This window comes from Hyalella azteca, unplaced genomic scaffold (genome assembly GCF_000764305.2).
Source record: "Hyalella azteca isolate HAZT.00-mixed unplaced genomic scaffold, Hazt_2.0.2 contig15311, whole genome shotgun sequence".
Classification (NCBI taxonomy): Eukaryota; Metazoa; Arthropoda; class Malacostraca; order Amphipoda; family Hyalellidae; genus Hyalella; species Hyalella azteca.
Window position 1 is genome coordinate 198,846 of NW_025945168.1, and position 109,629 is coordinate 308,474.

General features: G+C 39.3%; 3 protein-coding genes and 1 long non-coding RNA gene across 4 annotated transcripts; 2 read left to right on the forward strand and 2 right to left on the reverse strand.

Moving 5' to 3' along the window:
• Nucleotides 1-19,318: 19,318 nt before the first annotated feature.
• On the reverse strand, nt 19,319-23,678 carry LOC108674475. The gene is made up of 3 exons (XM_018162429.2): nt 23,608-23,678; nt 21,647-22,023; nt 19,319-20,663 (listed from the first exon to the last, which is right to left on the reverse strand). Exons 2-3 carry the CDS (start codon nt 22,002-22,004, stop codon nt 20,023-20,025), a joined length of 999 nt encoding a protein of 332 aa, XP_018017918.1. The 5' UTR covers nt 22,005-22,023; nt 23,608-23,678; the 3' UTR covers nt 19,319-20,022.
• A 25,868-nt stretch (nt 23,679-49,546) lies between these two features.
• Nucleotides 49,547-87,338, forward strand: LOC108674474 (signal transducer and activator of transcription 5B). The gene is made up of 18 exons (XM_047884361.1): nt 49,547-50,731; nt 65,088-65,235; nt 65,948-66,037; nt 68,675-68,841; nt 69,287-69,455; nt 71,836-72,017; nt 73,232-73,390; nt 75,188-75,302; nt 76,412-76,525; nt 76,874-77,026; nt 77,579-77,592; nt 78,262-78,295; nt 79,295-79,401; nt 80,395-80,512; nt 81,271-81,448; nt 82,862-83,075; nt 83,815-83,931; nt 84,828-87,338. The coding sequence occupies exons 1-18, from the start codon at nt 50,595-50,597 to the stop codon at nt 84,889-84,891; spliced, it is 2,280 nt and encodes a 759-aa protein (XP_047740317.1). The 5' UTR covers nt 49,547-50,594; the 3' UTR covers nt 84,892-87,338.
• A 3,189-nt stretch (nt 87,339-90,527) lies between these two features.
• Nucleotides 90,528-103,162, reverse strand: LOC108674479 (transcription elongation factor SPT6-like). Its single transcript, XM_018162434.1, has 11 exons — nt 102,925-103,162; nt 102,332-102,552; nt 101,854-101,958; nt 100,965-101,202; nt 100,607-100,764; nt 99,685-99,897; nt 98,874-99,247; nt 98,257-98,413; nt 97,034-97,988; nt 96,197-96,326; nt 90,528-95,522 (listed from the first exon to the last, which is right to left on the reverse strand). Exons 1-11 carry the CDS (start codon nt 103,052-103,054, stop codon nt 91,895-91,897), a joined length of 6,309 nt encoding a protein of 2,102 aa, XP_018017923.1. The 5' UTR covers nt 103,055-103,162; the 3' UTR covers nt 90,528-91,894.
• A 2,231-nt stretch (nt 103,163-105,393) lies between these two features.
• Nucleotides 105,394-106,280, forward strand: LOC125179130. Its single transcript, XR_007157154.1, has 2 exons — nt 105,394-105,936; nt 106,041-106,280. It is a non-coding gene; the product is annotated as an uncharacterized LOC125179130 (long non-coding RNA).
• The last annotated feature ends 3,349 nt before the right edge of the window (nt 106,281-109,629 follow it).

The following is a 109,629-nucleotide window of genomic DNA, read 5'->3' on the forward strand; positions in this document are numbered from 1 at the left end:
TAGCTTGAAAATCCTAGGAGATAGATCTTTACAGTATCCCCCCCTTTTTGCCGTTTTCTGTGAATTTCACGATTTCTTTAATTTTTTTGTAGAACAATTTTCATGAACAAAAACGTCTTAGATTTATCTTTTACATATGTGTGCCAAGTTTCAAAATGTTCCGTCGGTAGATAAAAAGTATTGTTTTGACCAAGACGCTCCCCAATGAACTTCAATACGCTGCTACAAGATAATTCTTACCTCTCATTGCAAATATGGCAGATTTTCATGATATACGTCAATTTAGAGGTTGTAAGAATTGGTTTCTTTCAATTGATGAGCTTGTAAAGCTCTATATCAGTATCTTATTTTTGATTAAATTCGTGTGTCTCTGTCACTAGATTCGTGTCTCTGTCACTAGACTCGTCTCCCTGTCACTAGACTCGTGTCTCTGTCACTAGATTCGTGTCTCTGTCACTAGACTCGTCTCCCTGTCACTAGACTCGTGTCTCTGTCACTAGATTCGTGTCTCTGTCACTAGATTCGTGTCTCTGTCACTAGACTCGTCTCCCTGTCACTAGACTCGTGTCTCTGTCACTAGATTTGTGTCTCTGTCACTAGATTCGTGTCTCTGTCACTAGACTCGTCTCCCTGTCACTAGACTCGTGTCTCTGTCACTAGATTCGTGTCTCTGTCACTAGATTCGTGTCTCTGTCACTAGACTCGTCTCCCTGCCACTAGACTCGTGTCTCTGTCACTAGACTCGTGTCTCTGTCACTAGACTCGTCTCCCTGTCACTAGACTCGTGTCTCTGTCACTAGACTCGTCTCCCTGTCACTAGGCTCGTGTCTCTGTCACTAGAGACACGAGTTCGAACCATTTGCACAGTGTGGATTTTGTTACGAAAATCTCTTCAATGCTGAATGTAACAAAGTGATCTTTTACTCAAAATTTTTCCACCCGCGACATAAAGACTTATATTTGTATTAGCTATTTTAACGCCCAGGCACTCCACTGACAAAGAACAATTTCGTCCTTGTCATGGTCGGGTCGTTTTGTGTTGATTGCTTGATCTGCAGCAATCCATCCTCATTAACTGATGATTCCTGCTGTTTGCCCGCCAATTTAGGAGCAAGAAGTAAAAGCGGACGTCATTGCGACTGCATTCAACGAAACCATGGAAAAGAATGACAAGTAAAGGCCACTTTACTTTATAATTCATCTCTTTGACAAGTGAATTATTTAATCATTGAAATAATTGCAACTAAAATTAATTCCAAAATAATTGCAACTGAAACTAATTGAACTAAAAATAGGCTTGTCCGAGAAATATACCACGATTTTACCAGTGATCTATTACATAAATGACTGACGATGAAAACCAACTTATTTAAATTCTGCAGACTAGAGTGAGGACTTTTCGGCCTATTGCATCTCAGACAAAACTTTGTATTGAGTTTGTCCTATGGGCGTCGTGCCCAAGGATATGCGCGAGCCTTCATAATAACCTATAATGCCTTTGTTGGCAGTAAGAGATATGATGCAGCTCGAGATATGATATGTTGGCACGTAGGGACATGATGCCTTGCCATCATAGCAAGGTTCATGTCTATGATGGCCATCTGACTTTCATATATGTTCATTTGAAAATAAATAAATTATATAAATATTATTTATTTTATTTAAATTTGTATCATTAAAAGTATAAAGTATACTCTTAATGTATACTTTATACTATATACTTTTTTACTGTAATGTTTTAGGTATAAGTTTTTTGTGATTAAAGAGGTACCGTCTTCGTTTATTTGACTCGCACTACACAGAATGTAATTTCGGCACTAGTTTACCTGATATGCGATCCCGCAGTTTTGGTTTCATCGGGTAAGCAGAGGAAATGTGGTAAATGTCATCATGTTTCTTGATGTCAACATTTTTCTTCCAGCATTACAAGAATTTTGTCGAAATTTTGATATATACCATAATAACATCAGAAAAAATCTTTATATATTTTCTAATACGCATAACGCTATATTTTCATCAAGCAAACAATTCAATTTGTAACATGTACTCAATGCATTTTAGGTGAAACTACGCATAAATCTAGCCAGAAATAAGCTAGATTTAACTCATTATATTTTTCATTATGCTCCGCAACTAATACATGAAAAGTAATTATCCTCACTGAATTACAGTGAATATTTATTGAATCATAAATTACAGTGTTTCCTGTATCACGAGCAATAATTTGCCAGCCATCTGGCTATCTTACATACGCAGTCGTCCGACTTGCCTGCATGTGGCGCGCCATAAAAAATCTATTATGTCTTGCAGAAAAGCGCACATTTCTGTAGTTATATTTTTCCATGCTAATCACGGTTAATTTGAATTAGATTTCCCATCTTCAATAGCATTTGCCACCAGCAGGAGAAATCGGAAAAATAGTCTACGTAGTCTAAAATAGTTCCTTAGGTTGTAATTTTTTTCTTTCAAAGCAATGCGGCTCATCGTGAAGAAAATGAACTGAAAGCATATATGCATTCGCAATGAAAAAGGGGAACTTGTCTTCAAATTTTTGTTTACACTTTTATGAGTGAAGAAAAATTAAGAACAAATTTAAAGTTCCTTTATTCAAACATCATCATAATTCTAAATACAAATTAATTTGAAATAAGTATTACATGAGATATGATATTAGATAAGTGCGCGAACATTTTCAGAGTTATGACTGAAAAAGCTAAAACAACCTTTTACGATTGAATAAATATCGATTGCGCTCCTTCATAAAGACACTACATACCTGATAAAAAATAAAAAATAATTAAGTTTTGCTTTCTGCGAGCATATAAATTACATGAATTTTCGTAGCCATGACGGTCAGTATTAGGCATCAATTCTGTATTAATCCTAGAATTTCCTTTAATTGTGTAGCATTATTGGCTTCCTGCTCTGATTACAAATTTGCTATTGAGTAACCTTATTTAATGATAACTTCTGAGCCCAAAAATATCGTCCTTCCGTTGATTTTTAAATAAGAATGTGGAGTTTATTTGGTTATTTGTATAATAATCTAGATCACAATTTCACCAACTTAACGACGTTTGCGCGCAGCCTTTTGGTTCATATCTTCAGCTAAAAGTTTAGTGGGGTGCGATTTCCATCCCATTTGCCAACACGTTTTCTTGGCTCAACGAGAGAAAACGCAAACAAATCCTCACTGAAAACGTGGGTGGAACACAAAAATTTCTTCGGCAAGTTGCCTAGGAGAAACCTCGCTCCCACGACTCCGTATACATGATAACTTGCGACCCTTAAATTGATGGCTGGAGAAGTCGCATCCCTTTACTTCTCTCTTTCACACTAGAGGTAGGCCTTCAATATACATTAAGATGGAAAATGTGGCGCTGAAGCTGTATTCAATTTGTCTGTGTCTATTTTTCATGTTTTAATTTGTATTACCACTTAACTCGAAGTATGTCAAACGCGGCCGTGCTTGTATATTGATTAACGACCTGCAGTGAACCTCATTTCTAATTGAAATTAGTATGAGAATTACTATTGAGACAGAGTGTGATTGATTAATTAGCTTATTATGACAAAATATATCTAACATTTTACTTGTAATTAAACATGGAAAGTAAATAGAAATCTACAATTATATTTCTGTCCTCCAGCATGCGTGCGATATATTTGATGTTCCACATGACCAGGAAGCTATATGGCATGGGAGTAACCAAACCAATGATGTAACCAAATAATAATATTCGTTCGTTCCAGAACTTATTCCGTCATCCAATCTCTCCTCTCTCGATTCATAGAATTAAGGATTAACGTTTTAATTGTATACGTTTTTTTCAATTATGTATTGGATTGTATTACTAATTCATTCATTATTAGTTGACATTAGTTAGTTCAAATAATCTAACGTAGGTACTTAAGTACTTTTCAGTACATTACTCGGTACTAAAGAATCTGACTAATTTACACATAAAATTTTATATTGGAATTTTCATTTGCATAATTCAGTTATTTAGTGCAATTCGATTAGGCCCAAATCAGCCACTATCATGCATAATAAACACATTCATCACGCATTTAACACCTGGAGTCTCCAGCCAACCTCAACCGAGCCGCATTTTGGAACTGCCTCGCTTGTTCAGCTTGGGCGACATTGTGTGTGTGTGGCACAAGCCCTCCATTCATACGAGCCGATCAAAACGAGTGGTTGTTACCATATTTTTCCTCTTTGGATTACCCAAGATTGAAGTGCTTCGCCATAGAAAACTGCGCCCTAATCCGGCTGTTGGCGAACTGCTGCCCAAGTGCGTGATTTGCTTCTTTTGTCAGGTGGGGAATTTTACTTGAATGCGGCTTTTGTCATGTGATTTCAACGCCCAAAAAAACTGAGTCAAGTTTGAATCCCCGAGAAAGTTGACTATTTATGATGTATGTCGCTTTTAATCCAAAATTATTCGTTATGACTTTTTTTCATGAATGGTTTTGACAGAAAATTGAAGGTTACAGTCAAACTTTTCATGAAGTTAGATATTTTCATAGTTAAATATTTGAAGATTGTCATAGTAAATTTTTCTGCAGAATTGCGGAAGATATCTACAATTTTTGAGCGCCTATTGATTTTATGAAGAAAGTAAATTTTCACTGAAAAATATTTAAAGTTCTCCAAAATCATTTCAATTTTGAAGTTTACTTGAATATTTTTAACTCGGTCGTAATTCGAGATCATTATAAATAATGTTGCTATTTCATGAGCGAAACAGCTGCAATTCTGCTCAAACTAATGGCTAGTAGAAGCCTGAGCCGAGTATGCAAGTCACTCAAAAATTTTCGTGTTCAATTTGTTCCGGTAGCAATCAAAAGACCGTAACGAAACAGTCTGTGCTATGGAGCTCTACGAAATTAGCAATGTCTGCAATTACTACTCAAAGAGTTCCATCATTAATAATTTAATTATTTTAAATTTATAGTTTAATTAATGTTGTCTCTTTTTTATTAAAAAACACAGAAAACGTTTTTTAAAATACACATCGTATTCTTTATCTTTAAATTTAGATTAGATAAATCTAAAAATACGGAAACGTAGGCCGTTGTGCATCCATAATTCGATCAATCAGTACAACAGTTTGTGGAAATTTAAAGAACTAAAGCGTGTATGTTGACCATCGACTATCTGGGTTTTCAGTGAGTCGCGCCATTACACGTTCTTTCCATTAACTTTCTAGATGTGCGTCATTTGGCGCTCCTGACTCAATTGTTTGCCCATTTGATCGACCTTTTATAGGATCCAACAAAGCCTTTGGCTATGCAGGCTAGCTGAGTTTCAAGTGGCTCGAAAAGGAAAGCCGCTTTAGAGATTTGCGAGCATGCGCATGATGTCCGTTCATGTTAATGACAAAATCTGTTCATAATTTTTTCAAATTTCAAGGCATCATAATTCACAGTAATAGTAAAATTTTCCACTTGGTGCGATAATAAAATTGAGACATTTTGAGTACATAATGATAAATGTTTCCGCGTATTACGAAACTCCAGTCCTTCTTCGTAAATATTAACGCGGTGCTCACAAGGAAAATCTTTCGTCCAAAGAAGTCATGTTTTCCTCCACCAAATTTCACTAAGAGTTTGTTGAGCGGAGGCATTCATCTTGCTGGGTAAACGAGACCTGCTGTGGTGCAGTGAGTGACTGCCGTAACAAGATAACTAGTGAACAAACTTGGGCAGTAATGTATTGTATGATATTCAGCATAAAATTTCAAATTATAATTTAAATCGAGATGTGTTAATACTGAAGTATAATAAACATACAGAACTGGGTATATTTTAATTGATTTGACAAGCAGGAGATGGTTGTGTAGGATGGGAAAAAAAGTTATGGGAATAAATGTGATTTTGTCAATTTTCAAAATTCTTACGTGTAAAAAATTAACTAAATTATTTATACATGAATTCAATTCTTAAATCCTTGAAAATTACATGCAATGACAAAAATGCTGGAATGAAATAAGAGTTTGACCGAAGAACCTAGGAGCGGCTGAGGGTGAAAGACCTGGGTCGTTCACAGAGACCCGGATGGACCGCGGTTTTCAGGAGAGAAGGTCTGTTGACTGAAAGTTGGTAGGAGCTCTTTCCCGTCCTGCAGGATCACTGCCCGGATCAAAGAGACGAAAGCACCTGGAAGTTTACTCAACTCCCAGAAAGGATTTTTACATTTTGGCTACACACTACAGGCACCATTGCAAGGAACAGGATTTAAACAAAGAAAACTTTTATTTTTTACCGTACTTTAATTTATCCCGAATTTCTATTAGCTTTCCATTTCAAACATTTGAAATTATGAGCTTGCTTATTGCAAAAAAATACAATTTTTTCTGCCATTTATTGACTTCGGCGTAGATAAGGAATGATTTCCGATAAGGCAAATCGATTCCTAAATTTTACCCCATAAATGATACAAAAAAAAGAGCGGACTCTTAACTGCAGCTTCATAAAATAACGAGCATGTTCAAATTGTTACATACTCACTAGTTTAGAAAGAATTCTTAATAATAGAATAGAATTAACAATTTCAGAATGTAAGGGTAAAGTCGTAGAATTATCAATTATTCATACACGAGGGCGAAAAAACTTCCATGATGAAACTATCTTCATGAATTATTCTTTTCTTTAAACATCAAAAGCTTTCTATTGTGTGAATGACAGAAAATTTGAAATGAAAAAGTACAATAAGTGTAACATAAATTTGCAAAAAAAGGATATCTTCAACCCTAATGATGATGACCATAATTATGGCTCTAGTTGAATTTCAACAGTTTTCAAAGGCTTGGATAGAGTCGGACTGGAGGCTCCCAAATGACTCGTCGATGCCATATTGGTCTCATAAGAGTTGTTCAGTAAGGTTGGGTTGCTTACACAACCTGGCTTTCTATGTGAGCATCGAGAAAACTCGGGCGTGCTCGATCGTGTTTGATTACAGCGACTGAGGAGCATTGTAGGTGGAGAAGCCTGGCATTTTGTATAAACAGTTTGTGCACGCACGAGTGAGTGTTGTACACGGAGTTTGTATTTACGACCGTTCGAGTTAAAGCTCATTTAGTGTAAGCAATAATGCTCAATTAAATACGCGAGTGATGTGGCGAAATAAGGGCGATGAAGGCGAATATTTCCACATCTCTGAAGGATGATGTAGAAATATTCAAAGTTGTTATATTACAATATAACAATACAAAGAAATATACGAAGTTGTTATATTGCTGCATTTTGTTCTTTGGAAACTTCTCTAAAAATTGGAAATGTAAATATGTTTTGTAAGGGCGTTATTTAATTAAACACGTAGAGGAGCAATCATCCATTTATTATTGAGCTCCAGCTTCTCGTGCATGTGTAGGGCAAAATGCTTATAACAACAAAGGCGTAATATTTCTTTCGACGGTCAAACGTGTTCTATTTTATAGACGTTCAAGAATTCGCTTCTAGATCAAAGTGAATATTTTAAAAATTACAAATTGCTCTGCTGGAAATGATTCAGAGCTTCAGTGCTGACTACTTGAATGTATCTAATTCATTTTTAACATTTAATATATTCATTTAATTTATTTAATATATTCATTTAATTCAACGATTAACATGTGATAAGTACGAATTATAAAATCCGCACGATTATTGATAATATTTCTCTTGGAAAGGGAGAAGAACTTCCGACATGTTGAAAAATTGAAGTTTACTGCTCGATACTCGTATCAATAAACATTTTTTGACATTTCTCTTAATACATGGTAGTGAATTTATCGCGATCAATTCTTGTCCGCAGTTCGCAGGAATACACGTGTGAGACATCTGCGTGAAGAGAGCAGCAGCTGTTCAGAGATCGCGGCCATGTTGTGCCTGAGTTTCATCAGAGCTAACACGGCGCGCGATATCTCTCGTACGCATGCACGGCATATGGTCATGGAAATTATCATTTAACCTAAAAAACTTCACTCGATTTTCGAGTTTATGGTTGAAATTGAGAAGACAAAGTAGCGTGTTATTATTTTTAAATAACATTAAAAACACCTCGGCATAAGGTGATAGAAATTTGGTGTGAAGGCTTAAAACCCTTATTCTTTTGGCTACTTTTCGGTTGTTATCAAATTTAGATAACTAGACGCATTATTTGTGCACAATTTTGTTGCGTAAAACGACAAATAAATTAGTGGACTCTCTGTAGAATTTTTTTATTAAATGCGGACAAGCCATCAAATACACATCAAATACAATCGTGGAATTTCTCCGAAAAAATACTATCTGGCAACCCAAGTTCAAACATAGTTCTTGTATTGAGATATTTTATGCTGAAGGATGTTGATCACCTGAGGCTACATCATAATTTCATTCATTCAGAAATATATTTAAATGTGAAGAATTAAGGACAAGAAAAATAATTTTGGTAATATAATTTTAATGATGTCACACAACTCATAATTAGATATAATTATTCCCTAGTAATAAGGGGGACAATCGTGATTAATGCAGTTGAACGTGGAGTTTATTTTTATTCATTTAAAATATTTTCTAACTCTCTTAGCGGAATTCAGATTGTCACGCTCCCAGTTACCAACAACAAACCAAAACATTCCATTCTTTATTTAATTTTAGATGAAACGAGTTTGGGTTTTCCTACAATTGAAGACCATTTATTTGAAGAATAAAAACTAATGAAGGTTTCAGTTCGTTTAAACTTTTGAAACAACAACCGCGTAAACTTCTTCGTTAAATCTACAGGTTAGCAGCCATTTGACACAAGGAAATTCAAAATTAAATACTCAGCGCTAGACTAAGCCTTCCACGTGTTTATTTTACATTTATACGTCAAATGTGTGACTAATTGCACGTTTCAACCGCAGCAGCTTGTGCACAGTGCAAGTACGGCCCGGAGCTTATCAGCGGATGCGGCCATAGCCGGACAGCATTTCTTAACAGCCTTCATTTGCAACCATGACTTGCATTTTGCCCTAAACTTTCCCTTTATCCATGAAAAAATAAAGAATTCAGCTTTTGAGCTTGAAATGCAATCTTTTCTTCTAATGAATGAACGCATTAACCGCCAATGAAAACCCGTAAGGCACGCTGGACTGTGAGGATCATTACCTTAGCCTCGTTGAAGTCACCATTGTCAGAGTTTTAGCTTGGCCAGCGACTCATCTCAGGCGCAAGCGAAATGACAGTCACGTCACTTGAGCATTGAACTGCCATCGTATTTAGAAGATGGATGAACACTGAGACAATTGGAATTAGATGGTCTAAAATGGTCCGAATATCGCCTAAAATAAAAAAGCTTTGGTTATGCTCGTGAGTAATATGCATATATTTTCGGTCACTCCGTTTACATTTATTTTCGATGATATTTGCGTCATCAAGCAGCTGAAACATCTGCTCTGTGTTGGAAAATGAAAGCTGCGTGATCGAATTACAAGTAAAAAAGGAAGCATTTGAAGGTCTCGGGCAAGGCATAAAAACAACAAACGCTGTCTCGGCTATGCCGCAAAAAACTTTACTCCGAGACGCAACTAATTTGGCTTGAAGCCCAGTTTTTAGACGACGCTCTGAGGAAAGATGATGTGTACTGCGGAAATGAGGAAGACATATTCTCGTTAATAATGAATATTTTTCATTGCTGGAATCCCCATGTAACGTCAATAAATAGGAAAAAGATTTGTTGTAACCTATTTCTTACCTTACCTTATGACCTTATAATGAGTTCGGGACTTCCAAGTCCCCGGTCACGCTGATGCGCCGCCTTCGCCGTCCTCCGTCTCCGAGTCGTCGCTAGGCAGGTCACCCCGCCCTAGGGTCCCGGATTGGACGTGTTCCGTCTATTTGCCCTAACATCATCATAATTTCCTTCTGCATCGTCTAAAATAGAAACATAACTGATTCTTAGTAATTTGCACGTTATAGGTACGAGAACTAGCTTATGCTCAATGTGTTAAGATATCATGATTGAATTTGAAAGAATTTTTTCAAAATATAATGATATCAAAGCAAACAACGCTGAAATAAATGTTGTTCAGTCAGTATTAAAACTTTGCACATTAACTTCAATCGTTCACTTGCGCTCTCAAAAGTAAAATAAATTAGGCCATCGTTCCGAGTTTTTTCATTTAATTGTACCTGTGAAACCATTGCACAAACATTTTCGAGTGTTTATTATTTATCGAATTTATTGTTCAATTGCCGGAAAAAAATTTAATTTAAAAGAAAGGTAAAGAGTTCATCAGCATCTGATTTTTTTCCGCTCTCCGACTCATTCCAACTATTCATATGGGACTTCCTATTTAAAGCGTTTTAAATGCCGGGAGTATAAGAAGAGCTCAATATGAATAATCCCTCTATGACTCAAAAGGTAATTCGTCAATTTTTTTAAGCATTACGCATGAATATCGACATGAATATCGATCAGGCTAGCCTAAGTGGCTTAGTTAAATGCCATCAGCTTAGCGCGCGGCCTTATGCAGCTTCAACTTTTTTACCTTCGCTTCCCCAAGCTGCACCTAGCCAATCGAGCTGCAATGTCTAAGCAAGATAACTAATTGCTCCTACATCCAGACTACCTTATTTTTTAGGTCTCTTGTTCTAGAGGCCAATTAAAGCGGCAATTTATTTTTCGTCCCGTTATCACTTCCAGAAATGACGGGTATAAGCCACCAAATAAATCAAAAGGAGTGTTAATCTCTACACAAGGACTAACAGGCTCAGAAGCTCTGAACTAGTTTGTGAAGAAAATTAATGAAACTGACGATGGATTCGCTACACGGACAAGAATATTATAAGCTTCTGGACATTCTGCTATACATTCCCGTAGCACTCGCTTCAATATAACTTCAGAATTTTTTCCTGAAATTCTCATGTGTATTGATGCATTCTTAATTTTTCCTACTGGGCAGCTCAGAATGGTGTCGATGTCATTTATTTTGATATACTCACAGTAGACGGAAAAAAGGCTTTGAGTTATAATTTGATGAGTCATGTCGTTTCAGTATGTGTTTTATCTAGTTCAAATCAAGAACAAATATCTTTAAAAAACAAATAAAAAAACTTTTAAAAACCACGTTTTCTTAACGGACAAAAAAGAAAAACATTTACTCTTACATAACAATACATAAACTTTTACATAACTTTAATGTTAATAAAAAAACTTTTAAAAACCACGTTTTCTTAACGGACAAAAAAGAAAAACATTTACTCTTACATAACATTAAAGGTATGTCAAATGTTATGTAATGTTATGCAAGAGCAAATGTTTTTCTTTTTTGTCCGTTAAGAAAACATGGTTTTTAAAAATTTTTTTATTTGTTTTATTTCACTATTTTTACTTTTGTAAAAACCAGAAAAACGTGTTTTTTTTAATATTTTATATATATATATATTTATTTTCTGCTTTTTAGTTAGCAATTTTAGCAATTCAAATCAATTTCCAGGGTTGGCAAGTGTGGATGTTCGAGAAAAACTCAATTCCAAACCGTGTATTTTTAGCGTTTTTTTATTTAAAAAAATATTTTTTTATTCTTATTTCTGATGATCAAATCTTGAATTGTTAGGCAGCATAAGCATGCATGCCAAATTTCAACTTACTAGGATGTTTAGAAGTGATCTAAATTAAGGTTTGATTTTTTGATGACAGACAGACACGAAACGAAGTCAAGAAAAACGTGGTAAAATAATGCACAAGATTTGATTAACTAAACAATGCAAGTTAACATTTAATGAGGGGTCATAATATAATATATTTAACATAGAGTATATCTTCCAAGCGAATTCGATGGATACTGAGCAAATGACTTATGACTTAGAGCCTTCGGTAAGCAAAAATGATACCGTACGTTAGGTTCATAATTTCTAAAATACCAATCCCTGAATCAATGATTTTATGACTTGATAAATAGAGAAATAATTAAAATTTCTAATTCGATTCAGGTGGATTTTTCTACAGGGATCAGTAACACTTTTAGAAGTTTATAACCTTTTATTATCAGAATTAAAACAACTCGTTGTGTTAGTGCACAAAAACTAGTACAAACAGAAAAGCAATTAAATGTTTGAGACAAAGTTTATGCAAGCCATTTTATTTTCTAGTAGCACATGCCACATTCTTAGCTGTCGTGTTCACAGAATATTTTGGTCGAAACCTTCCTCTGAGAATCCGTCGATCAGAAAGTTGGGAGAATAGAATGTGGCGCTTTTAATCGGCAGGAGCAAAGTTAAAGTAAAGACATCACAATTGAAGTTCCCGCTTAGAAAGTGAAGGAAAGAAAGTGATTATGTGCGTGGTGTTCTCATATCAATAGAGGCTCCTTCCCGGACCTGATGTATCAGTTTTAAAAGTGAAAGAGCGAGGCTACTCCCGTCTCTCGAGGCCATTTTGAAAGAGGAAAAATTGCGACAATTTGTTTCGGTGCCACTTTCGGTTGATTGTCCAAATGGTGCCTGCTATGTATTTCATTGTTACATGCCTAGGCAGAGCGTTTTGCATGCTTCCAGAAGTCAATGCTAATAATTATTTTGCTTGACGCCCACAACAAACTTGAAGATTAAAAGTTCAACATCTGTTCCTCATGTTCTGATCTGCATGGACGCAGCGAATCATGCGGTGCAATGCACTAGCTGCACACACGGGTGCGGTGCAACGGCAAAGTTGCACGTCATGTTCTTCTAATTAGTCAGGAGTTTTTAGCTGAGAGGTGCTCCATTAACCTCCCCGTGCACATTATTGTCTGCCCTGTGGAGGGAAAGTTCTGCACAAGCTCATGGCTGAGGCTTCGTGGGTCCACAACGCATCTCCCCTATACTTTCATACCAGCCCCTTGGTCCAAACTGTCAGCCATGACAACGGAAAACTTTGGTATAGGCCTTAAGTTTTGAAAAAGCCTTGGAGAAAGCACCAGTTGAAGCTTGCCATTAGAAAGCAAAAATTGACGATTCTTCTTCAGGTGCACATTCATTCCATAACCGGCACTCTCCTGACAGATTTGCATCTGTAATGTTTCGACGCCTGTCACTTGTAGCGCATTGAAGCTTTAAATAGAACTCAAAGCAAACACCCCGAAATATAATCCTGTTCGCATGCATAACGGACATTTCTTCTGTTTAAAAATCAAGTGGCAATGGCGAATCTTCACCGCTGCAATAAATTCTTTTTAAATATACGTTGGTTCTGATCTTTCTCGTTTGGATAGCTCTGAATTTATTAGAGCCATTCCTAGGTACGTTGTCTGAAATGTTATTCTTTTCGTATCTCATTTTTCGGCTTCTGACGCACTTGACAGTTCAGGGTCCATGCTTGGATCAAGACAAAGGAAGTTTACTGACGGTCACCTTTTCCTTGCATGGGCGTGGGACAGTAATATAAAAATGTAAAGCTAACATTAACGCATGGAGCGATGACCCGGAATTAGTGCGAAGTCAAATAATGTGGTTATTTTTATATTGTAGTCTTTCACACATTCTCATCAGTATATGTAAATAGATTTATACAAACTTCATCGAAAGTAAAGATTGCTAAATTTTATCTCGTTAAAAAACATATTTTACAAAGAACCTCCTTCTTTGTTTTAAAAAACACGAAAAATTCTTTGGTTGAAAAGATTTTCGCAATGTTTTTTCACGAATCTCTACACGATTAAAATTCCTGGATTATCTTCAATTAATGTTCTGCTGATTCTTCTGTAATAAATGTACAATTGTGCGGGCACGAGCGCCTACGACTGACATTTTCATTTAAAAATCTCTTTCGTAGGCATCAATACTAGCAGCAGCATTCGGATCTTCCTTCATAGTCTTTGCTTTTCTTTTCTATTCGATTTTGGTGTGGTGAAAAATTGCCCGCCAATGCGCCCAGCGTCCAACGCACTCAGAACACCTAACCAATATGGCGCTGTGAAACTTTCTTTTGAGAGCCTACTCATCTTCTTCTTTGTTTAGTCATTCATGTTCCTCTGTAGACTCAGACTGATAATTCAGTTCTATGTTCAATTTTAGAATGCGTTATCGATAGAAGTGCAAAATTTTAAATCCTTAAGGCAGTTCTTAATTATATTCTGCCAAAATTCTTAAAGCCAAAATTATGTAATTTAGAAAATTGAAACTTCTCCACAGGCCTAGAATGACTCGAGGCTAAAAAGGCCTGAGATGACTTTTTAACAGCATATATTCCACCAATCCGAGGCCAGCGAAATTTCTCCCATAGTCTCAAACGGAGAATTTAATGAGGGTCCTGAACTTAAGAAGTTGTTTCAGGAGTGGAAAGTTCCGTGGTAAGTGTAGGTCTTGACTTATTATTGTATGATGTTTACAGGCTGCACTGTGCAGTGTGCACATGATTTACGAATGCCGATCGATCAATATAAATAAAAGGGCAATGCACGCCAAATTATTTGCTGCCACATCAATTTTAAAATTGTGTTTGTAAGCAATGAATTTATTTAAGAGAGAAAATAAATGACAAAAATAAAATAATTTTTACACCTTCTTCATAAAGAGCTGATAGGCAGAAATCATCACACGGTTACAGCTGCATCACGGCTAGCATATCAATGAAACCTCGAGGCCAAATTCAGGCACTTCTCATATTAAATTGACGGAGCATTTACTAAAATTTGATCAAAATATGAATGGGTATTTGGTCATCCACTCAAGGACCAGTTGTCCAGTCGTTACTTACACTCCAACATTATTTGTTGGTTGTTAATTAACGAAGATCATGTGACTTCGGAAACTAGTAATCGCCATTTGTGGCCGACTTCGGAAAAAGCCACGTCCACATACCTAAATGACAGGAAGTAGCATCTGAAAACTTAACAAAACGGCAAGAAACTTGAGCAATAGAAGTATTTTAGGTGTTGTTCGGGGCATCAAGCCAACGATACCCAGGGTCAGGACTTTAAAATACAAGCGTTTTCGTAGTATTAGGAGTCATATATGTAAATACAATACTCAGTATTCGGGGGATCACAATTTGCGATACGTAGTCCTCGATTATTAAAAAATAGCGCCTTCCAATTATCAGATCATAAAAAGAGCGTTACTCAGCCATCAGGTCTAAATAACATCGCATCTCAGTCAGGGTCCATGTGAAGGTTAGAAAAACAAGCAATTTAAAAATGTGCTCTAAGAAATAGAACAATACAATTAATAGGGAAAAAATAAGCATTTCCTTTATTGATATTTTCTACTTATAATTTACTTTTTTTACAAAAAACTTGTTGCAAGAAAAGTTTATCTAGGCCGTATATTTTCGTATTGAAATTATTTTCGGTCTTTCAAAATTCATATGTTACGATGAAAGAACGAGGTTAGACAGTATCTCTTACAAGTAGCGCTAGAATTGTAGCGCCATCTCTCAGGGTGGAGAAACCAACTTGTAAGATTACACTAGGCTTATGACCGAGGCTCTGCTCACACATTCGATAAAATTAATGACTGAGGGCGTCGAGAGAAGAACTCTTGCGAGGTACCCATTGTAGCGCCATCCATCTCACAGCAGGGATTATTCCCCTGTTTATCTCTTCATCTTTAACGAGTCGTGTTCCTCGTAACTGGTACTGAGTCGTTGTTGTAGTTTGCTGCATGATTTTCACACAGTTTTACTCGCCATTCCATTGTCTGATTCTCGTAGTTCGAGGCCCACATCACGCAGCCTCCCTGGCGTTGATTTCTCGGTGGTCTGGTGGTCATCTATCTTATCCTAAACCCTAACTGCCTGTGAATATTTTAGGCTTATTCCATCATAGTTGCTGATTTCGCTTAAGAAATGAATTAAAAAGAATACTTTGTAATGGTTTGAATTTGTATTTCGTCAGGAATTACGTGCATTTTTTAACAGTGCTTTAAGCCTGATGACCAACACTTTCGCTGGATCATATTTCCTCAGTTTGGGATCATGATGCTAAGACGCTTTCTCATGCCCGGGATGAATTTTCAATTACCTCACATCATGCAGCGTTCACATTCTTTGAAATTATATCATTATATTGCCAGGTCCTTCTGATATTTGAGTGACTTTCTATTTACGTCATTATCTTGAACTAATGATTGCGCGTTTCTTCACTAACTCGGTTACCTGGTCCCAATCCAGTGCACTTTCGTACCCAAACGTTTAAGTAGCAATCATTATAAGTACAATTATACTTATTAATAATATATACGGTACAGCGCACAAAAATTGGGCATTATAAGAACATCTTTTCCGTCCGGATATTTGTTCAGAAATCTGTAGTTGTGCAGCATGACTCGAATGACAGTTGCAGGGAACAACATACTTTCATGAAGTTTTAATTAAAAAACTACTATAGATATCGGTATGTTTCAATGACCAAATCGGAGATCCCATCATCATATTTTTTATTCAGTTTTGGAACAATTCCCATAGGAAAAAATAGTCGAGAACTATATCTGGAGAGGAAACGGCCAAATATATTTTTATTCGTCATTTTTGGCCATTTATGGCAATAAATATAAATCAGGCCTCCATGCATGGGGAAGAATTGACGCTCTCGCATTGAACACGTCGTGACAGTGCCTGTCATTTGCGGCAATACAAAATTGAAGGTCCCGTCCTCAGTGACATATCACTCACTAAAACTTGTTTTTCTTCTCGCCGTAATGATGTGAGTTCTAAGTTCATATCTTGCCGTTCAAGAATTTTGTTATTACGTTTTTTTCGATGCCCTCTTGACACTCAGTTATTAATGCACCTCATCTAAATGTTGATTTAAAATTTATACATAGGCACCTTCACCAGCATACTAAGTGTCTCCACCAGCATACTAGGTGAATCTACTGGCAAACTAGGAGTCTCCACAGCATACTAGGTGCCTCCCTAAGCATACTAGGTGCCTCTACAAGCATACTAGGTGTCTCCACCAGCATACTAGGTGCCTCCACAAACATACTAGGTGCCTCCACCAGCATACTATAGGTGCCTCCACCAGCATACTAGGTGCCTCCACCAGCATACTATAGGTGCCTCCACCAGCATACTAGGTTGCTCCACCAGCATACGTCAGCACAGTAAGCTCTTTACATGATAAACTTTGACGACCAACATTTGCTTCGAAAATTTGGTGTTGTTTTTGAAAATCACTTGCTAAAAAGCCTGTAACCACATCTATTAGATAGGCCCTCATGACTCGTGTAATATTTGTTAGGAAATCAAGTAAGATACAAATTACCATAAAGCATTATTAAATTAATGTAAGAATTCAAATCAATTTGGTTCATTGCATTCCCGCTTTGAATGAAGTGTCAGATTGTTATACTAAAATAATCAACTACATTATTAATGAAACTTTTAGAAATTCATACATCAGAATCAAAGGTGCCAGTGAACGACGAGAAATTTAAAGGAGCTACTAGCCGGAAGATTGATAGTTTTTAATCCTTTGTTAAGTCTTGAATAGACTCCCGCATACTGATACTTACATCGCAGAATTTTCTCAGCTTGCTGGGCTTTGAACCCGAAACTCACTGCTGCAAGTTTTTATCAATATCTAACGTTCCTAATCTCTTGAGGCTCATCATGATAAAATTTTTGGCTTTGCATCAATTCGTTCTTCTCTTGAGGCTTAATTATAATGTTGAAATTTTTGTCTTTGCGTTGATTCGTTCTTCCCTTGAGGCTTATCATGTTGAAAATTTTTGTCTTTGCATCACGTCGTTCTTCCCTTGTGGCTTTTCATGTTGAAATCTTTGCCTATGCATCATTTCGTTCTTAACTTGAGGCTTATCATGATGAAATTTTTGCCTTTGCATCACGTCGTTCTTCCCTTGAGGCTTATCATGATGAAATTTAGCCCAGCACCCGGGAAGAAGAGTTTCCTCCAGTAAAATTCAATGGTAGTCATTACTTTAGTGGGGATTTAGTCATTACTTTAGTGGGGATTTAGTCATTACTTTAGTGGGGTGCTGGGTCGTGACCCAGCACTCATGGAGTGCGCGTAGAATGACCGCGCAACTCGCAACTTTCACTGTCCGAAAGTCAGGATGCTCGCCCCGAGAGAGATCCATGAGTGCTTTGCCACGACACTCACTAATTTAAAGGAGAGTAGTAGTAGTTTGTGTAGTAGTTCAAGTAGTTTGTGCTCATCGAACATGAAAATACTTTTCAACTCCCATGGTAATTAACAGACGAACGCCTTTTTGGTTGACGTGGTCAAAACGTTGTTCTCTACGAATTAAGATGCTTGCGTCGTTCGGTTTGACTAAGTATAAACAAAAAATTATTTGACTAATCAATCAATTACTATTTGTGGTTCCATAGTAATATAGTAATAAAGTGCTTTGATCAAAGGAAATACGTTACGAAAAATTTTCCAGATGAGCATGATGGAGAAAGCCTTGATTGCCTTTGTTTTCTGTTGTAGTAGTACAATTGAATTGAGGTTTTCTTTCAGTTCAGATGCATCAATAATCCCAATATCAGGCAGATAGGGTACACGTTTCCCGTTAAAAATCTCTACAAAAGATAAGATCTGCATTTATTTTTCTAATTTTTGAAGGGTTAAATAAACGGTACAAAAGTTTCAAAGCGCATTCTGTATCCTAGTCCCGACCGGCGGCTGTCGTTTCCTGCATTATAAAGAACTTTTGAACCTCCCTGATTTGAGGGCACCGAACGGTCATATACGTATTAAAGAAAGTCCACAACCATCGCCGTACATGGGCTGACAATTGATTCTTAAACAAATGTTGACGAACGTACGTCTGCATGGCAGCATTGTTCTCCTCTGAACATTTTCTGTTACGAGTTGCTCTAGTGATTTAGCGGAAACCATGCACCTAACGCATGCTTGTTCCTATTAACGTTTTAATGTACGAGTTGATGTACGCATTAAACTCCTCTGTTATCACTTTTACCATGATTTCATGCTCAATATTGACATGAGTAAGTGCGCTGACACACGCGTTTTTCATATTTCGGCCATATACCAAATTTCTAGGTAAATTTAAAGTTCCGTTATTTCTTACAAGATAAGAATTTCATACTAATTTTCTCTAGATGTGGACATAAATTTGCAATCTGCAACATAAATGCTCCGTAATTTGAAGATTCCGCAATTACAGCAGCAAAGACTATGCCAGCAACTACTGTTCATGATTACGTTTTGATAAATTAATCGTAGTAACGAAAAAAAACTCTACGCATTTTTATAATCTTCTCCCTCCTTCTTTCTTCAAAGCGGCTGCTTGTTTTTTGCGATACAAAAAACTAAATGCCTTCAAAAGAAGACAATTTATGATAATTTCAAAGAGAAAAATTAGTTAAATAATTTATTAAATAAATTAACAAGCAACAAACTGAACGGTTTTATAAAAAATTAATACAACAATAAATAACAGTGAAGAAAGACGAGAACCACGAGGTTGGTGTGCTCGTCTTTATTGGAAGGCCAACGTCTAAACATTCTGACCGCGATAATATTGTTATTATATTACCAAGGATCATCATCGAAGACATCGTCTAAACATCGTACCTTTGATGAAACGTCATCCCAACACACCAAATATCACCATCGAGGCTGTCGTCTAAAAGTCATGTCTTCGTAAATTAGGTAAGAAAGTATGAAGCTCATGAGTGAGCTTCATGGTTGCTCTCAGCACTGACGTACCATTGCAATGAATTGCGACAGGACTTTCATGGTAGTGTGATACATCAAGATTCGTCTAGGTTTCGGAGGGAGCTTCAGATGCTAGTAGTATTGAAGTATTCTTCTAGATCTGATGAAAGTGTAGGCATTGAGGTACTGAAGGCTTGACATTTCCGTACTTGTAAGCATTGAGGTATCTATTAGGGTTAGGATCCTGCTAATTAAAGAACCTGTTTTCCGGTGATGATCACGTCAGGTGAGCCTTAAGTTATCTGTGATAAAGAAGGTTCAAACGACTATTAACATATTGTAAGTGTCAAAATACTTTATAAATACTACTGGGAAGTTCAATGTCTGACGCCAGTTGAAAAATCTCAAGCTCCCTTATCCTGTGTGACTTAGGTTCACCTTATCGCCCGGCCTGAAACTGTACAGGTTTGACTTCTCCTGCATAACTCGTGTAGCTGGAGCCACCGAGTCCTCCTTTCGGTGACACTTGTAAGGGGTCTAGTATCGGTGGGTCATGAATAACGTCGAAAGAAGGTGAGTGGTGACCGTCATTGAAAACCTTGAACCCTGACGCTAGTTGGCCATCGAGTGGGTCTCCATATTGTGGTTCAAAAGGTTGGAGCCCCTGGACTGGATGATACACCGGTTGAGGAGGGTAAACTGGTTTTGGAGGTCCTACTGGTTTCTTTTCAAGCTTTGGGTCATCTTTAGGTTTCGGTTCAGGCTTCGGACCATCTTTCGGTTTCGGTTCAGGCTTCGGACCGTCTTTCGGTTTCTCCCCAAGTTTTGGAGGCCCTTCATGATGGCCAATAGGTGGCTTGAAGCCTCCTGTGTATCCATACTCTTCGTGGGGATGAGGCAATTCTGGTTCAGGGTAGCCTGTCATTATTTTGGCTAAAAGCTCCTCGTAGTCGATGATGGGCGAGCGCAGGAGCGTGATGAGCTTCAGCACTCCCTGATGCAGCACGAAGAACAGGTAGTAAAACGCTGATATGAAGAGGTGGAAAAAAAGGATCTGAACGACGCTCTTGTATGCTTGTTCTGCAATTGAGGCATAAAGTCGGTTGGTGATATAATAAGTAATAATTATCACAATTCGAATGATACAAATTAGCACGTTGGTTTGTTAGGGTTTACAACGTACGGGGAAAAATCACTCTGTATCAATTTTGCACACAACGAGTGCACGTTTATAAGGGCCCACGTTGATAGTAAATACGGGTTGAACGTACGTATCTTGAATTTTCCTGAACAATTATTTTTTTCAAAATTATGAAAATATTCATTAATTTATAATATTTACTCCTTTCAACCTTTGAATTCATCACTTCATATATTATAGATTCAAAGTAATTTAGTAGTTTAATATTTGCAATTATTTTACTGTAAATCAGCTGAAACTTCGTGTTCACTGGTTGTGGTCGAGATAATTGATATTTTGAACTGATATTCGTCGAGATAATTGATATTTTAAACTGATAGTTGTCGAGATTATTGATATTTTGAACTGATAGTTGTCGAGATAATTAATATTTTGAACTGATAGTGGTCGACATAATAGATATTTTGAACTGATAGTGGTCGAGATAATTGATATTCTGAACTGATAGTGTTCGAAACAATTGATGCTATGAACTAATCGTGGTCGAAACAATTGATATTCTAATTATAGTGGGGAAACGATAACGTGCTTTACAATTTTGTATGATAATGCTACTCTTATCAGAACAAATTCTAATTGGACACTTATGAACTTAATTCAAACGATCTGTTCTCGGTTCTCAATATTAATTATATTCAAATTAATTTAATTCAGTTGAATTAATTTGTTCAATTAATTTTAATTATTTTTTCAATTAACTTCAATTCATATAATAAACTTAAAATTTTTCAATTAAATTGAATTAATTTCTCAAAGAAACAATTAGCATATAATAAAATTTTCAATTATCATATAATTTCACTGTCTTAAACTTGGTTCAATTAAACAAGAAGCAGAAGGAATTAGATGAGTCAGCCCTTACCAGGCCCCCATTTGCCAATGAGGAACTGCACGATCTGTGCGGGGCCGCTGCGCGAGGCCGCATCTTCTTTGGCGTCCGGGGCCCTCGACAGCGGAAATTCATGATCAACTGAGGCGTTTGTGGATGTATTTATCGCTACTAATTCCGTAGTTGTCGTATAATTTCCCTCAATTCCTAATGTATTTGAAGCGCTGATAGTTTCTGACGTTGGTTCAGTATTCGCTGCGACTCCTTCATTGCTGAACGCACGTCCCGTGGATAGAGGAAAATCAGATCTTTTGTTGGCGTCAAAATTATTGTCTCGAGCAAAAGTAAAGTCCATCAGGACCACCAATAGCCATAGGGAGCCCCACTGCATCCTCCCTTTGTTTTCAAGTCTGGAAAAAAAATAAAAATTTCTATTACTTATAAATTTAATAATTTTAATACTTTCGGTAATAATTGAATATTTTAAATAATTTTTATTTCTATTAACTTTATGTAAATATTATGTTTCCGTTGAATCATGTTTCATCTGTGACACTGAATTTTACTTATAACATTTTTAATAAAAAATGCAAACATTAACTCATATGTCCAAGCGCTTAGACATATGATACTAAGCTTGGAAGCACTTGAGAGGAGAATAATTCAGGCACATCTAAACGTCAAAATCATTCTCATTATATTATCAAAAGTAAGCAGAAAACCTGCTACTTATCAATTTTATCGTCAGCCTACACCATAAATTAACGTTTCCCCTTGATTGCGCAGTATACGGTGGGTGTAGTCGCTTTAATCTCAACTGAAAAAATCAACTTTGGGAAAAAACGTTGGCCAGAGCGCAAATCCATGTTATTTCAGAAAATATATTCCCACAAAGATCATGAAGACTTGATGCCCTGGTTCTCTTTTGCAGTACAAGTTAACTTCTTTTCGTGTATTAATATTAAAATCGGTGAAGTTTGAAGCGAAGTACAAAAGACTGAGGAATAAATGTATTTTGCTGAATGCGTGCTCATCGCTGTACGCTCGACCAATTTAATCCAAAATTCAACTTCAAGTGCTCAACTTGCGGAAATATAAATTTATATCAAAATTACGTATTTTCTACTATATATAGTTGAAGGATTACATACTAGAAATTTGCAACGCTCAACTGACAAATGTCAAGAAGTTAATTTTTAAATCAAGGTAAACAGCAGCATCTTTGCTGAAGTTCGTTGCTGATTTGAAATAATAATATTAGAGACGATGAATATTGTTGCATTCTATAATAAAAATCAAAATAAGACAAAGAATATTTAAATAACGTATGATTCATCAAAGCCACCTGCTGTGTTTTACTCCATGGATAGAAGTTAAAAAATAATTAGAAATCAGTTGGTTTTAGTTTTAATGTAAGTTCCTGATTTAATTTACAGCTTTTATTTGACGTTTGCTCAAATAATCTATAAGAAAACGTTTAAAACACGTTTGCTATTTGAAAAAAAAACGCTCTTTGTTGGGAGTTTCCACGAGTTATCGCAACGCGCAGATATCTCAATCACTAAGCTGCGGTGAGTTGAACAAAAGAGCTTTTCTGCCTCGAGGGCAAGTTCCATCCAGACATCATCAATCGCTGCTCCCAACCCTGCCTCTTTGCAAGACTGGCAGATAAGTCAGGGTCCTGGAAGATGGCATTTATAGGACCTCTCAACCTAGAGACAGATGACCACCATCACGTTACCTTGCAAATCAAGGTAATTAGGCTCTGACGTAGTTAAGATCGCACTAACTTTCCGATAGTCTTTTGGTGTGGTAATATTATTTCCAAAAACTTCACTGCATTGAAGTCTGGCAAAAAAACTCAATCTCTAACATTTAATGAAGTATTGAAAATAAAGACAGACACATGCAAGTGCACGGTCATCAAACCCTTACACGATGCCCCGATCAATACTTCGCACTATATACATCTGAGCTAAGCTTTAATTGCTCACCGAAAAAGACAGTGAATGTGAGTGCAATTAAAGCCAGTGAAGCACAAGCGTGCGTCCCGTCACACTCTAAGTCCAAACGAACACTCGGGCTTTACAATGGCAACCAGGGCCCGAGATACGATTTTTCTCGAGCCCGTCATGTGATGCTTTGACCCAAATATTGATATAATTATTACACCTGGACAGAATTTCTATGATCCTTGGCCGTATCCTGTGTTGAAGGTTTTCTACTGACTTTTAATGTGGCCGATGGAGTTAGAATTTAGAGCACTGTAATGCTATGAGAAAAATTTAAGATAATGACATCCACAGTGGAGATGCGGTTTAGAGATTATAGTTAAGATAGACTCAGCGCTTGCACTGCAGCCTCGGCGAACTTTCGCTGTACCAGTACCCCCGACGTAATGTTGATGATGTAAAGACAATATTCAATAGAAATACTCGAACACGTTGTTTGAAGATGCACCGAACGCGCCAAGTGAAGATGCACAGTACGTTTTACTAATGGTTGCATCACAGGCTGGTTCCTTGCTTCGTTTGTGACGTCTTGGCTTTAGAAATTCTGATGGCGTAGCAACTTTATGTGCGCTAAGCGGATTTTATACTGACTCCTTCCACCCCCTGTCAGCTGTAACTTATATCAATTCAAGTATTTTTATGTTCATTTATTCACAACTCAAATCCAAATCAGCAACAGGGGGATGACGTGTTTGAGATCGCAGAAAAAATAAATTTTCCAACATTAAACAAGGCTATTAAACAAGACATCAGACTGAGTGTGGACTGTAAGTGGAATTTCAGACTCATTTAAATTCCAGAGCGGATGCTCCAATAACAATTATGCACATCGCTCACAGTGAAGACGAGTCATACGCTCACAGTGAAGACGCGTCAAACGCTCACAGTGAAGACGCGTCAAACGCTCACAGTGAAGACGCGTCAAACGCTCACAGTGAAGACGCGTCAAACGCTCACAGTGAAGACGCAGTCAAACGCTCACAGTGAAGACGAGTCAAACGCTCACAGTGAAGACGAGTCAAACGCTCACAGTGAAGACGAGTCAAACGCTCACAGTGAAGACGCGATCAACGTCTGTGGCAAATGTCCACCGAATGCACTTATGAAATGAAATGTGTTAACTACTTCTAACATGAATTTCCTATCTAAAAGTATTGTGTGTGTGTGTGTAAATTAAAAATATGTATATTTTGCAGACAAATGTAAAAAACCACATCAAGATACGGTTTGTGTTGGATGTTCCGTTCGATGATCCTAGCCTTTCACAGATTGAATGACATACCGAGTATAGTCTTTATAGAGCACTAAGTAAGTGCAGAGTAAAGAAGGCACAAGAGCACAAAATTCACAGTGCACAATTTAGAGAACTGTAAAGATCAGGTAGCTAATGCCTGATCAGAAGTTAACGAAATAAACAGAGGTTAGGGAGATGCTTAGTTGAAATACGGCAATCCAGTTTTATAGTTTTCGGTTACAGGGCTGGTGATGAACTAAACCAGGTTGAAAAAAATTGAGTATTTCTTCAGTGGACCAAATCTAGAAGTTAAGATGGTTGCTACAGAACCCAGAGCACGAACACACATTGAGGAGAATAGAGTGCTTAAGAGACGCGGAAAGTCCACTTAGCCATTGATGCTTCATCAATTTTTACTTGGGCAGTCGACTGTCCCAAAGCAGGTATATATTAATTAATTTATTATAGTTTACGGACGCTGTTGAGGAACAACGATCATCCAGGTCAGGCTGCCGTGCGTGCCACGCCTGGCGAGCTGCTGGCTGCTGCTCAGCAGGAGGACAGACCGGAGAAAGTGATCAAAAACTGGGGCGAGATTTGGAAATTATTAGAGAACTGATGCTAGGTGGAGATATTATTTTGTTTTGATAGCTTATATTTTATATTGAAGATATTTTTGTGTGCTCTCACAGATTTCACGTAATTTTGATTCTAATCCCTTTTTAACTTATTCGCTCTTTAAAACTGAAAAGTATATCTTAGAGCTTTTAGTTGTTTGTGTGTTTGCTTTCTTGTCATTTTTAGCGCATTTTCTCATTTATGAAAAAATGCACTATTGTGCTCGCCATGTCCGTCTGTCTGTCTGTCTGTCCGTCTGTCCGTCCGTGACCTCAAGTTTTCGTCGACGAGAAAATGCGCTCTCTGTCACTCACTGCAGTGAGTACTGAGTTATATTTTTTAAACCTCGTCTCGATCAGGTTTATTTACGCGACATCGTAAGAAGGGCAAATAGCGTTGAAATTGATAAGCATACTATTAGAAATTATAAATTAAATTTTGTATCCTTTTCCAAATTAGAAATTATAGATTAAATTTTCTGCGATTCATACAAAAAATAGGAAATAGTTATTTATATGCTCCTTACGTTCTTGAAGGGTACTGCAGCCGTGCACCACAATTTTTTTGCATCCCTGAATGGAACGCCTAGCATATTTCCGTAAGAAAAGTAATCAGCCAAGGATTAAACCACTCGTCAACAACCAGCCCATGACATCATCTTGTTTTGAATATTACGGGATTTACACTAACATACACGGGAACGAATAGCCCAGAGTGCAGTGCTCGTCCACCACTGAACATTACATCGAAACATCACTTCGTGCCCTGGCTATAGCTCGAACTGTAGCCAGCCTGCAAATAAATACCATCAATCAGTTTAGCTCATTAGGGGAACTGCATGCATGAAACCTGCCGTGCACCACCAGACCGCGAATCGAATATGACTTCGGGGGCTTCGTTAAATTACGAAACTTTTAGCTCGCAGCATCTGGAGTAAGGTTTCAGATAGCACAGTTCTGTTCCAAAATCTATCGTCCTTCGACGAGTGGCCGTTCAACCGTTGGGTTGCAACCGCTGCAACTTCTCCACGCGACAAAATTTCTTCTCGCTTCGAATCACCGACATGTGGAACAGCCTCCCCAATGACATCGTTGGCGCTCCAAGTATGAACGCGTTCAAGAACAGACTAAATAAAGCTATGGAAAAATATATGTTCAGATTTGAAATGCCTAGCACCATATCGAACCCGGTGGAAGTCTAGTAGCTACTTGAAACTATCGTCAGTCATGAAAAGATCTGGTCAAATGACACGATAATAGATCTTCTGTGAACAAGGCACGAAAAGGAAAAGAATCGGCGACAGGCCACATCAGGCCTACACTTCAGCGCCGAGATCAATATGTTATGTTATGTTATGTTATGTTATGTTATGTTATGTTATGTTATGTTATGTTATGTTATGTTATGTTATGTTATGTTATGTTATGTTATGTTATGTGATTCGATGCACGGGCGAGATACGAACGGGTTGGTGGCGAACGTAACATTCATCGCAAGGCTCCTACGCGCTCTGTCCGAGTAATGCAGAATTAATTTGCCGCCTAATGGCAGACGGTAGCAGGCTGTTCTCTTGTGGGCTGATTGGCCTAATTCATTGAATGTGATCTGTCTGGTGGCCTGCGGCTGATAATGATACAGTCCAGAAGTGTTGCAGCATACGTTAGTGAAGGAAGGGATCATGATAGTCCATTCGAAGCAGGTCAGTGGTGGTCTCTGACAGGCATCTCTTCCTAAAATGGGTGAAAGTCAGTTGAGTTCACGGCGAAATCACGTGTGTTAATTGCGTTTTCTAAAGTAACCGGTCAATTATTGTAAGCTAAATTTTCATATCTATTCATAATAAATATAATCTTTAGTTACAGGGAAAAGCCAGATGTGGTGTGCCTTTGTGAGACATGGCCCAGATCACATGAGCCTTCCTTTGTTGGATATTTTGTTTTAAAGTCTCAAAGAAGAAATTTATTAAGGGGTGGGATGGCAATTTTGATCCACAGAGACCTCCTGAAACAGCAATTTGATCGTCCTCCATATCCTGGGGCTAAAAATCTTGAATTTCAAGCAATTAAATTAAATAATACCCTTGGATGGATTGCAATAGGTAATTTTTATAATCCAGGCAGGAATGTGGAACACAATGAGGTGACTCATTTTATGACTCAGCTTGGAGACAAATTTGTGGCAGTTGGGGACTTTAACGCTCATTCTCCCTTGTGGGGCAGCAGTGGCAGATCTAATATGACTGGTCACTCTTTGGAGACACAATTGAGACCTTTCTTATTTGCTTGTCGAATGATGGCTGCTTCCCAACAAATATTGATAGTCGCTGTGGAACCACATTCTTACAATCTTGTAATTCTCACTCCTAATTTATTCAATAGAGCTTCCTTAACCCAAGGACCAGACAGGGTAGCATGGTTCTGCACCGCTTGCAGTATATCTTAGAAAGTTTCAATGTTTTCCCCGCGCTTCACCTTGATTTTAGAAAGGGGAAAAAGCACAATTTATGCTCTGCATCTGGCAAAGAACGCTATCATTACAGCATGAATTGCTCAAGAGTGTTGTTTGATTGTTTATCTGGACATTGAGTGTACATTTGATAACGTTTTGTACTACTTTCAAATTTCATAGTTTTGGAGTGAGTGATCAGGTGCCGGCCAAGTTGTATGGTTACTTCCATAATAGCCCGGCAAAGTGTTCATCCCAGCTCTTCACATCTCATCGTACTACTCCAGCTGTATCATCACTTCGAGTCTGCAACAGAAATATTCAATATGGGGCTCATTAGAAAGTTTTGGAATTTTATTTCGATTCTCCGCATCTCATCTTCAAGGGATATGTCAGACAAACTCGCATAGCTTGTCTCAAAAGGCTACAAGTGCCCCAAGCACCGAGTTCAGTTAACTTGGGGCGTTACGAAACCTATTGCGATATATGTCATTCATACGAAGCAGAGTATGGCTCCATAATTTTGGGGAACATCTAAGTCTCTGTTAAACCAGCTTGAAACTCTCAGAGCTCAGCACTCATATGTGCCCTGCCAGTGGGTGGCAGGGTGGCCCAGTGGTTAAAGTTCAGAGTACCAAGATTGACGCACTAGAGAGGCGCGGGTTCGATCCCAGCTCTGTGCGCCAGTTTCTGGTCAGAATCGGCAAGGAGGCCGGGCGGTTAAGCATAGCAGAATTGTAGCAGTGAGTTGCGAGTTCGAGACCGCAAAATGCTGTGAATGTTCTGCGATGTTAAGAATCGGCGACAGGCCTACGGCCTAATAACGCTGAAACCGCTATTATTATTATTATTATTATTATTATTATTATTATTATTATTATTATTATTATTATATACCTACTGGATGCTTGTCGCATACGCCTGTATTATCCTTACAAGTTGAAAGTGACATTCCTCCTATATGCAACTTAGATTTCTTTTTTTTTATAAATGAAGTGGGCTCTCAGATATATGTTTTTGCCTGCAGGGTACCAAGTGGCATCTATATATTAGGATTCCTAGATCAGGAGATAATCTTGGGCATGCCTTTCATAGTACAAGCTCGCCAAAGTTTCCAAAAGTTGAACCTTCCTCCCCTGCAGCGAGTTCCCACGCCATTGATGTCCACGTTTCCACCTTATGTTGACATTTACTCCAGCTTCTGTGTGAACTTGCTGAGCTCTACAGTCAATTCAATGTCTCCTAAACAAGCACAAAATTACTTTCAAGACTGCTGGAAACTGTGCTATTCTCGACATTGCAAATTTATACCGACGGATTTCGTTCTGCCACTGGATGAGTGTCTGCTGGCCTGCATCTACCATCCACTCACTTGGCCATTGGGTGGCTGCTGAATCCAATGCACACCATATCAGGGACCGAATTGTTTGCTATATACAAGGTCATGCAACTTGCCATCACTGATGTATTTCTGCAAAGTGAGCCAGTTTTGATCTTGACAGATTCACGAGCAGCCTTGCAGCTTCTATCTTCTACTTTTTGTGGCTCCTATCGTTCGATTGTTGTTAGAATTCAGAACTTGATGAAAACTGAGGGGCTTGATATAGAGTGGTGACATGTGCTGGGTTCGTGGCCATAGCAACATCCGATGAAACGAAGTGACTGAAGGAATGACAAACCTTGCACACTAACGATCGCTCTGCAAAACCCATGTCTGTGTTTTGAGGAGTGCCTGTGTTTATCGAAGTCCAAATTCTAGGGCCATCATTAGGCACTAAGGTTGACAAGGGAAGTGAAGTCATCAGTGAAGGGAACCTTCAAGCTAGCGTTGGGAGCGGTGATAAATTATGTGGACTATGTATCGCTACCTCGCTCAGTTGTATGTGCAGTGGCTAGACTGCGACTTGGACATGCTGGAGTGAAGTCCCACTTAGCTTGTTTCAACATGGCTAATTCTAGTATCTATCTGCCGTAAGTGCAACACAGAAAACACAATCAGATATTTCATCTTGACCTGTGCGCTTTACACCAACCAGAGGGAGTTTCGCTCAAGTTTGGAGGCTTTATCACTACCTTGGAACCTCATCTGGGGCCCTTGGTGGGAGGGTGGGATATCCCACAAAAAAAAACAAGAACTGCATTAGTTCGTCACCTTAGATCTTACCTGCTGTGATTCCGCATGGTGAACACATATGAAAATATGCCAAATTATCACGTTTGTTTTTCTACACAACAATCACCGACTGGTGAGAGTGTCAGAAACTCAAATTAAAACAATGGTGGCAAGATAGTACAAATCTTCTACAAAAATCAAGTTTCGCTCGATCATGCTGGGAGATGTGATTTTTTAATACCCGAAGTTTTGTAATAAATTAAAAAAAATTATAAACGGAAGGCCAGAAGAACAGACATCAGATGGTCACGTTTTCGTGTATCATGCCAATTTCTTTTATAAAATTATATTGAATCACCTTCATCGCTATTGCATGAAATAGTACTTCTTAAACTTTGCTCATTTAAATAAAGTTAAATATTTAAATACCGTTATTAAACTATTACTAATCGCATGTTATTACTAATTTTTTTAATATACCGATCTGGGTCAATCTTGATTGCTAATAATTGCACTACTACCTAATCTGATTTGAATTGCCTCTTAAATGAATCAATTATTTGTTCATAATTAAATTGAGTGATCCAATTTAGAATTTTCGCATCATAATTCCCGCATTGACTTAATATTATGTAATCTCGGAAATTATTCAAGTTTATTCATAATTTGATATAATTAAATTGAGTCATCCAATTTATAATTTTTCGTGTCAAAAATTCCGTATTGACTTAATATTATGTAATCTCGGTAATTATTCAAGTTGGTTCATCGTTTGCCCCAGAACCCTTGGGCCAGAGACATGATCTTTATGTGCGCGTCACGTGCACGGTGATGATTCTGCCCTACTTCTGCCGTCAAGCCTGGACAAAACTTACATGCTCTCGACCTATACGCTGCTACAGTTCAACCTGATGGAGGACGTAATCCTACTGAGACCTTAATCTAATCTTAACTTTGTATTAAGACGAATTTCTTATTATTAAGAAGAGATAAACCTACCGAAACCTAGATGCAAACTTAACTTTGTATTGAGGCGGATTTCTTATTATTAAGATGAGATTAACCTACCGAAACCTAGATGCAAACTTAACTTTGTATTAAGGCGGATTTCTTATTATTAAGGAGGAATGCATTAAGACGAATTTCTTGCTGCAGCTATTGACGCAACCTAGCTGCCGTTTTTTTGTGTACAAAATTATCCTTTAATTATTTCAGTAAATAAGCTGGTTCTTCCATCTTAACTGCGTTTGTTTCTATAATCATTACCAACATTACATCCAATTCTTTTTGCAGGAATTTTCATACTCCTGCTATCTATATTCTATTCTTTGCTGTTATTTTTATCTAAAATTTTAACAATTTTTACTCGAGGTTTATAAGCTCTTACATGCATTTGAAATACATCTATCATAAATATTCCAACCGCATCTCACGAATGTTTCAAAGATTTTCATTCCTTTTCATCATGAACATATCATTTGCTATTCACAATTTCCTAACATTTTCGCGAAAATTTTTCACATTTATGTTCACTTACCGTATATGGCTCAAGCATATGACTATCTACTGGTTGATATAGTTCACTCTTTCTACAGCCAATACCTTATATATGATGATACATTGTTGAGATAATTGGAAAGTCTGCATGATCTGATATTTTAAATTTGAATAAAAGAAGAAACAAATTAATTGTGTTTTACACGACTTCAAAATATTCAAGTTCAATCGTCATATCGTTCGATGCACGTGATATTGAATGGAATCTTGAACAGCAGATTGATTTTATTTGTAATCGTCGGCTTTGCAACGCCTAGCGCAACTGCTTGGACGTTATTTTGTTACAAGAAAAAATCACTTACAACTTTGCATGGTAAAATGCTCCATATTCATAGATTTCGATCAAATCAATCAAAAAATAATATTAAATGTTCCACATCCAGCACAATTCACGCGTCACTGCTTTTTCTACACATTGATTCGTACATATAAACGTCCAAATTGAAGGACTCGATTTTCAGTTGAATAAGTATGATAAATAATGCAAACGACGGTGAAAAATTTCATTATTAAGATCATTAATCACGCGTTAAATTTTTTAATACTAATTTGAACATTTCATCAAACGTCAAATGAGACTTTCTTCTCGTTGAAAGCATATACGGTCTTTTATAAGTGCTTTAGACGCCTTCGATATTTGAATAAAAATTTTTGTCTATAAATTATTTTAAGGTCCTCACTAAATCTTGAATTTCTCTGCGGGATCCCGAAATTGAGAAGCATCGCGCGTGATATATATTCATATATTATCATTAAAAGTTTCGTAGTCGGGAAGCTCATCTGAAGGTTTACAATGCGTTTTACGATACGCCCAGTCACCTCTTGAAGGCTCAATATTACCAGCTATCGTTCGGGCGAAGCTTGCAAAGTTTTCGTATAGGAAAAACTTTCCAAAGTAAGTAGACATAGAAGAAAGTTGACGAGTTGAATGAGCTCATGAGAGGTTCAGATGAGAAAATAGAACCCACTAATATCTTCGCTGGAAGCCTTCGAGGACTTGCAGACGCACAAACAATTGCCAAAAAATCTCTTCAGACAACGTGAAATGTATTGTAAACAGAGGATCGTTCTTCGTTGGTAGAAAATGTTTTCAATTTCTATGGATATTGGGTAGATTCCGATTTAAGTGTAAATTGTCGATGAGGTTCTCTTCGTCATACAATTATTAAAGAATCTTAGACTTGAATAATTATTCAATTTTTCTTAGATTAGGAAAGAAATCATGTGTATTTTCTTACCAATTTTTTTTCAAATAGTAGTGGAAAATAACAGTTTCTAAGGTACATATTAACATGATGTGGTTGTAAAATTTTAGAAATAAATTTGCTCATCCGTGTCTTTTCAAAGGTCGTAAAAATTGAGCACAGATATCAATCTTGAAACATTACCTTCTTTTTTTTTGTCTGATATCGTTATGTAAAATGGATAGTTTCTTCCAATTTAATGTGCATATAAAATATACTACATAAGCATGTTCGCAACTTTTCTTTAGATTATTCTTGAACAATTTTTGAAGCTGAGGTGACCGGTATTCCTATATAAATGTCAACGTTTTAATTAAGTACGTAATTTCCGGAAAGATGACCTGCTCGCTACAAAAAGTTTTCGAGCTTTTCAGTCTTAAAATACATATTACAATGAAGCTGAATTTACTAATTTACAGCTCGAATTAATTATGGGAAAAATTATTGTTAAAATCTTTTAAAAAATTCAACATTTATTTGTCTCAAGTAGTGGCGTAAGGAGGCCGAATTTCGGTTTAGTTTTTAATTATGTTGTATCAACCGGTAAAGTCAACTAAAAAGCTTCAAGTACGAGGGGATTCCCAATTTTGTTTAAATTTTAAAAATCAGTTTTATTTCTGAAATTTAATAAGAACAATCGATGGTCAACCAGAATTCGATTTCCACCAAGCAAGATATAAATTTATAGAGATCATGTCACTTTTAACGAACATGTTTAATTAGGAAACGTGTAGTTTCTTTTATTGTGATCAAATAATTGCAGTGTTGGTCAAAATCTCAATCAAAAATTAGAAAAGTTTCACAATCTCCTAATTTCAGGATCATTAATCAAAAAGATAAAAAGTGCGCTTTATTTGCATATAAGAAGCCCTATATACTACAAGCAATCAAGTATACGTGTGTAATAACAAAGTAGTTAACAAATTTATTTTAAAAAGAACGAGTTCTTTCATGAGATGAAGCTGGCCTATTATTATAGAAACATTTTCCTATAATCCTGACTTCAGCTTTCCCACATGTCATCATAACAGAAATTTTTCACGAGCTGAACTCTGAGGCTTCACTATATATAGGATCGCAACCTACCTAAATTCCTGCACGATAAACTTGTGTCAATGCTTAGAAATTTACGTATTGACTAAAGCTGCTTGGTAACCAAGATTTTGCCCTGTCATTCATAACAATACTTAAAGAGAAATCAACAACATTGCTTGCATGGTCGGTGAAAACTGCCGAATTCTGTATTTTAAGAGTCAAAGTTTAAAATCCTGCAGATACTTGAGAGCTGACGACTTGATGTCGAAAAAAAACGAAGAAACGGCAGAAAATTTTCATTCGATTTTAAAATATGCCCAAAAATTTTATATTCTCAATTGTTTGGTGAAATGGAATACAACCAGAAAAAAAAACGGTCGAAGCATAAGTTGCGAATAAATTGAGCCTGAAAAAATAATCAAGAAAAATTATAATAAAATAATAATAATGTCAGCGCTTGAGGCATACGATCATCACTAACGACATTCAAACAATGTTCTCTGATAACCCAATTTGCACGCTAACAGTTCAACTGTCTTTGCCCATAAATTTCGAGGCAACTTCAATTGTCTTAATCAGTAAATCCTAAAATTTTTTGGACGTTCCCTGCTGCGAGAAAATTGTATTTTTTGCACCTGGTCCTGCATGTGACGTCAAAAAAAATATACTGATTAGTATTAGTATGTAGCTCTAACGAAAGACAATGAGCAATATTAAAATCGCTATAGCATCAAATTATATAATGTTCAAGTAGTAGAATATATGTTTAGTGGTGCTATTGAATTACAATAAAAATTATAACTGCACTAGTAAATAATAAACATTTTTACAGTCCCACAAATAAAAGGCGCAATTCTTCAAAACTTGGATTTTCAACAGCAAAGCTAAACGTTGAGCTTAAATCAATTTACATTTAGAGGTGACACAGATTGAATTCCTGTCTTACTGAGATTCCTATCAGGCAAATGAAAGCAGTATGTTCTATGCTACTCGCCCAACATATGCAAACTCTCAGACCACTTCAATCCAAAATTTAATTCCTTTTTCACTGAGTTTCGTATGCGGCAGAGGAAAACTATACGATATAAACCACAAGCCTAGAAATTGGATACTCCCTGTCCAATTCAATCCAGAATTGAGTTCCTTCTCGCAGAGATTCCTATGCAATAGAGAGAAGCTGGATGAACGAAACCACAAGCCTATAGTAATACGATACTCCCTGTCCACTTCAATCCAGAAATGAGTTCCTTCTCGTAGAGATTCCTATGCGGTAGAAGAAAGCTGAATAAATGAAACCCCAAGCCTAATAAGAAGAGACTCCCTGTCTATTTCAATCCAGAATTGAATTCCAATCTCGATGAGATTCGTATGCGGTTGAGGAAAGCGAGATGAGCGAACCTCCACGGCAAACGAATAAATATCGTTTATCAACTTATATCCAGAATTCATTCAAAGACCCCTCAGCTGCACGAAGTGTTCAGATGAAAGCCGTTGTTTTAACACTATATTCAGTCTAAATTCGTGCCGTTAAGGATGCATGACCATCTATACTGAAATATGACCTCCTTCAAACAGCAGTTGATAATAGTTAATAAGTATTCAGCTTATCGCAAAATAAACTACCTAGTAAATTTACGTATAGAATATGAAGAATACGAGAAATACTCACTCAGAATATGACGAATACGGAAATAAGAATATATACATATATATATAATATTCGGTGACCATCGTATGGTCACCGAAATTTGAAAAGGACAGAAATTTAGTAGAGAGTGTTCAAAGACGCGCAACATGAATAGTTCCGGGCTTGAAAGGCAAGTCATATGAGGAAAGATTAAAGATTATGAAGCTTCCAAGCCTCAGTTATCGACGTCTGCGTGGGGACCTCATTGAAGTATACAAGTATACTCATGACTTATACAAGGTTCCAGAAGGATTACTAGAATTTGAAACAAGAACCAACACCAGGGGCCACGGCTATAAACTAAAAAAACTGCGTTGGAACACATCCATGCGACAACATTTCTTCTCGCTTCGAGTCACCGACATGTGGAACAGCCTACCTGATAGCATCGTTGACGCTCCGAGTATGAACATCTTCAAAAACAGACTAGACGAAGCTATGCAGGAGCATATGTTCAGTCTTAAACTGCCTAGCAAATTACGGACCAGGCAATAAGTCCAGCAGCTATCTCAATCAATCGTCAGTTATGGAAAGATCGGGTTCCAAAGGCCGGATCCCTTGTGAATCAAGTCACAAAAAGCTCAAGAATCGGCAACAGGCCATGGGCCTATTTATTCAGCGCCGACACTTCTATTCTATTCTATACCACTACCTGGTAAATACGTCAGTATGCCATATATAGGCACGGTGCCGCTGCATGGGGTGGGTGCCACATCGGCAACTAAAGCCCCGTCCACTAGGTCAAACTTATCGTTGTAATGGTATAGACTCGAGTTCTAAAGAATATTTAGTAATCGAAATTGTTAAAGTAAAAAATTATTCGAATTTTCTGTAATACTCAATTAATCAGATTATTTTCATTGATAGCAAATTGTTTAATTCAGGATTATCACGCTCATATTTTTGTAGGTGAACTTTACGATTTGTGGGGTTCTGCACCTGTGTGCGATAGTTCTCACGTTGTTTATAGTTTTCCAAAAAAGGAGAGACACGAGTGGGAAAAGTCGGATAGCACCGGACAAGAGACGAATGAGGTAACCGTCATTTCACGTGAATTTCTACCAATTCCTTTGTCACTTTTCTACTGGATGACTATATCATCCGTAAAGGCCTAAGATCAGTTATAACGCCGTGTTGCTGAAATGATCAATCATAAGGATTGCCTTCTACGAACCAAAAATGCAACTCGTGTAAAGACAATGGCCCGTATGCTAAATAGGGCACTAGCCACTAGCACTACGAAGTAGCACTATGCACTATACGAAGTTCGTACGTCACAGACACTAAATACGTCACAGACACTAAGCACTTCGAAGTAGTTCTACAATGTTTAGTGTCGCTTAGTGTCGCACTACTGATTCGTATGCAAAAAGACTTTGAAGTGCTACTTCGCTGTTAGAGTACTTTATAGTGCCGCACTACGCTATGAGTCCAATGAAGATTGGTAGTTAAGTGCTCAAATAATTAATTATTCCCTAAGTAATTCTCATTCTTTGCAGAAGATTGATGTAAAATGTTTAATTGTGATGGTGAGCTGAAATTTGCAATGCGTCTGCGCACCATTCCCATCATATATTCAAAGTCCACGCTTACCAAAGACATCGAAAAAAAGAGAGAAGCATGGAAAGTTCTTGCAGAAGAATTCAAAATGACTCCAGAAAAAAAAATAAAATAAAATTCAAAACATGGTATCAAAAACAAGAAAAGTATTTTTTACTTCTACGCTATTCATCTGTTTCGTCAAGGAAAATGTCAGCCATAAGAATAACATGTTGTTCACTGAAGCGGTACACTTTTTTATATTCATGGCATGTAGTTCCTGAGGTTTTTACGCGATGATGCCTTTGCTGTAAGCCAAACAGATCCGTAGCTGATGAAGTAAAGAAGGTTAAATATACCTTAGTGTCGTCGTGAAGTGCGGTGTGTAGGACACTTCAGATTTTTGTAGTGCGCGTTATGCTTTTGGCCCTATTTAGCATACCAACCGTAGTGTTCCATGCCGCACTATGGCTTGATGTGCGTAGTGCTACTTCAAAGTGCTAGTGCCCTATTTAGCATGCCAACAGTAGTGTTCCATGTCGCACTAGTACCGCACTACGGCTTGTAGTGCGTAGTGCTACTTCGTAGTGCTAGTGCCCCATTTAGCATACGGGCCAGACGGTGCTGAAGTGTCCTTTGATGACGTGAATTATTTCTTTGTGAATTCTTCGTGCTGAATTACGAATTGAATCAACTCTATGTAAGATTGCACCTCTTTGAATATTAAGTGAGCTTAATAGACTTAATTGGCCGCGGTGCTGATTCCGTTGAATCCCCATCACCCGTAACGGTCCCGGCTCATCAAATGAAATCATCGCGATTGTTGGCAGAGTGGAATATTTACTTGAAAATTTGTCATTGAAAGAAAACCGCATCTATACCTATTTGTCATTGTATGATTTAGCGGCTAGCATCTGAACCACTCTGGAGACGTCAAGATAACCCCTGTAAGTTAAATAGAGCATTTGAGACAATTGCTGTATTATAAAGACAATTGCTGCAGGGTGTGGATCTTCCGTGTGACTGAATAGAACGATTATTGTTATTTATTATATAGAAATAATTATCTTTTGTTGCAATAAATGTGTATTTACTGAGGCCTTACAATAACCTTTGGTTTCAGCGTATTTTGTTCATGATTGACTTCATAACTTGCACCATGATCACCTTCAGCCAGGCTGGTGTTAGATTATCTCGCCAACGCAATGTATAGTAGACTAACGATCATGGTCAGTACATGGTAGTGGTTCCCCGCTACATCGTCAGTCACGAATGTGAATGTCATACCAAAGTTTGACATGCAAGACGAAGCGTGTGACCGCGAAATTTTGACGTCTTGCATGACTTGTGGACGGAGTTTGAGGTTCGACAAACCTGGAAAAGACTGACGGCGAGATTTTTGGTTTCATGCTAGACTAACGACGATAAGTTTGAACGTGTAGACGGGCATCCGTCTGATGATGACGGATGCCCGTCACGGAATGTTTTACTAGCAACACTGTACGGAATGTTTTACTACAGTAGCAAAATCGGTAAAATTTCTCACTCTTTATCTGCATTGCTGTTGAGGGCTGTGTCTTTGTTTTTTGCTATCTCTATTTTTGCACGGAAAATGACCGTACAACTGTACAAGCTTACGCCACCGGTTACGCACCTTCTTCTATGAGTTCAAAATATATTTACAGCAGTTATCCATGCCCGTAGCCAATTAAATCGAAAGGCTACGGGACACAAAATAGCATTGACCGATGCTAATTTGATTTAGTTTTTAGTGCAATGTAGAAGATTCTACAGCCAACAATGAATTCGTAACAAAGAAAGTCGTATTATTTCGTACAGCTCGTATGAATGAATGTGACCTAAACATTATTGACCCTCTAAATTTTTTTGCATATTATATACCTTGGAGTAAACCTTCATAACATTGTAGCTGGCCTTGCAGTTGCAGGTCTCTCGTGTTATTGAAATCAAAGCTAGCTTGGAAAAGACAGTACGTAGTGAACTCGAGGTTTTTTAGTAGCTTCGTCCGGTTGCCAAAAATCTCAGAGTAACAGAAAGTTGTTCGTCCAAACTTCGGTGTCGCGCTTGAATGCATGGTGCTACAATATTGAACAATTCACTTTAGATTTTCCTGTCCTTACGTAAATAGTAAGTAAATACGGCAATCTGAAGTTGTTTGAGAATGAGAGGAGGTTCGTTTGATCCGGCTTATCTGATTCATCTTTCTTACAATGTTGATCAATTTATCCTTGGCTTTTCATAAGTTTGAGCGTACAGAAAACTGTAGATATTCATCATTATGCATGGTCACCGATAATACGTACGTATGTCTTAAAAGTTTTTTCTATTACTGCTTACTGCTAGACATAAGACACTAATACTGATGAAGCTGCGTGATATGTGCGTATTTAAAGTAGTTTTACTAAAATAGTTTTCTATATTAGACAGAAACTATTCGAACGTAAACTATGCAACTATTTCGTGGTTTCTATCGAATGAATTTGCTACTTCATTAGTTGTGGATTCTTATTAAAAACTTGGAAACATGATCTTATATGAATGATCAGAAATTGATGTTATTTATGAATATCCTGTTTTTTGCTGAAAATTTCTACGCGAAAAAATGATTTGAAAGCTCATTAAACTGGATAACTTATTAGGATAACGTAGTTTGGGCCTTTGAGGTGTTACCTACTTGTCTATAGAGCAAGACGTACAGAATTATTAATGATTAGCCATTAAATGTAGATAAAGTAGGCTCGTATGGATTGTCTAAAAATTCTCCACTGAAGAAATATTCATGCATTATCATTCCGTTAATATTACTCACATACAAAAGAATACATTGATACATTTGTTAGCGAAAACAATACCTTAACAAGGAAATTGTACATCAGGGTTAATTTGGAACGGTGGCGGTTTCTTATTATTTGGCCTTATTTTACATATGTAGAGTTACATTTTTCGAAGAAAAGAAGGGCATGGAAAATCGTACGTTTCTTGAAATACCGAAAGAAGAACGATCGAACAATAGGTTGATGACGAAAACAAAACCTCTGTTCAACGGGAAACAAGTTGAACAACATAACTTCTCATGATGGCGTTTTGACTTCTAGGTGATGAGCTCGCAACCCAAATATAAATGCAGTTCCATGATCGGACTATTGAGGGGAATTGAGGCCCACATACGGCATTCTTCTGGAGAGATCGGAATTTATACAATCATGATCGTAGGATTGGAACGCACATTCCATTGTAATTCTTAATATAACTACAAGTGATTCTTAATATATCTTATTTGGCTGCATTGAATGGTTAATGCAAGTCTTCCTGAATGTACTTAAGTATTCTAAACGTTCACAGTGTATCAATTAATTGGTCAAAAAATGCCTCAAGCATCGCAATGAAATAATTCATAAATTATGTGTTTTACTATTTTTATGATTGTTGTTTACACTATTACACCGACATTGGTTGTTATATGATAAATAATTTAATGATACATTTTACAGGACGATTTACTATGATGTTAATTAATGATGTTAATTAACAGTCTTCGCCTCAAGCAAGGACTTGGATACCAACGAGCTCAACGAACTAGGGGGATAGTTAATGTCCGAAAGAAATCAAATATGTAAATATGTGAAATAACTTGAAATTTCATTGTTAATCACCCATTATTACCGCCAATATCCATCAAATTTCGAATTCTGAACACTATCCGACTACGAAAGTTATATTGGTGTCATTTTCTGGCCCGCGAAAAATCATAACTCGGAGAAATGCATTTATTAACAATAGTCTAAATACAGTTCAGTCCGTTACGTTTACAATATATTTTATACTCTGCAATTCTTCAACAGTCGTAGTCATGAGAAATAAACTACCTACTGACGAAGCAGAAAAATAATCGAGAGCCTACAATTAATATTCAAAACTTGGTAAAATATTTATGATTTTTATATATTTAATTATTTTCTAGAAGCTTGTTTATATATAACTGTTATGAATACCCCCTAAAACGCATTTGATTGAGTTGCGTTACTTTTTCTCGCCATATCAAAGTCGTCTGGAAGCTAAATATTTTCCCGTAATTAAGAGATTTAAAGGATTCAAGAAATATGATTAAAATGCATATAGCGCTGATTCTAGGGATGAGTTTGAAGTCACTACAATTCATGCAAACCAATGACAGATTTTTTAATACATCGACTATTAGAAATACATCATGCATAATTTTTAGTACATCGATTATGTTTAGATTATTTAAGTAGGGAATTGCCAGAGTGAAAACGTTATTTGATTTAGCATACACTGCGAACTATAGGCTGTTGTCGAGTCGTATCAATGGTTGGTTAACCTTATTAGACTAAGATGCACTAGAAATGGATTTCATTAATATAAACTCAAAAAAGCAATTAATTATAAAATTCACGGAGTTATCGAGCGAGAGATTTACCAATTCTATTCTTCAGGATCAGAGATCAACAGAGATCAATTATGTCATTGAGCTCAAGTTTTTAATATTTACTTTTGGATTATTTATGTTGAAAAATCTCGTAGTTCGATGAAGCTGAATAACCATTTTGAGCAGGAGGTTCTATATGGGGTGCCCGGTGGCATGTGCGGCCACAGCAATGTAGCCTCTGTGGCCGGACTATCAAAAATAGTTTTGTGTTCGTAACTCCGTCAGTCAATCAATGACGATTTTACAAGCTAAACCCACATATCACAGACGAGAAATTGGTCGATATATACGTGTACATAGGCTACTACTTGTTCATAGGCCACTACGGATACTTTGGCCGCTATGTGTACTTAGGACGCTACGTGTACTTAGGTCGCTACGTGTACTTTGGTCGCTACGTGTACTTAGGCCACTAGGTGAACTTAGGCCACTAGGTGTATTTTGGTCGCTACGTGTACTTAGGTCGCTATGTGTATTTAGGTCGCTACTTGTACTTAGGCCGCCATGTATACTTAGGTCGCTACGTGTACTTAGGTCGCCTCGTGTACTTAGGCCGCTACGCGTACTTATGTTAGGCCACTAGGTGTATTTAAACCACTACGTGTATTTAGGCCGCTACTTATACTTAGGCCGCTACGTCTACTTAGGTCTCTATGTGTACCTAGGCCATTAGGTGCACTTAGGTCGCCACGTGTGCTTAGGCCGCTACTTGAAATAGGCCGCTACGTGTACTTAGGGCACTATAGGTGTATTTAGGCCGCTACGTGTACATAGGTCGCTACGTGTACTTAGGTCGCTACGTGCACTTAGGCCGCTACGTGTACTTTGGTCGCTACGTGCACTTAGGCCGCTACGTGTACTTACGCCTCTACGTGTACTTAGGCCACTACTTGTACATAGGCCACTTCGTGTACTTAAGCCGCTACGTGTACTTAGGTCGCCATGTGTACTTAGGCCGCTACGTGTATTTAGGTCGCTATATACGTGTACTTAGGCCGCTACTTGTACTTAGGCCGCTACTTGTACTCAGGCCGATACGTGTACTTAGGCCGCTATTTGTACTTATAGGCTCCTACTTGTACTTAGGCCGCCATGTGTACTTAGGTCGCTACGTGATTGCGAATAAAACAAATTCTCTGGTCTTCAATGAAACCTGCTTGAAAGAAGAAATTCTGCCAACCTATACTAATATATATATATATATATACTTTGGCCGCTACGTGTACTTAGGTCGCTATGTGTATTTAGGTCGCTACTTGTACTTAGGCCGCCATGTATACTTAGGTCGCTACGTGTACTTAGGTCGCCTCGTGTACTTAGGCCGCTACGCGTACTTATGTTAGGCCACTAGGTGTATTTAAACCACTACGTGTATTTAGGCCGCTACTTATACTTAGGCCGCTACGTCTACTTAGGTCTCTATGTGTACCTAGGCCATTAGGTGCACTTAGGTCGCCACGTGTGCTTAGGCCGCTACTTGAAATAGGCCGCTACGTGTACTTAGGGCACTATAGGTGTATTTAGGCCGCTACGTGTACATAGGTCGCTACGTGTACTTAGGTCGCTACGTGCACTTAGGCCGCTACGTGTACTTTGGTCGCTACGTGCACTTAGGCCGCTACGTGTACTTACGCCTCTACGTGTACTTAGGCCACTACTTGTACATAGGCCACTTCGTGTACTTAAGCCGCTACGTGTACTTAGGTCGCCATGTGTACTTAGGCCGCTACGTGTATTTAGGTCGCTATATACGTGTACTTAGGCCGCTACTTGTACTTAGGCCGCTACTTGTACTCAGGCCGATACGTGTACTTAGGCCGCTATTTGTACTTATAGGCTCCTACTTGTACTTAGGCCGCCATTTGTACTTAGGTCGCTACGTGTACTTAGGTCGCTAAATACGTGTACTTAGGCCGCTATGTGTACCTAGGCCGCTACGTTACTAGGGCAAGTTTTGATTTTACATCCCCCATGATTATTTAGTGTACTCGAACTGCGCGTGTGTCCATGCAGCGTGGTGCACTAAACAACGCGTGCCACGATATAAAAAGTTTTGTCATAACGCGTGGCTCGGGGTAAAATGCGTGTTGTAATGCGGCGTGGAGCGTGATAAAGCACGTGTTGCTAAAATAACTATCATGGTTGACTGAAATAATCATCATCTTGTTACTCTGCTATACAGCGTTACGTCTGATAAAGTGTGTGCTGCCATATGCAGCGTGACGAGGAATAAATATAAAACACGAGTTACCGGACATATTGGCGCGTGATAAGGCGCGTGTTTTGACATACAACATTGCGCGGGATAGGTTAATCTTCTCTGTTTCATTCGTTGACGCTCTAAACGTTGCAGTTCCAGGCCACTTTTCAATCAACTATATATATACCACCGGCAGCAATTAAGACGTGTTCGCCCTAGGGTACCGAGGAGCCGTGAAAGTAACTCCCTCTCATAGTTGGGCCAGCTGATTCACAATGTTGCGTCTTGCTTCTTGCCGCTGGTAGTGGATCAGAGGAAGACGAACAGGTTTTGCGCTCTAGAACACGTCCATTTGTCTCTTGAAGATCTCCTATTGGTAAAATTCTCCCATTTCAGCTACTTATGAAAAGCGGTAAACAGCCTTAATTTGTGACGCCACTGATTGAACCCTGACTACTGGTCTGTTGATTAATTAACTGATAATTATTTCATTTTACTTCTGTACTGTATGACATATCTCTCCCGTCTCCTCAGGACCTCTAAGGGTGCAACACGCTGCTTCACTTAGACATAAACATGGCGTACAAACACGCAGTTTCGCATAGACACAGACATTCGACATGGCGAGAAAATTACTCTTCCAAACGTTTTCTTAGGCCATGTCAGACAACGTCCATGACACAAAATGCTGTCATCGCTTGTGCAGAAAATTCGTTTTTTACAATTTTATCAAAAACATTGGAAGACTTGTCCGCAACTCTGAACACAATTATCTACTAGCAATACTGCTCAAAATTTGTTGATAGCCATAGGTTGAGCGATATGATTTCAAGCATCAATAAATGAAATGTTTTAATAGCAAACTGTACGCAATGTTTCACTAGAGACTCTGTACGGATTGGTTTTTAAAAACCTTGTACTAGATGTTTTCCTAGCAACACTGTACAGTCTGTACTAAGTGCTTTCCTAAAAACACTGCACGGAATGTTTTACTAGCAACACTGTACGGAATATTTTACTAGCAACATTGCCGGAATGTTTTACTGGCAACACTGCACGGAATATTTTACTAGCAACACTGTACGGAATGCTTTACTAGCAACACTGCACGGAAAGATTTACTAGCAACACTGCACCGAATGTTTTACTAGCAACACTGTACGGAATGTTTTACTAGCAACACTGTACGGAATGTTTTACTACAGTAGCAACACTGCACGAAATGTTGTACTAGCAACACTGTACGGAATGTTTTACTAGCAACACTTCCGGAATGTTTTACTAGCAACACTGTACGAAATGTTATACTAGCAACACTGTACGAAATGTTTTACCAGCAACACTGTACGAAATGTTTTACTAGCAACACTGTAAGGAATGTTTTACTAGCAACACTGTACGAAATGTTTTACTAGCAACACTACACGAAATGTTTTACTAGCAACACTGTACGAAATGTTTTACTAGCAACACTGTACGAAATGTTTTACTAGCAACACTGTACTAAATGTTTTACTAGCAACACTACACGAAATTTTTTACTAGCAACACTGTACGAAATGTTTTACTAGCAACACTGTACGGAATATTTCCCTGGCAACACTGCACGGAGGTTCATATACTAGCAGCAGCGTCCGAAATGCCTAACAGTAACGAACACACACACGAATTAGGTTGCAAGTTCACGTCCTGAACGGTTTTGAAGGTTCCATCATTGCTGAATCTACACACTATACTTCTTCGGTCTACATTACTCGAAATAATCACAATTAATCTAAGGATTGATTTAATTAGCACACAGAAACATTAAAATTTTGAGCCGGTCTGAAATGATCGCCATATTGGCATCAGTTTAGAACTGCAACAGAAAATGCAGTGTAATTATCGGCCTAGTTTCTGTTTAGTTCACGTAACTATTTATGTGTTCTATTTTAAATAAAGACGAAAATTGTACGCATTTCAGTCAATTTTAACTTGACTGAAACGATATTTCTAATTAATCACCCGTTGGAAATCATACACATTGCACGATTCATTGAACATAGGCATTATCTTTTTCCTGAAACTTCCATGATAATTCGCTTATAGCTTGGTGATACATCGATATCCATCCCTTAGGTTTCTATAGAATTAGTTTAGTGATTGTATAATATTCATAATGAGTATGAGTTTCCACTCCTTTTTGATCAGGTAAATGTTTTACCTGTGGAGATGCGCATTAGCCAATCAGAGCACCTACCGTCAAGCGTCTATCCAATGTGCCAAATTTATTTTAAAATTTTTTTAATTCAGAATAAATACAAAATAACTCAACATATATCAATTAAATTAATTTATTATTATTAAATATATCTATTTTTCATTTAATGCGGGTTATTTGCAAATTTAGATTTCAAATTTAAATTTTGTAGGAAAAGAGTTGGCACCATGTGGTCACGTGGTCTTGTTTATTCCACGAAACACCTGAGATTTCGTCGAAACGTGTGTAGTGCTGCGGCGAAGCCTGCGATGAGAGGTGTGTGACTCGTGCTCTCTTGTCGCGTCACATCTGCCACTCTATTGTGAGATAAGCAGGTTATCTATGATAGTACTGATAGTTTTAAGAAAAAGCACTCATATATCGTGTTTTGACTATCAGTAAGGAAAAGATCACCACAATAAACTCCAGGAAACTTACATTTTCTAAGAAAACAAACGCCGGGTACGATTTGACGAATCGTGTGTAATACGAAGTCTATTTAAAGCTGCTGGTTTAGCTGACATGGTTTATTATCAATTCTGCAGTCTCGTCCTAAGCTTAAAAAGCTCTTCATGTTGTATGTAGCAATTTTTTATGTGCTTGGTATAACCGTCGAGAATATGGAACAGAAATATCTTCCTAACCATTTCGAGCTCCGTTGCTGAGTTAGCCCTCCATGCCGCGCCGCTGACTCACGTCACCACTAGTTGCTGACTGCACTGGGTAGCTGTGTTAGCCGATTGCTTTCGCTTGTATAGTTCCCGAGTTTCAAAGTTCAGTTTGTAATTTAACCATTATTTTACTTATTAGACTTTTGTAGCTATGATTATGATTTTTTATGCACGTGTAGACTGTAGAGTGTAGACAGCTGTAGTAGGTGAATCACAAGAATAGGAAGTGAATGAATCACCAGAATAGGAAGCAATGATGAATGAATCACCTGAATAGGAAATCAATGGGATAATATCATAATAGGATGGACAATTGTTGAGTTGCCAATACTATTTGGGTCAGTTGAATCATCCTATTAAAACTTGGCTGTGACTGCATAACATGAACATTTTTACTGTCCTGAAGTAAAGTTGTGCCTCATTTTAATTCATTTAGCTGCTAAATAAAATAGAAAAATCTCCATCAACATATAAAAAATTAGTTTATTATTATTATTATTACCTCATATTTTGTTCATGTTATTAATTGAAACTTAGTATATCTATGTGCAACTGTAAATAACCCCCCAAAAATTAATTCTAATAAATATCTGGATAATTTATGATATTAGTAAAAAAATAATGCAGTTCTTTTCTTCTATTTGATTTTATTAATATTAGTCTTCAAGTTTTTTGGGCTCCATCATTTCTTCATGGAAACGCATCAACTGTTTACATTTAACATATAGCATTTACTTACATTCAAGTCATAACATGTAGATCAATTTTGAAGTCATTTTCACTCTTTTTTTTTTTAAGGTGTACTTTTGAAAATGAAGATTTTATTAGTAGCTGCCATGAACAAGAAAATTCATAAAATATAATTTAATTAGGCCTATTGATAGTATAAATTTCTCTTTAATTTCTAATAATCTATAATGGCATACGGTACTGTACTTATTGTAATTATCTGACATATTTTTCCTGACAATACATGGCTAATGATATTTTATAAATTCTTCTTCTTTTAATTTGGTATTTATGAATAATAAATATACATGATTAGATTGATTATACAAAATTATCTCAGTGGTGAAATTTCACTTGATTGAGTAATGCTTGCCTGTTGTATGAAAATTATGCACAAGAAGCTGTCAGTACAGACAGTACTGAAACTTCATTCACTAATCAGAAAAGTTGCAGAAAAGCACCTTATGTAGTAAAAGGAAAACTCTGAAGCTTTAGTCTTAAACATCAAAACATTAATATTGATAGTAAACTTAGAGCATGTTCATTTTAAACTTAAAAAAATTTTCCTATAAAGTATAACCAACCACTATATTATTCTTTCTTATTATTTTGACATTTATATACATGCTGAATCTCTTCCTCATTTGTAAGAGCAAATAGCAACATGGTGACACGACAGTTCAGCTTTTACTTGATACAAAATCATTTATGCAGTTAATGATCTTATTTTGTTATAACAGACTAATTTACTGAAGTTTCTTGTCTTTGTATATATCTTTAGTCAATAATTACAATTATATATAAGTAGGTAACTATTGAATTCTCTGAAATCACATAACACTAAAAAAAGGGGTCTTCATTAATTATAACCTGTTTAATTGTTATTTAAATTAACTGGATAGTGTAATGTTCTCATGTACAAACTGTTTACTTGGTTCCCTTCATTGGTGAGCTAATACTGCAAGAAGACTATAAATCTGCTATTAAGTATAATTTATTAAATCACTAATGAAACCATGTGAAATTATTGTAAATTCATAAATTTCTAGATTACAATGTCTAAAAATAAGAATTTATTTAACAAGTGTCATTGAATGTAATATATATTTCTATCTATGCATGTATTCATTGTAATTGTAATGTATGAAAATGTAATGGTGACATTTGCTTCTCTTGTATTTAAATTTGTAGAATGTTATTTAGAAAAGACAAGTATGGTAGGTAACATTTCATAATGTTAAATGTATACCGGTATCTGATTTTGTTTTCACACTTTTTTGAGTCATTCCATAAACCTAAAATATATTGCCATAATTGATTAATTAAGAACAAGTGAAAACCAACAAGCTTAACTTGCACATCAAGTTAGAAGCATGGCATATTACAAAAATGTTTAAACACTTTTCATGTACAATCTTTATTTGCTTCATAAATTATGATAAAAATTCATTCTGCATGTGTATTTAATCATAATCTTTCAGTCAGTTTGTTGAAGCTTTGTGGTAAAAGATTTATTTATATGTTTGATTTCATTTCTTGTAATTGGTGCAAAAAACTAACAGAAATACAGATAAATTTTTAAATCATCAACTCATTCGTAATACGTAACTCAATTCATGTGATGAATCCCATATTGCTGAAAAATTAAATTTGTGGAGTTTATTTTATGTGCAACTCTTACTACCTGTCACCTTTGAGCAAAATGCTTTCAGTGGTTGAAAAATTTGGGACTTCTATATCTAATGTATTTTTTATTTAGTATGGGATGATTGAAAAAAGTTTTCACCATCCCATTCTGCTTAAAAAGTTCTAAATTTTTCCATTCAGTTTAAAAAATATTTTTAACTACTGTATATAAATATTTGAACTTTGAAAATTTCTGTACTAAGCATACCTGTTAATCATCAGTCACTGGTAATGCACTTTCATCTCTCTTAAAGTTTTAAAGTTGACAGATGTATTGTGTAAGAAAAGATTGTTCCTGAATTAGTAAAAGTGTACAACTTTTATTCTATATTCTAGCTATTTGAACATAATATTTGGTGCCCTGCTAATTAATCTGTGTAATTTATTGATATTAAATCATTGATAAAGATTATTTTTACGCATTTACTGTCATCTTAATAGAAATTATATTTTTTCAGATTTTGCGTCCCAACAGTCTGTCCGTAACAAGCTTCAACTCATATTTATTAAGGACTTGTAGTCATTTATATATACGTAAGCCTATGAGCTTCTTCTGTGAACTTTTCGTTATTTATGGAAAAACTAAATTAAAAATCAAGGTTTTAAAGGTGACCTGTCTATCTATGACGATTAACATTAACCTAACCATTGAACTTGAAAACCGACTCGCCACTCGGTGAACAGTGTTTATTCAGACTTGTAGTAAAATTTTGTCATCTCAGTTCAGAAAAAAAATTTGGAATAAATTTTCTGCATGATATTATTCACCAGAACATTTTTACTCAAGCAGCCTATTTTAATAGTTTGTACGCTCATTGTGAAGTTTCATGCAACTGAAAGGACCAGTCGCCGCTTCCGCTAACTCGTTGAGGTTTTCTCGGTATCATCGATGAGTGCGCACTGCATTGACTAAACGACGTGGAGTGGAAATGTGCTGGGTGTGTGCTGGGCTAAATCATTCTGATCACTCTGCTTGCAAATACTGCCCTTAAATATCTTTTTATTTGAGGAGCAGTTGGTCGTATGAAGAGACTTTATGTGGAATATTTTGCTCTAGAAATAAAGCACCTGAACCTGGTTTCTAAGCGTAAATGAATCTTCGTTGATTCATTTGATTGATTGTTGAAATCAAGCCTCTGGAGGTGGCTCAGCACATCGTCTGATACGCCTGCTACGAACTCGGTCGTTTCGTTTTGATTGTGCAATTAGTGGGTCCTCCCTGAAAGATAAGTAATAAATTAAGAAGAATAGAGCTTAATTTTTAGGAAACTGTGCTACTTGTGCCATTCAGAAAATAATGAGCACTGAGTGACTATCTCCCAGATTTATATGCCTCAAGACCGGTTGTATAGGCTGTGAAGTGGACATAGACTCCATGTAATAAAAACATTGACTGAAAACATATGCGTTATAGCGACAGGAAGAAGAAGCACGTAAAAAATCTTTCCATCAAAGGTGGACTTGAATACCGGCGTGTGTGAAGTATATATTTGTAACCAGCCCGATGTCTCTGTGGTCGCGGGCCCAACAACTGCCGCCCGACGCGCTGCGTGAGGTGAAGGCGTCGTATGCACATCATGCCTTCCCGATAGAAGTGCGTCACTGCCTGGCGCTGTGGCTCGAGGAGAAGATGCAGCACTGGTGAGTCATGCCTTCCCGATAGAAGTGCGTCACTGCCTGGCGCTGTGGCTCGAGGAGAAGATGCAGCACTGGTGAGTCATGCCTTCCCGATAGAAGTGCGTCACTGCCTGGCGCTGTGGCTCGAGGAGAAGATGCAGCACTGGTGAGTCATGCCTTCCCGATAGAAGTGCGTCACTGCCTGGCGCTGTGGCTCGAGGAGAAGATGCAGCACTGGTGAGTCATGCCTTCCCGATAGAAGTGCGTCACTGCCTGGCGCTGTGGCTCGAGGAGAAGATGCAGCACTGGTGAGTCATGCCTTCCCGATAGAAGTGCGTCACTGCCTGGCGCTGTGGCTCGAGGAGAAGATGCAGCACTGGTGAGTCATGCCTTCCCGATAGAAGTGCGTCACTGCCTGGCGCTGTGGCTCGAGGAGAAGATGCAGCACTGGTGAGTCATGCCTTCCCGATAGAAGTGCGTCACTGCCTGGCGCTGTGGCTCGAGGAGAAGATGCAGCACTGGTGAGTCATGCCTTCCCGATAGAAGTGCGTCACTGCCTGGCGCTGTGGCTCGAGGAGAAGATGCAGCACTGGTGAGTCATGCCTTCCCGATAGAAGTGCGTCACTGCCTGGCGCTGTGGCTCGAGGAGAAGATGCAGCACTGGTGAGTCATGCCTTCCCGATAGAAGTGCGTCACTGCCTGGCGCTGTGGCTCGAGGAGAAGATGCAGCACTGGTGAGTCATGCCTTCCCGATAGAAGTGCGTCACTGCCTGGCGCTGTGGCTCGAGGAGAAGATGCAGCACTGGTGAGTCATGCCTTCCCGATAGAAGTGCGTCACTGCCTGGCGCTGTGGCTCGAGGAGAAGATGCAGCACTGGTGAGTCATGCCTTCCCGATAGAAGTGCGTCACTGCCTGGCGCTGTGGCTCGAGGAGAAGATGCAGCACTGGTGAGTCATGCCTTCCCGATAGAAGTGCGTCACTGCCTGGCGCTGTGGCTCGAGGAGAAGATGCNTATTTCACGTCGTTGTGATGAGCGTATTTCACGTCGTTGTGATGAGCGTATTTCACGTCGTTGTGATGAGCATATTTCACGTCGTTGTGATGAGCGTATTTCACGGCTGTGCGGTAATAGTCTGGCAGACTTGTGCAATCTTGTCTCCCAGCGTTATCACTCTCCCTGTCTTGCTGTGCATATGTTTATATTTCGCTCACCTTAATTATCATAATGAAACTTGGCTGCCACGAATCCGCAGATTTGGGAGCGAAGATCGACTTTAAACTTAAAGTTGGTCGCACGCTAACGCTGTTGTACGAAAGAGTGGTTTTCAGGCTTAAAATATTCACACTTTTTACATTTAATTTGAAATTTCTGCGAATGCTCTTTATGGGATTCATGTTGGTATTTTGAAAAAAAGTAGTCCTAAGTAGTCGTTGCCTTAAATTGTTCAGAATATTTCCATTAATGGTTTTCGACAGCTTATTTGTTCACAATTCAACGCCTACTTTGATTATTATTAAATCTGACTTGTAAATGATCATGTCAACAAATAGAGCATCGACGAGTCCAGGCCCATGCTTTACAATTAAGTTCTATCTAACATTGGTTATAATCATGAAGTGTTCTTTAATAATACGATAATAACAAGTTGCATGAGCTAATACATAATATGCACATAAAATATCCTGATCTAACTCATGATATTCGTTATTATGACCACGAGGCGAAATTATTCCCTGACTTTTGTTAGCAATCATGCTGAGGTTGCAGGACGCTGACTCATCACTGGCCCTATTTTAAAGATTATTTTTAATGAAGCCAATATTTGCATATGTCATGCACTCCTCTAACTCAGCTACTCGCCTTAAGGATGCATGCATTTTCAGGAAATAAAAGTAGAGTTTGTACCTACCACACAATACGAAAAAATCTACTGTACATCCACTTTAGTTTTATTCTATGCTATTCCTACCGAATTGTTCATAATTACTCGGGCGTTGAAGGTTTCCGAATGTTTACTTAACACGGAAAACAAGCTCTCATCGTCGGTATCGCGCGCGCAGGTTTTGGTGGAACTCTTCAAATGACCGCACCATTTTAAAGCTCCAAATCGGACATGGAAAGCTCAGCTTACGAATATGATAGAACTTAAGATCGCCGCACGAATTGTTGACCACGTGTTATTTTTATTATGGTTTTGAATTTTCCGGGAACTGCACTCGACTATTGCATTTGAATTTTTTGTTGAACGACGTTGATTTGAATAATGATTTTAGATCCTTGCCATACGTTTCGTCTGCCTTTCATTTATAGTGCCGCTTGATCAAACATTTACTAAGAAATACTTCCCGTTAATTATAATACCCTGGGATAATCCACGTGACTGAAGTTTTTACATGAAAGCAAGTATGAATTTTTTACATGGAAGTAAATATGTTGCCGGTAACAAACAGCACCGCTCTAAGTAGGAGGAATGACAGACACGACGTTGAGTCGTGACTTCCATGTGACTTCTATTTCTTTACCTATCTTTTATTTTCTTGGGAGAACTGAAGAAGTTTTAAGGTGATGCACACCTAAACTTGTTATACAGTTACTTTAAGTGCCAAACTTCTGGGCCGCGGTCGGAACAGACCTAGCGATCGAACGACCAACACTGGATATGCCCGCATCCGCACTCCTCGAGAGCCCTCGATGACGCTTGGCGATCCCGGTATCTTATGTCCCATGGACTTATGAATAAGATTCAGAATAAATAACAAATGGATGTAGTATTTATTTATACTACATGGTATTTATAAATACTACATGGATGTAGTATTTATTTCGTCCTGCTGCGAGCTGCGAATTATTTGTTTGGCAGCGAAAAGTATCATCATTGCTTAGGAGCGTAACTGTTTTTGAGCCTCTACAAACTGCGAATTTAACTAACGTATTATTTTATGGAAATGAATAAATGTATCATTGAAAGAAAATTTTCCTAGTCCGCTTAAAATATATAAAAGCCTCTAAAATGCATCGTGGAGTTAGTCTAAACTACAACTGTTGGATCATGCCCTTTTTAGAGTATAGTTGGAATACAACTGCTGTGTACTAAATTCTGTAGACATTGTTATGCAATATGCATTGGTATGGTGCGTGGGTACTTCAAGGCTGGCACCACAAATATATAACTTCTGTCTGGGCGTGGATCCACGATAAGTATCGGATCAGGATATTACCTGAAATTTTAATCTTAGTGTGAAGAACAATGCAAAATATTTTATTTATATTTTGAAACGAGACTGGAATCTCACTGTAGTTGGGGCTTCCAAAACCAACTAGCCTGCGTGATCGCACAGGTTTAATGTCACTGATGAAATTTAATTAAAATTCTTTATTTCACCACTCTTTAAATAACAAATTAAACAATCATGGGCTGTAGAATATTAGGAATAAACACTCAAACGTTGACACTTGAGTGCGTGGCATCCATCTTGTGCTTGAAGTATTTCACATTTGGGATTCAGTCTTGGCATTTGAGCTCCGATCTTGGCTTTTGAGGCTTTCTTAAAAGTACCAAATAAAAATACATAAATAACTAATTAAAACTGAACAAATAAACATATCCATAAGCATGAAATCGAAGTATTCTCAAAAAATATTCCGCAACTATTATTTACCAATTGCGTATCGCATCCTAATACAAGACACACCTTCGCTCTCCCTTTCCACGCTACAATAATCATCGAACCTTAGCATTCCGCACATTTCTTCCGTTGAACTCTGAACTAAAATTACAAACAAAATTCCGAACAACAACCATTTTAAGCAAATATTGCGCCTCGCATTATATTAAAAATGACAAACGTTTATTATTCCTGACGGTGTTCGATATGAAACTTATCTCTAAATAGGTCTTTATTTAAACAGCATTTATTAGATCAAATATATTCAGGATAACGGGATTCTAAAATTGCTTTAAAATCTTTTAGATTTTGTTAAGTTTCTTAAGCCGACGTCGTAGTTGTACTTGTGGCGTGTCCATTTCTTTGTTTGATTTTATATTTGATTCCCTCAATTTATATATACGCTGAACGCTGATTTTGTATTCTCTTGCAAATCATCTTTTGTTAAGAAAATATTCGTACTGACTTCGATTTTGTCCATCATTCCCTATAAATAAATTCACATCACAAAATTTCTGCTCAATTTAATAATTTTTTTCCGCATATGATCGATTTTTTCCACTCAGTAATTGATACAATGGTCGTACTGAACACATGTTAGGCATGTTACACAATGCAGGCCTTGCCTTGTTATTCCCGGGAACAAACCTGCTCGTTGTTTCTCGGTAGCAAATGGTCCGAGCTTGCTTGCGTTCTCAAGAATTTAACCAGGTAAACATATGCTGCAGCCGCACGCCTGCATTATCTTGCAATAATATTATCGAGGAGATTATTAACGAGACCCTGCATTAAAAGGTGCATCGATTTCCTCGAACTAGTCACTTGAGTCTGACCTAAATGCCCAAGCGGGGCCTCGGTCTCTCCGCTGCGGAGGTGTGCGGAGGCGATGATTCCGAGAAGTTGTCCTCTGTAACACAGACCGCACTCCACCCTTGTATGTACACTCAGAGAAATGTGTGAAGATTTGTCCAAATAGCGATGCACTATTTTGGTCCTTGTGTAGGTCATCCTCACCCCGTTTGGTGCGGCAAAAGTTAGTATATACCTCGGTGTAACGTCCGCTTCCTACTCATTATGTGGGCAAGAAATTGACTATTTCGACAATGAAACGTTGATTATGATGGATTCCTGTTGCTGGGCTGCCGATATTGTTCCGTTTCATTGATTTCATAGGCTCGCCGTTTTTGGGTCAATCTATGTTTCTAAAATTAACTTTGTATGCATTTTTGTTGTAAAAAAAAACATGCATACAAAGAGGAGCATTATAGAAATAAGTTATGTGTATCTGCTGCGAAGAGCATGCGAATGGGTAATCATTCGTATCGTAATTGTCGCGTATCCATTTATGAATAATGGAGTTTAAAAAAGCTATGGAGTGTTCAGAAATCTATCTTTCATTGTTTCATTTAATTCATGCTCAGCTGTGGCTCGGAAACGATTTTACGTTGTAACCTAACTAAACATATCATTTTACTAATAATGTTCAACGTCACAAATTTAGCCAACATTTACTTGTATATGGCTTCTTTAAAAGACTAATGGCGTTTTATTCATCAATTTACCCCTCAGTTTGCCACCACTATGCAGATCGACTATGTATTTAAGATCTTTATTATAGGCGTTTGGGTAAAGGCGATATCTTTTTTTAACTGCATGAGCAAATACAATTAAATGCCTTTTGGCTCACATATTATTAAACTATATAGGCTTTCTCCTCGGTTATATCATGTTTATGTAGGTACCTATTAAGGTCGTCACTCCCTGTGACGATCGAACTGTATAGTGCCGCCGTCTATTAGTAACGCGTTGTTTAATGAACAGAAATAAATGGTATTTCTGTACAGGTGAGGCATAAATACCAGATACACTAATTCCAATTCATTACCAGAACTAAGTTATATCTGTTGTCACAAAGAAGTTGAACGATTTTTTGTCCAAATCTTAAATTTTGACGTGCAATCGTTTTAATGGAGAAGCCTACCTTCGTGTTCAGGATCGGATTTTGAGGGAACAGAATTATATAGCCAATTATCGATGATACATGTAATACTTTCCCATGTCTTTGCGAAGAATCAATTGTAAAAAACCGTATATGGCAGAATAATTAGGACCAAAATATCATAAAGATTGAGATCTATTTTTATAACCATGCAGGTATATAAGATTCATGTGCCTGCGATGTGATGCCTGCTGCTCTTTTAATTGTCTCAATTTATACGATTTTTTTACCACCCCGCTATCTCCGTCTGGAGTCGTGTGTGCATTGTACATGTGGCAAGCAACCGCCGGATACAGGCAACAAAAACTGCTTTAAACTTACCCTACGTTTCCTCATCTTGATAATAATCATTTCGGCCTTCATACACCGCTGCACCAACTGTAATACTCCTGCTTAAATGTCTTTACTAAGCGAATCAATTCATGATAAACTTAAAAACTCTACATTTTACTTTTGAAACACAGAATCTCCAATATTTTTTGAAGTAAAATTGCAAGGCTATATAAGGCAGTAATCACTAACCTTTGCCTTAGAAACCATTCGAAAACTGTACTTCATTATGATGTTTATGAATATTCAATAGGTAAATGTGTCACAGAGTTACATCCGGGCTATTCTTGATATCCATTTTATATTATTAGTGGACACATCATTTAATATTATGCATTATTTATTCTTTATACTTATTTTGAACCGGAGCTCTTGAATCAGATAATTTAAACACACGAGTAAATTGCGTTATTTTCGTGAAATTTTCCCTATATCTTTGTATTTCACGCGTGCCAAAGTCAGAGTTGCCTATTTCTGGAGCAGACTTAGAGCTTTGTAAAAACAAGGAAGCATTCGGCAGTAATGAGTTAGTGGCGGTTGCCGTGTGTTGAGCGAGGTGCTTAACTTATGCAATTCATGTTGCTAATGCCAGTCCATTTGGCGCGTTAGAAGCACCCGGCGAATTTCCAAGAAACCGACACTGGCAAGCGGCGCTATCTTTGCTGGGGCGGCCGCTCGCTCTCTCCCTCCGGCCCTTCGCCTCCCTTTTCACCATAGTTCGTCCACACTATAGTGTATTATGTGCTCATGGTGTACGGTGTACTTAAGTATTCGGCTAGTATACTGCTGATGTTGGTCCACACTATAGTGTATTATGTGCTCATGGTGTACAGTGTACTCTTGATTTTATATGTTCGGCTAGTATACTGCTGATGTACAATGCAGATGTGCTACTGCTATAGTGTATAGTGCACGGCAAAATCGCTAGGCACAGTGTTTTGATTTTTCTTTTGTTGCAAGCTTACTGGTAGAATATAGGGTACTGGGGGTTTTATAGATGTCAGTGTACACAAGAAATAGAGTGCACGTACCGCAACGACCAACAGCATAGCATTTGCTATGTGCCATATCCATATGCATATTTTATATGGTTGGTAAACTCCGTTACATTTATTTTGAAAAGCAGTTTCTCAAATATTATGATCCTCTACTTCTGTGTATATTTAAATACTTATACTTGAATGTCCATAGTTACGCCGATTTTTGAAAGCGTTCGATGACGTGTCTAGCTCCCTAATTTTTCTCACATGCGTAATATTTTTTCTGTTAATCCTGGTACGACGAATTACTAATGGTGCTGGTAAATAAGGTTCATGTTTAATCCTGGTCTTGGTTTATTTTGGTCCTTAATTAGCTCGATCGTCAGGCTAGAACATCGCTGTAATAAATATGCGTGTGCGGCTGGAATGTGGCATCTGCATCCAAAATAATTGTCGTGTCAGTCGGGGATTTATTCATTGTTTGTTAGGCAGTATTTACATAACTCGATCGAACACAACAGCTTGTTAATTTTATTGGTACCTCATTATTAACAGAGTGCAAAAAAGATTTTGAATAATTTGAATGAGTGTTTCTACACTCAGAAATGTTATTCTGGAGGATTCATTTTGGGAAGCAATTGAATGAGTCCTGCTAACCATTGAAGTGAATTTTGCATTGTTCATTAATCAACTGGCTTTCCTTATATGATTAACATGCGTTAATTATGTCATATCGATTCCGTCTTTGTTTTTCTACCCAATCTAGCACAGAAAATTTAAATTATGGTGCTCTTGATATTACAAATGCTCTAATGCACGTCTTGTGCATTACCCATTCCAAATCCACATAAAATTTGAAATAATAACGTTAAATTTTTCAATGAACTCATCGGTTTTTCAAGTCTACCTGGCGTCCAGAAACCGAGCACCGTATAGGATCGATGGAAGCGCTCTCAGTTCATTCAACCCTCTAGACCAGAAATCTGTTCATGGACGTTATCCTGAATTTCGACGCTCCTATTCACGTACTCATTTCCATGACGAAGATTTAGAAGGTACAACTTGAGATTACAATCAAGGGCTTTTTTCAATGCATAACTTTCTAGCTTGTCATCTAATCCTGAGTCGGAGAATTCAAGACTGGACGATAACAATGGAGTAAAAACTCGAAGCCAGGAGTGGCTTCTTGGAATTGAGACCAAGTCCGCAAAGCGTCTCTGTGAAAATAAATGAAAATATTCATCGCGGCGTAAAATTATGAGTATTCTTTGTAGAGACGAAAGTGCAGAGCGAAATATTGTGATACTGAACATGCACCGCAGCTGTCATTGTGAACATCTTATTCCCAAGTAATTAGATTTTGGAGTTTCAATATTTCGATGAGCGCATAAATGTTGATTGATCCTAGAAAATGGAGAAGTCGCCAAAGAGTGCAACATTCTTTACGACTTCTTCTGCATGTGCGTGCGCCCGCTTGGTGTCTAAATTATAATCCAACTTGCATGCATATACTTATATATCCTAGAGAAATATCACCTTTAGTAAGAGAAGTTTTTAGAAATAAAGCCTTATTATCTACTTTATATTACTGGCTTATCTTGATTTGTAGTGCAATTAGAAAGACATAGATCGATATTCTTGGCACTTCGAAATTTGACTCATGATGGCACATATCACAATGAATTTTTGGTAGTCCCCGGCTGCGTGCAAGACGAGAAATGATGAGCCGTAATATAGTGAGCAGGGCTGCCAAGATATCACTAAAATGAGCAGGATTATATGGTGATGGACTGCTGCTTTGATTATGGTGATGGAAATTAAGAAAGATTATGCAACTGCTCAAGATTATGGTGATGTAAATCTTGGAAATGAGGGAGACCTTGTCCAAATTGGGATGCATTGTTTGCCCTGGTGTGGTCATCCTCATCCAGTTTGGCCCGGCAAAGGTGTGCGGGCGTATCAGTGTATACGGCCGCTCCCTGCTCGTGCTGTGGGTAAAATATACGTTTATTTTGACAATATGACCCATTCATTTATCTGAGTGTGACTGGGATACACTTATAGACACTTCACGTGTGTCCTCATCAGCAGTAAAAGCCACTTGTGACACTTGTGTGTCAGCAGCGAATGTGTCATCGTTCCACTGCTGCAGCGGCCTTAGTATTTCTGTCGGCTCTAAATAGTTCAGTAAATGCACGAGTATTTAACAGCCGTCCACCTTCTCGGGAGCCGGCGGAATTTATTATTATGATATAACTAACGTGATTTAAAACCGATATAAATAGAGTAATTTATGCAAAATGGGTGTTCAATCCATAGTTAAAAAAACTTGTTTTTACAACCCTACCATTCTGAACTTAGGAATGAAGAGATAATAATTACATGAAGTATCAAAAAATGCTTGGTCATAAATGAAGACGGTTAAATTGGGCATTACAACATATTGTTCAAATACCTTAAAATCTCAGTTTTTCAGCAACAGATTGAATTTTTTTGTGATATTATCTTATTGCGTTATAACATAATAAACTAGTTAGCGCATTTTCTCATTTATGGAAAAAATGCACTATTGTGCTCGCCATGTCCGTCCGTCCGTCTGTCTGTCTGTCTGTCTGTCCGCGACTTCACGTTTTCGTCGACGAGAAAATGCGCTCTCTGTCACGCACTGCAGTGAGTACTGACTTAAATTTTTTTTAATTGTGTCCACACTCACTAATCTAATCATGCAGTATGACTCCTAGTGGTTTCGGAGTAATACTCCAGATCCTCATTCAGGTTAATGCTGTGTGTGCTTAACTTCTCATAGTTGCTATTATATCTAGTCTGTTCTTATGCCTGTTTCATTCGTTGTTTTTGGCGCATTTTCTCATTTATGGAAAAAAGACGCTATTGTGCTCGTCATGTCCGTCCGTTCGTGACTTCAGGGACGGACGAGAAAATGCGCTCTCTGTCACTTACTGCAGTGAGTACTGATCTAATTTTTTTTTTAACAATCTGCCAGAAGTAGTGTCAAGCGTGTGCTATATGTATGCTGACGATGTAAAAGTTTATAATACAGTGAAGGATGCGTCAAATAAAGCGCAATTGCAAGATGATATTGACAGTTTAGTTAACTGGGCTGATAAGTGGCGCTGCGTTTTAATGCTGACAAGTGTAAAGTACTTCACCTCGGGAAGAACAATGAACAGCAAGATTACAGTATGAGAAGACGTGGTTGCAACGAGAGAGTAATGATTGAAAAGTCTAGTGTGGAAAAAGAGCTCGGAGTTTATAGAATAGAATAGAAGTGGCAGCACTGAAGAAATTGGCCCATGGCCTGTTGCCGATTCTTGAATTTTTCGTGACTTGATTCACAATTAGGGATCCGGCCATTGAAACCCGATCTTTCCATAACTGACGATTGATTGAGATAGCTGCTGGACTTATTGCCTGGTCCGTAATTTGCTAGGCATTTCAAGCCTGAACATATGCTCCTGCATAGCTTCGTCCAGTCTGTTCTTGAAGGCGTTCATACTCGGAGCGTCAACGATGCCATCAGGGAGGCTGTTACACATGTCGGTGACTCAAAGCGAGAAGAAATGTTGTCGCATGGATGTGTTACAACGCAGTTTTTTTAGTTTATAGCTGTGGCCCCTGGTGTTGGTTCTGGTTTCAAATTCTAGTAATCCTTCTGAGACCTTGTATATAAGCCATGAGTATACTTGTATGCTTCAATGAGTTCCCCACGCAGACGTCGATAACTGAGGCTTGGAAGCTTCATAATCTTTGATCTTTCCTCATAGGACTTGCCTTTCAAGCCCGGAATTATCCTTGTTGCACGTCTTTGAACACTCTCTATTAAATTTTTGCCCTTTTCAAGTTTCGGTGACCACACGATGTTTCCAAACTCTAGGTTCGGGCGCACGACAGCAACAAACAACTGCTTCATCGCTTCTGCATCTAGGAACTCGAAAGAGCGTCTGATCAGTCCAAGTCGTCTATTGGCTTTATTAACTTGACCTTCAATATGCTTAGAAAATTTCAACTATTGTCGATATTAACTCCTAAATCTTTTTCCATTGTCGACTTCGACATCATCACTCTGTCGTTGCAACCGTGTCTTCTCATACTGTAATCTTGCTGTTCATTATTCTTGCCAAGGTGGATTACTTTACATTTGTCAGCGTTAAAACGCAGCTGCCACTTATCAGCCCAGTCAACCAGCCTGTCAGATCACCTTGTAACTGTACTTTTTGCGACGTATTCTTCACTGTATTATAAATTTTTGTGTCGTCAGCATACATCGAGCACACGCTAGACACATAGCTGCTGGCAGATCGTTTATAAACGCAACGAATAAAACAGGCCCGAGAACGCTTCCTTGTGGCACGCCGCTGCGCGCTGAAGCCCAGTCTGATACGGACCCATTAATACTGACACGTTGGCGTCTCCCTACTAGAAAATCTCTGATCCATTTGAGTACATTGCTGTCAATTCCCAAAGACTGCAATTTCCGCAACAACCGCTCATGTGGGACATTGTCAAATGCCTTGGCAAAATCGAGGTACAATGCATCTACTGGCTCCCTTTCGTCACAAAACATGTCGACAAGGAGCTGAAAAGCTAAGCATGTTGAAACGAAAGCTAACAAATCCAATAAATTTCTTGTACTGATCAGACGTTCTTGCGAGTTCCTATATGCAGAAGCGAAGGAGCTGTTGTTTACTGCTGTCGTGCAATTTGAAAACGCCGTGTGGTCACTGAAACTTGAAATGAACAAAAATTTAGAAGATAATGTTCAGAGACGTGCAAGAAAGATAATTAAAAGGGAAAGATTATAAATTATGAAGGGAAAGGGGGGCTTAAAGGGAAAGAGTAAAGATTATGAAGCTTCCAGCCTCTGTTAACGTCTGCGTGGTGACTTCATTGAAGTATACAAGTATACTCATGGTTTGTAAAATGTCCCAGAAGATTTATTGAATTTGAAACAAGAACCAACACCAGGGGCCACGTCTATAAACAAAATAAACTGCGTTGCAACTTCTCCACGCGACAACATTTCTTCTCACTTGGAATCACCGACATGTGGAACAGCCTCCCTGATAGCATCGTTGGCGCTCCAAGCATGAACGCGTTCAAGAACAGACTAGATAAAGCTATGCAAAAGAATATGTTCAGTTTGGCATGCTTTAGCGCCCTATACGGAACTATAGTAAAAGCCCAGTGATGATGTAATTGCAAACCAACCAACGTCAGCTGAAAAGATTTTGTCAAAAGACCAGTTTTTAGATCTGTGAACAAGTAAAAAAAAGTACAAGAATCTGCTACTGGCCTAAACAGGCCTATTTATTCGACGCTGAAGATGCTATGCTATTGTAGTAGTCAAAAGATAAAATGCTGCGTCTATAAGAAGTAGCATGTAGATTATAGCCCGTAGGACTTAGCTTATAGGAACTGCTTCTATATTCTAGGAGGCCGGGTGTAGGAAGCAGCATGTACTAGACAACATCTAGTTTCACGGAGGCCGCTGCGATGCATATAAAAGGCCGGCGCCAGGAGGGGGCGGCGGTCGATGCCGCGGCCTGAAACTCAACACAAAATGGCGCCGCCGCCGCCATGCCGGACACTGCATCGTCCTGCGCTGCAATGCATTGCAAATACCGTGAAATTTAATGCTTTGGAATTGCATGATGTATTTTTATGCAGTGCAACATCATGCAGTGCTTTCATGAGTGCACCTCCAGCGATCCGCTGTACCGTGCACCTCAACCTCCAGCGATCTGCTGTACCGTGCACCTCAACCTCCAGCGATCTGCTGTACCGTGCACCTCAACCTCCAGCGATCTGCTGTACCGTGCACCTGTCTCTTATACACATCTAGATGTGTATAAGAGACAGCTCGTGTAGAGGAGAATATCTCGTGTGTAGAGGAGAATATCTCGTGTGTAGAGGAGAATATCTCGTGTGTAGAGGAGAATATCTCGTGTGTAGAGGCGATGTCTAATGCAGACAACTCTTTACAGTTGTAGGAAAGTACCGCATCGTGCGGTCAACTTTACGATCGCAAAGTTAATTATTTCAATACTTTGGTAAACTTCTTGAAGTCAAAAGCTTGTACTAAATTTCATTTCAATTTTTTTCCTGAATGGAAGCCTCCATTTTCAGCCCTGAACTGGAGATAGCAATTTTCCGTACACCGAGTCTCCTCAACCATCATAAATATGCTATTCTAATTGTTTCAATAAGGAAGGGAGTTTTATAAAATCAACAGTGTCTAAAGAAATAGCGTTCATACCTTGAGTAAAATTGTCTACAAAAGTTTTAGAAAGCTTTTCTGTTGTGTAATATTTCTATTTGTCTCTGAACTTGAATACCTCTCACGCTCTTCTATTTCACCTCGCTTATCTTAAGTATATTAGTCAACTTGAACCCGACCAGTTTTGTCCTGGCAATAAAAAGATATAAATACTGGCAATAAATTACTATTTGATACAGTTCCTAATTTAGTAATTAGTAAACATTCTAAATATTCATGCTTACCTATGTAAAACGCTTTTCGTTTTGTTGGGTTTTGGTTTGACGTATAAGTCCGCGTTTTTTAGGGTAACATGGCACGGTTTCAACAACAATTTTCCTTTTATTGGATTAAAAGATTGTATCTGTAAGAACAGACAAATATATTAACCCTATAAACTTCATTGTATGCTTATAATATTCGAATATAACAAATAATCATCAGAACTATAAACAAGTTATATGAAGGCATAAATCAACGCACCGAAATATTGTGGGCAGTTTTGACGCGGGCTACGAACTGAGCTAACATGAAACTATAGATACGTTGTCGCTATCTTCACACTCTAAAGGTCGGATAAACAAGTATGTAAATCATAGGAGCGCATAAAAAAATAGACTATTAAAACTAAGCTAACAAAAGTTTCGCTAAAAATATTTACAACCTATAAATACCTGTTATTTCGGTGTACCAATGCATGGGAAGGACGTGAATTAAGACGTACACGGGAAGGACGGAAAGGAAAAGAAGAGAAGGACGAGCCGCCTACTCAGCTAATTATCATCTAAAAAATTAACATTCACTATAAAACACGTTGTAACCGTGCAGAAATTAAATCTAAATATATAACATTAGCTATGAATTCATGTTATTACGATGCAGACACGAGATGGACGTGTAGTATTCCTCACAGCTTGTAGATATATATGTATAGGTATTATATACCTATTGTACCTAGGTATATGTATAGGCATTATAAACCTATCATACCTAGATATATAGGTATAGGTATTCCTAACCCCAATAATCATCTAATCGTCATTTACATATAAACGCACGTACGTTGTAACCCTCTATTAATTACATCTAAATCTATAACACTTATTCTAATACAATACAGTTATGTTGCAGGCACGAGATGGACGTGGAGAACCCGTCACACAGCGAGTTCGCGGGTGGCCTGCTGCTGGAGCTCATGCGGGAGATAGAGGCTAAACTGCACACTGAGACTGACTTCCTGCTGCGCTCCCGGCTAGAAGAGGCATCTCAGCAGTTTGCTGTCAGTTCATTAGGCATATTGTTATCTTAATGAGTTATTTTAATACTGTTGTTATGTTACTTATGACTATTAAGCAGTTACTTAGTTAATACCATTGTTAAATTACTGAGATAAATCGAGACCGACTTACTGTTGCGGTCACCACTGTAAGAAGTAACGGTATTTCAAAAGTTTGCTTTGAATTGTTTATTGCTATTAAGTTTCTGAGTTATTTGCTAATATTGTTAAATTTACTGAGATTGATAAAATTAATATATTAATATATTGATAAAATTGTTCAATTAATAAAATTTTTAATTCATTAACTAAAATATCACAACCAAATGGTTGCTCCTATAATGGTCAGGAAGTCTGCGGAAAATGCGGCAAGGATTTTGTATTCCAGATGCTGTTCTCCACAGAGAACCTATAATGCTTGGTCCAAACACCGCTTACTCTTTGCTTCTTCTTTTCTTTATATTGATGTTTATCACCCCTAGAATTTTCCTAGATCATTTATTCGCATTATGAATTTGAACTATGTTGTTGGACTCAGAAGAACCAGTCATTAACTTCAGAGAAAACCATCACATGCACTTTTTTTGTCTGTGATCACTGATGGTCTGGTCCAAGGCATTAATGCTCTCGTCGTTACTGGTATTTTTACTTCACTATTTCCATATTAACTCAAGGTAATAATAATAATAATTGTGTTATTTCTGTGCGTCCGCAGAGTCGGTATCAACAGAGCCCCCTGCTGCTGGTGTCAGCGCTCAGGAGCTGCTTCAACACAGAGCTGTCGCTCGTGCAGCAGCACGAAAGCGTGAGTATTGCAATAAAATAATAATATTATTTAGTATTATTTGTAAATATTTCTCGAAATCATCAGAAAGATTATACAGCTAGTGAATCGTGCAAAACTAGTTAGTTATTACTGACCTTAATTGTGGAAATTCGGCTTTATATATTGATTGCACGTGTGTTCGATCCTTAAAATTCTCGGCCTTGTTTTGTTACAAAAAAGAAGTATTGTACAAGTTTACGAAAGTAAGCAGTGAAAGACATGTAATTAGCGATATATTTATGTAAAAATACCGCGCTTACCTATACCGCTAAGCTCACAAAAGCGTTAACGAAATGTAGTTATAGCTTCGCAGTTAAATTAAATATCTGTAAATTAAGCTAATATTGTTGAACACTGTAGTTTGTTTATTATGTTAATGTTGACATAAAACGTGTTCAGTTCAAGCTGCTAACGTGACGTTACAGTGATGCATGCAGGCTTCCGTTCTCGGCGCCTTCTGCTGTTGTCTTGGCGCTCTCATAAAAGTGAACGGATCAAATTGTGCAAATAGTGACATACATTCTGCTCGTAGCTCTGATTCCCTCTTTTAATGAGATGAACCACAAAGGGCCGGAAAGTGTATCTGTATTTGGACGAAGGATCATCATTTTTTCTCAGTGTGCACTTTGAGATTTTATTTTTATTTTTAATAACTAAATGAAACATGAATTTTTTTTCATGTTATTCGTTCGAAATATTTTCAGATTCTTTAGTGAACATTCACGTAACTTTTGAAATATATTGATGCCTTGAAGCTTCTATGATCAGTTGATATTTTGACTACTGGATAGCTTGGTTATAATCTGAAGGTGAGACTAATTAATTAGTTTATTCGCCTTACTGGCTGCGGATCAAATAGAAATATAGTTTTTCTCCGTTAATTGCATAATAATCAAATGGAGAAAGCTTGAATTATTTCAGTTATTTAGAATATAGAATTTGGGGCCTAGAGTATTTTTTTGTATGACATGACTTTGATAAATGAAATAAATGCGAATTAATATCGTCGGAAAATGAACTAGTTAAGAACCAAAATGAAATGCTATGAACATTCAAATCCAAATTACTTCGTCCAAAAAAAATTTTTTGGAAGATTAACGACATTCCGAGGGATGATATATAGAATCTGGTATAAAATTTTTCTCTCGAAAGCGCGTCTTATATCCCACGCAGATATTAATGGTTCATATTGTTCAAATTTTGACACACTTTCCAACCATGAGCACTAGCAGAGAGCTGACGTATCTCTGTTACCGCTTCAAACTGGGTCATGAAGACGCACACAAATGAAAAACATCCAAAGCCATTTGGAAAAAGTCTCACTTATTTCTGTGAATGTGATAAGACTGTCGAATTTTCACATGAAACTGTAACGCGTTATCAGCTACGAGAATGTCTGTTCATCCGGTCTCCTCTGCTTGCTTGCGAGGCTCGTACGTCTTCTTTGTCTTGTGGAGTGCTGTGCGTTCTAGCGAGCACTGTCTTGCTCTTAGAACTTTGTGCCCTAGTTGGGTATTTAATTACTCTTAGAAATGTGTGCCCTAGTCGGGTATTTAATTACTCTTAGAAATGTGTGCCCTAGTCGGGTATTTAATTACTCTGAGAACTTTGTGCCCTAGTCGGGTATTTAATTACTCTTAGAACTTTGTGCCCTAGTCGGGTATTTAATTACTCTGAGAACTTTGTGCCCTAGTCGGATATTTAATTACTCTTAGAACTTTGTGCCCTAGTATACTCTTAGAACTTTGTGCCCCAGTCGGATATTTAATTACTCTTAGAACTTTGTGCCCTAGTCGGATATTTAATTACTCTTAGAACTTTGTGCCCTAGTCGGATATTTAATGATTCTCATTTTTAGCGTTCGATTACTATCTAATGACTACGAAGCAGTTTCGATATCGCTAGATAGTGGTGGTTCAATTTTGTTTGCAGAAAAATTGTTTCAATTAACGGCTGGCGACATTGGTGCTGTGGCGACTTTAGTGTCATTAACTATAGTGCAGAAAATTCCCGGATACCCTGAAACGCTGCCTGGCTGTGCGAAAAGATTGCAGTTTGGTATAGTCGATATCCTTGTTTCTTACTCTGTATAATACCAAGCGTTTTACCGACCGTGCTTTGAGCGTTTTTTCCGAATGCGTTTTAAGCGTTTTTTCGAATTCGTTTTACCAAATTAATGCCGCTCTAAATTTCGTGGTTTTCGATGATGAAAAAATGGACTTTAATTGTGTCGGTTGAAGGTAAAAAACATGAGAATGAAGTTCAGCTTGTCGATATAAGTCTCATTATTCAGCCGCAGTTATGAGAACAGCAAAAATCTTCGTATGTTTAATAGCCTGAGCTGAGGTCTGAAAAGCCACGTTGTAAAATACGGTACCCTGCAACATTATTTTATTTCTACTTGTATAAGAAATCGTGATGTGAAGTTTTGACTTATATTGACATCACATCACGATTTATTTTCATATTACCTACCTTGAATTTGAAAAACGTAATGATAACGTAATATACTGTATTTAAACTAATGTGTTTACCTGCAGCTCCCTTGTTTGAGTAGATGTATAAAAAAATTGAAAATTTGTCGGGAAATGTGCTTATAATCCTGCTCCGCTGCAGATGATGGCGGGCGCTAGGGTTGGCGGCGGTGACGTCGGGTGTCCACCTGGCGGTCACCACCACCTGGGCGGCGGTGGCGGTGGTGGTGGTGAGATGGTCACGGCGGACATAATGGACCAGCTGGCCGCTCTCGCTGAGCGCACCGCTGACTCTGCTAACGATCTCAGGTGATGGTCAGGGCCTATACTTTCAAAAAACGTTAAGTGATCGTAAGTTCATCAGCCAATCATTGACGGCCTCTCAAGCAAAATCCACCAATCATGGTCAAAAAAATAGAGCGTAGTACTTACGTTCACTTAGCGAGATTTGAAAGTACGGCCCCAGGTGCTAATGATGCCAACTATAAATTCGGGTCCCGCTTACCCCATCAAAATTTAGGGACCGCATTGACTTCGGCCGAATAGTCGCTACACTCGGAGCGGTAATTATCAGTAACAATTATGAGTGATAATTTTCACTTATTATCACCTATAAAAATTATGGTTGCAGGTTCCTGGAGCATTAATTATGATGATGCAGGTTGCTGGAGCATTAATTATGCTGGTTGCAGGTTCCTGGAGTATTAATTATGCTGGTTGCAGGTTGCTGGAGCATTAATTATGCTGGTTGCAGGTTCCTGGAGCAGGAGCAGGAGAGTTTCTTCATCAGCTACCACGACTGCACCAAAACGAACGCGCAGCTGTCGCACCTCACCGCCCAGCCCATCACGCCGCAGCTCCAGGAGATGATCATCTCCATGGAGAAGAAGAAGCAGATGGGCGAGCAGGAGCTCAGTGTCAAGGTAGGAGAACACGCAGAAAATTAAGGGGGACATTGTCCATATTGATACTCGTGGGTCATGGACCGTTTGTCATTGCGTGGTCAGAAGAAACATATGGGCGAACAGGAGGTAAGTTCCATGGTGCAATGATGCAGCTTATTACCCTTGTTGTTGTTAGTTGCCCTGGACCGCTGCTCGGCGGCGCCCCCGCAGAGGCGGCGGCTTCGGGGGAGGAGGGGGGGGAGCGAAGGTTCCACTCCAAGGATGTCGCCATGTCGGAGAAGGATGGGAGCGGAGAGAGGAAGGCTACAGTCGGTCCAGGGTTAGACCAGAGGTCAAGTGGAATCAGCGAGGTGGGGTGCGATGGGCAGCTGAAGAGGTGATGGGTGGTGTGGTCCATAGTGCCGCACTCAGGGCAGAGAGGGCTATTGGCTGCTCCGATGCGGGCAAGGTATGAGTTGAGCTGGGAAAGCCGGAGGATTGGAGCCAGAGGTGAGTAGAGGTCTGCTCGGTGAGTAGCCAGAGCGGAGCTGGGAAAGGGCGCTTCTGGCGGCCCTGGGAAGGGATAGCTCGCCGGATGAGACAGTGGGGGCAGGGGTCAGCAGCGCCTTGTTGGGAGCTGCTGAGGCCAGGTAGGATGAGACAGCGGAGCTGTGTAGGGTGCCGACGGAGTAGGAGTCGGGAGAGGGACCCCCTTCTAGCAGGTGAGAGACCGGAGGGAGGAAGCGGGTCTGAAGCGTATGTTTCATGGGACGGGGCCCCGATGTCTGGGTGACGATAGGATAGCTGGGCTGGTGTGGTCGTTGGGCGCTGGCAAGGTACAGTGAGCAGAGGGGAGAGAGGTGTTCGGCCCTAAGTAGGACCTCAGCTTCGCTGTGCAGGTGGGAAGCGGAGGCCATTAGAAAAGATCCCGTGGCTATGCGGAGGGCTGAGTTCTGAATAGTTTGCAGCTTAGAGATTGCCCAAAGAGAGGCGTTAGGGAACCACGCTGGCGCAGCGTAGGTGATGAGAGACTTAATGAGGGCCTTGAAAGTCACCAAGAGGGTTTCCTTCCGCTGACCCCAGCTGGTTCCGGCAAGAGATTTGAGGATGTGGAGGCGCGGGCAGGCGCTCTGACATATTGGAGCGATGTGACACGAGAAGGTGAAATGGGATCAAAAGTGACCCCGAGGTCCGACAGAGTGGAAGGTCAGACCCCTCCCAGCTGGCATGAGGGTCTGTTTGTGATTGATGGGTGTCGGAGGTGAAAAGGGTAGTGTGGGATTTTAGGATAGACGACGAGCCCATGCCGCCACATCGGAGGAGTGGGAGGAGAGGACTGCAGACGCGTCGGCGATCTGCACGGCCCCCGCAGCGGCAGTGAAGTCGTCCGCATAGGAGGTGATTAGAGGAGCGGACTGGGGGAAGTCTGACACATAGGAGTTGAAAAGGACGGGCGAGATGACGGAGCCTTGTTAAATACCAGCGAGGACCGGGCGTGGGGAGGAGATGCAGCTGTTGTAGGAACACCTGGCTGTCCTGCCTCTGATGTAGCAGATCAGCCAGCGGGTGATATTGGCGTGGAGGGGAGTGGAGGCGATGTGAGAGATGAGCTGAGCATGGGGCACGGTGTCGAAAGCCTTGCTGAAGTCAATGGCCATCGCTTTTGTCCTGGTTAGTGGGTGAGGCTGGTTGAAACTTGTAGCTACGACCTGGGTTAGAGGAAGTAGGGCAGATGTTGTGGAGTAGAGGGAGCGGAACCGTGCCGAGCGTTCACCAGTGACGGCGCGCCATTGGGGGAGGGGAGGAGCAGACTTTTCAACACCTTTACAGACGGGCACAGGAGGGAAATGGGTCGGTATGAGGAGCTTATGGACGGAGGTTTGCCCGGCTTTGGAATGGCAATGATTGTGGCTGACTTCCAGATGGCAGGGATGTCGGCCTTGGCAAGGGACAGGTTGAAAAGTTCAGTGAGGTACTGGACGCCTCTGGGACCCAGGTGACGGAGGTGGAGGATGGTGAGGGAGTCCGGGCCAGTGGCAGTGGAGGTACCCGAGCTCCAAACTGCCTGTCTTGTTTGATCCGGAGTGAACGCGGGGGGTGTGTCGGAGAGAGGATTGCAGCGCTTGATGCCTCTGTAGGTGGACCTGCAGGAGAGGTCACGTTGGTGGTGGGGAACCAGCGTAAATCGGCGGCAGTAGGACGAGGCTATGATATGGTCTGCGGTGACATGGGAATTATTGAAGGAAATGGGTTGGTTAGGGGCTTGTCTGGTTGACTTGCCGGAGAGGGAGCGTAGGAGCGACCAAAATTTAGTTGGATTTCTCTGCAGCAGGTTAGTTGACTGGACCTTCTTGATCCAGGTTGTGCGGGAGTGAGTGGCCCCCCACTCATCACCACTCACCCCACACCCCCCGGGCAGGTGTCAGGCATGGTGCAGCGGAGGCTGGCGCTGGTGGAGAAGCTGCAGCAGACGCTGGACAAGATCATCGCTGCGCAGCACCGCGTGCTGGACCAGGAGCTCACGGCCTGGAAGAGGGAGCAGCAGATGGCGGGCAACGGCAGGCCCTTTAATGAGGCCAAACTCAACCGTATACAGGAGTGGTGAGTGGTAGAGGAGTGTGGTGAGTAAATGGAGGAGTGGTGAGTGGTGAGTGGTCCAGGAGTGGTGAGTGGTAGAGGAGTTGTGAGTGGCCTGGAAGAGGGAGCAGCAGATGGCGGGCAACGGAAGGCCCTTCAATGAGGGCAAACTCAACCGTATACAGGAATGGTGAGTGGTGGAGGAGTGATGTGAGTAGCAGTCTTCGCGAGTGGTGCCGCTAACAAAATTTAGATGCTGGCCTGAGTCTGCAACAGGCGCCGCTGGAGGTGCACAGTAAATTAGCTGCTAATGTGGTTAGCTGCTATGGCTGGGCTAGAAGTAAAGCCTGTCATGCTCTCCCGTCATTATGAAGTCAGAAATAAGATTTTAGCTAAAAGCTGATTGCGTTTGGGTGGCCGAGCAAACCCAGAATAACTTTAGGCCGAGTATAGAAATATTGAACAGTGCACTCTAAACTTTTACTCGCTTCGAGTCACCGACATGTGGAACAGCCTCCCTGATAGCATCGTTGACGCTCCGCGTATGAACATCTTCAAGAACAGACTAGACGAAGCTATGCAGGAGCATATGTTCAGGCTTGAAATGCCTAGTAAATTACGGACCAGGCAATAAGTCCAGCAGCTATCTCAATCAATCGTCAGCTATGGAAAGATTGGGTTCCAAAGGCCGGATCCCTTGCGAATAAAGTCACGAAAAATTCAAGAATCGGCAACAGGCCATGGGTCTATTTCTTCAGTGCCGACACTTCTATTCTATAGCAACTAGGGTAGGCCTAGGCGTTAAACGATTTATATGGAAAAAGTTGCCGGCTCCGTGCGTAGTGAGATATTTATTTATTAATTATAACACTTATTCTTATATTATTTATTAATTATCTCAATTAATTAGAATTAATTAAGTATATGCTTTATATCAATGTTCTTATTATTTACATCATCGTTCTCGTCGATATTTTCTACATAGATACGTTGAGATACCATTAAAAATAGTAAAAATAATAGATAACTTATACCGTGTATGTAGCCAGATGCAAACAGCTTAAATATTTTCTACAACGATACGTTAAAATACCATTATTAATAGGAAGAATTAACAGATTATTAATGGCGTGTATGTGATCAGGTGCGAGCAGCTTAAATATATTCTTCATCCATACGTTAAGAAGCCATTAGTAATAGTAAAAATAATAGATAATTTATACCCTGTATGTGACCAGGTGCGAGCAGCTGGCCGACATCATCTGGCAGAACCGCCACCAGGTGAAGGAGTGCGAGCGCCAGTGCAGCAAACTGCCCCTACAGCCGCCCGGGGGCGTCGACATGTTGCCTGCACTGAACCAGACCATCACCAGACAACTGTCTTCTCTCGTCACCAGGTCTGTACTAGACCAGACCATCACCAGACAACTGTCTTCTCTCGTCACCAGGTCTGTACTAGACCAGACCATCACCAGACAACTGTCTTCTCTCGTCACCAGGTCTGTACTAGACCAGACCATCACCAGACAACTGTCTTCTCTCGTCACCAGGTCTGTACTAGACCAGACCATCACCAGACAACTGTCTTCTCTCGTCACCAGGTCTGTACTAGACCAGACCATCACCAGACAACTGTCTTCTCTCGTCACCAGGTCTGTACTAGACCAGACCATCACCAGACAACTGTCTTCTCTCGTCACCAGGTCTGTACTAGACCAGACCATCACCAGACAACTGTCTTCTCTCGTCACCAGGTCTGTACTAGACCAGACCATCACCAGACAACTGTCTTCTCTCGTCACCAGGTCTGTACTAGACCAGACCATCACCAGACAACTGTCTTCTCTCGTCACCNCTGTCTCTTATACACATCTAGATGTGTATAAGAGACAGGTCCTAGCCTGCGTCAAATGGAGGCACAAGTGTGGTGTAGCCGCAAAGCCATCTCCAACTATCTCAAGGACCCCGTGAACTACGGAAAGCGGCACACCAAAGGCCGCCCCAAGAAGATGTCGGCCCGTGACACGCGTCGCCTCTTCCGAGTTGCGACGCCCGGCGACTTGAGCGCGCCCAAACTAGTCCAAAAGTTGGAGCTCAATGTCTCCAAGTCCACCGTCTCTCGCACCCTCGCGTCCCCCGGCATCTTCCAATACGTGAAGATGAACAAGGCCCTCCAATTGACCGATGCTCACAAGCATGCCAGGGTCGCCTGGGGCACAAAGTATGCAAGTACTAGTGATGACACCTGGGCCAAAACCATCTTCTATGATGAGAAGAAATGGAATTTGGATGGCCTAGATGGTCTGAAGTACTACTGGCATAGCCGCAGGAATGATCCAAAGGCAGCTTTTTGCCGCCAAAATGGCGGGGGCAGTGTAATGGTGCGGGGGGCCTTTCATGCAAACGGGACGAGCGAGCTTGTCTTCCTCGAAGGCAACCAGTGCGCGGACGACTATGTCCAAACGCTCGAGGACCATCTACTTCCCGTCATCCGCCACCACATGCGCTGCGGCGCCATCTTCCAACAAGATAATGCCTCAATCCATACAGCGCGCACGACCAAGACCTTCTTCAAGCGTGCCAAAATCCGGGTTATGACACGAAGGAAGAACTCGAGTTGGCAATTCAAGCCGCCTGGTCCAATCTGGACCCCAACTACCTCCGTAGATTGTCTCAGGGCATGAAAAAGCGGTGCTTGGATGTCTACAAAGCCAACGGGGAGCATATCGGTAAATAACCTTTAGTTTTGCAGCTGACGTATGTTTTGTTTGCCTAAAATGGCAAAGTGTACAAAGTGGGGCTAACCTTTTGCGTCGGTGCAAAAACAAGTGTTTTTCATTTTCTCCGTTACTAATTACATTTTCACTACAGTCTATTGTATTTTGATTACTGAGACCAAGACGGTTCGTTTGCCACCATTTGCACAATAAAACTCGCAAAACTTGATGTGTTATGATGTTTTAAAGTGGTGGGACTAACCTTTTTCGTCGGGCTGTAACACTTTAATAATGAACTTTAGTATAACAAAATTTTGATAAAATAATAACTTTTACTTAAGGATTATCTAAGGGATTATCTTCGGGAATAATTTACTTAGGGATTATCTTTCTGTAATTAATTTGGTCTCACTTAGTCATTCAATATACGTACTTCACCGCAAAATTATTTATCAATTATTTTATGGTGTTGACCAGCACGTTCATCATCGAGAAGGAGCCGCCCCAAGTGATGAAGACCAACACGCGCTTCACGGCCACCGTCCGCCTGCTGGTGGGCGGCAAACTCAACGTGCACATGACACCGCCCCAGGTGTGTAGTGACGTGGTGACGTGCTGACGTGACGGCCTAATTACCACGTCATATGTGATGGGATTAACAATGATTCTCCCTTTATACCAAATTTTCGTTTTCGATGCAAGCAACTCGTAGAATGAGATCGTTTTTGTCAGATGCCGTACTATCAAAACCCGCCGAGTTACATGTAGCGGTCTAAGTACATGTAGCGGCCTAAGTACATGTAGCGGCCTAAGTACATGCAGCGGCCTAAGTATATGTAGCGGCCTAAGTACATGTAGCGGCCTAAGTACATGTAGCGGCCTAAGTACATGTNTCTCTTGTGACCTCCTGACCTCTTGTGACCTCCTGGTCTCTTGTGACCTCCTGATCTCTTGTGACCTTGTGATCTCTTGTGACCTGCTGACCTCGTGTGACCTGCTGACCTCTTGTGACCTCGTGATCTCTTGTGACCTCCTGACCTCTTGTGACCTCCTGGTCTCTTGTGACCTCCTGACCTCTTGTGACCTTGTGATCTCTTGTGACCTGCTGACCTCGTGTGACCTGCTGACCTCTTGTGTCCTCCTGACCTCTTGTGTCCTCCTGACCTCTTGTGACCTCCTGGCCTCTTGTGACCTCCTGACCTCTTGTGACCTGCTGAACTCTTGTGACCTCCTGACCTCTTGTGACCTGCTGACCTCTTGTGACCTCCTGACCTCGTGTGACCCGCTGACCTCTTGTGATCTCCTGACCTCGTGTGACCTGCTGACCTCTTGTGACCTGCTGACCTCTCGTGACCTGGCCTGACCTCGTGTGACCCGCTGACCTCTTGTGACTTCCTGACCTCGTGTGACCTGCTGACCTCTTATGGCCTAACCTCTTGTGACCTGCTGACCTCTCGTGACCTGGCCTGACCTCGTGTGACCCGCTGACCTCTTGTGACTTCCTGACCTCGTGTGACCTGCTGACCTCTTATGGCCTAACCTCTTGTGACCTGCTGACCTCTCGTGACCTGGCCTGACCTCGTGTGACCCGCTGACCTCTTGTGACTTCCTGACCTCGTGTGACCTGCTGACCTCTTATGGCCTGACCTCGTGTGACCTGCTGATCTCTTATGGCCTAACCTCTTGTGACCTGACCCGCAGGTGACGGTGTCTATCGTAAGCGAGGCGCAGGCCAACAGTTTACTCAAGAACGAAGCTAAGCGCCACCAGAGCGGCGAGATACTCAATAACACAGGCACTATGGAATATGTACAGGTAACTCATCCATTATTATTATCAAATATAATTACCTACTACGAAAACGAAAATTTAATATAAAATAAATAATAATTTAATATATAATAAATTTGTGAAAAATTACTGCTACTACGGTATCTAGAACAGTTATTGCTACTTGTTTAGTAGATGATAACGATTTTCAATCATTATTTGTATCTTTATTATATTATATCACATTGTATTATATTATTTTATATCATATTATATTATATCATATTATGTTATATTATTCTATATTGTATTATATCATATACATAGCTAGACTCTGATGGTACCAGTATATAAACTGCAATATTTAACACATGTGCCCGTTGTTTACCTCAGAGCACTCGGCAGCTCTCGGTAAACTTCCGCAACCTGCAGCTGCGGAAGATCAAGCGCGCCGAGAAGAAAGGAACGGAGTCTGTCATGGACGAGAAGTTCGCGCTGCTGTTCCAGTCCACCTTCAGTGTGGGCGGCGGCGAACTCGGCTTCCAGGTGCATTCTTTATCTCTTTTTAGCGCATTTTATCATTTATGGAAAAAAAGGCGCTATTGTGCTCGTCATGTCCGTCCGTCTGTCCGTGACTTCACGTTTTCGTCGACGAGAAAGTGCGCTATCTGTCACTCACTGCAGTGAGTAGTACTGAGTTATATTTTTGTTCAATAATGGTGTCACCGGCCAGAGCTACTATAATTCCATCTGAACGTCAGGCTTGTAATTCACTCTCAGGATCGAATGCTCACCGCTCATAGGCCAGGACAATATGAATAAATTTCAGGCAACTGTGCTCATTCATCTAACCTATAATGCCGTTCAACTCTCCTAGTCATCGTCAGTTAAAGCCGGTTCAAAGGCTGTGGTATATAATCACGACAAAGCACACTTTAAAATAGTTTATTGAATCACTTTCTTTAAAATCAGTAAAACATGGTAAAGAGAAAGCATAAATTCCGACTAAAATAACTATTCTAAGAGACGTTCAAATTGGTTCAATTCACTATTGCACAGCATTAATGCACGTAGTTAAGGTTAAATTACTTCACGTAGGCGAACGAAAGCAGGTTAGACTAAGTCCTCACGGCACAGCCACGACTCTAGCGCTAAAGCACAGAATGCAGAGTTAACAGAGCTGAGCGGGTTCAGGTATGAACCTCACTGTAGGACTGGCGGGACACGACTGACTACCTGACGCACAGGCGCTCAGACCTGACCTAGTACTAGACAGTTCCAACTGCTATAGGTCTGACTCGCATGTCACTGGCGCGGCTTTGCCAGACGTAATAGAATAATTTCGTCACAAGAAAATGCACATTGAATAAATTAGTGAACGATGTTCCTCGTTCACAATGGAGATGAGGCATTCGACAGCACACTCAAATAATGACTGGGTCGTTGTCCTAAAAGTGACACATTTTATTGCCCACATCCTGAGCAAGGTGCGAATCTCAAAAACATTGCTAGTTGCGTTTGATTTACTAGATGCTTAATTACTTTAGTAGAGTAAAGACGATTAGTGGAGTGTGTTTTTTGTGCTTTTCTAGTCATTATGCTGACTGACGCTGACTGATGCTGACTGATGCTGACTAGCTGATGCTGACTGATGCTGACTAGCTGATGCTGACTGATGCTGACTGATGCTGACTAGCTGATGCTGACTGATGCTGACTGATGCTGACTGATGCTGACTGATGCTGACTAGCTGATGCTGACTGATGCTGACTGATGCTGAGGTGCGTCCTTAACGCCTTCCATGTCCCTGATAAGGTGCGTCCTTAACGCCTTCCATGTCCCGGATCTCCCTTATCAAACTGTCACAAGTTACCGGCTTCTTTCTAATTTAATTATGGACTTTCAAAAAAAGTTGGAATTTGCTACATGACCTTATGTTTGCGAGCTTGTATATTATGTTTTTTACATTTCGTTGTGCATAGCGAACTACCAAGATGTTTATAAAACATTTTTTTTTTGTCCGAACTGCTCTTCTCAGTTCATATTCTTTCAATTCATGTAGCTTACTAATGAATGAAGTATTTTTATTGCTAAGGTTAACGTTGTTTATTGTTTTAACACGTTGACTCCGAAGTGGTACATATACGTACCACGAAACAATAAACAACAACAACGAAATGTATTTCTCCAGGACGTAGTGGTCATAATTCAGGTTGCCTAAAATCGGCCAAATCAGAGGCCAAAAAAGGCCGATAACTCAATATATACTAGTTTATTTGTATGTTCCGCAATGAAAATAAATTCCATTTATTTTCTTTTTGCAGTATTGAAAATTCAATTAGGAAGTACCCATATTATAAATTTTAGCTGGCCAACGCAATTGAGAAAAAGTAAATCACGGAATTTGTCCGAAAAAAATGACCGTCTGGCAACCCTGTTTGATGAAGACCAAGAAATTGGAAGATGAAGCATACAAGATGAAGCAATTGGAGTCAACGTGTTGAGGTTAACACTAGTATACCAGCATCGCTGACACTCCAAGTATAAAGGCGTTCAAGAACATACTAGACAAAGATATGCAGACTTACTTATACATATGTCCAGACCTGAAATGCCTATCACACCATGAACATAACTAAAGTCCAGTAGCTATACAATGCAACGTCAGTTATGAAAAGATCTGGTTAGAAGACCAGTTTTTAGATCTCCTGTAAACAAGTCACGAAAATTACAAGAATCAGCGGCATGTCAAGCTTGGCCTATTCTTCAGTGCTGACAGTATTATGATAATAATATTACTATATTTTATACCAGGTACCGTGGCCGGCGGTGGCTGACATGTTAGACACCAAATTCAAGCATGCAACAGGTCGCGGCCTCACGCCTGATAACATCAACTTCCTTGCGTCCAAAGCCCTCAGGTGAGACGCTGCCTTTGTTTTCCAAGTCTTTATTTTAACGCACGGATATTTTGGTTCGGTATTTTTTCTTTTCTTTTGCTTTTTTCGTGTAGTGATTTTAGTTGACCAATTTTTTCGTCCCTTTCTCCTTTTGCGCGAAGAGATTTTCGTTGGAAAATTTTTCGTCTCTTTCGCTGTTTGCGGGCAGAGGTTTCTGTGCCAAATATCACGCTCTTTCATCCCCGTTTTGAGACCAGACACGCGCTTCCTGTTCCATCGTAGCGCCACGTTGTTGGCAGAAATTATTGCGGTTAGATTTTTTTATATTTACATTTACAGACAACATTTACTTCTCTATTATTGAAGTGAGTCACTAAGATTAAAAATCGATGGAAGGCGGCTATGAATTTCGATGGCTGATTTTGTATTGTAATTGAGATAGAGAGAAAAATAGAAATACGAAGAAGCTTCAACAGATAGAAATTAAAGCTATCACCAGATTGCTGATTAGCTGCTTCGAGGGTAGATAAACTCGCTTAAATCTCGCCTGTTTATTTTTTCGTTTAGAAGTCTAGATTGTTTCAATCTACTTTAAATATTTATCTTCAATCTAAAGAAATGTATTGGCAAAAAATAATAGGTTTTCATCACTCATGCGAAAACCTTTGAATTTCTTTGACAATATATATTTATTCGAAATATTTCATGAAGCAACCTCCCTTCTTTTTACTAAGGACGAACTATTATATATTACCCTGCCTTGTTCTCACTAAGAACGAAGTATAATGTATTACCCTGCCTTGTTCTCACTAAGAACGAACTATAATGTATTACCCTGCCTTGTTCTCACTAAGTACGAACTATAATGTATTACCCTGCCTTGTTCTCACTAAGTACGAACTATAATGTATTACCCTGCCTTGTTCTCACTAAGTACGAACTATAATGTATTACCCTGCCTTGTTCTCACTAAGTACGAACTATAATGTATTACCCTGCCTTGTTCTCACTAAGGACAAACTCCATGTGCTCCGACTACTCCAGCCAGTATTTGTCATGGTCGCAGTTCTGCAAGGAGCCGCTGCTGGAGAGAAGCTTCACCTTCTGGGAGTGGTTCTTTCAGGTCATGAAGGTCAGCTCCTGACTTGTATCACTCATTATCCTCTGAAATTAACTGAGTCATTATCCACTGAAATGGGTAAATGAGTCACTATTCAGTAATATAAATGAGTCGTTATCCACTAACATATTCATTATTTCTGATATTCATTTGAAATTGAACCTCTTATTGGGTCTCAATATTTCTAAAAAACTTTGAAATAAGGTTCTATTGAATTCATTGCATGCGTGAACATATTATTAGAGTGAAAGAGTGAAATTTTACTATTCTTCGTTAATTCTTATGTTTTGTATAATATTTTCGCTTTATTCCATAATGTATTTGTGCCATCAATTGCAGTACTATAGCGCCATCTCGTTTGAACTTCGCAAAATGATGTCTAAAGGAATCGGCGCCAGCGTTCAAAAATATCATATAGTTTTTAATACGAACTGTTCGTAATGTAGTATTATTTACTAGACTAGCACCTACCACGAAGTAGTACTAAGTAGTACCCATGACCTGCCGGAATGTATTACTAAGTATTACTCACGTCATTGCCGCACAGTAGTTCTAAATACTACCCACGACTATGCCGCGATGTTGTACCTACTAAGTAGTACCCACGACTATGCCGCGAAATAGTACCTACTAAGTAGTACCCACGACTATGTCGCGAAGTATAGTACCCACGACTATGTCGCGAAGTAGTACCTTCTAAGTATTGCCCACGACTACGCCGCGAAGTAGTACTAAATATCACCCACAACTATCACCCCGGTGTTGCGCAGGTGACACGGGAACACCTGCGTCAGTTGTGGGTAGACGGCAGCATCCTGGGGTTCGTAGGGCGGCGTCAGGCCGAGGAGCTGCTGAGCGCGTCGCCCCCCGCCACGTTCCTCTTGCGCTTCTCTGACTCTGAGCTCGGGGGCGTCACCATCGCCTGGTCCTCTGATGACGTTAATGCTGGTGCGCTGCTTCCTTTACGTATTAAATGTAATTTAATTATCTGTCTTAATTGCATGCATTAATCATTGCATTAATTAATTGCACAGTCTATTATTCATTGTCTTAATAGTCTTCGTGATTGGTCCGAAATTTTTTCGCGTTTTTTTTTACCTCTGATGACGTTAATGCAGGTGCGGGGCTTGCTTTATGTTTTAAATGTGATATTATTTGTCTGTCTTTTTAATTGCATGCTTTATTAATTGGAGAATTAGACAATTGCTTGTTTTCGTTATTGGGCCGAAATTCGTGTTTTTTTTTTATCTCTGATGACACAACTGCAGGTGCGGTGCTTTCTTTATGTGTTGTATGTTATATTATTTATCTGTCTTAATTGCATGCTTAATTAATAAGACAATTGCATGTCTTCGTTATTATTGTCATTTATTCATTGTCTTAATAGTCTTCGTAATCGGTCCGAAATTCGCGTTTTTTATCTCTGATGACACAACTGCAGGTGCGGTGCTTTCTTTATGTGTTGTATGTAAGATTATTACTCTGTCCTAATTCCATGTTTTATTAATTAGATAATTGCTTGTTTTCGTAATTTGGCCAAAATTCGTGTTTTTTATAGTTATTAATGCATGTCTTCTTAATTTTTTGGCTTCTTGATTTAATTTCTCCTTAATTGCATTTCTTAATGCATTCCATTACATATTAATTCAATATTTTATTAATTGTTTTCACTTTCATGTTTCTCAATGTCCGTATCTCACCATCATCTTACAACGTATTATTGATTTTTATGCTTACTATTATTGATTGTCGAATCGTCCATTATATATAAACGAATCAACTTGATGACAAGCCACGTCTACCTTGCGTTGAAATATGTTATGTATTCAATGACAAACTCTTGCAGCCCCGGCATGTAGAAATTTCTTGAAGAGCCAATGGGGGAAATGTCAGGATGGCGTGTGAAAATGCTTATGCTTTCGTGCCGCAATAATGAATTGTTTTTCATTGAGTCGAAATTATTATAAGCGGCATCGTCAAGCTGGAGAAAATTTACATATATTTTAGTTGTCCAATTTCTACCGATGACTTTAACCGAGCTTCCTACTTATTTTTCTTGCTCATGATAACTTTTACAACATCCATACCTTTTTCAACTTACGTCTTGTGCCTTAGATACGTTTTTCAACATTCTTACTATCTGACTTACGTCTCGTTTGTTAGATCAGTACAATATAGATAAGTACAATGTAGATAATTACTATATAGATAAGTACAATATAGATAAGTACACTATAGATAAGTACAATGTGAATAAGTACAATGTAGATATTTACTAGGTATATAGATAAGTACAACATATACAAGTACAATAGATATACAGTACATATAATTACAACCCCCTTAACTCCTCGCCCCCAGAGAGCCGAGAAGTGTTTATGCTGCAGCCGTTCACAAGTAAGGACTTCGGTATCCGCCCCCTGGCAGACCGCATCTCTGACCTGCGACGCCTGACGACGCTCTACCCCAACACGCCCAAGGACCACGCCTTCTCCAAGTACTATACGCCCGTCACGGAGCTGCCCCCCGTGCCTGGTGCTTATATACCTTCAGGAGTCGTCACGCATGTGCTCGGGTGAGTGGTCTTTATGGGCTGTTCTTCACCGTTTAGATATTTTATTGTAAATATTAGAGTGGGGTGAGTGGTCTTTATGGCTGGGTTGTTCTTCTTCCTTTAGATATTTTATTGTAAATTTTAGAGTGGGGTGAGTGGTCTTTATGGCTGGGTTGTTCTTCTTCCTTTAGATATTTTATCGTAAATTTTAGAGTGGGGTGAGTGGTCTTTATGTCTGGGTTGTTCTTAGTCGTTTTGATATTTTATAGTAAAATTTTAGAGTTCTTCTACCTGCCTCGTTCTATTTTCAAATTTTAGCTACAAAGTCCCCGAAAACGGCTTTGGTATATTATTTTTAGTACTCGTAGCTGCATTACTCCCGAAATCTGGTTATAGTAACTTCTTCGAAATATCCAATACTTGTTTCTTGGGCTCAGAAAAAATAGCGAGATATTGTCCTAATGATGATACACGTGTTGCTCTTGTATGGGTCATCCTGACTCGGTTTAAAGGCGTATCAGTGCTACGTCCTATCTCTGTTCTTGCTAGGATAGGCGTATCAGTGCTACTGATATTTTAGCATTATGTCCGCTCTCTGTTCTTGCTAGGGGCAGGTAAGAAATTCTAGTGCTAGGTAAAAAAGTGAGTCAGTATTTGGATAAACCATGGATCCATTTTTCTGATGGGTAAATAATAAAGCGGGTCAGTATTCAGACAACCCCTCTATTTTTCTGCGTGTGACTGTGAATGGGCATTTCAGTTGGCCTAAGCCCGGGCTGGAGGGCAGCAGCAGCAGCTACCCCAACACCCCCGTGCCCCTGGGCTCTCCTTCTGCGCCTTCGTCTGTACCTTCAGCCATGGACCACTCATCTTCTTCGTGAGTTTTCACTATTTTTTCCATATTAAACATTTTGTTATTTTTTTATATTTTAGCGTTATTCTAGCTTAATGTTATTATATTAATTATGAATGTACAGTATTAATATTATATATTGGTTAGAGGCTAAAGATATTCGCTATTGTGGTCCTATTTTTTCGATACTAAAACATTTTTTACTTTCTTTGATATTTTTCCTATTTTAGGATCATTCACAAATAATGTTATGATATATTTATTATAATTTTATGATGTTAATAATATATATTTGTGCAGAGGCTAAAGATACTCGCTATTGTGATACTATTTGTTCGATATTATGCATTTATTTTATTTTTTTCCATATTTTTTTATTTTAGCATTATTCTCAATTAATGTTATGATATAAATTATGATTATATAGTATTAATATAATAGATTTGTGCAGAAGCTAGAGATATTCGTTATTGTCGCACTATTTTTTCGGTATTAAACATTTTCTTTTATTTTTTCCGATATTTTTTATATTTTAGGATAATTCACCATTAATTTTAATATATTAATTATAAATATATAGTATTAATATTATATATTGGTGCAGAGGCTAAAGATGTTCGCACTATTTTTTCGATACCAGTATTGAACATTTTTTACTTTTTTCGATATTTTTAATGTTTTAGCATTATTCCCAATTAATGTTATTATATAAATTATAATTATGTCGTATTAATATTATACATTGGTCAGAGGCTAAAGATATTCGCTATTGTGGACCTATTTTTTCTATATTAAAAATTTGTTCTATATTTTTTATATTTTAGAATTATTATCAATCAATATTATGATATCAATAATAAATATAGTAGTATTAATATTATATATTGATACAGAGACTGAAAATACTCTATGTTGTGCAGAGAGCAGAAACCGTCTCTGGACTCTCCGCTCTACGACGCCGCTAACGTCTTGGCCAACTTCTAAGCGACGCTCAGGAAAATAAATGTGCCATATTGTCCAATAGTGACGCACTTTGTGTAGGTAGGACTTGGATGTGTCGTTGTGACTGGCCAAACTGAGTCAGGATTAAGAGTAAATGGGCAGAAAATGTATCGCTTTTTGGACTAAATCTAGCTCATTTTTCTGTGTGATGTGATGAGCAGGATTTCTCGTGTTTGCTGTTCAGAAATGTTCTCTCTATCTCATTTTAAATTAAAAATGTCCAGATAAAAATTTTTTTTGCAAAATAATTCCCGGGTCCCATGGATTATCACAAATTGTTATCTCTGGTATCGAAATTTATACAAAAATGCGACTATTTATTCGCTATGGAACAAACTGTAATGTATTCGAAACTGAACCAAATGTTGACTCGACCTAAATGCGTTAATCATCAAATTTTTATTATAATTTGTCTAGATTTCGATGTCGGTTTTAAGCTAAAAATGTTTAGATTAAGCTGTTTTCTCAATGTTGAATATTCTTCTCGATACCGAAAACATGACAGTATTCTCTCTCGAATTTCGCTGATCTCTATATTGTCTCTTCACAAAATTGAGTCTCAATTTTAAAATGTAGTTATTATGATGCTATGTGCGGCAATTAAAGCCATTCTCTTCTATAAATTTGAAGCAAATTACAATGAATTTTGTAGAACAGTACAACAGACTTTCCGTCGACAGTAAAATTCGTACATTAAAAAGTTATAATCTCAGTGCCGCTTACAAATTATGAAGACGAATTAGAACTTATTTACATATTTGCAGCAACCTGTAAATAATAACGTGCAGGAACATGTTTCATGAGTAGAAACTTGCATTCATTGCGGTTCTGTGGTAGAATCGATCGTAAATCTGTTACCATCGATTCTATTGATGGTAATCGTAATCAACTGTCAATCGTAATGAACTCGTTATCGCCTTTCGCAAAACAAAAGTTAGTAATTGTAGCGATAATTCTATAGTTAGTTTAACTAGAAGCTGTGCAAAGCAAGTCGTGTCTTGTACCCGTCATGTAAATGACGGTCAAACAACGTTTATTCAACGTTATTTTAACGTTAAAAGAACGTGAGATCAACGTTATTTCAACGTTAAACGCCTGGTGGTGGCTTGACGAGCCTTTCAACGATGTCATTTGCGTGCAATGATCGCTTCTTACAGTCATAGAAATAATTGTTAATTGTTATTGTATCTTACGAAATGAGTATATGTTTTGTATGTGCTTGTAGTCTCGCTAGTTAATGTAGTATAGGAGTAATTTGTGAGAAGGGCTTAAGAGTAAGATTTAGGGAGGAGGGCTCCAGAGAAGGTCTAGAGAGTAAGTTTCGGGATAAGGGCCTGTGAGAAGGGCTTTAGAGTAAGATTTAGGAGGAGGGCTGCAAAGAAGAGCTTGTGAGACGGGCTTAAGAGTAATTTTGGGACAATGGCTTTTGAGCAGGGCTTTAAAGTAAGATTTGGGAATGAGGCTGCCAAGAAAAAGCTTGAGAGAAGGGCTTTCGATATGAGCATGAGGGGAGGGCTTGAGAGAAGGACTGAAGAGAAGAACTCGATGACACGTGACTGCATTTATGGCGTGTCGAAGGGAGCTCTGCTTGTCTCGTCAATCGGTATTTGCCATTATTTTCACTTGCTAGCATTTGAGATGCTTAACTTTGAAACTCTTTGATTAAACTAATAATCTTCAAATTGCTAAGCCTTTTGCTGATTGAATCTGGTGTAGTAAGTTCCGAATGAACTCTAGTTTGTGTTGCCATTTTATTTAATATAAAAAGATATCATTTGATTTGCTACTTACAACTGTCACGAATATTAGCTTGCATGCCAATTGTAATGCGTTCGAGCTATGAAATATCCACTATGAAGCGTTGAGGGGGAAAGCCTTAAAAATTTACTTAATATTACTTATTTGAATTTTATTCATAGTGGAGTTCGGAAGTAAGGCTGTAAAAATTTGATCGTATAACAGATAATATTGCCTGCTTTGACGTGAATTTCTTATCAGTGCTCGAGGTTTTAACATGTTTTATTTATCTATTATTGTAACGGTGAATATTATTAACACGAAGTTGTTGTTGTTGGTCTTGGCATATTGAGGTCACAAAGATGTTGTACTTTGGAGCCAGAATGACTGATAAGATGGGAAAATGTACGTATTGATCATATTTATAAAATGATTGCCTTGATGTGGAGTCAGGAAAATAATCAGCATGAAAGCATATCTAGTGTGAAAAACGAGAACTCGATGCTTAGTTTAGTTTTGGGCGCATCAAGACTTCATTGTGATCTAGAATAATAGAATTAGCTTGAAGTATTTGCCTGCACTCATAAATACAAATGGCTCATGTTGTCCGAACAGTACGAGCAGAGAATGAGTGTAGCTCTGAGACGCCCTTTTGCTGGACAAAACTGAGTCAAGTTGACCCACATAAGGTTTAAAAAAAATGTAACTCAGTACTCACTGCAGTGAGTGACAGAGAGCACATTTTCTCGTCGACGAAAACTTGAGGTCACGGACAGACGGACAGACGGACGGACAGACAGACAGACGGCCATGGCGAGCACAATAGTTCATTTTTTCCATAAATGAGAAAATGCCCTAAAAAGTGCATCGCTATTTGAACAAAGTCCCTCTCATTTGTTTGAGTGTGAGGGTTGAGGGATGCTGTTCTGTTCAATGTGATGTTAGTTTTAATTATTCCGACTCTTTGTATCAGATGAAACGGTCGTGGCTTAACAGTAATTAAATAATTACGATATGTTTAGTGTTTAGTGGCCTGCTTACCTTCTTTCTTCTGAAGGTATTTAACTTTGTTGTAAATACTAGAGTAGAGCTTGCCGTGAAATGTAAAACTTTTACGATGATAATCAACATTATTTAGGGGATTTTTTATTTATTTATAACTTGCCACTGATGCTGTCACTGAGTGGCTGCGAGACGCTGTGTCACTGAGTGGCTGCGAGACGCTGTGTCACTGAGTGGCTGCACGACGCTATGTCACTGAGTGGCTGCACGACGCTGTGTCACTGAGTGGCTGCACGACGCTGTGTCACTGAGTGGCTGCGAGATTGACTTTGAAAACACCAAAAACTGTTATTGGTGATGACGGCGAATGAGAAATCCCACTCTATAAGTGCGAGGGGAATGTGTTTCCCACTCTAACAGGGAATTGGAAGGGGATCGTGTCTCCCGAGGACCACGTATTTCTTGGTCATTAACATATATCAACCAAAATGAAATTTTTCTCTGCCAGCTCACTAATAATCAAATTTATCAAGCCTTTCATTGTGTAACAATCATGTAACAATTTTCTATATTAATTATGTTCCATAATTAAATCATCGTAGTGAATGAATAGAGCAAATGTGGCCGTAAAGTTTGGACCAATAATAATATTTATATAAACGGTTTGTCTTTCAATTGATTTTCCAGTGTGCCTTCAAAAATTATATTTTATATTTCCGCAAAATTGTTAAGCATCCGCAGTCTTCCGGAAATCAAATTGGGCGGTCAAGAAAAGTGATATTGTTGTTATTTATGAACTCATATACGATATTTGTAGGTTTTTAGCACCTTTTTGCTACGGAGATTGAGTAGGAAAAACTGTTTTTTATGCAACTTTCCTGATGAGGTCTGGGCGGCGGTGTCTATATAATTTCCTTGTGTACTACACTAAAAAAATGAATGAGTCGTATTGTCCAAATATTGACACATTTTGTGCGCGTAGCACTGATACGCCCTTCTTGCCGGAGAAAACATGTTCAGGATGACCCGCATGATGTCTAAAACTGCATCGCTGTTTAGAAAACCTCACTGATTTTTTGAGTGTCCATTCTATTTGCCTGTCGTCATCGTAGCGATGATATCAAATCTCCAACTTTATATGAAGTGTATAATGATACCGTGTCATGCATGATGATATTGAATGATACTTTGTCATGCATGATGTTTAGTGATGAATATTGCGAAATTTAGAGTAGAGAAGAGCTTCACTCAAACAAAGGAATGGATCATATTGTCAAAATAATGACACATTTTCTTACTCACAACACCAGCAGAGTGTATGTAACATTTAAACTCCTTTTTGCCGGGCAAAACTGGGTCAGGATGACCCACACAAGTGTGAAAAGTGCATCGTTATTTGGACAAAGTTCCACTCCTCTCTCTTAGTGAGTGCAAGGTGGACTCTCTGTGCTGCTGTATAACAAATTCTGTTCATACAGCGTTGGAAGTTATGTTTAATTATTAAAATTATGAAAAGAAAGTCACAAAAGGTGTAATTACTGCAATGTTCCTGTGCATAAGCTAAAAATTCTAAATTTAATGCATAGGTAAAAGTGACGCAATATATCTTGTAACATTCGAAAAAACGATTTCAATTAATATACCTGAAAACGATGCTAATGTTTCACGGGTGTTATCACTTCCTTGGTGTGGGAATTTATTTGCTGCAGATTAGAGATAGAATCTTCACAAACTCCACAGAGTTGGTCGGATTTTCGCTTTTTACAAGAGTTTGGATGAGCAATCGGCGTGGCCTGATCCCGGCTTTACAACAGATAAATATGGTCAGCAAAATTCTCAGGTAAAAGACATTAATCACTCAACACTTTATTTTAGGCTTGACGATCTGACGATCTGCGTCTTCTTCTGCAGGGGATGCTCTGCGTCTTCCTTCTGTCGTGCGTAATTGGCATCTTATTTCCACCTTGTAAAATGGAAAGCGGCTCTCCTCTTCTCTCTTGTCTTTTTCCCTGACCTAAAAATTACATTTCTGTAACTCGAGGCTTCCATTCCAGCTTCGAAGAATTGGCACGCTGAAAGTTGGCCTCAATATCCGTGCGTGGTCCGTTGCAAGATGGACTTTGTACGCGAAGATTTCGAAACGCGGCCTTTCGAATTCCGAAAATTGAGAATCCAATAAAAATGTTTCATTTTCAGTATTTTTCTACCGAATACAGCTAACATAATCCAATAGGACGCGTCTAACGCACTTTTTAATAGCAATAGTTGTTTAATTAGGGGCAAAACTTGGACATATTTATACAGGTTAATGACTTACAACACGCAACTTGCTGCCCTTACTTTCTACTACCGAGCCAGCTCGTCGCTTTGTACCAGAATTTCAACAGCTGACTGGGATATGTACCGCAACTCACTGCCCTAATCATGATGCTCTTTACTTATGACCATAGGATGAGTTCGGGACTTCCTAGTCCCCGGCCACGCTGATGCGCCGCCTTCGTCGTCCTCCGTCTCCGAGTCGTCGTCGGATGTAACGTTGGACGTGTTCCGTCTATTTGAAGCACTCGACCATCCTACCTTTATTGCGCTTCGGTTCAATTCGATGGAGGCTCATATGCTTTTAAATCGTATTTGATTACTTTTCTTATCTTGCAGTTAGGTTTGTGTTTAAAGAATATGTACAAGACCGTCATCAATATAGTGAAAATTAATTGTATACATTCAATACTCAACTCGGGGCATTCGAAGACCGGCCGACAGCAGCAAGGCTCATTCGTTCTCTCTTCGTTCTGCGTTCAACAGAATTTATCTACTTCAAAGCAACATGTCCCTAACTTCAATAAATAAATACAGGTAAGTAAAGGAAAAGAATTCCACCATTTGACTTATTCGTATATATTACCTCAACACTGAACAGAACAAATGGAGTTCAACTATTTTGCTGGATAACTCAAATAATCTACGCACGCCGACAATATTGATTACAAGGCGATGCATGATTACCCTCGTCATCAAAATAAACTTCACAATTACTATAGTTACATGAGCTTGCACAAAGATTCCGACTGGATCATGAACTCAAGAGAAAGTAGGGGGCAGCTTTTAGAGCTTTAGAACGTCTGTTCGTTCACTTAATGAGCAGAAAGGCTTCATTATCACCGTGGATAATACAAGAACCATACATGATTAGAACCTCAGCGAGGAAACCGGACTCAAAGTCGGCGTGAGAGAAATGTCTGAAGACGGAACTTCAACCCACAACTGAATAAGTAAAGTAATCAATAAAATAATACACTAGAGAGTACACACTACAATAATGTTAAAGTTGAATAATAACAAGCACGGCTCCATTACTATGGATTTTTTTGCATTGATACATGAATGGTGTGAACTTAAGGAGTGGAATATTTTCAAGGGGGAACCAAATAAATGAAATAGAATTGCGGGAATCAACACACGCAACTTGCACCGCTGTCCTTATTTGTCATGACCAAGATTTAGTTATTTTGTGCATCCGGGAACTTGCGTTCAATTCAAGAACAGCAAACATGCATTTTCTATATTCTACAGCGCCAATTAACATAAGGTATCAGGCATTGTTTCTATACGCGGCTTTGATATAAAAACGTTTTTGATATACAAATTGATCAACTTAAGATGAAAGCATGAGAATAATTTCGCGAGATCCAGCTGAGCAAAAGATATCAGTTGAAAACTTGGATTTTGCCAGTTTGTTCAGAAGCGCCTCTTGTATCCCTTGGTCGATGATTAAGCTTTGTTCACATCTCTGCGAGATTAGCGTGAAAATTACACCATATAACATTAAGATCTCACTCCTGGATTATGTACATAGAGTCGCTACGCCACACGAACAAATGACTCTTAAATTACTCGAATTACGTACCTCACAATTCGCATATTAAAAACAGGCACCAAAATTTTCCCCAAATAAGAAAATAGTAAGGGCATCAACGGCACAAAACTACACAATAAATACAAGTTACTTTTCTATTATCGGCAAACATGCACCAAGGCCTCATCAGTAATAAATGTACAGAATTTTAGCACAAACAGTAATGCAGCTATAAAGATAGATGAATTTTATGGATAGTTTTAGGATTCTAAACGTCAAACTCGAAAAAACCAGACACGGAAAAGTCGTTGGGCATGAGTTCCGGCACAAAACACGCAAGTTTGATCACCAAGATAATTAACCCGCTAGTTTTTTACGCCTAGACAAAGATGTTCACTCATCGTAGAGAGGCGTCTGGTCGCCGCCGATGCTCATATTAGTAGGTGAATGGATGGTCTTGGGTGTGGAGCGTACGGAGCGAGGAGTAGAGCGTGAGGCGTCGTAGTCCGGCTGGGAGTATGGCTGGTAACGGCTACCACCCTCACTGTAGCGAGGCGTTCTACCACCACCTTCAGACCGACCACCACTGCCACGCCGGGTGTCCGTGCTAGAGTACCGCGGGGTAGTTCGACCATCACTACGGCTCGCCTTCGCCCACGCCTCTGCTGCCTTACTCCAGTCCTGCTGCTCTGAGCGGCTGTGCATCGAGGCACTGGCACGCGATGACGGAGGTCGGTGGCTCATGTGCGAGGCAATGGGGGCGCCACTGCCGTGGTACCCAGGAGCACCTGACCCGTACCCGGGCATGGGCGTGACACCAGCGCCGTTCGTTGCGCTGCCATAATGTGCGGCGATGTGCGAGCGCTGTGGGGGCGGCAGAAGCTGAGATGCGAGGTTCGGATTTGGGGTGACACCACCGTAACGCGGGGTGGTCGAAGGGCCAGGGGTGGTGGCATATGGCGTCATGAATGGCGTCTGACCAGAAGGAGTGTAAGGGGTTTGAGCGTAATTAGAGTAAGGCGTCTGCGAGTAGTTGCTATTAGGCGTAGCGATGCTGTAAGGCGTCGCGCTGGCAACGGTCGAGATATTGTGCAGCATGTGAGATTTATGCATGCTGGGGGTGTCGAGGCCTACCATGCTAGGGGTCGTGCCCCCCATATAAGGGGTCCTGCTTGACATACGGCCAGGGGTCGCAGCTCCTATACCCGACGACGTGATGTTGCGGAAGTTCATTTTGAACCATTTAAGCAGTGAAGCAAGTGACGGGAAGAGATGCTTTTCGCGGAATTTGAAGCCATCATGAAGTACAGTGACATGTTCATGGATAACTTTCGTCCGTGGCAGGTACGAAAGCAAGAATTTACCAGGCAAAGTTTTCACTGGCGAGAAAATGTACGGTATGGCTTTCGGGTTCTTTTCTTTGTCTCTCTTCAGATATTCAGCGGCCTTTTCCTTGCTGCCTGCTACAGACTCTTTGTAGTATTTGTATTCCAATATTTGGCGTACGTTTGAAGCCACAGGAGAAACATACCGCGCGAGAATTTCATCAAGATCTTCAAACTCTAGAGTGCCAATCCACAAACGCCGACCAAGCGAGAAATGGTTCTGTTTATCTTGCTCTATAACGTCAATATGTTGGAAGACGCCCTCGGTGACTTTCCAGGACACCGTCAGATGGTCAATGCCTTTGCTGGAGGGGCGGATGATGGCTTCGCCCTGGTCCATGGCCGAGAGGAGCTTGTCAACTTCTTTGTAGTCGATGTTGTGGAACGAAGGGTGCGCAATAACACGCTTGTGGTACGTCCGGCTCTTCTTGTCTCTTTTCTTTTGGTTTTGGATCATGTCTTTCTCCTCTGCTTCGGCGTCGTAATAATGATCTTTGGGGGGTTTCCAAGTACCATCTTTGTCCTGCAGGTCAGAAGTTCTGGACGTCAAGTCTACTGAGAATCGTTCAGGATCGATCTTTGTGATACGAGCGTGGATAAGACCAAACTTTTTCACTCGTTCTGCTGGATTGTTAACGGGTTTGTCTGAAAGATTCTTTATATTGATGAATCCCATGATATTGTTATCTATCTTGACTTTGATTCCGATAGCTTGTCCGGGGCAGTCACCGGCATCGAAATGGTTCCACACGTCGCTGAGTTCAGGGAAATCGCTTTTCATGCAGAAAGGACATTTCCACAAACCCGAGTCTTCATTACGCACAGGGTTGGCATTGTCCAGCTGATCACCGCGAGGTTTTCGGTGGATGAAGCGTATGACTGTGCACTGCACAAGCTTGCCTACGTACAGAGTTTCGGGAGACTCTTTGGTGAGCATGTTGAAGATTTCCTCAGCTGTGGGACTCTCGTATGGAGCTCTGAAGTCCTTGTAACGGTGGTTCAACTCGTGTCTGATGTCGTAAAGAGTTGTATTTTTTAATCCAAAGCCTTGGTTCTCCAACTCTTTGGCAAACGCTTCCAAGTCCAACTCACTCAGCTTCTCAGGGCAGTCAAGAATTTCCTCGAGGGCCTCAGCGGGTTTATTAAGATCTTCGTCGTCACAGTCTAGTGCATCTACCGCCATTTTCCGAGCCCAATCGTACGCTTCAGGATGAATCCTGGTAGAGTCGAGGACTTCAATGTAAGTGTCACTTGAACCGACCGCAGCTGTGTCGATTTTGATGAAACCGGCAATATTTACATAAACTTTTGGACCCATATGGAAGGTGAGTACAAGTTGGTTTCTGTTCTCAAGGCGGTGATCATTTTGCTTGATTTGCTTAATGAGTTGATTAGCTTTCCGAGGCCCAAAACCACAGAGAAATTGGACCAAATTTTGTCGATATGGATAAGCCACAGCTAAATTCAAATCAACGCCAACCTCGTTCGTACGATTGACAAATTCGATGCTTAGATGATTTAGAAGCTCAATAGGGTTGAGCAAATCTTGCAGGGGATGGTAGCGTAAGTTGAGAATTTCATCGTCAGGATTGCAAAGCTGGGAGAATTCGAGTAGAGGGTCTTGCATCCTACGCGCCAGGGAGACCGCCTGTCGCAGCAAAGGCGGGAAGTCAGGGAAGTCGGCTTCCCCTTTCTTCGAGAGGGCATATAGGATGGCCAAGGTGTTGTCGAGCAACTCTACATTGATTTTGGGGAACTGTTCCTGTTCTTCCAGGCTACTAACGACTTCCTTAATGTCTTCAACGAGCATCAACGCTTCTTTAGACTCGCCCCCAATTGTGATGACGTGAGGACGACGCCTCATGATCAAGTCGCGGAATTTCTGCAGGTCGTCTTCTTTCATGGCGGCGAATCGTTCATCGTAAGCGTCCTTGCGTTTGAGCATATTAGGGTAGCGCTTGTATTCTATTATGTCCCCATCTACGTCGACCACAGCAGCAAACGCAGCCTGTGAGGGGTCAGGGTCATAAGCGAGGGCCAGAACTCTGAAGCCCTTCGAAGTGTCCCAGTCGTCCTCATCCTCGTCAGCAAAGTCGCCAGCCGCGTAGGGGGCAACTTTGATCCAGTGATGAAGTTTGGCGCAGCATCTTTCAAGAACATGGTTCCTGCTTTCGCTCAATAGACGCTCTGTTAACTCTCGCTTCAAATCTTCGATTATTTTCTTGTATGCAAACTCAACGGCGCGGCCACGCAAGTCATTCCAGTCCTGCACGACTCTGGAGAATTCATCTTTGTAATAAAGCTGCTTCATCTCGTCAAGATAAGAGGAGCTTTTGTTGCCCTCGATGTTCTCACAAAATTGAATTTCAATGAGCTTGTCGTCCACGGCGGTCTTGAGCTTTAGGAACTGTTCATTGTGAAGGTCATGCACTGGTTTATTCTTGATGTACTTAAGCGCATAAAGAGGATGTTGCTCATCGATAAGCTTGAGTCCCTTTTGTGTAGGACGGACATCGAGTCTGGCGCGTTCAAAGTACACCTCGCGCACCGTCTTGCGCACCAGCGGCTCGCATGCCAGCTGCCACCCCAGCATGCGCACTGCGCCCTCCAACACGTGCGTCGGCGACGTGCACATTCTGTAATGGTTTACTCTTAAGATAGGATACTTACACAAGAAAATATATTTAAAAGTTACAACCAAAGTTAATAGCAATTAAGTAGAAAAAATCAAAACAGATGCATATAACATTACAATTAAAATGCTGACCTTGGAACTGCATAAAAATATGACTGAAGTAAATAGCCATGAATCCGTTGGCCTCAATCAAGAATTTGCATTGGATAAATAGATATATTTATAGAAATAGTATCAATTTTGTATCGAAAACTACGTTCAACGAGGTGGCTCGAAATAACTGTACATTTAATTCGAATTGCTCGGTCTGAAAAACTTGACTGATGCAACGTATTTAATTTGACAATTTCAGACGGTGTCACGCCGGTTGGAGTGAAAGCAATTCTTCACATCCAAGGTGTTTTAGGTCATTAGTATTATAAAAATACTTACCTTAATACGTAACAGGTCATTAATTTTTCAAAAAAATTATCCCTCTAATTCGTAATCGGTCATGAGGTTCATGAGGATACTTACTACATGCAATTCGTAATTGTTGATCATTAAGATGCTTAACTAGATTAGGCTGATTAATTAATTACTTACCACATCCAAGTCGTAATTGGTATTGAGGTTTATAAGAGTACTTACCACACACAAGCGGTAATAAATTATAAAGAGCAAAAGAATACATACTTGGAGAGATAAGCCTCGGCCTCCTTGAGCGGCTCCACGTGGCACTGATCAACTTCGTAGCGCTGGTAGTCGTCACGCAAGTTCTCCCCGAACTGTTCAGGAGTCAGCCCGAACTGCTTCGTCAGCGGCTCTGTAAGGGGCGAGCTGTGCATCAAATACCGGCACAGGGAAGCTGTGCATCAAATACCGGCACAGGGAAGCTGTGCATCAAATACCGGCACAGGGAAGCTGTGCATCACATACCGGCACAGTAAAGCTGTGCAGCACATGCCAACATTCCTCTATTCTGGTGGCTTCATGAATTTTTCGGTAGCGTTTTGTACTTCCTTATTCACACCTCCAGGCAAGCCCCAGGGCTCTAATGTAGTTTTCAATCGAAAGAATTTTTAGCTCAAAATTCATTGATCCAAATCTCATTGTTATTTGTTTCCAATTTTTCATGCACATTTACCCGATTCATTTACATGATTTACATTTACGTGATTCATTTACCTGATTCATTCTTCATCAATTTAACAATTGCAAAATCACGCGTAATTTTGAAATGTCGGTAGATTAAGTAGCCCTTTTATGACGAATCGTCACGTTATACTTCATCGAGGTCTCGCCGACTATTTTCCGATTATAATTTGTACTCATAATCATTATTTGTAATTGCATTTTCCGCTAACCGAATGCGTAATGAAAATATAACTTGCAATATTGTTTAGTTCATTCAAAAAAGTAAATAATCCCGAGAAATTGCGGAAACTTCGTATGTTAACCTCATTTGACACGGAGACATAACTTAAAATGCGTAACAGATAATAAATAATAAAACAAGTTACTCATACTCACCAATGCCGGCTTTCTTGAGCAGCTCATATTCATGACGACGTATGGCCTTCTTAAGCGATTCGCTTTCTTCATCCTTTTTCTCCTCCTCATCTTCGTCTTCAACTTCTTCTTCAATCTCAGTTTCTACTTCAGTCTCCACCTCCTCCTCGCTATCGCTGTCAGCTTTCTGCCGCGTCTCGTCATCGCTGGTCACAGCAAGAGCGTTCACGCCAGCCTCCAAAGACGCAGCGGCTGGGGGCTCTTGCCCTGCAGGAGGCGCTGGCGTGGTAGTGCGCTCAGCACCTCCTTCCTCCCCACCGCTCTGGTATCCTTCACTTCTGTTGTCGATGTCATCATCGTTATCAGGAGGAGGCGCGGCAGTAGCAGCTGATGTGGGCGCAAGATTTTCAGATGAACTGTCATGGCTTTCCCTTCGTCCTGCGACGGGTGACCGAGAAACTTTCGAAACAGGAGACTCGTCCTTTTTTGATGCTGGAGACGCACCGCCTGATGCCGGGGACTGGCGGCCTTTCGATTTTGGGGACTGACTCCCCCGAGATGCAGGCGACCCTCCTCGAGATCCAGATCGATTGCTGGCAGCAGAATGCGGACGAGACCCCGAGTGGGAGCGAGAGTTGGATCGACTCCGAGACCGGGACCGTGAGCCAGATTTAGATCGAGACCTCGACCTCGAATTGGAGCGTGATTTTGCTTTAGACTTGGAGCGAGATCTCGATCTCGAACCCGATTTGGAACGCGAACGAGACCTTGAACCGGACTTTGAACGAGATCTAGATCTAGAACCAGATTTAGATCGAGATCGAGATTTGGATCGAGACTTGGATCGAGATCGGGAACCAGACTTCGATCGAGATCTGCTACGCCGACTTGGAGAAGCCTGCATCTCCACGTCTTCATCGTCGTCGATGATGGCACGCTTCTTCTTGCGCTTCTTCCTTTTCACCTTCCGCATCACCTGAATCGGGATTAGCGATGTTTCAATCGATTAGTTTTTACTTTACCATGAAAATGGTTCACACGCTTGAGGCTTGAAACTGAACATGGTTTGACCAGAGCATTTCTGAGTCACACGAAATATTTTGAAGACTTCGTAACTGAGACGGTGAGACCAGCTGGCGCAAAATCAAAATAAACTCCACTCTTGTCAAAAAATTTAAAAGGTACATAATGTAGGTACTGCAAGGATATATCATTGAAATACTTAACGAAGCACTGCTACTAACCTTGACTGTACGCGTGACTGTTTTACGCGAGGCCTGTCGCTGTTCCTTGATCTTACGTCGCCTGTACTCGTGCATCATCTCGCGCTGGCTGCCGTAGTGCAGCATGAAGTGCTTCGAGCAGTCACCAATCTGCTCTGTGCTCTCAATCTCTGACACTCTGACGACGAAATACACTTGTCTTACGCACACAAAATGATTCCTTTACAGTTGTATCTAAATAAAATACCAAGGGCAGAGCAACTAATATTTTAACTTTAAAAAAACTTGAAAGAGCTACAGGATTCACAATATATATCTATGAATAAGGCTATCATACCTGAACGCGATGAACGATTGAGTTGAAAGTGATAGCAATTTTTTTAAAGCAATCGGTAATTTCATAAAATATCTCCGTTGGTATTCAAAATAACGTGATTGCGATAAAGTGAATAAACCAAAGAAACAGAAATGATGCAAAATGGATAAATTAGTGAAAGAAGGAGCAAGTGCGGCATACGAACCTTCGTTGTTAACAAGTCAAATGAGGCGCGGACCTGTGAGACAGTCAAGCAAAATGCCACAACAATAGATATGACTCGAAGATGCATTTAAAATTTCGTAGAGGGCGAGAAACAAACCTCTCTATCTCCTCTGTCTGCAGGATTCTGGTGCCTTCAGGAAGAGGCGCATCCAAAGGGCGGCTCATGACCGTCTCCATCTGGAAGTTGTGGTAGTTTTTGAGCAGTTCCTGCAGGTTCTTCTTACGCTGCTCCAACTGGCAGAACTTGGCATCGTATTGATAGATGGTCCATAGATGATGAATCTTGAGCTCAGGCTGTACCTCTTCTTTGCGGTAGAAAGCAATGAAAGGAACTTCCAGCTTGTGGTTGCGCATCAGGTCGAGAGCGTTGTAGATTTTGGCGGTGATGTTCTCACGATTGCAGTCGCGGTTGTAGCGGTAGCTGCGGTCGCGGTCATCACGACGCGTGTCGCACAGATCGTCTGTCGTGTCCTGAAGTGCAGAAAAACGGCAGCTTAATGAAAATACTGCGAGCATTTGGCTTCGAGAATAAAATATAACAAATATATGAATATTTGTCCGACAATCGGAAAATGTCTAATTGTCCAAGTCACGATGATAATCAATCTCGAAGCTAAGTTGATGCTCAATTGAGTTGAGAAAGCAAGGAAAAACGCGCAGATTACAACGTCAACAAAGGACTGAAGCAAAAATCGGGAATAATAATAATGAAAATAAATTATGAATTAATTATACTGAGTGGGTATGGTTTAGAGCCTCTATTTTACGCTTGAGGTATCCCGCTAATAGGAAAATTGTAAAAACATTTTTATACTGGCTTGGATTTAGACAAGGTGAAGTTTTCTATATATACTTTAGGAAATGAATAACCTAAAGACAGCAACTAATATGACATGAAATTAATTTACCTGTCGAGATATGGACGGCTTGCTGAAAGCATTCTGATAGATCCAATCAGCCTCGGCCAGGAGGATGGGATCCTTGCTGTGATCCTCGGGATCCTCGCGCGTAGGAGTGACGGGGATCTGACGGAGCTGGAAGCGCTCAGGCACGTCCTCCTGTCTGATGATGGCGTCCTTGTCGGTGAGGTGACCGCGCTCCAGCTCGGCAGGCTCGAATACCTGAAGAGGAACGCGAGGGCTGCATTATATCGCCATATGAAGAGCATTAGGACGTAAAAGCATCGGGAGGGTAGCATTAAAATACATCGCCATGTGGGGAGCTTTAGGACGTGAAAGCATCGGGAGGGTAGCATTAAAATACATCGCCATGTGGGGAGCATTAGGACGTGAAAGTATGGAGAGGGTAGCATTAAAATACATCGCCATGTGGGGAGCATTAGGACGTGAAAGCATCGGGAGGGTAGCATTAAAATACATCGCCACGTGAACATTAGGACGTGAAAGTATGGGGAGGGTAGCATTAAAATACATCGCCACGTGGGGAACATTAGGACGTGAAAGTATGGGGAGGGTAGCATTAAAATACATCGCCACGTGGGGAACATTAGGTCGTGAAAATTTTTTATCTGAAGTACTACATAAACCATTCATACCCACTCTGAGACTAGAATGCAATTTGCATTCAAATTCCCACACTAGGGAATTTTTGATCTTAAATACCAATTAATTATCCCAAGAAAATGCGAGAATTTAGTCTCTTTTTCATAATAAAACAAGAAATATAATTTTTTCCGAGCAAACAATACTTTTCAAAATGAGTACCTTCTAATTTTCATTTTGTGCATAAAACAATAAGGCAATTTTCTGCCGTCCACATCATGACTTGTCTTAGCACACTAATGAATTTAGCGCCAAGTGCATGACTTACGTCATAAATAGTTTTCTTGAGTGTTCTCTTCTTCTTTTCTTTCTTCCTCTTGAGAGCTTCCTTCCTAATTGCCGCCGCTTCCTCGTCATCATCGTCCTCGTCTTCCTCATATTCGTCCTCCTCATCGTCAGCCTCGTCGCTGTCAACCACGCCCTCCGCTGCACAAACCATCCATACGCTAGTCAATTCTCTCTTTTACATCTACTATAACATTCTCTCATTTATATAATCTCAATAAATTACAAATTTATAAGAATAGAAAATTAGGAAAATGTTAATTTTTTTAAATGAAACCAACAAAAATATATTATTTCTAATAAATACCTAATAAAATAATGCAATCATGTTCTAAACTCACCATCATATTGCTCGAAATCTCCATAGTCAAAGTCACAACCAAAAATATCCCTGGCAGCCTCCAGTCCCTCGTCCTCAAAGATGGCTTTCTTCTTGCTCTTCTGTATAGGCTTGCCCTGGTCGTCAACAATGAAGTCTTCCTCGTCACTCTCCTCGTACTCGCCCCCGGACCCGATGTCTTCATGGGCTGTAGCCCCCGTGTCTCGAGGGGCCGGGCTGGTAGACCTGCGATCCTCGTCCTGAAAATTTGTTTAGATTTTTTCAATTTAGTTGAGACGAGTATGCAGACGCGCAAGATATTTTTTGAAAAACTGTTCATTTGTAATTCCCTGATCAAGTTCAAAGTTTAAATTTTTTCAACTTAGTTGAGAGTATAATGGCAAGCAAGAGATTTTTCAAAAAAACTGTTCATTTGTAATTCCCTGATCAAGTTCAAAGTTTAGATTTTTTTAAATTTAGTTAAGAGTATAATGCAAGCAAGAGATTTTTTGAAAAACCTGTTCATTTGCAATTCCCTGATCTAGTTCAAAGTTTCATCCAATATCAATGGAGAACAATGCTGGTAACCATGATACTTGGTTCGTCAACTATAATAGGACTTAAAATGGAAGAGTCTAATAAAGTCTCGGAGATACAGTGAATAATCTAATCGCGTAAGGTAAAATACTACACGCATGTTGATGATGAATGAGAAATACAGTAACTGTTTCCGTACTGTAATTTAGTCCACATCTGAGGGAAGCAAATAACTACGACGTATTTGCCTTCATTTTGACTCTTTCATTTCTTGTAGTATAGTAGTATTTAATGTAGTAAAGTAGTAATAAGTGTGCTATTTGCTATTATTTAGATAATATTACTCATTCATTTATGCGTGTGCAGTGACTCACATCAGACCCATGGAAGAGCTCATTGGCGATCTGGTCCCTCCCGTCGCCATCGTCGGCGTCATCTGAGTCTTCATCCACGACACGCTTCAGGCGCTTGAACTTTTTCTGTTAGCCGACATATAATTACAAATTATTAATACCATCAGCTATATATATTGGCAAAAAAACAATATAAAATTATTCCAGTAGTCAGCCTGCTTATAATGGCAAAAACTATCATCATTCTTATAATCACACTATGTACTTATGTTATATATATTGTAATGCTCAAATGTTTCATCAAGCATTTCCAAACTTTACAAGTCCATCAAATATTAATAGTAAAAAATTATGTAACATTATACAACAATATTCATAATACAACTCATCCAACAATGAATGTGTTAACCCACAAAAATATTTAATCATCAAAAATGATCACAATTGCTATATGTTCCCTGAAGAATAAAAAATCATGTCAGTCAACTACTTGGCTCACCTTTCTGTCTATCTTGACACCAATATTCTCCTCAATGAGATCTAGATCGTCCTCATCCAGGTTATCAGCATCAAGATCATCATCATCATCCTCCCGTCTGCGCTTCGGCTTGCGATCATCTTGATCACTATCACTGCCACTACCACTACCACTTCCCGAGCCTTCGTCGTCGTCATCATCATTGATGAAACCTTTATTTTCCTCTCGGATTCGATCTTCGTCTGAAAAATAAATTAGAATCCTATATTGATAAACCTCTCTTATTATTACCCCATGTCAATGATGCAAAATGATTTTTGTTAATTGTTCATTCAAAAAATTTTCCAGTGGCAAAACAAAGTAAATATACATCCAATAATACATCTGAGCATAAAAAAATTATTAACAGATTGGAAACATAACTTGGACTATGATTCCTAGAGAAGACACTATTATTGCATCATTTTTCAGGAAAATAGAGCAGAAGGTAAATCTCATATGAAGCATTGGAGTCTTTAGAAGACATAATTTATAAATAAAATATATATGATTATTCATCAACTGAAACAGATAAAAAGTAAGCATCTATGAGACTTAAAATGAAGAAAACAAACCATCCTCTTCCTCTTCAGAAGAATCTGAAGGAACATGTTTCATGTGCTTGATTTTCTTCCGTTCTTTGGCAGAATATTCTTCATCGTCTCCACTGCTAACTTCAGCCTCATTCTCCAAAAAGTCAGTCATGGTTTAACAAACAAAAATAAGGTCCAAAATAAAAAGTATACACCAACAGGGGCAAGCTGCTCTTTACCTATGAAATAATCATATCACTCTAAACACCAATACTGCACTCTGAAAGAAAAGTAAGAGTGATTAGGGTTATATAAATATATTGGTTGTCTTGGAAACTGGGTTGGACAACATATATTCATGAATTATGTCAACATCACCTAAATAAGCATGATTTTATTTGGTCTGTAGATAAAAATCAATAATTTTATACATAAGATTTGTTTTGAAGGTTACTGAAAAAATATAAAGAAAACTTTTACAGAATTAGTACTAGAAAATATTCACTACCATATACCGTATTATATTTTAAAGAATGTTTGTTCAATTACCTTTTATACCAATGTATTAAGGGGAGCGTCTACCCTAAATTTTATCTTGGTAATTTACAGAGGGATCAATTTGAAATTTGGTACACATGTGTATTGTGTAAACCCTAAAAAAGTCATGTTTTATTCATGTAAATTTTTTGAAAAAAATTGAAAGAAAATGTGAAATTCTTAGAAAATGGCCAAAAAGGAGTACCGGTACTTTATAAAACCTATCTCCTCCTAGGATTTTCAAGCTACAACATTGAGACACATCATTTGCTGCGTAAAGACCATATCTACAAACTGGTTGTAAGGGTTTTTTAATTTCTCATTTTTGTGGGTGTGGGAGCATTCATCCAAAATTTTTTGATATTTTCGATTTTACCTCCACTTTTCCCCATTTTTGAAAAATAAAATCCGAACTATAATGAACTTGGAAAAAAGCCCACAACCAGTTTGTAGATCTTTTCTTTGCAAATCGAATGGCATTTGTCTCATTGATGTAGCTTCAAAACTCTAGGAGGAGATAGGTTTGCCGTGAGAGAGGTTTTCATGTTTTCAAACTTTTCAGTAGAGGCAAAAATCCGAGGCGTGCTATGCAAAGGCATGTAACGTAGCTTAGATACCGGAAGTAAGCATTATCTCACTTCAAAATCAAGTCAGCAGTGCATAGGACGACTATATCAACATCTTTCCGTGTGATGGCTGAGTGATAACTGAGCTGCAGGTCCAGTGATAGCTATTTTATATGGCTTGGCCATAATTATCCCCATAGACTTTTGTTAAGGGACCCCACCACCCACCCCCTTTTTGGGATCTGTCCTGAAAGCATAAATCAACGTACAGAGATGGTTCTAGTACTGTTTGATGCGGCAGAAAGTAAGCTTTAAGATGAGCTTATAAACTGGAAAAGCCAAAAATTTTGATTTTTAGGGTAGATGCTCCTCTTAAAGTGTATGTACAGTAGTAGGTACATATTGTAATATGAATACAGAAGAAAAATTCTAAGATATAAACAAATTAAATTAGAGTCATTTATGCCAGGACTTTTATAAATTTTAAAGTTCAATATTGTTTCAGGGATACTTTGGTTATTTTTTTACATGGAAGAGGGATGGATTTGATTATTTATATATTACTAGAGGGCTCCTGCATTTAGGAGGGAATGAATTCAAGTCTCAGCCACAATACCAACTTGAATCATTAGTTGGCTTAAATTGCAAGTTCCCTTAGAATTTAAAAGCACAGAAAATGCAAAGTAAATTTTCATTATCTTAATCAAAAATTAGAAGAAAAATAAAGAGACAATAGACAAGCAAGTGCAAACTAAGCTCTTGGACACCATGGTCTTGATTTTTGTATTCCTACTTTTGCTGAAGATATGGTGAATTTATTAGGCATTTTTTTGCTGAATGAAACTTGAAAAAGCATCTCTGACAAAAACAAAAAGATCATGCTTTAATGTCCAGAATTGCCTTTAATGTGAAGCAAAATCTTCATGTTCCCATTTTTGGGGTAGAATTAGATATAGGTGCAAAACTTGTTATGGTTTGAATAATAACTTTTCTGGTTCATATGCACTCATGGCTCAAAAATGGCATTGCAGCCTCAAATTTTAAACTCATGGCACAAATTTGAGAAACTTACAACCCCATAAATCCAGGTACAGCTCATAGAGTAAATACCACTTTTTACACTAGCTAATGCATAATGCCTCTCTTGAAACTATATGCTGTGAGAAATTCATTTCTCACCATTAGCAAGCTATTCATAGTCTCATAGATTATTTTAAGGTTGCGTTTTCCGATTAAAAGTTTTCGTTGTTCTGTTTACGTATTTCTGGATAAATCATATTTAGAATAAGTGGGTTGTAGAGGCAGGGGATTTGGAACGGGTCGGCAATTGGGAAAAAAAACGCAAGCTGTAGAAAACAAAGGTGGTGACGCCGCTGGAGTTAGTAAATTTCATAGTAATAGTAGTTTTCTGCTGTATAACAGCCGGTGTAAAGTGCAACACCCATTATCGAAACTGAGCATTTGATCAGCTATAGGCAGCAAAACGACCATCTCGCCTCCGGCTAACCATTTCTAAATTCCTTCCTGATATCCTGTTTCCCTATGTTTTGGTTTGTATGAATGACGTTTGCATTTCGTTTTGTTGAGTTGTTTCACTTTCAAATTATCTCTGTGGGAAGTTGGCACTAGGTTAAGGCTCAAATATTAAATTTAAATTAAACTTGTATACGAGATTCTCATTTCGATATACTTAAATATTTCAATATTAGCCAAAAGCTGAATGACTAATGTTTCTCACATAAAGCGCTGTGTACCTGAACAGTGCACGCGAGCATTAGAATGTTAAAAACTAAACTTTAGTCTATTTCTTACTCTCCTAATTAATTAAATCTTCAACTTTTCTTTCTATCCCTTCCGGCCAACTTCCCACCCCTCCCACTGATTTCAGCTTATTTTCCTCAATTGAATCTCTTTCCAATGGTGTATATCACACTGAGCAATAAATACTCAGGTTTGTAAAGCTTACTGTTACATTGGGTATTAAATTCAATAATGTCAGCAATAGTCCACCCGTGCAATCCAATAGTATCTAACTTAAACCCGGTTTCTTTACAGTATCCTGTAATCGAGAACGGCCTGCAGCTCCATGTTTTTTACGTAACAATTGCATCACCAAATGAACACCAGCAAGTCACCTGGCCGCAACAACAACCTGATTGGCCATTGTTAGCAGCGCAGTCCGAAAGCCTGTTCCCTGCCAATTTACTTCCAGAACTACATTTTACATCTCACTGAATTTGGAGAGATAGATTTTGTTATGCTATTAGGGTGCTAAAATTAAATGTTGAAGTTCTACAATTATTTCAATTAACCTGCCGATTGTGTGGATTTGTCACAATGCCAGATTTTTTAAAAGTGCCCTTTAAATGATTATTGGTCCCCATAATTTTAGAAAACTTCTGCCCTGACTGCCCATGATGCAATTCTATAGTAATATAAAAGAGCATGGCATTTTATAATTATAAACATATCGTCAATTTTAATGGACTGGTACACAGCATACTAGCACCACTTCTCACAAAACACAATTGTGCACAAAATAAACATTAGACAACATCCAGGGTGGGGAATTTGCAAGCAGCATTGCCAAGATATGGATTTTTAGCCCAAAACGTCGCCAGCCATTTTCAAGATGCGTCGCCAGGTAATTTTTAATAAGAAAGTGCTGCAAGCAACTTTGATAGTATATCCCTTACTCTCCACGCACTGCAACACTTACACTCATCACAACAGATTTCCAGACAAGCTTCACTGCATCCTAATCCATCAAAATGTATTGGAAACCAGGGCTGGAAAAGTCCTATTTTTTTCCGAAATATTGCGGCTCTAATATCATATAATTTCAGTAGGTATAAAATCTCGAGGCTCTTATGTCATGTCTTTTTGTTTGATTGAAAAAATTGCAGTTTGCACTCGCAAACATGTCATTTCATAAAATTTCCAACTTCTGCAGTCCACAATTTTTCAACGATCCTGCCAAAATATCCTGCACAATGAAACAACAAGTTGACCTAAAACATTTCTTTATAGATTACGTAGTTGCAATCACGTCAGAGCGGTCAGACTGCATTATCATGTGATCAGTTGCCACTCAAGTGAAGAAAAATGTTGGTGTTGACTGTTTTTAGGTTAAAATTAGAGATTAGGGATAACATGTGCATGGGACTTAGTAAAAAGTTGGCAGCTGCCAGCTCATAAATGGCTTTTAATGGCCAAGATATGGAAGTCATGGCTCAAAGAAATTAAATCATGGCTCAAAGAAATGGAATCACGGCTGGCAAATCCATAAAACAACGGCTCCAAAAATTCAGTCGCGGCTTGCCAAGTAGATATATTCCATGCCTACCAGAAACCTTGCTGTTTGCGCTTGCAGCCTTTCAGATTTGCAACAATTTCAAAGCAATTTCTAAAATGCAATAATTTCAATCCAAATGTGTTGGCAAGATCTCCTGAAGGCATAAATTTTGCTGCTGGTGTGTCGCCTGAGATCTTTTGATGTTCGCCCACAGTGTGACCCACTTTCTGCACCCTGGCCTCTATTCCTAGAATTCCACTATGCATAGAAGTTTCCTGAAACTGCAGGCAAAAAAATTGTTTCACCCATGAATTTTAAAAATCAAGGGTGAAAATAAGCAGTTGAAATTGCCAAAAAAAAAAAAGAAAAAACTGAATAAATTGCAAAAAAAAACCATAGGAACAGGTGAAATTGAACAGATTCACAGGCATTTTAATCCAAGTTGCAGGCAGTGTCTACCTAATTTTTCACTTTGGTATACAAATTGGACTTCACATTGGGTGTTCGTGAATTGGCTGTTCGTGGTGAGTGCATGTACATAGTGAAGATGTTATTCTTTGTGATTTCCATCAATAGTGACATAACTACATTATTGTGTTACGCACTTGCAATAAGAAGTGAATGAACTTATTCAGGCCATACCCAGGATGGTGCCGTTTTCTGCGGATTAATCCGGCGTAAACGAGGCTCCAAGCCCTTCTACTGGCGTACAACGCGGCGTACAAAGAGCTAAAATAACGTTATTGGTGCACACACCCGGCGTACGTCTGCATCTAAGTGATCTGACTTGTCCCGACGTACTGTACGTCCGCATCTGGCTTGTCTTGGCGTACGTCCGCATCTGGGTGATCTGGCTTGTCCCGACGTACGTCCTCATCTGGCTTTGAGCATTTCAGTGCATACTAATGCGTTTTAAGCCGATTTAGAGCCTTCTAATGTGATCTAGTGCATTCTATTACGATCTAGTGTGTTCTATTACGATCTAGTGCCTTCTAATGCGATCTAGTGCGTTCACGCGTGATCACTAGCAAGGAACGGAAGCCTGCGCCGGAAAGGAAGCTCGTCTCGCCGACACCAGCGCCTCAGGCTCGCATGCGCGTCTCCTCGGCTCTTCTTTCGTTTCATGTTCATGCTTCGTGTCGTGTGTAGGTTTAATGTTCATGCTTGGTTTTTCTTTTTGTTTTATGCTCATTCTTTGTTGGTTCGAATCTTTCGTTTCGGATTCCATGTTCCATTCTTCATGCTTTGTCCGTTCTTTCGTTTCGGGTTCCATGTTTATGCTTATTTAGTTAATTTCATGTTCATGCTTAGTTAATTTCATGTTCTTGCTTGGCTCTTTTAAACTTTCCAATAAGGTAATTACTTGCTACAGTCCCCATGTTTGTTCTGAGCCTTATGCTTATATAAAATTTGATCTAGATATTTTTAAAAAATTTCATCTGTCTCATATTTCTTTTAACTGCTACTTCATACAATACACAAAAGGTCGCGCTCTTCTCAATACACTTTCCTTCGTTAACTTGATTTCTGTCTCTGTCTCAGATCTTATTCCCCTTCACCTATAATTTATCGCCTTTTTCGTGCTGAACAACGTTTCCCTTTCTAATCTTTTGAGGAAGTTTCGTACTAATTCTTTGCTTTTAATAACTATTATTCCCGCTTTTTGCTGCTGTTATTTATCATCTCTATTTTATTATTTTATTTAAATTCTTCGAGCAATAGGTACTCTGTTTAGTCTTTTCTTCAAGAGCGCAGCTTAGAGAAGGAACAACCTGTGCTCATTTTATAACAACAGCCCTTTCTTCCAAGGCGGGAACTGCTTACCATCTCCAAAGATACCGTTGTGTTCGTAAAACATCCTTGGCATGAGTTACATTTATCTTTCCTACTTTCATACTTATTCCCTTTGTCCGTATCTGAAAGAAAATGCAATATTCTGCTGATGGTATTCTTCGGGTAAGACGTAAAATGAGCAAAATCTATGTAAAAATTTTCGATATATGTACCTTGATAATCATACTACTACACTAACTACAGCATCCTACGCATAAAATCTTCTTATTCAAACGTACTACGACGTGGAAAGTTTGCCATCTGCCGTGAGAGCAATTAACTGAAAAATAGCAACGCATGCGCATCAAATGAATCGATATTTTGCACAGCGACGGCGTTCTAAGGAAATAATGTTTGATGGAGTCTGTCCATCTGTAGCTGAGAGGAGGCCATCCATATGTGGCCCAGGGAACTCGTCAGATGTTGGGAGGCGCGCGGAGCAGCTGACGGTGGTATTGCTGCAGCTGCTGATGGTATTGCTGCAGCTGCTGATGGTATTGCTGCAGCTGCTGATGG

What these genes read in the sequence shown, in the direction of transcription:
- LOC108674479 (XM_018162434.1), bottom strand. Translation starts at nt 103,054, where the DNA reads ATGACTGACTTTTTGGAGAATGAGGCTGAAGTTAGCAGTGGAGACGAT. An exon ending in AGCTCTTCCATGGGTCTGAT is followed by an intron (nt 101,203 to 101,853) that starts GTGAGTCACTGC and finishes ACAAATTTTCAG; the next exon opens with GACGAGGATCGCAGGTCTAC. An exon ending in CAGACAGAGGAGATAGAGAG is followed by an intron (nt 98,414 to 98,873) that starts GTTTGTTTCTCG and finishes TTTCGTCGTCAG; the next exon opens with AGTGTCAGAGATTGAGAGCA.
- LOC108674475 (XM_018162429.2), bottom strand. Translation starts at nt 22,004, where the DNA reads ATGCAGTGGGGCTCCCTATGGCTATTGGTGGTCCTGATGGACTTTACT. An exon ending in CATTGGCAAATGGGGGCCTG is followed by an intron (nt 20,664 to 21,646) that starts GTAAGGGCTGAC and finishes CCTCAATTGCAG; the next exon opens with AACAAGCATACAAGAGCGTC.
- LOC108674474 (XM_047884361.1), top strand. Translation starts at nt 50,595, where the DNA reads ATGTCTCTGTGGTCGCGGGCCCAACAACTGCCGCCCGACGCGCTGCGT. An exon ending in GACTCTGCTAACGATCTCAG is followed by an intron (nt 68,842 to 69,286) that starts GTGATGGTCAGG and finishes TGCTGGTTGCAG; the next exon opens with GTTCCTGGAGCAGGAGCAGG. An exon ending in GCACTATGGAATATGTACAG is followed by an intron (nt 76,526 to 76,873) that starts GTAACTCATCCA and finishes TGTTTACCTCAG; the next exon opens with AGCACTCGGCAGCTCTCGGT.